The sequence below is a fragment of the Furipterus horrens genome, unplaced genomic scaffold (assembly GCF_987537825.1).
Source record: "Furipterus horrens unplaced genomic scaffold, mFurHor1.1.pri manual_scaffold_10, whole genome shotgun sequence".
Classification (NCBI taxonomy): Eukaryota; Metazoa; Chordata; class Mammalia; order Chiroptera; family Furipteridae; genus Furipterus; species Furipterus horrens.
In genome coordinates this window covers 91,802,915-91,947,093 of record NW_028327180.1, presented here as the reverse complement: position 1 = coordinate 91,947,093, position 144,179 = coordinate 91,802,915, and the positions used below count along the sequence as shown (strand labels likewise).

Below are 144,179 nucleotides of genomic sequence, written 5' to 3'. Positions count from 1 at the left end.
CCAGTCCCTGCTAGGTAACCACGCCACGGGGAGTCCCTCTCCGCGAACGCACACCACACATCCCCACGTCTGTCCTGCCTGCAGCATGAACAGATTGCTCCGATTCAGCTTGGTTGGGCCTGCAAACGTCTAATCAATCACTCACACTTCCCATGTTTAAATTCTGGCATAGAACGTTCTGGAAAAGGACCCACACCAAATTCTTTAATGGAGGTGGTCCTGTTTAATTTTTCCAATTACCGTGTTTAACATATATCATTATTAAAATAATACAGTAGAATATATTTCTAAGCAAGGCAGGGTCCCAAGCTTTTGTCCTCATGATCACTACAATGTTAGGGCTCACCCCTTAGGTTAGGCTGTGAACTGGAATACCTATAGTGAAGGGATTACACAGTATCAATTGGTAGTTACAGAATCACAGAGATGTATATAGACTACAGAACTAGGAAGAGTCAATACTATGGTGATGACTATGCATAGGACCAGGTGGGGACTTGAAGCACCAGGCGGACCACTCTATAAAGTATATGATTTTCTAATCATTTTGCTGTACAACCTAACCTAAAACAATAAAGGGAATGGAAACTGTAATTCAAATTTTTTCAATTTTTTAAAAGAAATGGGAAACATACCTACGATAATCAAGACAGATGAATAAATATGTGAATGCACTGGGCAGATGCAGCCATGTTTTAGGGCGGATAATCACCCCCACCCCCTGGGCCTAGCGTCTTTGTGCAGTACACCAACCACGTGACTGGGCCCAGCAGCCCTGGGGCGAAGCCCAAGGGAACTGAATAAATGGCTCAACATCAGGAAACTTGGAAGAGAGAGAGGTAGGCCACAATCAAGATCTTCAAATGTCCAGGACAGCAGAAGGGACAATTCAACCTTCTCCTGCGTCCTTCTCACCCCATCGCTGCTCCCATTCTCCGTACTGTAATTATCTGCATCATGTTTTGACCCCAGACAACTGCAAAGAATAAAGGCATCGAGTACTGATGGACAGACATAGAGCTTTGCTGCCTAGTTTTAATCCCACCTGTTTCTCTTGCTGTTTGTGAGGTTTTGAGCAAGTTGGTTAAATTTCTAAGCATCCATCTGCTCATCTGGAAAGGGGGATTAACGTCTAATCCACTAGGTTGTTGACACATGGCAAGTATCACACAGCAGGCCTTCCTTTCCCACTTCTGCCCACACCCCAGGGTCTCTGCAGAGCTAGGTTTTTGGGGCAAGGCACACACTTTGGGAGCAGTCAGCAATGAGGGTTCCCTGAGTCCTTGTTCTGATTAATGAAAAGTATGCAAAGCTCAGTGGAGCTATGGCTAGGGAGCCAAGATATATATACCAAAGGCATTCCTCCCTGTCCTCATTTATATTTTATAAGACCCAGATCAGTCACTCCACATCTACTTTTCTCCCACAGGACAGTCAACCTAAAAGTGTAAAGTGAGAAAGTCAGTGATAATTTTGCCAGACAAAATAGCACTGATTAGTCAGAGAAGGGAAAAAGCACTTCTCAGCTGTCAGGAGAGGGCAATTGAAAAAGAAAACGGAATAACCAAAAATACTCTTACAACATCCAGATAAAGCAATAGAGAAGTCCAAGGACCTGGTTAAATGCTATTAGCTTGTATTCAAGTAGAAAAAAAGGCAAGTACCTTCCCAAAGTCCAGTGTGGCGGGTCGCACTTACAGCTTGTTCTCCAACAAAAAAGACAAAAGCAAAGATGAAAGCATATGTGATTCCCTTTTGAAGAAGGAAACAATAAGTATTCATTCTTTTTATTTTTTTAGCATCCACTATGTGCTTTCTGCAGTGCTACATACAGGATGGGGCAAAAGTAGGTGTACAGTGGTTCATATAGAAAATGATAACTCGTAGGGCTAGTGTTCTGCAGAATATCTTAGGAAATGTAACTTGGTTTGTGGTTATTCACATGTCAGTCTCCCCAAAGAATCTATAGGCTAGTGGAGAGTAGAATTAATTTCTTACTGGTCTTTGCAACCTCAGTAATCATTATATAATATCGTCGTCGTCGGCAGCCGTCCGTCTCGAGAGATGATGGTGTAGCTTCTTAAGAGTCTATCTGCACCGCCGAGAATGGCTGTGCAGTCCGACTCGGGAGTGACATGGTATCTGTCTCCTCCCGTGTTGAATCGACATCTTGTGATGACGCTGAAGCTACAGAGCCTGGGCAGGGTAATATGGAGGGTCTGCTGTTGCCCATGCAGCAGACCCCCCCTCTCTTCGCAGCTGAAGGGTCCAAGGGAAAGACGGAGTCGATACAGCTTGGCTTCAGGTGCGCCGCAGGAGTTGCCGGTGTTGACTACAACGTCAAACCGCCTTAGGGACTCCGGCTCCGGATTTTCTGTCGGGGTTTACTCCCTTAGCCTTTCCCCTGAAGAGGTATGCCGCAAGGCAGCGGAGGTTTTTTGGAGTCAGAGTTTTCCTTCTCTGATGTACCCTGACTGGAAGATCGAACCAGCGACACTTAGCTCGCAGGCCGATGCTCAATCCACTGAGCTAAACCAGCCAGGGCATTATATAATAGTAGTTTATATATATATATACACACACACACACACACACACACACACATATATATCTTAAATTAATGTATAGAAAGAAGGGTGTTTAAAAAAAAAAAGGTAAGAAGAATGGCCAGGCTCATATATCTCTCATGACAGATGTAAATATATATTTACATATACTCCACCCCCATCCATATAAGCCAATGTAATATGACCTAGTTGCAAGGGACAGAAACCAAATTCAAACTAACCTTTACAAAAGAGAAATGTGCTGGCGATGTAGCTGAAGAGTGGAGCAGGTTAAAGAATTGACGGAAGGCCACAGAAATCTCGAACCTGGGGAGGAGAATGAGTAACTCCATGCTGTGGGGACACACCTGTTCTCTCCGCACTGTTTCTCTTTGCATTTCTGTGTCCTGTCACTAAAATAGGGTAGTCAAAATAGTAAGAAAGACAGGACCCCTAGCCAAACAAGGACCCTTATCAGGAGACGTGAGCCTCTTTCTCCCAGTGTCCAGACACAAGTATCACTTAAGGGCTCTGCTGATCTTTGCATGGTTCATGAGCCCACGTCTAGGACCAATTTCTATTGCCAGGGACGTGGAAAATAGAACCAAGGTCTGACCCCAATTCCAGCCATTTCTGTGTTCAGGAGCCTAGGTGAGTTACCCAATAAAAGGGGAGCTAGAGGAGCTTGATGCGCTAACTAGGGAAGAGCTCCCCCATCCTCTCCAGTTGATTAACATGACTCAAGGCTAAGGCTGTCCAGACACTCTACCCTTGGTAACACAGGAAAAGGACGTTTTGTTGTTGCTGAGAAAGCTGTGTCTTACTTTCTATTTTGGCTCTGAGCATCTTTCTCCCACTGTGAAAGAAGAGCTTTTCAAACAGCAAAGGAATATAGAGAATATACACTTAGCCCATTGAAGCAGAAAGATGCTGAGTTTGTCCTCGAAATGCAAATATCTGAGCCCTTTGAAAAACCCCTGGAAGCCAGGTAACAAGAGAAACACCTGTCTGATAGGTTAACCATGTCAAAGTAGGTCTTTATTTCATGAGTCTTTTCTGGTAGAGAAACATGATGTGTCCCCCAGACCACCCATAAAATCTGGGTAAAAATAGGCTGAGTTATACACAACTGTTATAATCAACATAAATCTAACGTTATTTAATGCTTATCTTCTTTGCTATACAAGGGGAAAAAAATTGGAAGATTTCGATTCTACTTTCCTGTACTGCTTACTTAGAGTTTTGTAATCACCAATGGAGCAGGGTTTAATGTTTTTTGAGAGACAGAGAGAAAAAAGAAGAATTAAAATTATAATTAGAAAAATTGCCTCCATCAGAATTGCACTCCAAGATGCTTGAATGGATTGGCTAAGTTCAGGCATCCATTAGTTTCCAAATTGAAATAAAATCTATTGAGTGCTAATTTGAAAATCTGAAGGCAGCCAGCTGGAATAGAATGGAATCATCTGGGTCTAAGAGGGTAGGGCAGGCGACACAAAGCAAGGAAAGTGGATGGTACGTTTGCTGACCTGAAAGAACAAAACCGAAGTCTTAAAAACCACCAGTAATTCATTACAGCCCATTATACTGTTTAGTCCCAGCCAGCCTGATGGGGGGTCGCCTTTGATTCTCCACAGCACACCAGCCCAGTGCTAACCCCCCTCCCTACTCCTTCCCACAGGAAGTCCTTTTTTCTGCCGTTTGCTGTGCACAGCACAGATGACCTGTGGTAATTGCTGAAGACATTTGCACCCATATTTCTCAGCAAATGTAATTTCCTTCGGATGCCGCCATGTCCCGTCCCCGCCCTGCTGTGACAATGAACTCCAATAATCATGCGACTAACATTAAGATAGAGATCAAGTAATTCAGCCACTGTATCACAACTTTTGACTTTCAACTTTGTACTTATTTGGGTGCACATATTATCATTTGAGAAAATGAAAAACATATTTTTTTTTCTTTAATGAACAAAGCTTTTGGCCTGGGGGGAAGCTGGTGAAATTGTCCTGTGTTTCAAAAAAAAAAAAAAAAATTCTTCATACAATTTGGCTTTAACAAAAGTCCTTTAAAAAACTGCGAATGCTTTTCTTCACATTTTAAAAGCACCCTATGATTAAAATGCTCAAGACTATACTTTCAGGGACTATTTCTATAGTTCGTAAAATACTCATTAATTATGGTCTTGAGAAAATTGTCCTTGTTTTTAAGACTGTCCTCCAACTATTCTGAATCTTTAAAGTAATTTATTTTTGGAAGGAAGAGAAGGAGGTGGAGGAAAGAGGGAGGGGAAAAGTGTGATATAACCAGGATGGCATAAAAAATTACTCCAAAACTTCGTGGCATGAAACAATCACTTGTTAGTTCATGGATTCTCTGGGTCAAAAATTTGGATGAGAGACAATGGAGATGGGGCTTCTCTCTCCTCCCTGTTGGCTGAAACCTCTGCCGAAAGACTTGAAAGGCGAGGTAAGGAAGCATCTGAAGGCGTCCTCACACAGCTGCCTGGCAGTCAATGGTGACTCTCAGTGGGAGGACTCAGCTGCCACCAGTGTCAGTTGGATTACAGACACATGACCTTTCTTCTCAGCCCAGGCTTCCTCACGCAATGGCAGTTTGGGACTAATACAACGCGCACGCCCCTCTTACCCCCACCAAAGACCAAACCATGGCATGCCTTTATGTCAACTTGTCCAGACAGACACCCAGTGAACTGATGGACTAATTCTTATTGGAGACCAGCCAACAAACACAATATGTCATCTGAACCAAGGTTACTTCACACATGATATCTATCTTGGGAAGGAGGCTGCCTGAGAAGAAAAAACAGATTTCAATAAGTTCCTGGGCTTTGAACTGGCTGAATATTTACCCAGAGAACATTGTTTCACACCCAATGACTTTGAGTTCATTTTTAACATGAAATTTAAATATATTCTGTTGTCAGCAGAAATGGGAGTCCAAGAACAAGATGAGATCAGACAAAAATCATAAAGAGAGCCACTTTGATTTGATGTCTAACTTGTAATACATACATATTTGGCCCTATTGAATGGGAAATCTGTTTAAATTTTGAATATGTTAAAAAGCAAGCTCTTAGATGATAAGCCCTTGGCTGGTTTGGCTCAGTGGATTGAGCGTCGGCCTGCGAGCTAAGTGTCGCTGGTTCGATCTTCCAGTCAGGGCACATCAGAGAAGGAAAACTCTGACTCCAAAAAACCTCCGCTGCCTTGCGGCATACCTCTTCAGGGGAAAGGTTAAGGGAGTAAACCCCGACAGAAAATCCGGAGCCGGAGTCCCTAAGGCAGTTTGACGTTGTAGGCAACACCGGCAACTCCTGCGGCGCACCTGAAGCCAAGCTGTATTGACTCCGTCTTTCCCTTGGACCCTTCAGCTGCGAAGAGAGGGGGGGTCTGCTGCATGGGCAACAGCAGACCCTCCATATCACCCTGCTCAGGCTCTGTAGCTTCAGCTCCACTGGAGGGGACACTCCAGCGTCATCGCAAGATGTCCATTCAACACGGGAGGAGACAGATACCGTGTCACTCCCGAGTCGGACTGCGCAGCCATTCTCGGCGGTGCAGATAGACTCTTAAGAAGCTACACCATCGTCTCTCGAGACGGACGGCTGCCGACGACGACGAGATGATAAGCTACTTGAGGTGATAAACTGTGACTATCTTTCATCCATTTAATTGGTTTCTATTGAATATCTACCATGACCAAGGTATTCTAGTGGGGACTAAAAATACAGAAATGAATGGCATAGTCCCTTCCTTCAAGGAGGTCAGTCTCCAGTTCAGAAGGAGAGCAATTATTTTAATGGGGGGAGGGGCTCCATAGGTCCATTCACAAAAAAAAGGGATCCCATAGATGGTTTCAAAACCTCAGAGAGAATGTTGTATACACACTAGGAACACATGGTAAATCAACAAATGGTTTATTATTATCTGCTTTGCTCAGCCAGTCAGTGCAGACTAGCAATCAAATCAGGGTAGTAGATGCATACACTTTGTGGCCCCGTTAGCTCTGCACATGACAAACTGTCGCAAACTTATAAGTCATTGTTCCTGTTTCCAGTCATCATCCTGAAAATGCACAATTAGAGGGAAGACTGACCCCTAACTGTACATGTTGGAAAGGCATTCATTTCACTATAAGAAAAGACCTCAATACTTAAGAGCTTCTGACTGTTCCTCTCTTCCGTCAAGTCGCCATGAAGCTAGGCAGATCGGAGAGATGTCAGTTAGGAACCATATGGAAACCTGGACGTACCGTATCTCACCAAAGCTAAGACATCATCCGTGATAAGTGCTCCATTTCTTAACTGAACACTAGGAAAGACAAATGGTGTCAAACATGCTATGACACTATTCTATGACATTCTCACATCCCAAATTCAGCTATGTAAATATATATTTTTTAAAAATCAGTTTATAATCAATGTAACATGGTATCACTTGTGAAGCCCTGATAGTTCTCTGGGGAGGAATGATGATCAGGCGAGTTCTTCTCAGAACAGAAATTGTTAAGTAGGTAGAAATGGCCCTAAGAGGTTTAGGACGCCAACTCTTTGCCGAGGCCTCACAGGCCTGCACAGTCCAGTCCGCAGCAACTTCTCTGGGCTCTGTGGGCCACCCTGCCCCCCACCCGCTCTGCTCCAGCCTCCCTGCTCTTCCAGGCTCAAGCCTGGCTCGGTCTTGTACTTTGTTTTCTCCACCTGGAACACTGTTTAGCCAGGGCTTCTCCCAGAATGACTTCCTTTCATTCAGGTTTTTGATCAAATATCCCATCGTCTGATCTTTCTACCTAAAATACCCCTTTCTCCTCTAACAGTTCTGGTTTTATAGTCAGATTTATTTTTCTGCATGACACTCTACCTCTAGCACTTACCCTTCCTAAAATAGTCACACATTTGTTTTCTTGTGTATCTTCTATTTCCTTATATATATATATATACACACACACACATATATACATGGAGAGAGAGAGTCACCATTAAACATCAGTAATATGTATATAGTGTTATATATAAAATAAAATAAAAACACATAAAACATAAAAATTAGGTTGGAGGGAAGAAATGGATTATTGTAATGAATATCTGTTATGTTATACATTATATAGCTCTATAATATTTTAATTTTTGACATTGAGCATATATTACTTTTATAGTTGAGGGAACACAGGTGGTTTTAATGTTTTAATCATTGCAAGAAACACAAGATCAGCAAAAAGTATTTACTGTGTAAGAGTCATTTTTTTTAAAGTAGAAGGTTTTCAAAGTTTGGAAAAACAGAAGTGGAGATATTTGAGACGAGGAAAAAGAACTGGTATTTTAATTACCAGCACTCTGGTCTTTCATTTTCGGAAAAATTGATAAGGTGCAGCATGAAGGACATAAGAGGGAAGGAGGCCCTTTCTCGTTAATTGGAGAAAGAGGATTCAAAAAGAACAACGGAGCTCATTGACAGGTCTAACTGCAGACAGGTAATTAGAAGGGGAAAAAGGAGAATTCGGAACTAGAGGCATTTGTTTTATCTGTCATCCTTCTTCTTGATGGAGGCACAGTACATTTGCAAGCCGGCTACGAAAGAAAGAGTGGCCAAGTAACAAGGAGGGAACAGGAACCATCATTCCCCCAGGAACTCAGTCAATTAAATGCAGCCTGGAAGGGATCTAATCCAATATCAAAGAGGCTGTCAGGGGATCAGCTCCCCAGAGTGGAGGGTTAATGATGTAGAGCGTGGCAGCCTGGCCAGGGGCGGAGAAAAAGAAACCACACCGAGATCAGGTGTGACTAGCAAAGACCAGAATAACACAAAATAAGCATTTCCCAGAGGAATGGAGGACCTTGGGCAAAACCTTCTGCAGACATGTCAAAACGTCCTCTGCTTGTAGCAGTCTGCTAGGGGTTGGATTCTCCCTGATTTAGCACCTTGTGCTTGAAATCGCAATTTTTGTACCTAAAATCGTAATTGGCATTGAAGAATGGCCTCCCTGAATATCATTCAGAATTCCTGGAATTTTAATCTAGTAGACCCCAAAGTTAGTCCCTCTTCCACCCAGGGTGCAACTGGAAGCATCATATTAATCCTGAAGTGTTTGTACGAAAGAGCTCTGAAATGAAGGCCATGGTCAATGAAAGATATCTGAGTGTGAGTTAGTTACCTACCAGACAATGGGTGAAAGTCAGTGGTCAACACAGACGAAGACAAGGTGAACCACTAAATGCCAGGCCTTCACCAGCTGTGGCCAACAGACCCCTCCTCCAAAAGGGCTGTGGATTTGTGAGACGATTCTCCCATTATTTCACAGGTCAAGGGAGAGATGAAGCGAGAAAGAAATATTACTCATTCAAATGAACAGGCAGACAGACTACAGACAATGTGTAGTATTTAATCTTCAAAAGGTAACTAGAATTATAAGCAACTTGCTTTCCTGGTTTCATAAACACCATGTCCAGCAATGTGGCAGACTTGATATCCTAAACACTTTAAAAAAAAAGAATTTCCTTATTTATTTTTAGAGAGAGGGGAAGAGAGGCAGAAAGAGAGGGAGAGAAACATCGATGTGAGAGAGAAACATCAGCCGGCTGCCCCTTGCTCATCCCAAATGGGGACCTGGCCCACAACCCAGGCATGGGCCCTTATTAGGAATCAAACTGGTGACCCTTCAGTTTGTGGCATGATGCCAACCCCCTGAGCCACACCAGTCAAGACCAGACTTGATATCTTAGATATATTCAAAGTTCATTTCACCTGTTTATCCCTTCCCTTTCTCTCCTTCTCCTTCCAGGAGTTACCAGATAATTAGTATTTCTTTTAGCTGTGTACACTGATTAAAATTTTTAAAAGACCCACCATGCCCTTTAAGCCTTTGGGATATGCTATGCTTTTCGTTTTGCTTAATTATTTTATTTAACTATTTTATTAAACTCTGTGGTGATTTAACTTTTTCATAATCAGTAAATGTTAGGTCAGATAATAGAAAGGCAATATGAGAAACAGAGAGGCCTTTCTTAACCTTTGCTGGAATTACTCTCTTTGATGGAAATCAAAGAGCAAACAACTAATGATAGAGCTGTAATGGGCCTTTTAGAAGGAGAATTTCTTTAAAAAGTGTATTCCTCAAAGCAGTCATAGAAGCCTTACCATTACTTTGAGCTTAATGGGTCTAAAGATAGTAGTGAGAAAAGGATAAACTACTTTTCCTTTTTTTTTTCTTTTAACATTTTTAAGTAATTTATTTGTTCAAATAAGGATCAAACTCAAATTTATTCATTTTAATTAGCCAATAAATTTCTTAGGTCTCTTAATATCTATAAGGTTCGTCTCTCTCCCTCTCTCTCTCTCTCTCTCTCTCCCCTTCTCGCTCACTCACCCACTTTTATTCTCTTGCATTTGTCTTGTCCAGTTTCCCAAAGTCTGGATTTTACTAACTGCAATATATACCCCTGTTCCCTGGATTTCCTGTCATTTGGAAATTAGAAGTTTGGTCAGGTTCAGGTTCAATTGTTTTGGCCAAAATAATCATAATGCACACTATTATGCACATATTGTCTGGTTGCCAGTCTTCTTATGATGCTAATGTGATTGATAATCAACACCTAGACCTAGTGGTTAGTGGGTAGAAAATGTTGACACCCCATTCCTGTCAGAACCTATTCATTTATTAGCTAGAATAGTTTCTACAAGATGAATCTTCCCTTCCTAATACCGGGGATCAAAAATAGATTTACATAATACAAACAAATAACACTATAATTAATAATAATAATACAAGAATAAACTCTGGGTTTTGTCTGTTCGTGACTGTGACCCTACTTTTGTCCACCCCTGTATATTTAGTTCTCTTGGGGTATGATTTTTACTTATGTAGGAAAAAAAGGATAAATATTCGTGTGTATCCTTACATCTGAAGTGGTCTCTTTTTTTTCTTTGATTTTCTTTTATTGTTGTTCAATTACAGTTGTCCCAATTTTCCCCCGTTGCTCTCCCCTGTCCCACCCCACCCTCCACTCCCACAGTCAATCTCTACCCTGTTGTCCACATCCATGGGTCCTGTATACTTGTTCCTTGACTAGTGGTCTCTTATAGGTAGGGTATAGATGGGTTATGGTTTTTTAACCACTCCACCACTATATGTGTTCTGATTGAAGAATTTGGTTCATTGACATTTGAAGTAATTAATTATTGATAGGTATGCAGTTATTGACATTTTGTTTTCTGGCTGTTCTGTACTTTCTCTCTGTTCCTACCTTCTCTTGCTTTCTTACCTTGTGGTTTGATGATTTCTACAGTGTTGTGGTTAGGCTCCCTTTTCATTATCGCTTGTGTATGCTATAGGATTTTGCTGTGTGAGAGTCCCTCTCTATTATGGGTCACCACCCTGGGAGTGAAGTTTTGGGTAAAACCACATCTCTGCCTCTGCTACCAGTCTTGATGTGGCCCTTTGATCCTTGTTGTAGAGAAGCTGTTTAGCTAGTTTTCAAGTCTTTTTCACCGGAAATTGTTCTTCGGTAGCTGTAGAAGTGTGCCCGTGGGAGAAGCTAAATTCTCGATCTTCCTACACCTGCATCTTGAACCACCTCCCCTACTTTTTCCTTTTGGAAAGAAAAGGTTAACTCTTCTAGGACATCTTTTAGAAGGCCTAGTGAGTCACTCTCAAACTTAAAGACCTTTCAGAGGTTGCTACTTATTATTACCGGACACTGTGGTCTAGGGCTAGACATTGTTTGGGGGGGGGGGGTAAGAAAACACAAATGCTCACATTTGCAAATTACAATGAGTGTGAGTTTTGCTATAGCCTATTAGAATATCTGAGAGTGCCAATGAGATTTGCGGATGACATTTTTTCAGCACTTACTAAATGCCACACATCGGGCTCAATCCTCTACATTCGTTAGCGTATTCAATCTTCACAACAACCCTATAAAGAAGTTACCACTAGTATCTCCACTTTACAGAAAGAAGCTGAGCCTTAGAGAAATTTCAAAAGTGGGTCAACAAATATTCACAGAGGAAAAAAGTACATAATAAGCATACAAAGCGTTTTTGTTTCTGGACAACTGACCAGAGGCCAAAAAGTTAGTGTGCCTCTTAAGATTATACACAGTATTCCCTCACTTATCCCAGGTATTACATTCCAGACCCCCGCCACCCCCCCCCACGAAGTAGGAACCTTACATTTATTCTACACTCTTAAACCTAAGTAACTTTAACAACATACGTATACAGTACCGCGAAATCCCGCGATATAGCAAAAAATCCACGATAAATAATTAAATATATTATTTTTAAAAATCCCGTGATACAGCGAGGCCGCGATAAGTGAGCCACGACATAGCGAGGGACTGACTACTGTACAGCAACTCAAAAATGCATGACCTCAGAAACACTGTGAAGTCCAACCACAGGACTCAGAATAAACCACAATAGCAATGAGGAACTTAACACTAAAGAAAAACCACAAGCAATTAATATTAATAACTTCACACGGACATTTTATAAAACCATATTTATGAGACTCAGACTCACAGACACTCTGGATCATGACCCCAGAAGTTTTTGTGATGGCAATAAAGCAGGATCAGATTAATGTGAAACTAAACTGTCATAATCATGCCCTTTTATTTGACAAGCCATCATGTAAATGCAACAGAACTAAAACAGAGAAATTTGTCAGTGCTCATGGTGCTTGGCTTGGAACTTCACTACAGATTCAACATCCAGAAATCTGTTGAAAGTTTCTAACACTTAAAGTTCCCAAGTCCTTGGTCCAAGCAAATGCAGTAAGGTCATCACTAAACCTGACCTATTGGATTTTCACATGCAGCTGCTAAGGTCCCAAACCCTAAAGGTTATCCACTTCAGTTGCCATCAGAAGCAAACAATATTGTCCTCATTTCACTTGTCCATATTGCTACCGACTAGACGGATGGAGAGATTGTTATGTGAACACAGCATGCAAAACTTTGGAAGTCTGTAAAAGAGCATTACCAAAAGTTTTCAAATCAATGGCATGTAATAGAGTCATTTAAATTTCAAAATGCTAAAGCAAAAACACCATTGAAGTGTAAATGGTTAAGCGTATGACAAATAAAAGCATGATTTCATATAGTATATAATAGTCATAGGAAAATCACTACCTCCTTCCCAATAAAAAAAGACACAAATCTATTTAAGACAAATGCATTAATAAATGTATGAGGAAAATGGGAATATGCCTATTGGTTAAGGATATGCCTATTGTTTAATCAGTCAAGTATGCTAAGCAGTTTCCAGCTAATCCGTGAGCTGTATTGGCAACAGCATTCTTGTCTGGGAAGATTATTGTCTGCTACATGCAGCAATACTTATCAATATCTTTGCACCCCCCATCCATTAGTAGGTGTTTTCCTGATAACTCACTTAAAAAAAATCTAATCTGTCAGTTATAATAGTAAATACACAAAATAGATAAAAATTTATTCCGCAAGAAAAGAGAAAAAGGAAGAAACAAAAACACTAACTGAAAAAAGATCTATGCACCCTCATGTTCATTGCAGCATTATTTACCATAGCCAAGATATGGAAACAATCCAAGTGCTTATCAGCTGATGACCAGATAAGTTGGCCAATGGAATATTACTCAGCCATGAAGAAGAATGAAACTTTGACATTTGCAACAACATGGATGGAACTTGAGGGCATTATGATAAATAAAATAAGTCAGAGTAACACAAATCACACCTCACTCATATGTGTAAACTTAAAAGAACAAACTCATAGATACAGAGAACAGATTGGTGGTTGCCAAGGCAGGGGTTGGGGCTTGGTAATAAAATGGATGATGTGAGTCAAAAGGTTCCAAAACTCCAGTTATAAAATAAATAACTCATGGGGATGTAAGGTCTTAATAAAGTGCTTAAAATAAATCAATTCTCCTTCAGGGGCTCAGCGATCTTTTCACTGAAATAAAAAAAATGATTTTAATTATAATTTCTCAGTCTATGTTACACCCAGTGACAAAAGGTTGGAGGCAGAAATTTATTTATAATTAATTTGACTTTTTTAAAAAGGCATAGAAAATGTTTGTCAGTCACCTTTGAAAGACCTGGCTAAGTGGCTCTTTAAACCTTCCCATTCATCCAGCCACAGGGTGTATTAAATATGTAGGAGTGAGGTGGCATCCAGTTTGTCAGCTCCACTTAAATTATGCTCCCCTGTTACCAGTTGTAGCTGGTGATTTAATTAGGTAGATGGAGTGAGTTACAATGATCGTTAATAAGTTGCATTAATGTCATCAGAATTCCTATTCTCCAGAGTTAGGGGAACAGGAAAAAAAAAACACCTGCCTAATAAGGAAGATGGCCTATTTCTCTGAAAATTCATCCTGGTTTTTTAGTAATTAGCCTTGTTTTGTTTGTTCATAGTAATTACAGCAACAGTTTTATTTTGCTTGGTAGGAAAGATCGCTTCACTTGATTACATTTGCACAGAGTGTCAGCACTGTATAGCTCTCACAAGGTGTACACGGGGCGGGTTTGTGTTCTTTCCCCAAGGCATTCATGAGAGCTGTTATTATTATTAAAACTGTGTCACACAGACTATAAGAATACTAATCTGTAAATAAAACTAAGGCTTTAGAGACTATATATGGCAATGACCTTATAAAAACACTTTATTTCGGAGCCCTGATGTGAACTCAAAAAAAAAAAAAGAAAAGAAAAACCCCAACAATAACAAACGTTTCCCACCTTCTCCGTGAAACAGAGATGGAAGACCACCCAGAGACTGCCAGCTGCAGAGTTTCCCTGGATCTTGCTCAGAGGGCAGACAGACAGTGATACTGAGTGGGACGATGGAATCCCAGATCCAGCTGGGGCAAGACCCAGGGCGACCTGCTGATCAGGGAGGTTCCAGATGGCACCCACAAATAAAACAGGTTTCTGCTTCTCATCTGTTACATTAAAAGTGATCTCAGCAATGAGGAATTTTATTCCCAACTCCCCAATTATTCAAATGACAAACCCCATACTATCTGCGCATTGTGGGGAGAAGAAAAGTGGAAGTAGGGTGCGTGCTATGAAGAACAGCAGCCTTAGGGGATCCCTAAAACAAGAGCCCATATACCTAATGTAACTCCCTTTAAATCTGACAAAAGACTTCCACAAATGATTCATTATTTACAGGAGTCTCTGCTTTGAAATGTATTAAGACTTGTCCTCAAAGAAGGAAAGATTAGACAACTAATTCAATAAAAAGGATTCGTTTATCTCTTGAACCAATTAAAGCCACTATCACCTAGAAAAAGGAAGGTGTCCTGAAAAATACACCACAGACCAGCAGCTTGTATTTGTCGGGGGAGCCGGGGGAGCAACATCAGGAAAATCACAAGCCAAGGAAGCAATCGCGGGACACACGGATGGAAGCTGCAGATGACAGACACGGTGGGAATTCATTCATTGTTTCAACCACTTGTTACCCCCCCTCTGCCAGCAGCTCTACCTGCGTGACCTTGTTTCTCTCTCACTGCAGCCCCGTGAGATGCGTTGTCAACCTCATTTTACAGGTGAGAAAACAACGCACAGCCTTGAGCGGTTTGCTCGAGATCCCTCTCCTACAAAATAGCAGAAGCATCACCTGAACATATTCCTGCTGACTCACATCTCAAAGCAAGTACCTACAGGAGAAATACGGAGGTTACTGACCCTTCAGAAACTGACCCCTGACCCAGGGAGAAAGGGCACACATAAAGGTCACTGTCATAAATATGTTTGTGACAGGATTATAAGGAAGGGCACCGGGTAGTCCATTAGGAGTTGAGAAATAAGGGGAGATTTGCAAGAAATAAAATTTAATTGGGCCTGTGGTGGATTTTCACATGTGATCCACAAGGCATTGCAGAAGGAAAAGTACAAACAAAGAAACCGGAAAAACAAAAACACAAAAGCATAATGTGGGTTTAGGACATCATGATCGATCTGGCTTCAGAATAGGGTCTGGGGTGCCCTGGGGGATTTACAGCATCAGCTCTGGAGTGAGGTTGTCTGGATCCAAATGCCAGCTTCACCCCTTGTTAGCTGTGTCAACTTGTACAAGTTATTTAAGCCCCCTTAACCACAGTGTCCTCATCTGTCAGTTAAGAATAATGGTACATATCCCTAGCTTGTTTCAAAGGTTAAATAACATGATACATATCAAGCCCTTAAATTGATGCCAGGCACATAGCAAGTGCGTAAGAGTTAGCTGTTGCTATTACGTAAGGAGGTAGAGGGCAATGAGCTTCCAAAAGGAGGTTAGGACTGTACTGAAGACTATGAATGCCACTATAAAGAGCTAGACAACATACTAAAATGTATTTTTAAATACTAATAATCACATACTATGAAAAGAAAATAATTTTATTTCAAATTTCATGAACTATTTATCCTCAACAAAGAATTTCGTTAAAATGAGTGACAGACTAAGGGAAGATATTTACAGTAATTAACACAGTCAAAGGATTAATTACAACAGGGTACAGGAAGTCCCTATAAATCATCAAGAAAAAAAAACTAAAAGGATATAAGTAAAATGGACAAGGATGTGAATAGGCAACTTACCAAAAAGCAAACCTTTAATGTCTAACAAGCATTTGATGTTTGACCTCATTAGTAATCAGAGAAATGCAAATCCAAAAGAATAAATGCCATTTTACATACATTAGAACGGTAAAATTTTAAAGATCACATAACATCAATTAGTACAAGCCTCTTGAATTATTGCAGGAGAACATTAAGTATGACTACATGCTGACACCCCAAAATAATCCTTCGGGAGACACCCACAAAGATAATTACTGAAACATTGTTCCTCATACCAAGATGCTGGAGGCCTCCAAGGTTTTCATCACTAACAAAAAGGTAAGTAAATGTAATAAACGTATATGAGGGAAACAAGAAATAATGAATAATATACTTTAATAATAAAATTAACATTTTTAAGTGTTGATGGGAAAAATCAGGAGTTGTTGCACAGCATAATACCATCTATATTAATCAAAATTGTACACACACACACACACACATACACACACACACACGAATAGCAGCTTGTTTGTTAAAGACATACCTAAATAACATAAGAACATAGATTAGAAAGATATATTATATTCAGTAAAGTGGGTGCTTATAGACACAGTGGAATGATTAATAGGATGGAAGATAAAGGGGAAACAACATCATAAAAGAAGATAAAAGATATTAAGCAGTGGTGAAATTGCCACGGATCGACTAAGATTAACTAAACTCTTATACCCGAAGTTTACACTAAGAAAAGCACAGTGGTCTATGGGCTTCACCCTCAGGCACACATCCGCTCGTTAGAAGAGAAACGACCATCTCTCCATGTAACTAAGGGTCAACGGATAGATTCTGTTCCACCCAGCTGACTGCCAGGACATCTCTTCTGTCCAAGTGATGAACCTGCACACCCAGATGGAAGGGGGGGGATTTTATTTCTCCCTTCTCCCCCTGCCCCATGAAAAGAAAAGAGACTACTGATACTGGCATAGAAAGAAGATGCTATCTCTTAAAAGTATGTAGCTTTTCAAACCATGATTTTATAATCTCTGTACTTCTGCAAACTCCCAAATCACCCAAGAGGAATAACTCACAGATCTCGGATTCAGTCAGGGGATGAGCTTAAAATAGAAGGAAAATGAGGCATAGTTTGCCTAGAGATTTTTCCTTAGAAAACATAAACTACTCCATGCAATTACATGGAGAATTGAAAATTGCTACAGATGGCTCACTAAGATTATAAATACCATAAGACCCGTAAGACCGTTATATGCAATTTCATCATTAATTGCTAAAATCCCATTGATTTTAATCTGCAAAAGTAATAAATCCAACATACTATAATTGTGTGTATTTTTAAACCCTACAAGATTAGACATTTTAAATCTTCTTTTCTCTGCCCTTAACTAGGGAATTTAAATGTTAGAAAATAAATTTGAATCTTCTGCTTTGAGGATGCAAACATAAATTTTTTCAGGAAAAGCATAAAAATAGATGAATTCACTTTGCACTATTTACCTCACTATAGGGTTTCTATGAAAATTGTGATATAGAACTAACATTAGCATAATTCAATATCCTTGAATCAAAACAAACCCAAACATGGTTCTCAGAGCAAAGAATATTATAACCTTGACATACTTTAGAACACATTTTCTTAATTGTGATTATGGTTACATATTTTTATTGTTGTGCTGATGTATTAAAGTAATGTTATTTATATAAAAATATTTTTAAAGATATAGTCACAATAATGTAGTTTTACTAGGTTTTAGCTTTACAATTTAACAGTAGTCAAACACAGAAGTTTTAATAATGGCCATAAAGCATTGTATATTTAATGTTAAAAGATATACAAAAGAATGGAATTGAGGAAAAAGCTAAAGACTAACTTTCAATATTAAAATATTCTTAATTATTTTGTTTCCTTAACATGTGACAGAACCATCATTACACATTACATATTAAGAAAAATTTGCCTTATTCAATAAATGGTGCTGAGACAATTGGCTGGTCATATGGAAAAATAATTAAATGGAATTTCTCTCATGCATCACAAAAATCAATTTTATGCAAACTAAAACCACAAGGAGAGATTACTACATACACATTCAAGTGTCTCAAATTAATAAGACTGACAATAACAGGTATTGGCAAGAACATGAAAAAATGGAATTTTTTTGCATGGCTGATGGGAATACAAAAGTAAAACTAATTGGAAACTACTTTCCCATTTTTAATAGTTAAACTTGAACTTACCACTCCTAGTTTTCCAAGTCATTCCAAAATGACTTGAATATAAACATTTACAGCAGCTTTATTCACAATAGTCAAAAAAAACTGGAGACAGTCCATCAGCTGGTAAATAGATACAAAAGTTGTAGCATAGCCACACAATGGAATGGACTAGGACTCAGCAAAAAAGAAATAAAGAGGAAGCAACCACAGCTACAAACAACACGGATAAACCTCAAACACAGTTTGCTGAGTGAAAGAAGCCACGTGCAAAATAATACGTGCCTCGTGGTTCCATTTATAGGAAATTTAAAAAGATAGACTTATCCTCGTGGTTCCATTTATAGGAAATTTAAAAAGATAGACTTATCTCTGGTTACAAAACAGATCAGTGTTTGGTCGGGGCCAGGCGAGTTGGTGGAACAGATCATAAAAAGACATAAGGGAGCCTTTTGAAGTGATGAAAACGTACTACATCTTAATGTGGTGGTGGCTACATGAATGTACACATTTGTCAAAACCCAAATTGTACACAAATTGTACACTTTAAATGGGTTTATTTTATGTGAACCATACCTCAATAAAATGTAGATATGTATATATGAATATATAATTTTAATATCAATCAAAAACTGAGACATTAAAGGCAAAACATTAAACACCTGGGGGGGAAAAAGAAACAATAGCTCTATGTTTTCTGGGAATAAAAAGAGTTTTTAAATAATCACAGAAGGAAAAATCATAAATAAAAAGACAGATTCAACTACATTAAAATGATCAACTCCTTTCCTTCTATGATTCATGACAGAGTGATACAAAATTATAAGGAGCAAAAAGATAACTGAAATATAAGATGGCAAAGGATTAGAACCCAGAATATGTTAAAACCTCTATAACTTAAAAAAGACAACCCAATCAAGAAATGGGCATAAAATAAAAATAAGCAATTCGCTTAAGTGAAAACATGACTGGCCAATAAGTATATGAAAAGATGCTAAACTTCATTAGGGATATTCAAATGAAAACCACAACTAGATACCATTTCCGAGCCACCAGATTTGTAAAACATTAGCTGATAAAGTTAGGTACAAAGACAGTAAGACTTCCCCTTAGACTGGTGGCAGTTAACATTGGAACAAGTGTTTATAAACTATTCACCAGTACCTAGTAAAATCGAATATATTCATACCCTGTGACTTAGCAGTTCTGATCCCAGTAGTAAAATATTGTAAATAATTAATAGCAATCTAGGTAGTTTGGGTATACTAAATTTCCATTAGGCCAGTCGTTGTCAAATCCTAGCATAAATGAGAATCCCCTTTGGGATCTTCAAATACAGATAGATTGCTGGGCCCATCCCAGAGTTACTGATCTAGTAGGCAGGGTGGGGGTAGGGGTATAGAACTCACACGTCTAACAAGATCTCAGGCAATGCTGATGCTCTTGGTGTGAGAACCACGCTTTGGGGATCACTGCTGTAGAATAATGTGCTATCCCAGATTTATACCTTGACATAAACATAAATTATTTTTCTTTTGCATAAGAACTCTCCTGTGATATTTCAAGGAGATGCATGATCTCTGAGAAACAGAAACAAAACAGAAGAAATAGTGAAACAAACTTACTCCAGCAAGGAGTGTGTTTCAAAGCAGCCAGCCGCCTCTCAGTTTAACACTCAGTAGGTTACTGGCTTCATAGCCTTAGAATCTGAAGATCTGACACTAATACTTTATCAGCTCCAAGAGACTAATCAATCGTTTTCTAACTGGGAGTCTTTTCTGTCACCATTTCTACTTACTAACTAATCTGTATGTTGCTTTTAATAGAATATTTAGTAAGTTATGCAAGAGATTTAATTATACCTATTTTTCAGGAGACAGGATGAGTAAACCATGGACTTAAATAGCAAGAAATGAACATCTGATTTTAATTTACTTTCTCTCAACATCAGAAAATTCCAATTACAAGTTACATTTGCAAAACCTAGTATCCAAAAGATACTTCCCCTGGGATTTTTCATGATAGCTTTAAAATTGTAAAATTACATTTTAAAAAATATACAAGGCATATAATGTTGGACCAAACTTGTCATTCTATGTTATGGCATCATCAAGCAATTTAATAGAACTTAATAACCTTCTATGACAAATAAAATATGTGGTTATTCAAAGAAGCTTGAGGGTTTTTAATAAAGAATGATGTTATCAAAACTAGAAAGATCATACATATGAGCTTGTCACGTGCCTGAATGTTAACAAACTCAATTAAAAATTAATGTAATAACTGTCAGCTAAAACTAATTTCCACTAAAACAATATATGTAATTATGCAAGGTTCCATGAACAAATAGTACAGTAGTCCCTCTCTATAACGCGGTTCATTTATTGCGGCCTCACCGTATCATGGGATTTTTTTTTAATATTATATTCAATTATTTATCATGGATTTTTCGCTATATCGCGGATTTTGTGGTACTGCATATGTATGCTGTTAAAGTTATGTAGGTTTAAGAATGTAGAATATGTTTAAGAACATAAGTACTGTTTATAAAAGTGTGGAAAAGGTTAATAAGGGAGCAGGAAAGGTAATAAGGGACTGGGAATGGTTTATAAGTGTGTGGGGAGGGTTTATAAAGCCTTAAAACATATATAAATACTAAAATAAATGTAAGGTTCCTACTTCATGGATTTTCACCTATTGTGAGGGGTCTAGAATGTAATACCCACAATAAGTGAGGGAATACTGTAATTGCAATAATTGTTAATAGTATAATAACTAAACAATTATTTCATGTGAATAAATCAGTGAGGAGATACACCTCGATAAGTATGAGACTGGGTAAATAGGTAATAGGAAGGAGGCGAAACATGAAGAGAAAATTCAAGGAATTGTTTAGTCAAGAACATTTCTTGGTAGACCTACCAAAGATGCAAGTGAATTAAATTCTATCGTCAAAAGCCAAGAAATGCCCCTATGTTGTATACATAAGCATGAGTAGGTTGATTCCTTCCTCTGAACGTGAAGTTTTCATCCTATAAAATGGGGCCAACTGACATGGCTGCCTCACCCAGATGCAACGTGGATGAACTCCACAAAGAGGCTGGGTTTAGGAGGAAAGAAACCCAAATCCATCCATGCCCTACTTAGCCAGACTTGGCCCCTCCCTCCAACTGGAGGGGTTTCCTTTTTCTCCTTCACACAAAGGCACCATATATAGACTAGTAGCATCCTGTCGTTTTAAGAATTAAACGAGGTAATGTACGGCAAGTACATACGGAGGTTAAAAGGGGTACTAATATGTGTCAAAGAGTGTAGTGACTGGAACAGAGTAAGCACTTAATAAATGTGCAGTTTTCATTAGGATCTGATGATCAGCACTCAGAAAACACCATCATGGGCGGCAGGACTTGAAGACTGCCAGTTAAAGAAATAGTGTTCTACCCAGATCCATTAACAAGGAACATCTCAACTTTCTGAAGTGTAGGAAGGATTCTATATTATGTTATGATTGTGGTGTTGGTTACATGACTATAAGCGCTGTGACAACTTAATTTGCACCCTTACTTGTGGTGGATTTTACTCTAAATAAATTATACCTCAATAAAGTTGATTTTCCAAAAGAAAAAGAAAAGAAAAGAAACAACTCTGCTGCAGTTCCCCTGAGATACTTTGTGCCTGACAATACAAAACAAAAACAAATAGACATGAATAGGTCCGTCTCTCTTGTCACCCTGGCAAATCCTCCGCCTCCAACCTGAACACGGCCATGCATGCTCATATCAGGACTTGATTTCTGGGCATCTGGCAGCTGTTTTGTGGCCAGGACGTAACACTCCTCAGAAGGGAACAGGGGAACTAGAGAAAAAATAGAATACATAAAGCCCCTAGGTTCTCCCAATATCAATGAGCTGTCAAAGACACCTCTCTCTGTATTTGCGTTCATTCATAGGCAATGCTGTTAGATCTGAGTATTCTGCGACTCGCAGCCCAGAGCGTTCCTGCAAGCACCCAATTCCCTGCGCTCTTCCCTTCTTCTGGGAGTAACCTGCTTCGGGAGGTGTTCCTCTCCCACTGGAGGAGCAACAGCCCAGCCCTCACCGCTGTATGCACATCAACCACTCAGAAAAGAGCATTTTAATTATCCAGGTCAACAGGTTGATTGTTTTTTTCTATAAGTAAGTAGTTTATCTTAGTCCCTCAAAGATACATGAGATGTTTTAAATTACTATTGGAAGAAATTAAAGGGCCTTCCCTGGCTCATTTCCTCAAAACCACAGCAGAAGTTGGCCCTTCATCATACCAGTCTAAATGAAGTTGTCTTCCCTCGAACTTTCTAGCACTTCAACAGCTATGAACTGTGTGTGCACGGTTGTTTGTATATGAAAGTATGTCTGAAGGCTGATATTAGTATGACATCTAATGGTTAAAGTCTGAGATGGATGACGTTTTTATACTCATGTCTAACCATACAGACAGGAGTTGTGTTTAAAAATGTATAGTTTCAAATTAAAACACTATCGGTCATTCCTGGTTGAAACTTCATATTTACCTTATATCAGATTTTCCTCATCCTTTAGGATCTATCTTGAGCTTCCTTTTAATGGGTCACCTCAACCTATGACGACCCATGTTGATTTTCTCTCTAAACCATACGGTATATAACTGAACTGTAGATGTCAGCATTTTGATCGCGTCATATTCAATTTTGTTTTCCAAGCTTATTTCTAAATACAACATGAAATGCATGATATAAAATGCTTGACGTGGAATAGGTAAATACTTGGCAAACACTTGTCTTTGAAACTATCACTCTTTATCATCTATTCAGATGATGCGTAACACAGTAAACACAGACTGTTAAACTTTTGTTTGGTACCTAAATAAAAAATTGGATACTAAATTAATAGCTTGCCATTAAAGTCCTTTAAAATTAAAATCATAAATCTTAGAAATAACAGTTTAAAACTTGTAAAATATTGATCTTCTAAATTAATGGGCTTCTCCAGGGCCTATCACTCACGTAATAAATATACACCATTATGCAGTTTAAGTATTCAAAAATTTTCTCAAATCATGATTTCTCCTATTTGCTTTAAGAGATGCTCGAGACATATTATTATGCCCTATGATATAAGAAGATACTAAAGCCACATGAATAAGAACTGGGCTCTCCCAAATCTCAGCTCTGCTCTGTCTGTCTCTCTGGAGACAGTGTTTTAGAAATAGCATTATTTCATTATTCTAAGGAAAGCCATGCCCTCAGTAAAACACAAGAACACAAAATTATTGGCAGCCAATAAGTTGAAATCGACCTAATGGGTTATATAGTATAATTCCTTTGATTCCTTCAGTTTTTAAAAATCTACAGTTTTTTTATCATAAAATATGATTTAAATGAATGTGTGAATAGAAACAGAAAAAAGAAAATCATATATACTCAAGGTGATAACAATGACACAGTCAAAGGAAAGTTTCTATATCAAAGGTCTTATTGGCAATTAAACTGGCAAAACCTTAATGTTAGAGCACATATATGATCATAATTATTACTGGAGAAAATCGAAATGGAGCTGATGTGTTCCGATATAAAGATCCACTATCCTCCTCATCTGAAATGATAACTGCTCAAAAGTAAAACTGACAGCTGCCAGCATGCCTATATCAAGCCTTTACTTCCTCCTTAAATCCTAAATATTTCATCCTCCAGCATTTATCAGGATGTAATCTATTTTCTTCCCACTAGTTTAGCAACTAAGAACAATCACTCTTCTTGTTAAGAAGAGACTTGAGGTTGTTGGTTTTTCTCTCCCATTCCTCTTGAGCCACCCCCTCTACAGAAAGCTGTTTTCTACCCTGGGTCTCCTTCACTCAAGTCTTCTTTGCTTTTGGTTCATCGGCATCCCTACCTCCATCTCTCTCATCATCCAAGATATTGAAGAAGTAGCTCACCCTTGCCCCTACCTCTTTTTTCTTCCTCTTTTTTTCTCTTTTTATCCTCACCCACAGACATTCTTTACATTGCTTTTAGAGAGAGAAACAGTGATGTGAGAGAGAACATCCACCAGCTGCCTTCCATACTTGCCCTGACCGGGGATTGAACCCACAACCTTCCAGTGTATGGGATGATGCTCCAACCAACCAAGCCACACCAGCAATCTGTGCCAACTACCATGCCCAAACTGATCCTTGGAAGGTTTATAATGGCCACTCCCCTTCAAAATCCAAAATCTATTTCTCAATCTTCCTTCTTCCTGATCCATTATTTTCCTATGTGTCTGATCCAGTGCCAGTCCTCTTGCCGCTCCTCCACTAACTGTGAGTTCCCCTGGAGAAGTACCCTCATCCTCCTCTCTGCTCTCCTTCTCCACCTACCCCTTTGCTATTTGTGGTATTTCCATTCAGTCGCATGGCTTTAAATATCATCATTATTCAAAGGACTCTCTGGTCCATATTTCATATCTCTCTTCCCAGCCCAGACTCCTCTTCCAAATGCTTGTCTCTTTCCTGATCTGTTCACCTTTCAAATATTCCATTCCTGTATACTCTGGAAACTATCAGAAGTTGAAAAATACATACAATAACTTTTCTGCTCTTAAAGATCTCTACAAACATAACTGCAGAATATCTTTGACAAATTTTGAACAGGTCAACTTGATATGTCTGAAGATGAAACCACCCTCCCATTGACCTTTCCACTCCAGCTTCATCCCTCCTACCCGTCCAGACGAGCACCACTTCTTTATAACTTCATATGTTGTACTTCCATTCATTTTCTGGAATTTCTGGTTATTTCTAGTTTTGCAGTAGTTGTATTCCTTTTTAGTTGTGGAGGGAGATGGAGTGTGTCAGTCTAGGCCTCCATCATGACCGGAAGTCTCTGTGTGTCTGATTTTTTTTTTAATGTAGACTAGAAGAGGGTTCAATAGTGATAAGCACTTGATAAATGTTAATTATATTATCCCCACTCCTAGAAAGTTCCATGAGGGCAGGGATGTAGTCTATTTCATACATTGTTATCTCCCCTTGAGGCTATAAAGTGCATATCATATAGGATGTGTCAATAAATATGTCAATGAATGAATTTTTTTTTTAAATATTTTTGCCTGAGTCCTCCAACAATATTAGCAAATAATGAAGTTAGGAATTCGCCAGTCAGTCGAATGCTTCTACTCTGATTCTACCAGATCCCTAAGTGTGCTTACAGTCCCCTAAGGGTAAGTGTTCTCCTTTTTCATAATTAGAAATGTTAAAGTCAAAGCTGGCCCACCTCCTCCTTTAGCCTCTTGGTGCTTCCTATCACCCATCTGTTCATCAAGATGGTCATTATCAGTTGTGATCTCTAGGGAAAAGAAAACACCTCTTTTATTTGGGATTCTAACTTTTATGAGGAGAATGTCGGGAGTACTAAAATAATAATAATGGAGATATGTGCATCCTTGTTACCTACATGAGGAGCCCTTGTATCCCTGACTGGCCAGATGTCTGATAGGCAGTTGTTTCACTGCTCCAACCACCATTGCGGGGAGAAACTCCTACAATGAATGCAAACGTGGCTTCACCTGCCTCCTGGAGCGATAAGGCAAGCAACTAACAAATGCTCACCAAGTGCTGGGAAAGCAATAACGGTGCTATGTACATGTCACAGATTATTGCATCATAAAGCTTAAAACCATAAGCAACTCTAAGATGGGTTCATTGGAAAGGTAACAAAAATGCTTCCAGAAAGAGACTCCTGCAGAGGAATATCAAAAGGGCTTTGCTTTCCTGTGGCTGTGAACTCAATACACCCTTCCACCCTCACCCATACCCTTTGGGAGCAAAGATAATAAGAAGCTAGGTGGTTATAACTGAGTAGGGAGAATAAAGACTATTGATGTAAAATAATAATAATAAGTATAAAATCACCCCCAATCCAGAATTAGGCCAGAGATAAAATTTGAGAGGCCCATTTAAACTGGGTTACAACTCTAGGGTGCTACAAACAAAATTTCTATGCAAGTCACAAACGGCAGAACATGGGGGGCAGCGTACACAATTGTGGAGAGCCTGCATTTATTTGCATGCTGACTGCTCCCAAACGGACACCTCTCACCTGAACCGCTCATTCCCAGTATCCTGACTACCATCCCCACTGGCTATGGAAGGGGCATCTTAAACGCAATATACCCAGAACCTGCACCCTTGCCAGCCACAGCCCTCCCGTTCTCTGCAAATAGCAACTCTATCCTTCCATTTGTTCTACCAAAAAAAACTTAGATTCATTCAACGCAACAGTGATACCTGTTGGCTCTAATTAGAAACATAGCCCAAATCAGCCACCTTCAGCCACCTTGATTGCTACTGCTTCAGTCCAAACTACCATCTCCTCTTGCCTGGATTCTTGAAACAGCCTCCTAATTGGTCTTTCTTCTCCCTCCTTTGCTCTTCTATAGTATATTCTTAGAAAGTCAAATCATGGAATTCCTGGGCTCACATCCTGAAATGACTCCTCTTTTACCTCCAATTAAAAGCCCAAAAGTCTTTATAATGGATTATAACAACCTTCTATGATCTGGCTCCCTCGCCTTGTCTGAGTCCCAAACTCTTCTTTCCTCTTCCCTAATTCTGGCCACACCGGCTTCTCTACTGCTCCCAGACCGTGCTAGGCATGCACTTACCACAGGGCCTTTGTACCTACTGCTCTCACCTACCCAGATATTCACATGACCACCTCCCCAACTATACTCAAAAGTTACCAGCTCAGTTATAACTTTCCAAGCCAATATTTTTCCTTTCTAAAATTGCAAGACTCACCCCCAGCCCCGCTGTCCCTTTCTCCCTCCTCTGAAATTCTTCTTCTTAGTATCTCTCACCGCCGGGCATTTATAGTCTCACCCTCCCTGCATTTGAATGGACTCTACATGGGGAAAGTCATTTTTGCCCATCCTTTTTTTTTTTTTGGTTCACTGCTACCTCTCATCTCCTAGAAAAGTATCTGATGCATAACAAACGATGAATAAATACTTGTTAATTTACTTGTTTGCTATTCTGTCGGTTCTTGCTATGGAAATGCCGGAACGTATGTACTAGTAACCTGTGTGAAGGAACCACATAGCACAGTCAAGTCAAGATAGAATATACAGCTTCTGAGCATGAAGATATTAAAGGGTAAAGCTGGCATTTTATTTTTTTCCATCGTTATTAATATTGAACACTAGCCCTCTAATCATAAAGCACAAGGCTGGGTTTTACTTGTGATTCAAGCTGGAGGGAAAGAAATCAAACCAAGATGTGCATTGCATATCCCCGCACCGTCCCTTGGATAGAACAGGCAGTTTTGTTCAACAGCTAAAACAATGTTTTTAATGTGTAAACCCTAGAAGAAAATTAAAACTGGCAGCTACTTGATGTTTAACAAAAAGAGTTGGGGGGGGAGATCTCCTGCTCAGCAATCATTAAGATCTAGAGCTGCTGTAATTCCCTCTAATAAAAAATAATTTATGATTTTCTTGGAGCTGAGAAAACAATGGTGTACCTGAGCCTCCGATTTATAAAAACTGCATTTCCAACTCTTTTTTTCAACTGCATCTTTATTTGTTTTTTAGTTCTTCGGTCTAGGCAAATCATAATAGTAAGCCCACTACAAGAACGTGAAGGCCACGGAAGGAGGAAAGATAGATGCATGTTCCAAAATGCAGGACAAAAGCAGGCTTGCGAAATTATTTCACAAGGCCCTCTGAAATGTGATGCAGTGTCCTTCCCTGGCCACCCAGCCTGAAGTGTCCCCAAACCAGCTTCTCCCAATTATCCAATTTTAATTGTCGGCAGAGCACTCACCCCTCTCTTGCCATGTATCACCCACCTGCCAACTCCAGAAGACCCTAAGAACAAGGACCTGTCTGTCTCGTCCACCGAAGTATGCACACCGGCCAGAATGGCACCCGGCAAACAGTTGGTGCTTAGTACAAGTTTGCTACGTGAATACTTGTATTAACCATTTGGTCCAGGGAGGGAGTGTGATTCCAGCCCTTGCCAATCAATGAATTCATCTCCACAGCGCTGACGATTTGAGAGGTCTAAGTTCTCCCAATAAAAATTAGTGCCACCTAAGGGACCTGTCAGAGTAAGTCCATTCCAGCTCCCCTCCTCAATTCCCAGTACAATAAATAACATGTACATGTCTGTTGTTTTCTATTTGCCAGTGACATTCCGTTTTAATTCACACCAGTCTTTCTAAATTCTGGGACTGTGCACAACATCTTAAATGGCTCTATCCTTTATTCAAAATCATCCCTCTCAATCGCAGAATTGTAGTAAATAGATCTCCTAAAGGGGAAATAAGACTATTTCAACAGCAGGCCTATTTCAGCAGTTTTTCAAAAGATACTTCTTTCATTCCCTTGGTTAGAGTTTTCGTTTTACGCTTGGAAAGGTGTGTTATATATACATGTATTTTCGTCCAAATGGATGTGGCATTTTTCTTTTGTTATTGTTGTTGATTTTGGCTTTTCTATTTTCCACTTCAGTATGTTCGCAACAGCAAACCTTCATATTTTTCTTACTCCTCCATTGTGAGTGTCTGTTATTGAACCCATGTTCTCTTTTAAAGGAAGGATACTCAGGACACTCTGTGATTTATATGTTCCCTGAGGGGGAGGGAAACCCTGAATGTATAGATCAGAATATTTACAACATATAATAATTTCAAATAACCTTTAATGTTCTACAAGCTGATAGGAGGAACTTACATGCATAAGAACCATCTTAACTTTTTTTCCCCATGTACCCTAAATATCAGCTAGGGAGCCCTCAGAAGTATAACCTAGCCAGAGACAATTCCATACTACCCCCACAAAGGATTACTAGGGGGACTGAAAATACTTCAAAAACTGTGGTTCCTTCCTCTTTCTAATCACCATTGCCATTCTCCAGCCCCAAGCCCCATGGTGACCTCAGAGAAATTCAATGTAATTTTAATTCATGCTAAGGAAACTAGAACTATACATGAAATGTGTGTATGGAAGAGTTTTATCACATTGATCGCTGTTTGTAGTAAAAATATACATGCACTTGTATTTTTTGAAAGAATAAGAGACTGCAAATAAAACCATTTAACCATTGTAACTCTGAATTTAAAATGTATCAATTATTCTTGTGTTCTTTTACATTATTTGTGTTCCTAACTTATAAAAGTCAACAGGTAATACATTAAAAATTCAGAATTTAAAAATCTGTACACATGAAAATTATATAATGTTATTAACCAATGTTACCCCAATAAATTCAACTTTAAGCTGTTTTTTTAATTTTTTTAACAACACAAAATAGAGATCTCAGACCATAACTGTTTTCTTTTTAAATTTTGTATCTGCCTTAATTATCAGATTAGAAGAAACAAGGTATTAGCCTAAGATATATTGAGAGATCTGGTATCATATGGTGAAAAAATATCCCCTAAAAGCCAACTATCAATGAGCTTGGGGATACCAAAGGGAAGAGGAAAAGGAGGAGGAGGAGGGCTCCCCAAAGCTAGAAACTTATCATTTCCTAACCTTACCCGTTGTTTCCCTCCTCTCTTAGTAATTTCTGATTGATTACATTTATCAGTCAACATGATCAATAACTATTTTTCTACCCAAATGTTTTGACAGATGAGCACCAACTCACAGCTTTCTGGAAGCATTAAAAAGGCAAAAATAAAATAATAAGAAAAACAACAACTTATTTGAAGTTCCCTTTTCCCAATTTTTATTTATTCCTTAATAAAAATATACATCAGTTTTATCATCTAACATATTAACTGCTCTTATTGTGTTTTTATTTTCAATCTTCATCTACAGACATCTCTATCTCATGGAGCTATAAATATGTTAAAAAGTTTTGCATTCTTCTCTCTTAAACTTATAGAGGAGATTCTTATTTTAAACCACTGTACATTTTTCACTTGGAGAGAGAAAATAGTTCTATGAGATTCTGACTAGAGATAGCTCTCCCCCAAAGTATAAACCCTAAAAGTAAATACAGCTTCTAAAATTAATTACACCAAATTGCCTGAGCCAGGTAAATGGCAAACCCGGAGCCAACTGCAAAAATGTGAGTCAGTCATCAAGCTATCTATTTAAAGCCTCCAAAAATCAATAGTCCTCCAGCCTTGCTTTTATGGTGACATTAGAAATAGCATTTAATTTTTTATATATAAGGGACAATCTCATGGAAAGGTGGTCTGTACTAATCTCTTAAACCTATTACCAACATTTTATGCATCATAATCCAAGCTAAATGTGTGTGTGTGTGTGTGTGTGTGTTCAGGTTCTCCCAACAACAGCACTTTTTAAAAGGGTCCCCGCCAGGCAGTTACACCGTTCATTTACTAAATATTGCCTGGGGACCTAGCCATGCATGACTCACATTAATGCAGATGAGAGTTTCCCAGCCGTACCCATGGTCTGTGGAAGGAATGGAGTAGCCCATTATTGGCTTTTCTACTCGTGTATCTATTTAACATGGATTATAAAATAAATAATATCAGTTGCCAGAAAGCATAAGGTTCATAATTTTGGAGTTTGTTTTCCTGTGAACCCAGGTATAATGTATCTTCATAAGCTCACAGGTAGGAAGAAATCTACCCCTTAAGCCATTAGTACCTAAGAATATTTCTTGATCAGCCTCTTGTTTTTTTCTTAATGATTTTTTTGGCATAATTACAAGTAAAGGAAAAGTTGTTATATAGGATAGAAATGTGTAGCCTAATTATACCAAATACTGCATATTATGATGTCCTACAACAGATCAGTGTGCCAGTTTGATTTCCTAATATTAATATTACTCACCCAAATAGTGATGCTCACTTAGCACCATACAAACAAGAGGCACTTTCTAAGTTTCTAAGCTTTCAACAATATGACAAATATGAAATGCTATGACAGCTTATCTACCCAAAAGGATATGCAAAAGCCACTGAACATGACATATAGGTCCATTTTATTGTCCGGGACATAACATCAATTAAAATAAATAAATAAATAGGTCAATACGGTATATGAGCCAATGTTTTCCATGTATACTTGTTTTTAAATGGAGCATGAAAGACTATATGCCAAAATATTATCAGTGGTCATCTCTGGGTGGTTAAGAATACATTTGAAAACAACAGTATGGGGGTCATCAGAGGGAAAGGGGGACGTAGTTGAGGGTAAAGGGGGTCAAATATACAGTGATTTGACTTTGGGTGGTGGGTACACAATGCAATACACAAATCATGTGTCATAGGAATGTACACTTGAAACCTATTGATCTTATTAACAATGTCACCTCAGTACACTTAATAAATAAAATAAAATAATCTAAGTCTGGGAGAGAAAAAATAAAATCAAATAGTAATTTAAAAAGAGTGCATAGGAGGTGATTCCTTTTCACATGTGCATGTTTTCTATAATGACATATATAACTCTATATGCTAAAAAGCTTGGGGAAAGAGAGAGAGAGAGAGAGAAGGAAGAGGTTGGGATCAAGGGAGATGACATCCTTCAGTTAACAGACACATAAATGCTACTTCGCATAAATGACAACTTCATCGACCTGGGTTAGGAGTCCCAAATTTAACACTCAGTTTGCAACTTCCAGGATACAGACAGTTAAGCCTTAGAATGCCAGAGTGTGTCTTTGCCATTCTTTGTCCTGAGCTGCAGACTCATTCAATTTCCTTACCCACATGTCCTCCATTAATTGCCTTTTCAATGGATTACTAATAAGTTTTTGATGTTAAGCAAACATCAATGCTCCTATTAAAGTGAGACCAAACACTGTGACTATTTGTTTAATAACACAGTCTGAATGAAGGACGAAGTTCAATTAGCACAGGAGCCGATGCAGGCTTCATTAGGAAGGAGAGGCAATTAAAAAGCGGAAGGCTGCAGGAGGCTCTGATGTGCACACCATGTAGCAGGCAGGAAAGGACACACAGCACATGGTGCCTTTGAAAAAACTGCAACCTGAAAACTTCAGATGGAACGAAGGATCATTAGCACAAAATTAAGCACTCGACGAGGGTGATCCTTGTCTCACTAGCTCCAGAAGAAAGATGAGGCCAAATCACGTAATCTTAATAAACTGCAGGGTGTCCGGACATTGGAAAGAACGGGAATTATCTAGCGGGTAGAACCTCATTCAGCACAGAGCTTGGTTCATAGACATCGTTCAAAAGACCCAGCTGTACCAGTAACTAACTAGTTGTGTAACTAACTAGCTGTGTCACCAACCTCTGTAGACTTTCGTTTCCCTTCTTGTAAGATTAGGGAACTAAAGAAATGAACTCTTCTAATTCAAAAATTCCGTAATGTTATCATTCTGATTAGTCATTGTCATCATTGTTATCCAAGTGATCAAGGAGACAATGCAAATTATCCAAGAATAAATACTTCTTTTTTAAGAGTGGTGGCAACAATAAGCAAAAGTGCTCTAAATTTTTTAAATGTGTACATGGGCAAGGATTTTATTGCAGGATCAAAATCCCAGGATTTCTATGATCTATTCCAATTTCAATATATGTTCTTGAAATTTTAAATAAATCAAGTCTTTTTTTGGTACCTTTTCTTTGTGGTATTGAATGTATGCAACTAAGTGCCAGACATTGGGGGAGCAATAAATGTGAATAAAATATGAAGAGGAGATTCTTTCATCTACTAAATATTGTTTAGTGACAATGCAGTCACACCCCAAGGTCACTCTTGAAATCACAGCCCTTGTGAAGAGGCCCATGGGGATGAGACCAGCAGCCTGGTGCCTGCTTTTCCTCCTGAGCTCCCAGAAGGGGGAGAAAAGCAAGCCAGCCTTCCACAGTTGAGACAACAGACGGACTCAGAACCCTTTTGAAGAGGGGCATGAGAGTGGTAAAATAGAGCAGGCATGGGTGTGGGAGGTGGGAGCATCAGAACAAAATAATAATAATTGCACTCAGTGCAAAGGTAAGCAATTTCACTTCTGGAAATTTATTCTACAGGAGCATAAAGCCTAGCTTTTTTCATAAAGCTATGTTTATTCAACACTCATTCGACAAACATAAGGCAGCATTTGAACAGAGACCTAAAGGAGAAATAAGGGAGAGAAGTCAGGCAAATACTGGGGGGGTAGGGAGGGGGCAGGAGCAGGGGGTCTGGCGTTTCTCTGCAGTGAGAACAACAAAAGCAAAGCACCTAAGGACAATTTGTGCTTACTGTGCTTATTACATTTAAGTAACAGCAACTATCTGCACGTGGCTGGTGTCCAGGGGGAAAGTGACAGAGGTCAGGATTAGAAAAGCAGTAGAATGCTCGCTCATGGTGGGGTCCTAAAGACCACGGCAAAACTTTAGATTTTAGTGAGTTAGATGGGTCATCACTGAAGAGCTTTGGGCAGAGAGATTTTTTTATCTGAATTTTAGAAGATCACTCTTGGCAGCTGTTGGGAGGTAGAGAGGCTGCTAGAAAATGGTGACAATAATCCAGAGAAGAGGCAATGATGGTCTGGACCAGATGGTGGTGGTTAAAGGAACAGCCAATATCTGCATAGTTTTTAAAAATAGAACCTACGTATACCTAAAAAATAAAATCAACAGGATTTGTGGATGAGTTATAGATGAGGTGTCAGAGAAAAGAGAGGTATCAGGACAATGCTCAAGTTTCAGACCTAAACCAAAAAATAAAATTAGCAATTACAGAGATGACGGAGACTAAAATACTCATTTGCATAGAGTGTCCTATTTTCTCATGATCACAAATAACCTAAATATTGATGAACAGTAGAATGACTAAATAAATTGTAGTATATCCATACCACAGAACCAATAAAATAAATTATGACAGAACCACATATCCTCTCTGGAAAGACATCCATGACATATAATTTAGTCAGTCACAAGTTACAGAACATGTTTTTTACTCTGATGCCATTAGGTATACACAAACGAGTTCTTATTTAGCTATTCTACTTATTTAACTCAGTTATCGCTACCAGAAAGCAATATGTAATTAAGTACCTCATGAACATCAAACAGAATCATGAACTCAGAGAAGAGATCACTTTTGCCTGGATTGGTCAGAAATATCTTGAGAGCAGCTCCAAGTTTCCATGAATTAGGAGGACACACAAGGGAGCCCAGACAGCCAATGTCAGGTGCCAGGGAGAAATTAAGCTCAAATTACAGAACTTGGAATAGAAGCAACCAGCTGGCAGTAAGGAAACAGGTAAGACACTGAGGGCATCCCTTCATCCAATTCCAAGATCACCAAAGCCCTTCCTGTTGAAGTTTTTCCCATTCTGCGAGGCACACAACCACTCCAAGCTGAAGACAAAAGCCATCCTTTCTTCGCCTGTGGTTCATGCTATGGCAATTCTCTCTCCGTCCCTCTTCTACCTACAAGCCTTCTAAGAATCAGTAAGCTCACCTACCCCTGCTAAGTGCAGGAGCAATAGGCGATCAATCACACCCAGCCAGAAAGAAACACAAAGCTGTTTCGCTGTATCAGGTGCTCTAGTAGCAAGAGCACAGGCTGAGAAACCAGCCCTGAGTTCCAAGCCTGAATTTGCTGTGATTACTTACATTTTAGGGCCCCGGTTCCTCCATCTGTAAAATAGATGGCATTGACATGTAGTGAAGACTATTCATTTTAGAAATTCAATAAGGTGCTTCACAGAGGTGGCATAGGGACAGAACTCAGATTAGAAATGGGGTGGTTATGAGAACGAGGACAGAAAAGAGGAGGTAAGTGAGAGTCGATTAGGCAGGGCCTCGGGGCAGTGTTGTTTTTCGGCGACCCTTGCTTTGAAGAGACTCAAAGGCAAATGGACCATTAGAAAACCAAAGGAGAGAAAACGCATTTCCAAGTGAATCTACCCCGGATCCTAGTCTGTCTAAACATTGTTAGCAATAGATCTCTACAGTCTATTTCATAATTTAGAATGTTTTTAATTTATTGATTGTTTAGAGAGAGAGAAAGGGAGAGAGAGAGAAGCATCGATTTGTTGTTCCACTTGTTGATGCATTCATTGGCTGATTCTTGTATGTGCCCTGACTGGGGATCAAACCTGCAACCTTGGCATATCAGGACAATGCTCTAAACAACTGAACTACGGAGCCAGGGCCATAACGTGAACTTTGTTAAATTCCCCCTAATCACTTACACAGAATCAGTTAACACCCATATGAATATAAGTGCCATTATATTGTGACGAGATGACGCTATTCTCCGTATACTTAATTGGGAGGTGCTCGTAAGGCCCTTGAATTCTCGTTCTGTACACAAATACCCACAGCCACTTTATCTGTAATGGCCCAAAGCTGGAAACTGCCTAAATGTCCATCAACAGGTGATATAGCCATACAATGCAATGCAATACTACTCAGCAATAAAAAGGAACAGAATAGTTCATTCACAACACGAACCAATCTCTAGACCATAACTCCGAGTGGAACAAGTCAAATACGAAAGACTACACACTGTAGGGGTTCGTTTATATGATATTCTTTGTAAGATAAAACTCCAGCAGTAAAGAGCAGATCAGCAGTTGTCTGAGGCCAGGGGTCAGGGTGGAAGGAAGGACCATGAGAACACTCAGGGCGATGAAAATATTCTTACGCCTTAATTGTGGCGGTTACATCACTGTACACAATTACAAAACTCGAATTCTACACTCAAATAGGTGAGCTGTATTACATATAAATTACGTACACCCCAATAGGCTGGAGAGGACAACTCTCTAAGGCATCTCCTGCTTCCTAACAAATAACAGAAACCTTCTCAGTTTCCATAAACAAGGACTCAATGCCAGTGAAGCAAAACAAGGTCCTAGTGTTTTTTTTTTTTTCAATGTCATCCGAAGGTTGACACTATCTTCCAAAAATATTTGCGTACCTCGACTGTGAGAGAGCACCACATTCGCCTTCTGTTTCCGACTCCAAGGGCTTTGATAGCTTCTGGCATTTGTGTAAACTCCTACTTTCCATACATCATTGGCTTCTCCTCCTTGTATCATTAATTTTGCTGTGTACATGAACTCAATTAAATGCTGAAAGCCAATTTCACTAACACCTTCTATCTCCGCCAAAGGTTTCTGGATAAACATTAAAATTTGTAGAGAAACTTACTGCGAGCAGTCCAAGGTCCTCCAAATGGGGTCTGTGGACAATCAGGGTGTCTGTGCAAGGGGCCTGCTCTCGCTGCTCATTCACTGGGTGCAGGGCCATATTTTGATGATCAGAGAACCCCTGAAGGTACTCTGTTGTCTCTTAGGCGTGCGTGGCTGGCTGGTTACATACTGTGTCCCCACGTGGGGCTGACTCAGCTGCCTACAGAATTGCGATCTGGGAGAGAACAAGCCACGCCCACACGCCCTCCCTTGGGTCAGGCAGAGCCAACCCTGGGCCCGAGACTTCTACGAGGAGCAAGGCCCCTGTTCCCCTCACCCACGCCGGACTCCAGGTGTGAACACTTCTGACAGCCCTCACAATCAGCCCTTACACTTTTTCTGCTAGGTCTCTCCTTTGCCTCAAAAGATAGTTCTGGGTGAGGAACTGTGCTAGTCGCTGGGGCTATGACAATGACCGTGCCCCCTGACCTTGCAGTCTAGTGGAATCACACACAGCTCACTGTCTTCAATGAAGGCAGCGAAGGGACTATCACTGAACACCTGCTGCACAAGGTACTTAACCTACAGGCTCACTTAACAGACAGTTGGAGTAGGATTCTCATTCCCTAAATTCACAAACAAGGACCATGAAGCCCTGAAGATCCAAGTCAGTTACCTAGAATTAGGTTCAGAAAACTTCATTTTCAACAAGTACCTGAAGTGTTTGATTCGTCTGATGCCAGACAGGTGGTGTTTCCTTTATTGCTCTAAATAGCCCTAGTTACAGATGGGCCCATGAAGTGCAAGGAAGTTAAATAATCTGCCTAAACTTACACAGCAAGGAGATGGCAGATCAGGGTCCTAACAAAGCGCCCAGACCCCCAAACCCAAAGACAACCCAAAGTTGACAAGTCAAACGCCAGAGGCAATTAAACTCAAAACTGAGGTTTAAGGGGGAGCAGAAGGAAGGTGTAGGTTCAGAGAACGGGAAGGTCAGCAATGAACCCAGGAGGGGCTCAGAAACAGGTTTTGCCAGCATCTCAACTTGGCCTTGAGCCAGTTCCACTCCTGTGCTAAGGCCAGCAGTTGTACCTGGCATAAACAATGCGGAGCAGTTCCTATAAATGGGTCAGACAAAAAAAAAAAAAAAATCCCACCAAAACCAAAAAATCTTGCGGTTTCACATGCAATTAATTGCAAAAACATCCCTTAATGGCACACTTTTCTTGACTTTCCAAATTACTCAGAAAACCACTGCTCTCTACAGCATCCTGAGAAGTGGGCAAACCCCCCTCCCGGGCTCCCATTAAAACAGACAGAACACAGGACCTTCAGCTGAATGATGCAATGTCCTCCCAACGGGAAAGTCATCTCAAAGCTATAAAAGTCCTCCAAGCACAGATTCCTTCCTCAAACCCCTTTCGCTCTCAGAAGAAAAAGAGAGGTGGGGAGAGAGGAGAGGAGTCATTTTGGGTAATGTATCATCTGGGTAACATTTTGGATAACCCTAGAGGTAGTTAGCTCATTTGAAAGATGGTTCTTTCTATGAAGGAAAATGTCCTTTTTGTTGATGAATTAAAAAGTTATACAAGTAAGGAAGGTGGGGATGAAAACAGAACCAAACCCTGAAACTACTGAATGCCTGGAAGCTTGTTCAATAACAGTATTTTTAAGTTCTTTCCGTTTTTACTGTAGACGTCAGTGTGTGTCTCTGAGACTCTATCTGTATGTGTGTGTGTGTGTGTGTGTGTGTGTGTGTGTAACATATTGTGGAGAAACTAATATTGAACTAATTTTCTTTCTATAACATCCAGTCTATAAATTGACTGGGGGCGGGGGGGCTGTAGCCCATCCCCAAATTGAACTTCGAGTTAAAGGCCTGGGTAGCTACCTGGCCGTTAGCATTCTTCAGAGCCTTGCTTTCGAAATAAATGCACCAACAAGGGCCCACCTGTGTTTGTTACACGTCCCTCGGATAATTAATGCTGGTAATAACACCTAAGTGTTCGCACACAAAGCACCTGGAATACGACTTGCTGTACACATTCTAATCACATCAGCCACCCAGCTCTCCAAATGACCTTCTTCAAAACAAGGACTGTCTTTGAAAGCACAGAAGCCAGCCCAGGAGGAAGCCGGTTCCCAGGATTAGGCTGGGGCTGAGCCGTTCGTAAAGCTAGAGCGGCACCAAGTGGTCAGGAAGGGGAGTGGGCTGCGAGTTCGTGCTCTCAAGCCCCCGCGGGCCAGGTGTGTCTACCCGACGCGGTTCCCAGGCGGCCGCAGGTGGCAGCCCATCGCCTCGAAGTGGGTGACCAAGTCCAGGGAGGAAAACAAAGCCCCACATAAGCCTGACACCTTAGAGGTGGTTCTGAAATGCACATGAATCCTAATTCTCCTGATTTTAAGGAGGCTTATATTTTAACCGCAGGAGAGGGGGCAGGTAGCAATTAGAATCGGGTATGCCATACCGTTGTTTATGTACCTAGTATTTGATATTTTTAGTAAAGTCTGTCTGTGTCATTGTACCCCAGGAAGACGGTGAGAAACATCGTTTCCAACTTACAGATTAGAAAGAAGGGTGAAATTATGAGAACAATAGGGAGATAATTAGTCAGAGGGAGGGTAAGTGTTCTATTATAGTGGCTTGTTTAACCGCTGAACCAACTCTCCTCCTATCCATTAGCTTGTCATGACCCCAGCCGGTTTCTTTTTTTTTTTCTTTCTCACATACATAGTCTCCCCCTAAACCACTATCACTCCTACATTTTCAGATTTTCTCTTTCTTTTTTAATTATTTGTCATACATTTTTCTTCCCGTCTCCCTCCCCCGCCCCCACAATGGCTCAGGTTTAAATAACGTAGGGGCTTCAAAGACCACTATCAGAAAGGGTTTCTCCCTCCTGTGGCTTCCTATAATTATAGACATATCTTTTTCCCATAATGCTATAGCATCGTTAATCACTTCAACTACAGAGGGAGTGAGGCAGGCTTTTCTGTGAACAGAGAGCTCAGGGTCCCATTTCAATTTGTGATTATATCAATAATCTCACAACTGCCTTCTGTGAACTAACTCTTTATTTCTAGAGGAACTGGCAGGAAACTGCTAAAATAAAGGAAAACCCTTGTCGGCACAAGGAGTGTATGTTTGTATGATATAAAATTCTAGATGGTACTGGTCAGCTGCTTTGGCCTGCATTTCTAAGTGGCAAAAAGGCAATTTGGCCTTTCCTGTCAGGACATTCATGTAAGACGTGTGAGAACCCATATCATTAAAAGCACAAATCATCTATGGATCTCTCCCACAGATGGCAGAGGCCAGTATGAATGTAAACTGCTTATAGATCAGAACAAAAGCAACAAGTTAATCCTGATGTACTTTACTAAAATACTCTAGAGTAATTTTCATGCTGCCACCCCTACACTCTGAGACCACAAACAAATCTTGTAGCAATTTCACAGATAATCTTACAGCAGATTGGAAAGATTAGGGGAAGCAAAATTTCTAAAGAAATTATTTTCATAGAAAAAAAGAGCTTAACATAACTATTGTTATTTGTATTGATCATTTTTCATGAATACCTCTTTAACCAGGGGATCTCAAACCATAGAGTAAACATATCACACATTATACCCAAGCAGGAAAATATTTACATTTGGGTTAATAAATGAGGAATAACACATACTGCTATGGTCAAATAACAGAACCACAAGATTGCAGGAAGGAATGTTGAGCTACAGTATGCCTTTAAAGAAAATGTATTTGTTTTGTTTAAAAAGTAAAAATGTTTGTTGAGCACCTGCTAGGTGCCAGATCCCATCCTCAGGACAGGAAACAAGGTCCCTGCCCTCATGAATGGTCCATTCAAGTAAGAGAACTGTGAAGACTGTGCTGTGTAAAAACAATATGCAAGTGGAAATCAATGCTCTGAAGCCAAGTATACAGACTAAGAATTACATTATTCAAGCTGAGCTAGTGAGGCGAGAGGGGGAATAGGCCTCTCTATATAAATTTGAGGACAATGACAGTCCAAGATCAGATACAAATTTTAGGATTTAACTATAGTGGTGACCATAGGAAGTACCAAAAGAAGAACAGAGTGGAGGCGCCCCAAAGCTGGGGGTGCCTTTAATTCCATAGGCACAAGGGAGAGAAATAACCAACAGTAAGTGCCTATTTCTCAGCTTCCTAGAATCCGTAAGTGCTTACCCAATGCCGTCTACTTTGGCAAGGGAAAGGAACAACGGTCACACCAGACACAGATCATCCTTGACATTTCACAGCGGTTGGAATTCATTGCCATGGGAGAACAGCATCAAGACGTACGTTTATAACAAATGTTGCTTTCAAATCAGCTATGCAAATACAACTGTAAGAAGCCTAATATATGTAGATTTATGACTAGTTCCTTAGAGGTAAAAATCTAAAAACCTTTTTTTTAACTCCTCTAAATTCTAAGAGGAAATTACCAAAAAAATATGAGAAAAGCAAACAATGGGCCTCTAAAGTTATTCATTAAAAAATGCAGCTTTTTCTACTAGAAATAATACTATAAACCCACTGATTTCTTTCTCATGGACCACATTTCACTGAGCGCTCGCATACATCAGAAGGCAAAGGCAGCCAGCAATCTGGAACTCTGGCACATAGTAGATGTCATCTCATTTTGCACACAGAGGACCTCATGCTGTGGAATTAACAACTTTTAGATTGTTTTAGTGCAACCATTGAGCCAGTGCATTTGAATATGATGCACATTTTTTAATTTAAATAAAATGCATTTGATATTGATTTTTTTCATCCATATTCAGTATACCATCCAAAGTACAAAATATACTGATGACTTTAAAAGCCCCTTCTGGAGCTTAAAAAATCCCCTATGGTTCTATATGATGTTTCATTTACGCTGAGTACAAATTTGCCGTTTCAGAATTCCTCGGCCTTCTCTGGTCCAATCAATAATTGCTGGGAGTTTATAATATATAATAAGGTCTTCCTCCAGGTACTAACCAAGTATATTACACAATGTGCTCTTTCAGATTCTATAAAGATATTAAATTTACTAGGCGTGTGGCTACTGAATTAGTAAAGGCGCACTACCTAAATGGCAGTTTTTATCCGTAGATGTAATAAACATCATGTTGCCTATCCACTGAACATAACCAAAGGTTAATATAGTCAAGATAGCCTTCCACTGGGTGTGAACCCCGTGGGGTGGCAATTCCGTGGAAATGCCTGAAGGACATACTACAGTGGAACCTTTCCAAACAATGCCTTAATGACATGGGAAAAGCAATTTCAGAACTTATTAGGAATTAACAAAACATGTCCATAGTTGATGTTTATGGAATGGTGCATATTCCCATCCAGATTACAGATGAGAAAACTAGCAGACAAATATATGATGGGCACTGTTGTGTCCTGTGGGTCTTTGGTGGGTTTGGGGGTTTCTTTTCCTGCTTGATGTGGTGATATTCTATATGACCAAGAGAGGAACAATAAATAAAAATTGAGTTAGGACCATCAATATTTTTCTCATCAGAGATTTAAAAAAATTTTTTTAAGTTTTCAATTTAATAAAAGTACAAGAAATAATGCACAGATTTTTATTTAGAACTATAGCCTCTTTCTGAGTTTTGTTTGAACTCAAGTGAAAACTTTTATTAAAATGCAGAAAAGTCAGATTGTAGAGTACAGAGAAGCAACAACCATTTAGTTTAAAATAAACCTCACAAAAAATTTCATAATTTCCTGATAGATCTTCACCTGTCATCTTCAAAGACCATCAGTGAAAGTTTTATTTTCATCATCTTAAGTAGAAAATCCTTAATCATTATCAAAAGAATTGAAACTTGAGGTACCCATCTGTTGCATTTTTCAGAGGCTCCAAATACCCTTCGAAGAGAGAAACCTTGGTTTTGAACTTCAGTTATTAAACAGTGGTCTCCTTTGTACAATCTGCTTACATTGCTGTTAGATAGCAAGTATTGTGATGCCAACCTTCAGTCAAGAGCCTCTTGTCCTATAAGACACTCATTAGTCAAGGAACAAAAATATCATCTACATTTAAAAAATGAAAGGAGGAAACCTGTGCTCACACAAGTGTTTTATGTTGTATGTTTTCTCTTTTAATCTCCAATTCAGAGGCTTTGCAATCACCAGAACAGCAAACTTTTCTCCTTTCTGAAATAATAGGGACTGCTTAATTATCATTTCATGATCATTTTGCCTGCTCCGTGCAAGCTGTAAAACCCAATAACAGCTCTAATGAAAGGCAATCCATCAGGGCCACCACCTCTTTACACCTGGACTATAGCTTTCAGAAGATGATTATATGGTTGCTGCGGGAAGGTCACCACACAAGGCAAAGTCACAAGGCAGACGCCTGAATTCCTCCCAAGCAACTTACTAGCACATCACGCAACGTGAATGGCTCCAAAGCATGAGTGGCTTTATAAAAAGAGACCATTTAAACATTCACGATGCTTTGAAAAGACGATCTTCAATAAACATAACAGCACGATGAAGTTAAGATGATGGACTGGCTTCACAAAAAGTTAACCAGCTTGTACTTGGAATGAAGAACAGTGGCAAAAGATGGAACTGATATTTTACAGTACTTTTCACCAAAGGAAGCGAAATGACGCTTCGAAAGGAGAACCGAAGAAGATTGCCGCGGTTCCACCCACCAATTTGTTATAAACGGCAGCATATGCTGTGTTTTATTTTGAGTTCTCTGATAAATGAATGTTTATCCTGGGATCAATGGCTCTGGGTGAATGGCAGATTGCAGCAACAATTGTTTTTCTTACCAAGAGAATTATCTTAAATCAGATCTCCTTTGTTTGATGAAACCTAAATTGCAGGGGGAATATTTAAACATCTAAGGAGAAAATCCATAGATAAGCTAACACATGGCTCCAAGATGCATTTAGCAGAACTAATTGTCTCTATTATTCTTTTATCCTAAAAGCTACAGATAGAATATACAAGTGATACAGCAAAATACTGTGTCTTTATAGGCGCCCAGATAAGGGACAGTAAGCCACTAAAATAGTATATTTTCCTCCATTGATATTGGAGGGCTGGGGCAAATGAGACAATTGTGGGTATGGCAAGCCCAGCTAAAAATAACTGAATTAAGAATAAAAGCTTTATCCCTTTCCTGTGTCATATTTTTCTGAGGCTAAACAAAATATGGACAGTATCTCTTCTGTACGGTGTCTGTGGCCACAAAGGTACTCAGCTCGCCCCAGGACCACGACGGCTCTTCGTTCTGTATGTAGGTGACCACATACCCATGGCCTTGATGAATGTGGTGGAAAAATTAACCACATTTAAGAGCTCAGTCCCGCAGCGCAGACGTTTACGTTTGCATCCTGAGTCTGTCTCTCACTAGATATATAATTCCAGGTAGAGTCCTGAACCTTTCTAATGACCTTTCTGCCTGATTGGCTGGCTACAGAACAATGAGAATATGGAAGGTATATGGCTCGCCACCATATTCTTGCCTCTCATGCACATCTCAACCCACTCCAGCGTGGCTTGTTGCCCCCACGTCCTCTGAAACAGCTGTCCCTCAGGCCACCCTCATCACTAAGCCCCGTGGCTACTGTCCAATCACAAGGCCTCCACAGCCCCTCACTCTGTTGGCCATGCCCTGCTTCTTGTAACACCTTTTTTCTGAAGAGAAAGGCAGGCACACAGAAGAGAGGCCACTGGAGTTGCAAGCCAGCAGTTGCCTGCAATTCTTTCAGCTTTTGGAACCTGGCTCCCGGCTTCCTGAGTTTGAGTTCTGTGATCCTGTCATTTATGTTCACTGTGAGTTTCCCTTGGGGGTGCACCTTGAAAGGCCCATGACGCTATGCAAATGAAAGACGGGACTAACTTTAAATCTCAGTTAAGCTTTTCTCTTTACTCTCCAGCATTGTGTACGTGCAATGGCTGGTTTGGCTCAGTGGATTGAGCGTCGGCCTGCGAGCTAAGTGTCGCTGGTTCGATCTTCCAGTCAGGGCACATCAGAGAAGGAAAACTCTGACTCCAAAAAACCTCCGCTGCCTTGCGGCATACCTCTTCAGGGGAAAGGCTAAGGGAGTAAACCCCGACAGAAAATCCGGAGCCGGAGTCCCTAAGGCGGTTTGACGTTGTAGTCAACACCGGCAACTCCTGCGGCGCACCTGAAGCCAAGCTGTATTGACTCCGTCTTTCCCTTGGACCCTTCAGCTGCGAAGAGAGGGGGGGTCTGCTGCATGGGCAACAGCAGACCCTCCATATCACCCTGCCCAGGCTCTGTAGCTTCAGCTCCACTGGAGGGGACACTCCAGCGTCATCGCAAGATGTCGATTCAACACGGGAAGAGACAGATACCGTGTCACTCCCGAGTCGGACTGCACAACCATTCTCGGAGGTGCAGATAGACTCTTAAGAAGCTACACCATCGTCTCTCGAGACGGACGGCTGCCGACGACGACAAGGAACACACAGCATAGATGCATTTGACAGCCACTGAGACACAGTGAGAAGCATGCAAGTCCGTGGCTTAATCTGACCCATTCTGAGGCCCCTTCACAGCAGTGTTCCTGGAGGGTCTTGCCAGTCAGGTGTCGGACAGATTTCCCTGAATTTAGAGGAAGCTACCTTAGAACAGCCCCAGGCCTGCGATATTTCTTCGCCCCTTCAGACACTTGTTTAAAATAAATAGCCGAGGCTCTGTCTCTTTGCCATCATCTTCCATATTATGAGCTGAAGTCAGGACAAATAAATAGCTCATGTCCCTGACTCACAGCTAAGGATGAAATGGCCCCTTTGAAGAATCACTAAATCATACAATTCTCCTGGCAAAGGACAAATGGAGTATGCCCCTCGCCGCCGGCTCAAACAGGTATCGACAGGACTTGGAAGCAAGCCTCTTCTGTTTCTGCTTGGCTCGCGGCTCTTCAAACTGCCCCCGGAAGAGGTCACTCCGTCTCCACAGCCTCTGGCAGCACCCAGGTGGAGAGATTCGGCCAGTATTAATGCGAGGGCTCGGTGACTGTCAGCGCTGCTTTGCTAAGACAAAGACTGACAAATTGCCCTCCTCACATTAATTTTCAAGTACATTTTAAAGCACATGCCTCTGATGAAGTATTTCGAATAGGGCTGCAGATGTCAAGGAGACAGTTAAAATATCTCACTCATAATTTTTGAAAATCTTCCTCATTCACAGTTGTCACAGCTTGACAGCTTAGCTCTGTTTTGAGTATATTCTTTTACAATGTACTACACACTGATTGAAGAGCTGACAAGTCTGACTTAACCCAAACAAGAACCTTTAAATGTAGCTGATAGATAAGAATGTTTAATGAAAGTGCACATACAGGCATTATATCTAGCCTCCTATTTTTTAAAAAAGTCAAATCACACAATTAAAGTCTTTACTGAAAATATGCCTCGGTCCCCCCACTAGAAAAAAAGAGACTCCCTCCACTATCTATTGATACATTAGAAATATCTCTGATCACATATTCATGTACTTTAGCATCTACAGAAAATCCAGGATTTTATTTCCTGCCTGCATCTTTTTTTTGAGGAACACCAATGTGTGGCTGCCTCCCATGCGCCCCCAACTCGGGGCCTGGCGTGCAACCTGGTCATGTGCCCTGATTGGGAATCGAACCAGCGACACTTGGTTCGCAGGCCGATGCTCAATCCACTGAGCCACAGCAACCAGGGTTCTGACTGCATCTTTAAACAGTATAACACAGTTACTGTCTACTTACCCACTCCTTTGAGTCCATTGACTGATTCCGGCTTGTACAAACAGATTATAAGAAAGAGGGTAAAGCACTGAAATCAGGTTGTTGTAATTCTTCTGAAAAGTAACCTTATGATTATTAAATACAAAAAAAATGGAAAAGAAAAGAGATCTATAGAGAGATAAAAGAAGAGAAATCAGTTGTGCAATGCAGGAGACACCTGTGAGTTTTGGTCTTAGTGCAATGAGGGTTCCACCCAAACCTCCACAGCGAGGCAAGCCCAGAGAATTCCACCGATACAGCAGAGCAAAGGGGAGAAGTTCTTCTGAGAAACAGCCCTCAGGTTATCTCCCCAAATTTTTGTTTGTTTTGCTAAAACACCCTCCGTTCCCTGCATCCTGTCTTGTGTTAAGATTATGCCACTCTGGAGGAATAGATAAATAATAAACAACATAAGGCAGAAGTTCCTGCCAGAGAGGGCGATGAAGTAGAGACCATTTCCAGTGCTGGGAAGAAATACAAGGGAAAAACAAAGGGAAGGATGGACATGTCCTAGCAACCTACAACCTTCAAGGGATAACCAGGCACAGAAATACCCAGAGAATTTTGCTGGCTTTGAGAACGCAGCATGCAGGCACCCTGTGTCCGTGGGACTCACTGAGCAGGCCAGAAGCTTCTCAGAAAAAGCCCAAGAGTTCCTCATGGCACCACCATCATGGCAGCATAAAAGAGACAAAGCAACCTCATGCTCATATTTAAGCTGGGCACTCTGTGGGGATTTCAGAGCCTCTTTCGACTCTGGGGCCGTCAGGGGAACTACTCTAATGACATAGACACCATTTCTCCTTGTGGGTGGTTCTCAGCCACAGCTCTGCAAACAGACTCCCACCACTGGAAGTTCTTCGCTTTCCTCTTGGGTAGAACCTGATACAGGTCAAGGACAGGTCTGACCTGCATGGACCACATTTGGTCCAGGGAAAAGGTGCATTATCTGTTCGGCCGTTAGGAGACATGACATGATTCCCTAAATGCAGTCAGTCTTCCAGCGGCTCTCTCTGCCTTTAATCGGATTTCTCCAGATCCTTCCTTCTGACAAGAGTGAGACCCATGGGAGTCCCAGCTGTGAGCTCTCCTAGCAGTCCCCACAGTTACATGACTCAGTTCCTGAAAATGAATCCATCTGTCTGTCTGTCTGTCTGCCTATCTCTCTACATCCTAATGGTTCTGGTTCCGGTTCCCTGGAAAACTGTGACTAATGTAGGCTTTGACATAACATTCTCTAAGGAAAATCTCACCAGATGCTCTCTTCTCAGTATTTTGACCCTTTCTACTTTGATTTGGCTGAAAGATTCCTCTTCTTTCAATCTGGTACCCTAGTTAAGGAGCATCTGTAACATCTTCTTACCTTTGAAAAATCCTACTGTGATGTTCTGTTACAGGCGCTTATAGGGACAGGTGACAAGAGAAGACCAGGGCTCAGGGCAAGGAGACCTCAGAGAGTAGGGACTCCACAACCAGACATAAAGATAGGGGTCCATGGTTCACAGCAGATGTCAGCATGCCTAGGGACCAAAGCAGCAATTTGCCGCTATGGGAATCAGCCCAAGACAAACAGCCCCGACAGGTTAGTGTCAACTCTGAAATGACCGTATTTGTATCTACAGGAGATGGTCTCAAAGTAGGGGCGTCCCTGTTAACACGAATGGAAAGTTTGTGTTTGTTTTCATTCCTTCCACTAGAGAGAATAAGTAAAAGAAACGTGAGAGGAACATGAGCCCTGTTTTACAAAGCAAAGAGAGCTACGCATTTAGTCACATCTAAGTCATAATGAGAATTTTGGCTTTTCTGATCTACGTCACAGAGAAAGTTGAGTCGCTGCAGGCTGATGGACTTTTTTGGCTGTAATCAATCAACCATGATATAGGGAAGCAGGAGTGCATCATGGATTCACATAGAATGTGGAAAAGCATGAAACACATAAATAACCAGCAACCACAGGTAAAGGGGGGCCAAAAGAAATAGGAACTACAAATTGATCAAGACTGGGACATTTCCACTAGCCCCTTCTGCATTGATCCAGAAATGCCTGAATCCTTGAAGAGGACAAATTGTAAGGAAATGCCAGCACTATAATGTATTATAGTTATAACTGTGTTTTTATTGTAGTGTGTGTGTGTGTGCACATAAAGTATTTGTTATATATTCCTCAGGTAAGAGAGAGAAGTCATAGAATTCATCTACCTCCAGAGATGAGTAGCCCCCAACCATAACAGGTACTGGAAGTTGACATTTTGAGCACTGGTGTCTTTAAGGTCACCAAGACTGACAGCCAGGTACAATAGTAACAAGCACATATTCTAGAGGTTTCAAACCATTGATCTTTCATATATTAGTAATGTGACCTTGGGAAAATTACATAACCTCTCTGTGTCTTGTTTCCTAGTATACAGAATGGGGGCGTTATAAGGATTAATGAAGATACTTAATGACTATTCTGCGCTTAGAACAGTGACTGGAATTTGGTGAGCTCCACATAAAGATTTGAACCAATCATTTTGATTCTCTTTGTCACATTCAAAGGGGGGACTATAATTGCAATTATTGGTTTAAAGTTGCTGAAATCAACAGAGTCAATGCAACAACTACAATTAAAATTGATGCCTTAGGAAATCATTAGAAGTTGGGAATATCACTGAAATAAAGGAATTATAAGATTGTGGAGAGATTAAATTGATATTTAAAAGGGAAAGGTCACAGAGAGAAATATCAGCCTTTCATAGGGAAAATACAAAAGCATAGTGGCACTTTGAAATTCAAACTACCTTAACTTTCCACTAGCTAGAATTTTCCTATTTGAAACTTAGAATATTTATAAAGGTGAATTTTCAAAATTCTAAGTATGACTTATAATCAACCAACATTTAGGCCAATCTTCCAACTACTGTAATCAATGAAAATTGATAAATTGGAATGATTTACCTGATGTACCATAAGATTTTTAATTAAAAGTGGCTCTCATCAGGTTTAATATACTGTTTTTAATCACAGAAGAGTAAACGCAAACATTATTTACAATTTTCAGAGTTGAAAAAAAGGGAAAGGATGCCTAACCCTCAGCTAACCAAAAATAAAAATAGTTCATTTCCCAGAATATCCCATTCTTCCAGCACTTGAATTTATCCAAGTTTTATTACCAAGTCCTAATTTTACTTTTGCATATTGCTTACCACACCTATAGTTCAAAGTTTTTTTGTGAACAAAACCATTTCAACTGAATATAATTCGATAATGTGCTTGCTAACAACGAAGAACTGTTTCTGCAACCAGTAATATGAAAAAATAGCCACTCACAATAAAAGTTCACAAAGAAGTTAAGTCTAAGCAACTTAGATCTTTTTATGCAGAATGTGTCTGGTTTTTCATAGACGCTAACTCAGAATGGAGAAATAGGGAAGGAAATGTAATATAATGGCCGAAAACATTGAACATGATGTAGCCCATAACACCTATAAGCAGATTACACTGTACACCTGGCTTTAGGGAGCTGGGATCCATGGTCACTGCTATTTGTAAGATTTGCAATTTCCCATAATTATTGACACAAATGAAGCCTCACACACTGAATCCTCCTGAGGGCTGACCACACAGAATGCCGAAGAAGGAAACCCTAGGTCAGAGTTTCATCTTCAGTAGACTAAGAGCCTACAATTTCCTTTCTTGAAGAACTCTTCCTAGAGGCTGAGGATCTCCTGGACATTTGCCTTGAGTTTCTCTCATTTGTTCAGAAAGGTCACTGTCGGCTATCCAGAAGAAGCAACCGTCCAAGTGTCCTCTCGGAGACATATACATTCTCTCTTATACCGCTCACAGTAGGGGCGACCTTGCGCATAAATGCTCAGAAAAGAGTCTTGTCTCAGTCAGGTTGGGTGGCTACGACAGAATACCATTGACTGGTAGCTTCAGCAACAAGCATGGATTTCTCATGGTTCTGGAGGCTGAGAAGTCCAAGATCAAGGTGCTGTCAGATTCTGTTTCTGGTGAGAGTCCTGCAGTGTTCTCACATCCTTACATGCAGAGAGACAGACAGACAGACAGACAGAGATGCAGCATAAATATGGTCTCTTCTTATAAAAGGAGAACTTAAATCTCACCTAAGGTCTCCACCCTCATGACCTCATCTATCTTTCAAAGGCCCTATTACTGCCCTTTTGGTGTCCGGATTTCAACACATGAATTTTGAGGGGACACAAACATTCAGATCATAAAATTTTTCATCTGTTCCTACTTCCTATCTCAGAGGGGTTTCCTTATACCTAGACAACAGCCACATCGTCACCCTCTCTTTGTATTACCCTCTCTGGCCTGGCAAACGGACAGCTTTGATAACGAGGTAAGTAGTGTTTTCTGATCCTTCCCTTCAGCTTATATGATACAGAGAAAAATCAGAGATTAAAATGGGACAGAATGGCTTAAGTAAATAGCTCCATCTCTGAAATCAATATGTGTTTGATTTTGTATAAAACACTTAATCTCATTTCCTCCTCCGTCAAATTGAGTAACAATAATACCTGCTTCTCAGTCTGTGTTGTGAATATTCAATGAGATCCACCTGGTCATTCATCACAGCACTTCCTAGGGGCCAATTCTGTGCAGACGTCATTCTAGACACCTAGGGTAACACAGTGAAGGAGACTCAAAATCTTTGCATCGTTGAGCTTGGATTCCATTTGGGGAGATAAACAAATATGTGCACTTTATCAGTGGGCAGCACAGAAAACTGTGTAGAGAAACAAAAGCTTGTGAAAGGCTAAAGACGAACAATCAGGAGGTCACTGTGCCTGATGTGCATGATGGTCACGGTAGCCAAGGGGACAGCTGAAGGAAATGAGACCTAAGAAGAAACAAGAACGGAGTGGAGGCTGGTACAAAGTACTCAAAGGGAGCTATTATTAACACATTCCATCCCTGTATTATTGGTGCAGGTTAGGATTAGATAGGTTCCCTTAATACTGTCAACACTTAACTTTTCAAAAACAACACTTGCTGAACAGATTACGGCCCCCTCTCTTTCTTACAATGCAATCAGCACAGTTTTGAGTTCCTCTGTTAGTAAGTGGGCGTTTCTTTTCCTCTCTCCAAGGTCCTGTTCTTCCTAATGAAGATGCATCATTGGCACGTGCTTCCTGCCCAGCTGGGGAAAGTGGAACCAAAAGGCCCCATCCAGATGGAGGAGCTCAGTGGAACATCTGCCTGGCGTGTCTGTCACCTCCCTGCCTCCTGCTGCTGTGTTAGCTGCCAGCCATTGCAGCAGCTCCCGAGTCAAGGGCCCTCCTCTTCTGATGTTTTCTTGGAGCTTTAACAGATTATCTGCACCGTCATTCCCAACAGCATCATGCCATCTTTCCTAAAACTGCAGAAAGAGCCTGATGGATATCTTGGTCCTTTAAACAAAAACTGCACTATGATTTGATCTCCAAAGAGGGATCCATTAAATGATAGCCATGCCTGTAAAGTTCATATCAACCAGCATTAGGCAGCTAATTCGCTGCATCAGTTATATGGATGGACTATACTGGTCCATTTGACATTGAGGAAATGAAACGGATATGGTGAACACAGACATCCCTCTCCATCCTCGCTACCACTGCTCTGGTCTGGATCCCCCTCCCCTCCTGCCTAAATTATTGTGAGAGCCTCCTGAACCATCTAGTCCCGACCACCTCCACCTAAATCATCACTTCCCTGATTATTACCGATAGTAAATGGCCTCCTAACAAGCTTGTTTCCACTCCAACTCCCTGGGCCCAGGTGCTCTTCCACATCTGAGCACGTTGAAGGGACATTTTTGAAACCAAATTCTGAGTTGTGTTATTGAAACTTTCTATGGTTTCCCAAAGCTGTTAGGAATATTTTTTTTTTTTTTTCAAGATAGCTCAAGATTCCTCCTGGCACCTTAAAGGTGATGCATGATCTAGCCGCTGCCTAGGTCTTCACCCTGCTCTCGTTCTCCATGCTTCCGCCATGTTGGCCTTTCGTTATTGGTGTTCTGCCAACATACTATGGTCCTTTCTGCCTCAGAGAGTGTCCAATATTGTTGCCTAACCTGATCTCACGTCACCTACTAAACCATCACCTTTCATATCCCAACTCAAACACCACTTGCTCAGGGGTGCCTGCCCTGTGCACCCCAGATAAGACCTTGGCTCTCTAATCCTCTCTATACCGCCGTCTGCTCCACTTTTGAATCTCTTACAGCTTGCAGTTACATGCCACTGGGATTACTTCCTTAAATATCCATCTACCTGCACCAGCTGGATTTACCAGGAAGCCAGGGACTCTGTTTGCTTTTTTCGCCTCCTAAATCTCAGGACTTTCTGGCTGCAGTGCTCAAGCTCATTCCACTGCTTTCTGGGTAGATCCGTCCAAGAAGAAACAGCCATTCTTAACCTAAACAGCTCTCACTGTTTCATAGGTTTTCTAAACCTATGCAATTTGGTTCATTTTACATAAGAGAAATAACAGCAGCAGTATTCTCAAACATAAGTTTGAGCTAGAACTGAACTATGAGCTGAAACACCCATAAGGTGTGTTTTTGGTAACACTTTACAAAAAAACACTTTTGTCCACCCTTTTCTTCTCACTGAAGGTATATCCAAAAAGCTTGACAGGGGTCATTTGTAACAAGGTAAAAATGTAAGGGCCAGTCTTCTGCGTCTGTGAGTTTACCAACTTTGCTTAGTGAAAGTGAATATTTTTTTGCTTCCTTCTGATAGGTCCTACTTGGATTCCTTGGCACCAATTCCATATTTTAAGTGAACTAAAAAGGCAAAACCCTGCCCTGTTGCAACATCCCTTCCTTTGAAAAATACACTATTTATATAAATGTACTTAATAAGAGTACCTTAAACTTTTTAGTTTAAAAAATTTGTATATCTGAGGAAAATGTCATCTTTGAGAGAAAAATAGAACACTACCACCAATCTAGCTCAATTTTTAATGAAAAAATAACAAAAAGGAAGAGGGCGAAAGACAGAAAGAAAAAGATAAACTAGCATTAAGAAAGCAGAATAGCCCTTGCTGCTGTGGCTCAGTGGATTGAGCATCGACCTACGAACCCAGTGTCGCTGGTTCGATTCCCAGTCAGGGCACGTGACTAGGTTGCATGTCACGTCCCCAGTTGGGGGCCTGTGAGAGGCAACCACACAGTGATGTTTCTCTACCTCTCTTTCTCCTTTGCCCTCTCTCTAAAAATAAATAAATAAATAAATAAACAAACAAGTAAATTATAAAAAAAAAGAAAGAAAGCAGAATAATTAGTCACAAGTCCTAGAACTAGGGGAATCTGTGCAAAATCATGTTATTCTACTACCCCCTACAACTAACCACTAACTTTAAGGATTTAAGGCACACAAAAAAATATTTGATATTCAGACATCATAACATCAAAATCCTGTCCAAACATAGGCAACAACCTTATTTCTTTAGTAGCAAACATAATATTTATTGATCATCTACTATAGGCCAGACAGGGAGACTTATGAGTAAACAAAATGCAAGATCTCTGTCTCCATAAAATTTAGATATTAATAATCAATATACAATAAAGACAATCAGCACATTATACAGTTGTGTTTTTTTTTTTGAAAGATGACAAATGCTATCAGGAAAAACCCAGAGAGGATGGGGGATTGCAACTTAAAACTAGGCAAAGATAGTATTCGTTAGGGCAGTGCCATTTAAGGTAATTTTGAAGGAGGTGAGCGCTAGCTACGTGGGTATTTATCTCAGGCAGTGGATTTAGCTCAGGCAGGGAAGTGCATTTCAGGTAGAGGTCAAGACCATATGGGGTGTTCTAGGAAGAGCAAAGCTATGTGTGTGACTGATGCAGAGCAAGCGGGGCAGGGAGATGCAGGAGAAGAATTCAGAGAAGTACTCAGGGGCCAGATTATGTGTTTTCATTTCCCTGTTGGTTAATGATGCTGAACATCTTTTGAGTGCCATTTGTTTTCTTTGGGGACGCATCTGTCCAAGTCTTTGCCAAGGTTGAAATTGGTTTGCTTGTTTCTTTACTCTTAGGTTTTGAGAGTTTTTATATATTTGGAATACAAGACCTTTGTTGGACATGCAGTTAGTCAATATTTTCTCCCAGGCTGTAGTTTGCCTTTCTGTTCTCTAAATAATATACTTTGCAGGGCAGAGGTATTTAATGTTGATGAATCCCAGTTTGTCAACTTCTTTTATGGATCCTGCTTTTGGAGTTCCCCGTAAAAACACTTTACTTAACCCCAGGTCATGAAGATTTTCTTCTAAAAGTTTAATAATTTTAAAATTAGATTTGTAATTCATTTTGAGTTGATTTTTATACAGTAGTCCCTCTCTATATTGCGGGATTTTTTTAAATATTATATTTAATTATTTATCGTGGATTTTTTGCTATATCGCGGGATTTTGCGGTACTGTACACGTATGTTGTTAAAGTTACATAGGTTTAAGAGTGTAGAATATATTTAAGAACACAAATAGTGTTTATAAAAGTATGGAAAAGGTCAATAAGGGAGCGGGAAAGGTTAATAAGGAACTGGGAACGGTTTACAAGTGTGTGGGAAGGCTTTATAAAGCCTTAAAATATATATAAAATACTAAAGTAAATGTAAGGTTCCTACTTCACGGATTTTCAACTATGGCGGGGGGGGGGGGACAGTCTAGAACGTAATACCCGTGATAAGTGAGGGATCTTTGTATAAGGTATAAGGATGAGATTTAGGCTCATGTTTTGCAAACGGGTTCAAAGGCATCCGACACTGCTGAAATGACTGTACTTTCTCCATTGAATTGCGTATGCACCTTTGTAAAAATCGAATGGCAATCAAATAACGGAATATTATCCAGGAACAAAAAGAAATGAGCTATCAAGGCACAAAATACATGGATGAATCATATATGCCTATCTGTAAGTGAAAGAAGCCAGTCTCAAAAGGCTTCCTACTGTTTGATTACAATTAGAAGTCATTCTATAAAAGGCAAAACTGTAGAAACAGAAAAAAGACCAGTGGTTGCCAGGTGTTCAACAGGAAGAGGTTGGCTAACTCAAACACAGGATTTGTTTTTCAGGTGGTAAAACTTTCCTGTATGATACATAACTGCTGATGTATGATACTATGTATCTATCAAAACCCACTCAACTTTATAGTATCTTACAATGGACCTTAATGCATGTAAATTTTTAAAACTTACTTGGGATGACGTGGGATCCCAGGATGGAATGAAGAAAATGACAGTCATTTAACTGTATCACAAATAAATGAAACAAGTCCCTCAAAGTGGCGAGGGAAAGCTGCTGACCTAAAAAAACTTTGGAAATTAGTGGAGTTTGTAAAAGTAAAGGTTAAAAATTTTATTTAAACACTATGTTTAATCACTTTTCCTCCTTTTGGCTAAGATCAAGTGTGAACACTATGCCCTAGGTAATCAAGTTTTAAACTTGCTTATTTCTTTATTTAAATTGCAGGACATCATGGGGTTGATATGTGTGTTATGCACATAAAGGTAATGTACAATTTATATGTTGGCTATTATGAATATAAAATAAATAGGGGACCAAAGTTGTATAAATGACTTAGAAGAATATTTTAATTCACCATATTAGATGGCAATATTTGTATTAGGATTGTAAGCATTCAAGAGAAGACCCTTTTAAAACATGGTTTCCCACAACATTTAGAATAAAGTTGTCCACAATTAGACGTGTGACATTTATTTATTTAAAAACATAATCACTTCCAAAAATATTAGTTGCAAAAAAAAATTCAAAATCTTTGTAAATAATTACACAATTATCTCATTAGTCTGAAACATCTAATACGTTTCTTTGAAAACCAGTCACCTAAACTAAACCCTTGAATACAGTTAGTTGATTCACGCTATTTAGGTTCCCCAGGTGGATTATCTGTAGACCTGGAACATGCTAGCTTACTTATCCTATGTTTCAAAACTGATTTTTTAAAAAACTAATCTTAGCCTGTCCTAAAGACAAATATTCAGCCTATATCCTTTTAAATCTCACCTGTTGTATTAGCAGAGTTTAGTGTCAAATGGGGAAAGGGAATTTATATTTTCCTTTAAAGCACTTAAGGTAAGCTGGTTTCCAAACACTCTCTCCCACAAAGACGCGCTGAATTTCTTCCCTCTGAAGCCCAGAAACACTCTACCTGGCATTGGGAAGACGCCCTCTCTAAAGAAGGGCTCTCCTAAATCTTGAGCTCTCAGAGCCTCATGAACGAGCAGGAGGAACAAGGAGAGGGAAACGACAAGAGGAGGATCCAATTGGTGGGGGAAGATCATTTGGTGGAGCTGACGCATTCAGCCGCGATTTATGCAACAACCAAGTCCTAACTCTTCAGTTTGGCTCATACTTCAGATGCTATGCTGCCGCCAAATTACCATAAATTAAGCTCAGGCAAAAATAAGGCCATAAAACGGACATTTTGCAGTGGCTATTGACTGTGGTGTTCAGTTTGCATTAAATCTTCTGAAACATTGTTACTTTGTCAAGGGAGTTCGTAATTGGTGTCTTCCTGGGAGGGAAATATATAATGTTTTAAACTCCATATATATTACTCACCACAATTAAAGTCACTCGCAGTAAGAAGCGGCTGTCTATATGCATCAGACTAATTATTTTGTGCTTTTTTACTAAGAATATGGGACATTGCTGCCAGTGGGCAAATCCTGATCATACATTAGATCACACTTCCTAGCAATTTTTGATGAAAACTACAGGTGGAGACAGATTATAATGGGAAGATCTAATTGAAATTCATCTCCATTTTGCTTCAGAGAGAAGACATGCTGCTTGAGCCCTGAAACATATTCAATTTCATTCAAATTGGATGCAGATTTTTTCAGGCAAAACTAAATTTCAAAAAATATATTTTTTAAAGGCTCCTGAGAGAGATGAGTGCCAGAAATGTTGACCAGTCGAGTTGATTAGGCTACTGCTTTCGGAGGTAAGAATAGAGAACTGAACTCATACTAAAGGTCATTGTCTTTGTTAGACCACATTCCATTGACAGTAACTCCAAGGCTTCACAGAGGCCATGAGGGATACAGCTTAACCCTGGATAAACTTACTTAACATTCCATGGTCAGGTCTCTTCCTCGGTGTGCAGGTCCCCACTGTCTCCTTCCTCCTTCGTCCTTGCCCTGCCTCTGGCACTGTCTCCTAGGGCAGAACATGGAGATTTTGCAGTGAGACATTGAAGAGAGAGCTCTCTCCTTCCTGGGCCACAGACACATTCTAACAACATTCACATATATTCATACATGTAAGCACATGTGTGTTCATATGTTATGTGCATGTATTCTGTGTGTGGCTGTATGTGTGTATAATATATATATCCCCTTCTTTGACAATAAACAAAAACATCTCCCACTGACAATAAGGCTGACAAAATGCTTAGCCAAGTATCAGATATGAACTCAATAAAATATTACTTAAAAGAGAAAATCTTTGAGTTATTTTTGCTAAATGTTAGACAATGTAATTCTTAAGAATAATTGATTCACTCATTAATCTGCTCATTCATTTAACCAGCACTGGTTGAATACCAACTATGTGCCTTATGCTAAAACAGGTACCAGAAATACATCAGTGAACTCAACACTGGCAGCCTTCAAGAAGGTTTCCCTCTTGTGGGGAAGAGGCCCACTGGAGAGTATGTCAGATGGTGTTATTGCTATGAGGAACCATAACACGAAGCAGAAGGAAGGAGTGCTGGTGGGTGCTATACGTAGGGTGGTCATGGATGGCCTCCTTTCTAGGGTGGCACTTTAAGAGACCTGAATAAAAGAGAACATCAGCCAGGCAGAGAAGAGCATTCTAGGCAGAAGGAATGGCAAAGGCCTGGAAGCAGGAGCGCACTGCAGCTCAGATATAATGAGAAGTGGGAGTGAAAGGAGGTGAGGTCCGAGAGTAAGCAGAGGAAAAGCTCACGATCAACCTCATGAGCCATGGAAGGGTTTGGAACAGAGGGGCTCTGTGGTCTGACCTTTTGCAAAGCTTTCTCTGCTTGCTCTGTAGACAAAAGATGGCGGGGAGAAGGGAGAGAAGCAGGCAAAGCGGTTAGGAAGTGACTACCCTGATCCAGGGAAAGATGCTGGTGACTCGAACCAGAGCACAGCCAGATTCTAGACATATTTTGAAAATAGGCACTACAGGAGTTGCTGATAGATTCATGTGGAGCACAGGAAAAAAAGGAATCCAAGTTTACTCCATGGCATCTGCCCAAGCAAGTAGAAGAATTGAGTGGCATGTGGAATGTCTGGGATGCAGAAGGTGCTAAAAGAGGCCAGCAATCAATACACATATAATTCCCTTGTTGTGAGACCAGGGACCATCCTCTACCAAGTACACGTGGCCCAATGAACAGCTATAATGGAAGACTTCACCTCTGAGTTGTTGGTTTCTATCCTGAAGGGGGATTCTAAATGCCAAGAACTTCCTCACTGGGAGAGGGAGGTGGAGTCTTTACACAGAAGCTACAGATAAATCTCCAGGGATATCATGGACAATTTCTACAGTTTCTTTTAGTGCTGTGTTTTAAGATGGGCTCAGACCTTCACAGGCCACACACTTAAATCAGAAGCAATCCAATCCTTCTCGTATGGAGCTATGATTACAAATGACTGTCAAAGGTATGCTTTGAATACAATGAAAGAAATGTGACCAGAACAAAGCAATACAGCCGGATGCAATCTTTTAGGAGGTATGGCAATGTGGTTTCTTTAAGAAGGTGCATTTAGAATAGTCAACATGAAGAGACCTTATTGGTTACAATAAGGAAAGTGTAAATAAATTTATAAAATATAGAATGATAGACACATAATTATTTAACTGGAGAGAGTAGAATAACCTACAGGTATACTGCTAAATTTAAAGTTAACCACCAGGCAGACAATTATGATCTTCCAGAATATTCTCCTTGTAGCCTTTTTCAGAGATAAAATATGAACTGGCTGAATCAGAGGCAGGACCCAGGAAGATAACTGTAAAGATGCCACTCCTGCTCTTCAAGAGTTTACAGTCACTATGATAAAATTGTATTTCCTCAAAAATCTAAAAATGGAACTGTCTTTTGAACCAGCAATTCCATTGCTAGGATTATACCTGAAGAATACTGAAAGACCAATTCAAAAGAACCTATGCATCCCTATGTTCTTAGCAGCACTATTTACAATAGCCAAGTTCTGGAAACAGCCTAAGTGCCCATCTGTAGATGAGTGGATCAAAAAACTGTGGTACATTTACACAATGGAATACTATGTAGCAGAAAGATAGAAGGAACTCCTGCCATTTGCGACAACATGGATGGAACTAGGGAATTATGCTTAGTGAAATAAGCCAGGCAACAAAAGACAAATACCATATGATATGACCTATATACAGGAGACTAATGAACAACACAAACAAATGAGCAAAATTGAACCAGAGGCATGGAAACAAGGAACAGAGTAACAGTTACCAGTGGGGAGGGGGGAGGGAGAGGAGGTGGGTAAGAAAGGGAAGTGTCTAGTCAAGGAGTATGTATAAATGACCCGTGGGCATGGACAATGGGGTGCAGATTGACTATGGAAGAAGGGGTGGGCTGGTGAGGGGAAAGCAATAGGGGAAAAAGTGGGACAACTGTAATAGAAAAACAATAAAAAGAAAAAAAGTAAAGTGAACAAAAAAACTCATAAAAAAAAAAAAAAGAAACTGTAGAGGTGATTTTATGCTGAGAAAAGAAGCATGTCTGTAGAACAAAACATATCCATACATGTGCCACCCACAAACTGGCACACAAATGTGCAACTAGAAAATGTTCTCTGTATTAGTGTGCGCTGGATGGTCTCTATCTGCTGGGTCCACCCTCCACCTTCTCCAGCCTGTTTTGTGCCTCCGGAGTCTCGACTTCCATAGACTGCATCACCTGGACTCCCTGGCCCTTCGGCTTTGGCCAATGGAAAGCACCAGAAAGAACTCAGAGGGCAAAAGGAGAGCCAGGTTTTCCTCCTTGCTGGACTATGGGTTGACAACAACTGACTACATTTCTTTCCCAGGGGTCTTTGACACTTACAAGTCTTAGCAGGTTCCGGTCGTTGCTCCGTCCCCTTGCCCGTGTTCGCCGCTGTCGCTAGGTGCAGGTGCCTCGCCGTCCCTTAACAGTTTCCTTTACACTTGCCCCCACCTTGGTAAACAAGCCATTATTAAAATACCTTTAGATAACCCTTTTGAGTTTACTGTCTATTTCCTGCTCCCCAGCTGACACAAAATGATCTCACAACTCACTTTCTAATCATTTGTAGAAACAGAGATTCCAAGATCCTACCCGAGACTGAATGAATCAGAAGCTCTATGTTTGGAGCTAAAGAACGTGTAATGTTAATAAATAAGCCAGATGATTCTGAGTGCGCCAACGTGGCCACCATCCCCAGACCAGCACGTGCGAACCACTCCGGTCGAGACCCTGCAATGCCAGAATGAAGCACCGAAAACAGGCTGCTTCCAGAACACACTTCCCTCTAACACCAGAGCAGCCAGTACTCAGGCAAAGAGATGGGTTCTCCATGGGGACACCCAAAGCCGTGAAAAACAAGCACACGGTCTTTAGTGATAGAAGCTCCCAAGCACATTCAGTAAACGCTCAACTCCCCCCTTCACGTTTGATTAGATCCTCAATTGAAAATCACTCTTCAACCGTTTTTCCAGGAAATGAAATCCGTATCCCCTTCCATCTGGTGCCAAAATTAACAAAGTGGAAAACGCCAACCACTTAGGCCTGTCCAACTCCAGCTTCGAGTGCGCATTAGACCACCCTGTGCCTTTCAGCCTGGGGGACAGGAGCCCCGTTTGTTCCCGAAGACCAGGGGCCTCTGTGAGGACCAGCAGATAAACAGAAGCAAGAGCCCGACCTGCTGCTGTCTCTGAGGACCTGCTCTCCCTTCGGAAGCTCAAGGCATCAAGAGATGGGCTACGCTGACCATCTGTTCTCCTCTCTGATAGTATGTAATTAAGTAATTTATTTATTCAGTTCTTGAGCCCCCTCCTCTCGCTTCCCATTAGTCAGGGATGATTATTCCAGGCCCAGCTGTAGGGAGCATATTGTGTGCTCAGGAAAGCACTGGGCTACAAAGCCCTCTGCTCACCTCCTGGCTATGGCCGCCTCTTGGACCCAATGGCGGAGGGACTACGAGGCTTGCTGCGCCGCTGGCTTTGCTTTCTTCCCCAGTGATCAGACGGCACCATCCTGCTGTGCAGGAAACCGTTTACGGTGCATATTTAGTTCTTTTGTTCAAAGATGAATTTCCCCACATCCTCTGATCACTTCCACCAGGCCAGCTCACTGGCTAGGAAGCACCACTGGACTTTTCCCATTGGGCAAATTTCCTCTAAGATATAAACAAACACATGTACACAGAGCCTGGCACGTGACTGTGGAGTGATGGGTTGTGTCCATAAGCCTCTGGCAAAACTGAGAGTAGAAACTATGATTACATATAGCACGTGTAATGCTTTCTATCTTACACCTACTGGCCAGACCAACAAATAGCTCTTTTCCTGATAGGAGCTTTTTAACATTTTAAAGAAGAACCATCACTCCTTCATCTAAGTCCTTGTCGTTTCAATGGAGCCGGCCCCGTCCAGGGTTGGGCTAATGACCTTGGCCAGATCAATGAATGCAAATTTCTAGAAGTTATTGAAAATCTTGATAAAATGAAGCCCTTTCCACTGAGATCCAAGAAGATATCGTGGTTGCCTGTCTGGATGGTTGCTGATCATCTTGCCATTTTACCTTTAGCTTCTGGAATAAAATTAATTGAAAAGAACCAAAATGAAGACAGTAGAGGGACCAAGTCCTGACCAACTGAGTTACTATTTGACCCTCTGGACCTTGCTGAAGTGAAGGGAAGGAAGGTGCTAACAATGGAAAAGTACCATGAAGGTTTACTCAGAACAGCCAAGTGACATGTCCCTAGACTTCCCTGTTATATGAACCAATTAATTCCTGTCATTGCGAAGTCACTCGGTTATTTTTTGACTCTTGAAAGAATAAGAATTTTGATTAATACACTTTCTGTATTTTAAATGTGAGAGGTCACTATAAAACCTCAATAACCATTCAAGCATGAATAAGCTAAATTCACCTGACCTTAGTACATTCTCTTTTTTTTTTTTTTTAAACAGAGTGTACAATTGGGATGTAAGCAGATATAAATCACACTACAAAAGGAACTTCAAAATAATAATTCCAAAACCATAGATTCTTGAGAACAGAAAAAGAGTTAAAGGTTATTATAATAAAACTTAATGGCCAATGATAGTAGTAGTTCTTACAAAACTAAACATACTCTTACATTTGACCTAGCAGTCTTGCTCATCGATATTTACCCAAAGGCAATGAAAAGCTAAGGCTGTACAAAGCCCTGCACACAGATGCTTATAGCAGTTTTATTCATAATGGCCAAAAGTATTCAGCGTCAAAAAGAAGTGAGCTATCAAGATATGAAAAGACATGGCGGGACCTTAAGTGCATATTACTAAGTGAAAGAAGCAAACTAAAGGGAGGGGCTCCATATTGTATGATTCCAACTCTAAGACATTTTGGGAAAGGCAAAGCTATGCAGAGAGTAAAAAGATCAGTGGTTTCCAGGGGTTGAGGTGGGCAAGGAAGGATGACTAGGCAGAGCACAGAAGTTTTTATGGTAGTAAAATACTCCATGTGATACAATGATTGATACGTGTCACTATACATTTGTTCAAACCCATAAAATGTCAAGGTAACTACAAACTTTGGGTGACTAGTATACGTCCCTGTAGATTCATGCATTGTAACAAATGTACAGCTCTGGCATGGGGGTTTTACAGTGGGGAGGTTGTGCGTGTGTGGGGTACAGAGGTATTTAGGAAATCTCTGTACCCCCCTCCAATTTTGCCGTGAACCTTAAACTGCTCTTGAAAGTCATGTCTTGGCCCTGGCCCCGGTAGCTCAATTGGTTGGAGCATTGTCCTGATGCACCAGGGTTGTGGGTTTGATCCCCAGTCAGGGCACATGCAAGAAGTAACCAATGAATGGATGAATAAGTGGAACAAAAAATAGATCTCTCTCCCCCCTCTCTCTCTCTCTTTCTGTCTCTCTCTCTCTCCCTTCCTCTCAATAAAATCAATTTAAAAATTAAAAAATGAAGTCTTAATAGAAAATTATAATAAAGGTTACCAGCAATCAGGGAAAATGATAAAATATGACAAATGTCATATTTTACGCAGTGAATACACTGAGATCACACGTGCTCAGACAAATGTCACTTAGCTGTTCTGTATAAACCTTCATGGTACTTTTCCATGTGTTAGCACCTCCCTTCCCTCACTTTCATTTGCACCAATACAGTGGGGTGGGGATGGGGACTAAAGTTAGGGCATGACTTAAGGAACTGAAAAATCACCTGCCTTCACAGGTCTATTTGCTCTGTCCCCAGCCATGTTCTCTACAAAGAGGAACAGCAGCTAAGATGTCATACCTAGCTGTGGCATAACACTGAGAAGACTCTACCTTAGATCTGAATATGCGTGGGGGGAGGGAGCAGGAGAACAATTTTTAAGAACAATCTCATTTTTCTGGTGGGACTAAGTCTTCATCTCAAACACAAATGCGCTATTAGGTGAATCTAAAATAACTGATACAAATCTCTCTGCTGAGCCATTGGGAAATGCCAGCCTTTGTAAGCCGGGAAGTGCTGAACCAGCAACCTTTTAGAACAGAGTATCTATCTTTTTTTGAACCATTTCTGGGGAATTGCATATAAAGCATTCTGAAAAAACTTTCCTTATTTTTCCAGGATCTGTGCAGCCAGCTTGATACGAAGCTGCCCAGGACAGATACTGTCAGGGCTCAAAGTGTTTTCAGAATTGTATTCACAGTAAAAATGTTTTCCAATATGGTGTTTGAACATCAAAACCAAAACAATCCTTGAGGAGATTGGAAGAAAAAAAAAAGCATTCTCTAATTTTTTAGTCCCTCTGAAATGTCTAAAGGAATTTATTTTCTCTACCAACATTCCTATCACTTAATGACTTGACAGTTCTTTCTGAAAAAATGTCTTTAGGAGATTTACATTTAGAAGAACTAGACCAAACATTTTGATTGACTACACTAAGCCACAAAGTGACATATTCTGATTGATTTCAGATGGCAAAGAAATAACCATATGCTAAATGTTTCTGTCTTCTTATGGGTGGAAAGAATAATTATTGGTCAGGTCCCAGGGGTTTCAGAAATGGTTAAGCATCCAAGCTTCAATTTCTAGTTCAATCTTTGAGTCTTTCTTCTGATGATTAATTCAGCTTTGCAAAAGATACACTGGTGGCAATTTCCTTGGAACGAGAAGTCAATGACAAAACCTCAACTTACTTTACTGAGCTTATGTTTTGACACAACTGTCAAAAGATAGCTTAATTTTTCTAAAGTAAAGATTAATTTATATGTGATAAATCCTAGAGACTACTAAAGCGGAGTTTAGAATGTTTGGAGTGTATCTCTAATCTTTGGAGGCTGTTATAAACTGAATGTTTTTGAGCCTTCAAAATTCACATTTTGAAGTCCTACCCGACCCCCGCAGCAATGTGATGGTTTTTGAAGATGGGGTCTTTGGGTGGTTCTCAGGTTTAAATGAGATCATAAGGGTGGGGCCCTCATGATAGGATTAGTGTCCATATAAAGAAAGACACCAGAGGGCCAACCCTCTCCCCACCCCAAAGGCAAGCCCGGAAGAGAGGCCATGTGAGGACACAGTGAGAAGGTAATTGTCGGTAAGTTAGGAAGAGAACTTCGCCACCATCTGACCATGCCCCATGTTGGCACCCTGGTCTCAGACTTCCAGCTTCTGGAACTGTAAGAAAATTAATTTCTGTTGTTTTAAGCCACCCGGTCTATGAGGTTTTGTTGTGGTAGCACGAGCTAACTAATACAGGAACCATCTCCAAAAAAAAAAAAAAAAATTGTCATGCTCTAACATCCTTTAGCAGATATCGACTGGAGTGTGCTTGCCTGGCCTACTTCCCCATGGCTGAAAACTGACCCACAGGGCCTCGATGGGCTCACTCTCCTGCCCATCACTAACTGGGCCACAGGTAGGCATGTGGTCACCCATACTGCTCTTGGCCACGCTGGATCCTGGGGCAGGAGGGAAAATCAATAGCGATCCTGCCTTGGTTTAAAATTTTGCATTTTGTTCATTGTGGAATTTTTGCATTCATTTTAATTTTTTAAATATTGCATTGAGGTATTATTTTCCTGGATTATTGATAGTTTTAGGTAACACGTTACATTTTCCAGCGGAGGTTTCACTCACCTTACCCCATCCCATCTGTGCTGACGAAGCTAGGTGTTTCCTGAATTTGGGACGTGGTCTGAGAAAGACTGGTCAAGGGCTCTTAAACCAGTAGCCTCAAGACTCCATTTGGCCTATAGACTGTGGCTATGTTTCATTTTGCCATCAGGATTAGTTCATTTGAATGCTTTTAGGCAAGAACTGTATTCTATATTGCCACTGCCCCATCACTCCCGATTAATTAAAATGTGGCCCAGTCCTGGGAAGTCTCGGGGCCCGGCTCTCGTCTTCTGGGTGGGACTGGTCACTGAGGTTGAGAAGGTATAACCTGGGACCCTGCGAGGCCTCCATACTCGGAAAGACGCGGGGAGAACCCAACTGCAGCAAGAAAAAGCGAAGCAGATGTGCAGAGAGGGGCCAGATAGAGACCACTAGGGAGATAACAGCGACGCCTTCCAGGACTGGGCTCCTGATACGTGCAAACAAATAATTCTAACCAACTCTCCTCTACAGGGAAAAATCATTTCCCTTCCTTTCCTTCTATTTACTGTAAGATGAGGAGACAGGCAAGGGAGTTCTGTCTTGCACAGAGTCCTTGCACTGTACGAACAGCAGCCATTTGAAAGGAGCAACGGTCTCTGCACGCTACAGTCTTCGTGGTGCCGTTCTTAACCCCGGCCGCATCTCAGACACACTCAGCACTTGAAAACTGGTGAGTGCAGAGAGGCTGGAGGAAGACAGCTTCCAGGAGCTGTAAGGGACGCTGCCCGGGGCCCATGCTGTGACTCACTGTTGTTATAATTATGCAGAATCCATTCTAATCAGGAAACAACACACCCATTCAAGTAAAATAAAAATAAAACACCAGGAAGGAGACCCAAGTTTGGTTCCAAGCAAAACTGAAGACTTCGGCCTTTGCACAGAAAATCTAATTCTGCCAACATTTAGTACACTTTACGTTTAATTTTGCTCTGATGTATGGCTGAGCCTCCTGGGTACCGATGGTATGCAGAAAACCATTAACTCTGTGGAAGCAATTGTTGGTTTTTATAATAAAAAATGCATACTGCTTATACCATTATTGCTTAGGAAATTAGGGAGCATAGCTTCTAATGTCCTGTGTGTCTAATACTGTAGCAAACCACTTAACTTGCAATAATAGAGTATTGACTGGGTACAGTGATCTGTGAGATACAACCACCATCAGATTAAGCTGCCGTCACACTGTGCTCAATAGAGCCTCTCTTATAATACCTTTCTTCCACCTTCGCCAAAAAATTCCAAGCAGATTAGCTGTAAAAGGGGCCTCAGAGGCTCTTCCTGTAAAATATATATTATTTTCCTCTTTTCACTGTTTTCAACTACTTAATTAAAATACGGTCTTCTTTTCTCCTCCTCCTGACAAAATCTTGAGGACTTTGCCACACTGAGCCCAAGGCTTAAGTGATATCTGAATTGAGAGGAGGTGTTTCTGAAGCTAATTTCATGTTTATCAACATAATCACCATCCCAAAAGCCTGGGTTATCATTTGCAGGTCTTGAGAGTATGTCAGAATAAATTTAAGAGCTTTAAAATGCCTTTGAAGTGAGCTGCATCAGCCCTAGGTGTCAAAGCCTAGAGGTGTGCACACTTGCTGAGTGCAGGCTCCGACTGGCCCCCCTTCCCGCTCCTTCTCCCTCTCTTTCTCTTGCTCCCCCTTCCCTCTTTCCCTTTCCTCGTCCTCCTGCCCCTCCCCACTCCTCTCCTCTTCCTCTTGTTCCTCCTCCTCCTCCTCCCCCTCTTCTACTTCTTCTCCTACTTCTACTTCACGTCCCCCTCCTCCTTCTTTCTTCTTCTTCTTCCCCTTCTCTGTCTCTCTCTTTCACACACACACACACACACACACACACACACACACACACACACGTATACTCACTCATTCACTCATGGACATGTCATTATTTCCTAGTTAATCTGCTGACGCAATCTAGCATAATACACAGTGACATGAAATGATATCTTCTGGTCCCCGTCACTACTCTTTAACGGCCGCTGGAACATTTAGGCAGAAGCTTCCCCTTCGTGTCCCAATGCTAAAACCTATTAGCACTGTGGACAGAGCATTTGTGCCACATGAACCTAAATAATAAGAGAGGAGAGACAGAACCCAGGCAAACGCCACCCCCGTCACAGGCCACGGGAGGAAGGAGTGGGTTTGACCCAGGAAACAAAGAGGCAAAAACAGCATGCCCCCGACACACTCTCCCCTGTTATCACTAACGGTATTACTGCTTTGGCTTGAGGCATTATCTTCCTGCAACAATGACAAACCTATGAGACTTTGGAACATATTGTTGGGGGGACAGCTCTTTAGGGGTCTCTCACATTCCTGGATGTCTTCTGAGAAGAAGCATTGATAGTTCTTTCCTAGGCTAGCTTCTCAAGGATGTTTGAATAGCAAACGGCCTTGAAAGATATTGTGTCCCTCTCTGGGGCGGAGGACAGATTTATTTCTTGACCACTATAAGAAAGACATCATCACCCTCCGAGGCAAAGTTCAGTCGGGTTTGCTAGCAGCCTCTTAAAATTTGGGGTTTCCTAAAGTTGGGGTTCCTAAACTTGGGGTTTCCTAAAATCAGGGTTCCTGTGACACAAACCACTGCAGGCCCGGTATTCCCCAAGGGCCCCTCTGCACCACCCTACAGACTCGGAGGACAAGGGGAACCCCTGTGGTCGTGAAGCTCCTGCTGAGCTATGAATAGTGAAGTCCTCTGTCTCTCCCCAGGAGCCTCATGTTTCCACCAGCAGCCCTGAAACTGTTAAAGGATGGCTTGTTAGCCTGCAAGTAGGATTACGTTTCTGACCTTCAGTTCAGGGCATTCATCACACTTAATGAATTAACACATAACTTGGATATAACCAACTCTTCCTTGTAGGCATAACAAGTTGCTTGACTCCTGAATTTCAACGGTTTAAGGGTCTTAAAATATTTCCCAATCACTGTTACTCCCAAGAGAATGCCCACAAACCAATGTGTCAACCCCAGTCCCCACACAAAACTTGTTCTCCCTCTGCTGGGCCAACTACCTCCACAGGTGTTTCAAGGTCCCTCCAGCAACCACTAACTACATTCATCTTATTAGCACCAGAGTCCCTGCAAGATGACAATTCCAAAGGTGCCCAAACAGTGCTTAGAGGCTTCCCCCCCTTCCATTCTGTGCCATGCTCTGACACTGAGACCCCGAAGCACCTCTGCTTGGGTGCAGAGTCTCTGAAGACTCGCCTAAGAAGGAAAAATGACAGCAACTTCAGACCACTGTCCCCCTAACCAATGAACTCAAGCCCATCCCATTGTATAAGACAAGAAAGACAAAGCAACACCCTCGTGATTTGTGTCTTTCCTCCTCCTTGTAACCTTTCTTGTAACCAAACTCCCCCCTCCAATTCAAACTAACAATCCAAAGCTTTCATATCCAAGGATAGAGACAGATCGGGGCAAGTGTCTGACCCCTCCATTCATCCTGTTAATAGTCCTATTGCAAACCCTTTTAGTTTATTAAGGATATCTGCCAACCAAGAAGCAGAGAACTACACCAAAGAAAATGGAACATAAGTTAGAAAAATACCATAGAAGAAAACAGAAACAAACAAAAAAAATGATGAAAATAAATGGACTAGACTTTAAAGATAATATGGGAGGTGTGCACCTAAGCACTGAACAATTTCCTGGCAGAAAGAACAAGGCTGTCAAGGTTGTTTCCAACCGCTATTTAGGGCAATAGTTCTTTGCACATGTACCCCAGGCTTTGAAATTGGTCATGCTTTTGCGTTTGTATATTCAAATATGCTAACTGGTAATTATGAAGGGCAATACATGCAAGACATGGGTGGGCTGGAGTAAGTGCTGCTCCGTATGAAACTAACCAAAACCCGAGTCCCTCATTTTTCTGTCTCCAACCTCCAAAAAAAGAAGAAAATGTAGACTTGCAAGGGAACACGAAAACCATCTGGATCAGAACACCTCCCAAATTTCACATTCCATCCTGCCATCCAAACAAGGATTTAGAAGCGCTTTCCCTAAACCAACAACCGAGTGGTGTCCGCCAATTTCTCCCAGAACTTGGCTTTTCTTAACAAGCCATTCCACTGCCTTTATCCCTTTTGTTCTTTGTACAGAGAAGAAAGGAAACTGGATGAATTGTACACATTTGCCGGCGATATCATGGAGGTAAAAAAGGTGTGACCTAAATTGTATAAAAATTGAGGGTGGGGGGTGTTTTTCTGAGAAAAATCCGCAAGTAAAAAAATACCATCTAGAAAGCTGACAGTTTTATAAATTTGGCCATAAAACAGTAATGCTCAAATTTTTTACTAGCTTCGAAATTGTTTATTTTTGACAGAAATGACCCAAGTAGCAAGGCCCATATTTCTATAAGGAAAGTGATAAATAGTAAAACATAGCCAGGAGCAATTTTTGCCCACAGATTGAAGGAACTAAGTTGCTTCTAGGGAAGAGCGAACTGGTACCTAACACAACTGAGCGGTGATTTCCTTGACGGAGGTTCTCAGGGAGGCCTCTGGGTTTTTCCACTGCCCTGACCCCTTTCTCTAGCTCTGAATTTGATCCCACTTGGGTCACTGAGACAATATTCAGACTACCCACAATTTGAATGGATCTAAAATAAGAAGATTTCCATTGCATCTGGAAGAAAAGTGTTGAGAAAATATTTCAGGCTCTCCCAAGCCTGACTCCACTCCCCGGGAGTAAGTTAAACTGCTACGGAAGTGCTCTGTGTTGGCTGGATCATGTATCTTGGGGTCAACAGCACACACTTGGTAGAGACCAGTCGCAGGTTCAAATACCAGCTCTGCCATTACTGCCCCAGGTAACCTCAGGAAAGTTATAAGGTATGTCTTAGGCCCAATGTCTGGACCTCTGAAATAAGGATAATAATACTTCCATGCATGTCCTTTATAAAATAAAAAATTGGTGAGCAACCATAATAATAGATGCAATAGAACCTAGCTATATAACAGAATTGTCACAGATCTCAAAATTTTAACACCACCAGAAAGAAAGTACCACATAGAATAAAAGCCACTTTGAGAGCCACGAGATACAAAAATCCCTGCAGAAGACAAGTCAGGGACTAAAGAAAACAAGTATTCACCGCTTCTCCTTCAGGAGGTATTGGTTTCACTTCTTCGATCTCTAAAAAATGCCGTGGCTTCAACTCCTTCAGTGAACGGGAGCTGACAGGTGATGAGAAAGAATGCTCAGAACAGCCGCTGTGGGCGATGCAATCGGCACTGGTTGAGAAGCCCTGAGACCCCGCCCTGACTAGCGGTGCCTGGAGGACTCTCTTCACCTCCCTGAGACCTTCAAATCCTTAATTGTAAAGTGAGAGATTTGAACAGCATAGGTTCTAGAAGATCCACTGGAGCTAATCAAAAACATTCTAATTTTCCACTATCCTATTGCACTAAACCAACCACGCACATGGTTGGAAAAAGATTGCAAGTCAGGGTACCTCTTCCCCGGAGAAATGAAGCTTGCATTCCAGGAAGCTCATGCCTACTTTGGCAACGAACGACCAGATCCATTGGGCTGGACATCCAGGTGACCCGCATTTCTGTATAAATGCTTCTGCTGGTGCCAAGGGCTGCATTTGGCCTGGAACTAGAAAAAAATAAAGATTAAACTGAAGGCACAAACACCTGCCTCAAAGCCTGCAGGGAGTTCAAACCATTCCAGCGGGCCAGTTGCGGTCATTGTCCTGTCTTATCCAATAAACCAGCTACTCAGCCGCTGAGAGGTTGCTGCCTCCTGTCAGTTGACTATAATCCCAACACCTCCCTTACACGTATATATTTTATTTATATCGCACCTGTACCACCCCAGACCAGGAGAGACCAATTAAACTATGATTAATTAGCACATTTGCCACCTAAGTCTGACAAACGGCTGTTCTCAATGAAATCAAAGGTCTGTGTAAGGGAAGGCCAGACGACCGCGTAGGGGTGGGAGGGTAGCGCACAATGACCTTGAGACTGTCAGACATAAAGAAAGAGATCTAAAAGCAACAGGTTTTGTTAGCTGCGTTGTCTGTTGCTACTGGTGGATGAAGAACTTGGATAGCGCATATTCAGACAAAGGACATTCCATTTTAGACCCTTGCTAGGAAATAGCGACAAAGGAATAGGATCGTGTGGCTTGACTTCAATCACTACATCAATGGCTGGCGCATCTGAACATTAGCATGTGTGGGTACCACATCATGGGGGCTATTGAAACACAAACCATAAATGCAGACCAGGTCACTGCCGGGACTGATGCATCATTCCAATTAGCCTCCCTGGCTATGTTAGTGAGGACAATGCTAACTGCTCTTTAAAATAAAGTGAACAGTTAGTGTTCAGTGAACGTGTTCCTGGTGAGCAGGTCACTCTCCTCCACACGGAGATTTAGAGAACCAGGATCCTTCCATCTTCTCACTCTGTCTCCTGGAGTCTCCTCTATCCATCCAGGTGAGAGGAGAAAGGAATGGAGAAGAGATGTAGCCTGCTTATAACTCTGGCCCAGGAAATAATACTTCTGCTCCTTGCTAAGAATGGTCACAGGGCCACACCTGGAGGCAAGGAAGACCAGGATATGTAATGTCTAAGTGGGAAAGGTACCCCCAAGGTTGAATATGTGCCATGGAAGGCACAGCACTAAATGTTGACGAGATCCGGTCTCTTCTATGAGAACATGTTTTCTTATATAAATGTGTCTACTTAGAAGCTGTTTTTTTTAAACTTACTGGGGTGATATGGGTTGATAAAGTTATGTGGGTTTCAGGTGTACAACTCTATAAGACATCGTCTGTATATTATATTGTGTGTTTACCACCCCACGTCAAGTCTCCTTCCATCACCATTTATTCCCCCTTTACTCTCTCTTACCTCCCTTCACCCCCCTTTCCTCTGACAATCACCACACTCTTGTCTTTGTCCGTGAGTCTTTTTTTTTTTCTTTGCTTAATCCCTTCACCCATCTCACCCAGCCCCAAACCCCTCCCATCTGAGAGCTGTCAGTTTGGGCGTTATTTATGGTACAATAGCCAAGAGTTGGAAGCAGCCCAAGTGCCCATGAGTAGATGAGTGGATAAAAAAAGCTATGGTACACCCCTGGCTGCTATGGCTCAGTGGATTGAGTGTCGGCCTGTGAGCCAAGTGTCGCTGGTTCGATTCCCAGTCAGGGCACATGACTAGGTTGCACGTCGGGTCCCCAGTTGGAGGCTCGAGTCAGAGGCAACCACACAGTGATGTTTCTCTCCCTCTCTTTCTCCTTTCCCCTCTCTCTAAAAATAACTAAACAAACAAATTAATTAACTAATTTTAAAAATAAAAATAAATAAAAAAATAAAAGCTATGGTACATTTACACAATGGAATGCTACTCGGCCATAAAAAAAAAAAAATGGAAATCTTACCCTTTGCGACAGCATGGATGGACTGGGAGAGTATTATGCTAAGTGAAATAAGCCAGTCAGAGAAATACAAATACCAAATACCATATGATTTCACTTACATCTGGAATCTAACGAACAAAATAAACTAACAAAATTAGGAGCTGGTTTTAGATCCCGATTATTCCAACTTGTACTTAATCACTAACTCTAAGGGAGTGTTTCATCACATCTTTCTTACTTCTCATAGTCGGGAATTTCATATGCTTTCCATGCTAAATTTTTTTTCAAGGCATTGGAGGAGACCCGACCAGACACCAGAGATGCCTCGCAGGTGTAGAATTAGGAGCAGGAGCAGGGTGCAATAGCCTTTCTCGTGAGGAAAGAGAAAGTCCTGATTTTTCTCTACTTTTGGGTCACTCTGCTTCCAAGCTTCACACCCAGTATGGTGACAGGCTGCGGATAGTGTCTGACTCTGCCTCATGAGCCTGGATGACAATGTGACTACAAAACCAGCTTTGCCGGCAGCATCGGCAGCTGCTTCTTGCTCAGGCCAAGCTCAGGGTCCTGACGCACAGCGGCGGGAGAAGAGCATGGACGACAGTCAGATGCTGTCATCAAAGACGATAGTCAGATGGCGTAAGAGGGAAGGAAACAGATGTATTTTAAATGCCTTATTCAGCATATCCGTTAAAATCTCAAATTCTTGCTTTGCTCCCATTTCTTTGTCAAACAGGGATGGCTGGACTTTACTGTGGAAGAAAAGACCAGAGACTCATAAATCTAAAAACAAAACCAAAAAAACCCCAAACCTTTTCATTTATAAGAATGGGACTGAAGGGAGCAGGAGAGTATCCACAGCCCAGGGGTGGGAACCATCACCCCCAATCCCTTAACACATTGACAAGACAGTTTCCCTTTTATCCCTAAGTACAGTTAAATCCCACCAAAATGTGCTTTATGGACAGCAGGTAGAAGTCACTCATGTCACCCAAGTAGGGAAGAGGAAACCATGTGACACTCAGCAGAGGAGCAACAGGGAGATCATATAATCATAAGTTAGTAAACTTCAAGAAACCTATTTAAAAGTCTTAACATTCGCTTTGATGAGATAACAATATTTGTGCCATAAAGCACAGTCTCTATGAGCTGCAGCTTTTGTCCAGGGGTATAAATCATTAAGGATCTGAGCTTAGATTTTTAACTTCCAAAATGCATGATGTAAAATTTCCGTCGATTGTGGAGAGTATGATTTTCGAGTCAGCATCCACCAAAAGCAGCAACAGAAAATGCCTCTTAGCACAATTCTGCTGACTTACGATCTCAGCTTTGCCGACGCTCATCTGCTTCTAGGCACAGCTGTTTGCAAATGGAACAGAGCTTTCTGCAAACAGTGCCAGACTGGCCGCGGAGCAAGAGAGCCCAGAGCGGAGCAGTTAGGGAAATCAGTCCTTTATAGCTGGAGCCCAGAATCTGGACCATCACCTGCAATTTCAGATACCTGTGATCTTACATGCCTCTCTTGGCTGAAATGCATTGCCCGAAGCGGTTCTTAGAGGGGCGCTGTGGCAACCCAGTTCTCTGGGTCCTTGCAAGCTTCTATAAGCCTGCCAAGAAGATGAGCAAATGGAAGGATAACGAAGAAGGTTGTGACATTCACAGCGCCTTGCCTACCACTGCCCAGCCTCAAGGAGAAAACTGCACTCAAGTTGATAATTACAGGATTAGAATCCATGTGATTTTTTTTCTTGTTTTGTTTTGCTTAGCTGTAGAGTTCAACCAGTGCAAAGTATCTGTTAAAAACAAACAAACTAAAAATAATGAATCCATTCTATAGGATACTCAGAAGAGAGTAGAATTTCAGAACCAACAATTCATGAGTCATCACCAAGAGCAGGACCTTTTGGAAACTAAGAAAACAGATGCCCTAAAGAGCAACACTTTCCTTGGGGACCTGACAGAAGGTTTCATAGTATAATAATCAACCTCCTCCACTCAAGGCCCCAGGCAGATGCCTACCAACTGCTAGGGTGCTACATCTTCCAGACTTCCTAAGGCCAGGATGAGATTCACAAAGCCAAGTATAAACTGCAGTGTTTAAGAACAAAGGCTTTGGATTAAGTCTGCCTTGTTTCATATCATGTCTTCACCACCCCTTACTGTATAACTGTTAGTAAGTTATCTAATGATTAATAAGCCTAATTCACATATGGGCGCAAAAGAGCTACAGATATGTAGTTTTTAAGTTAATAGTGGTTACCTGTAGATAGAGAGATTAAACTATGTTATTTAATTTTCTATTTAATTTATCTGCATTTTCTAAAGCATTTTTAAAATTCAGCATATATTATTTTTGTAATAAAAATATTACATAATAATAAACTTAACTAAGAAAACTTACTTGAAATAATAGTTTTAATACAGTAATTCTCTTTGGGGGGAAGTCAAATATTTTTTAAAGTTTATATATACAACAAAATGTACATGTAACAAACTGAACATGTAGTGAATGCATAGGACCCCCATTCACACAATATCTGTAACTGTATTAAAAGCATCAATTTAAACATGTCAATATCCTTTAATAAGATGGAAGACACACAGGATCACTTCTTAGGGTACAAATGGAAAAGTGAACTTTGGCAAACACTGATACAATATAGAAAGCAGAGGCCATAAGGCAATACATAGGTTTACTTCATCTGCTTATATCTTGACCCTGTCCCCATTCATTCTTCCCTTTAAAACAGGGAATAATAACCCTGTCCAAGATGACCCTGAATTTTAAATAGGTGGTTTACTGATTTACATTAACCTTTCTTAGAGAGTAATTCTTAATGAATCGAGACAGGAATTAGATCCCAACTTTGTTCCTCTAAATATTGTAAAAAGTGCCAAAAGTCAGTTTAAAATAAGTGGATGGGCTTAATTTTAAATAAAGGGAAACAAAATCAGGGTATGATATAGCAAATTAAAATACAAAACCTCCCCCACCTCCCACGGGGTCACTAATTTCATCCCTCCAGGCCGTTGCTGGCATGGCAGCTGCTCCCCACACAGGCCCATGATGCACCAGCCAGACTCTGTGCTGTTATCCAGACGTATACCTCCCAGGCTTACACAAAACTGTCCTTCCAAAACAGTCCAGCAGAATAAAACATTCCACTGGAAATGTTTGAAACATGTTATTGCAACACAAAAAGGGTATTGCTTTCAACATTTTAGCCAGTTCCAAGACCCCCGGTGAGATTCTTGGCTTGCTCTCCTCCAGCCCTGACACAGACCTCAGCTGATCCAGGCAAGCCCGGCGTTCGGATGGCTGACTGACTGAGCACAGACGGAGCGTTGGCCAACCTGCTCATTAAGGGACCTCTGGAAGATTGAAAACACATGCCATAAGATTGACAGTAAACTCTCACCATGCTGAGAAATCTACAGTCCCATGCAGTCCACGGAAGACCAACAGAACCACAGAACCACCCCCCAAATAAGAGAATCGGGTCCACGGGGAGAGCCCTGGCAGAGACAGCAAATCTTGTGATTGTCTGTGAGAAAAGGAATTGAAGGGCTGGAGAAAAATTGCATGGGTACCTGATTTCAAATTGATTTCAATATATTTGGAATGACAAACCTCAAATATACCACTCTAAATAAAATAAAAAATGCTGCCCCGGGAAGACAACTTGAGTGAGCATGGATGTACTGGCTCTGCATGAAACTCTTAACATCCAGAAGTTAGGCTACTCATGCACCTGTAGGGAAGCTATAGAACTAGGTGTTGCTCTACCCTTCTGCCCTGCATGGCTGCGGAGCCATGGATCCTGTAATCATAACTGAATTATCTATCAGAATACTTATATCCGCTACTAAATATTAAATACCAGCTATATTTATTTGTGCTGAAGAAATCCAACTCAACTATTAGCACTGCCCATCAAGATGCCATCCATTAATGTAAGCAATAACCCTGAAATAACAAAACTTAGGAAAACTAACAAGAGAATGAGACACTGGGATGGAAAAAAAAAAAAAACCTGTAAACAGGGCTGATGAAAATATTTCATAGAAATGTATATATAAAAAATAAACATCTTCAAGAGATTTGATAGGATGTTACAGCTATAAAAGACCACAGTCAAAAAGCAATGATCACAGTCTGAAAATTAAAAATATGATTGCTAATATTTTTTAAAAACTAAATGAATCAACCTAATACCAAAATGGACATCAACTGAATTTTAACAAGCTAAAAATCTATCGGACAAAGAAATAGAAATCTTCATAACAGAAGTACAACTCTCATGGAAGATAGATCTTAGAAGCCAATACCTGTCCACCATGAGTTCCAGAAAAAGAATGAAAAACATAAAGAGAAAACATACAATGAAACAAATAAGAATCAATTTTTCTTGACTTAGAGAAATTTTCCACAGGACATGGTCCACTGTGGGGAAGGCAGCTAGTTGTCTTTCAATCCATTCTCCCTTTCTTCTTTTAATAGAACCCCTGAGACTTGGAGCTGATTACAGAAGACTAGGCTAAATAATTTCCCGTTTGTTCTTGAAATCTGATCCTGTGACAACATTCTGACCAATAAGATGAGGATTGGATCGATAGGTGTAATTGTGAGCCATGCTCTTGAAGAAAGAATGCCTTCCACTTTTCCTCTCCCCTACCCATTGGCTGGTATACAACTGTGATGGAAAAGATGTCTTAGACCAACAATCAACAAAAACAAACATGCCTGTGTGTTTACTTATTGTCAATGACTGCTTTTTCATGACAATGGCAGAGTTCAGTGGTTGGTCCATAAAATCTAATATATGTCTTATTTGACCAGTGACAGAAAAAGTTTTCCAACCTCTGGTTAAAATTGTAAAGATACTGACGACGCAGTGTTGAGAATGATATGAAGCAACTGAAATAGTCAGGCATAGTCATTTGGGGAGAAGTGTTGTTACGCAGCAAAAGGGGGTTCTTTCACGTGACGCCTTGGTGTAAAACCCAACAATCAGTGTTGAGGAAAACAGGTCTTTATTTACAATATTCCAGCCTGGGGAAGGCTGTGAGCACTTCAGTTCAGAAGTGCTTCCACGGGGCCCAGCACTTCCCTTGCTCCCCAAAAGGCTAGAAGCCAAAAACATGCCCAGAAGTTCCCCACCCCTCATCTGTCAGCTCTCTCCTTCAGGATCTGGGGTATGATGTCATCAGTCTCCATACAACAGTCCAGAAAAACATGCACCGTGTTGCACTGGATCATGGTGAGATCCAGGTTTTAACAGCGTCCTTTTTGCATGGAAAAGTCCAGGAAGTCCAGGTATGCAAAGCGAAGTCCTTGGTGGCCTTGGGGTCAGCTGAAGTCAGTACAATGGAAACAGCAGCATGCCTGCTTTTTATTAGCCTTGGCCGCATGGCTGAATTATCCCTACGGACTGCATAGCTGCTCCTTCCTTCTCTCAGACCGCATGGCTCTCTCCCCCCTCGCAAATGGCTGCCACCTTATTTTTAAATCCCTGACCATGACCTGTGACGCAGGGGGCAGAGTGACCAATGGCGGCCACCCGCGAAAACTCGCACAGGCCCTGTAAGCTCTTTCACCATTCTATGGTCAAAACCCTGCCCGTGTTCTTGGCGCCGTGGAAGGCCACGGCCATTTGCACCAATCCGTCGGCAGCCGTCCGTCTCGAGAGACGATGGTGTAGCTTCTTAAGAGTCTATCTGCACCGCCGAGAATGGCTGTGCAGTCCGACTCGGGAGTGACACGGTATCTGTCTCCTCCCGTGTTGAATCGACATCTTGCGATGACGCTGGAGTGTCCTCTCCAGTGGAGCTGAAGCTACAGAGCCTGGGCAGGGTGATATGGAGGGTCTGCTGTTGCCCATGCAGCAGACGCCCCCTCTCTTCGCAGCTGAAGGGTCCAAGGGAAAGACGGAGTCAATACAGCTTGGCTTCAGGTGCGCCGCAGGAGTTGCCGGTGTTGACTACAACGTCAAACCGCCTTAGGGACTCCAGCTCCGGATTTTCTGTCGGGGTTTACTCCCTTAGCCTTTCCCCTGAAGAGGTATGGCGCAAGGCAGCGGAGGTTTTTTGGAGTCAGAGTTTTCCTTCTCTGATGTGCCCTGACTGGAAGATCGAACCAGCGACACTTATTGCACCAATAAGACACTAGCTATGCACCATAGATATGCAAAGACATCTCTTACGTAAATTGGCTGTGCTCCACGGAATCCCATCCCCCATTCCCCAAACCACCAGCTGCAGGAAATTTGGAGATGGCCTTTTTCCACCCTGTAACAGTGTTGCAAGCAATTTCTAAAGCTATTTGGAAAACAGTTTTGCTAAAGTTAAACATACAGCTGCCTTGTAACCCAGCAATTCCATATCTGTGCACAGTTCCAAGATGAATGAGTATATATATATCCACAAAAAGACATGCTCAAGACCGCTCAGAGCAGTTCTATTTATTATAACCCAGAATGGATAAACAAATGGTAATATATTCATGTAATAAAAAGCTATACTACTATAACACCCAACCATGAATGAAACCCTAAAACTTATTGAAAAACACAAAAGATTATTTACTGTATGATTTCACTTCTATAAAATCTAACAAAAGCAAAAATTTATTTATGATGATAGAAATAAAAATGGTCGGTATCCGCAGAGGGCCGGTATTGACTGAAAGGGTATTGACTGGAAGCCTTTCTCAGGTGCTAGAAGAGTTCCGTAACTTGGTCCTAGTTGTGGTTACAAATGTGCATTTGTAAAAATTCATCGAGCTATGCACTTAAAGTTTGTGTACTTTATTGTATATATAAAAACTTTTTTAAAAAAAGCTGAAGAGGGCCCTGGCCGGTGTGACTCAGTTGGAACATCATCCCATAGACTGAGAGGTCATGGGTTCAATTCCCAGTCAGGGCACATTCCCAGGTTGCAGGTTCAATGGCTGGTCAGGGTGCTTACAAGAAGGCAACCGATCAATGTTTCTCTCTCACATAGCTGTTTCTCTCGCTCTCCCTCCATTCCCTTCTCTCTCAGAACAATGAAAAAAGTATCCTTGGGTATATATATCTTATACTTAATACAGAATAATTGTTGTTGATTAGTTTTTTGACCAAGCAGGAGATCATAGAATTAAATATATTTTCTGAAAAGGTAAGACTTCAAAATGTAATAGACTAGAATAACAGAAAGCATTTCTAAATCACAAATGAAAATACATCAGCCACAGCAATATTCAACAAATATTACAATGTTTAGTGAAAAGGCATCAGAAATGCACACAGTATGGGTCCATTTGTACAAAATCTTAAAAAAGACCGATTGGAAGTACATGTATCAGGAATGCATGCTTAGGTGGTCAAATTACACAGGAAAACAGGAAAGTGAGTCTTATTAAGTGAGGAGGGTAATCACCTTGGGCAGTAACAGAAAGGGCTGTGATGAGGAAGTAATGGGGTAGAAGGGCCTCCGGTGTGCTCGCGATGTTATTTCTTCATCCACAGCATGACTATACGGATGTTCATGTTATTACTATGCTAAACTGCACATGCGTTTTAAGCATTTTTCTCAATATATGCTTTATTTCATGTAGCAAAAGGTTTTAAGTGAAGTTAAAATGCAGAGGATTTGAATAACAGTGAGGTGAATTCACTACTGCACATGTTCTCTTTTCATATATAAGTATGAAATTAAAATATCCATATAGATTCAATATAGCAAATACATATGAATGTATAATGTATACTTATATACATTATACATATTGTGTGTATGTATGTACCACACAGAAAAGATGCATTCTTTTCAAATATCCATAAAATCTCTTTGGAAAGATCCATCATATACTAGGTCAGGGATGACTTCATCATTGCTGCAGATCAGTGATAGCTTTGAGTTTCCCATAATTTTATTTTCCAGGATGGAGTTTGTATGTGTCCGATTATCCTGTCATTTCGCATTGGGTATATGGCAAGGGCAGGGAAGATAACCCATCTTTCCGTTCATATGCTGGAAGGCACAAGGAGTCACACCCATGTACGTGGGGTGTAGAAACAGTGCATTACCCAGAAAGCATGGACTTTGACCTGGAAGCAATAGCTGAATGTGACTCTGTATTGTCTTTCTTAGAGAATGGCATGAGAAGAAAGGTAGTCTTAGGTATTTGGTAGTGAAGATGGCTAACGATCACCAAAAATCTGTACTATACTTCCCCCTGAGTGAGGAGTTTTCTCTGAGAAGTGGCTGGTCCCCCAGGGACAAAATTTTCCAATCTGACTTACCATTAGATTCGGTCATGTGACTAAGTTCTGGCCAATAGACTGTGAACATAATTGAAGACCACACTTTCAGACCTGATGCAGCAAGACCTCGCACACAATTCTCCATTCCTCTTCTTGTCACATTTCAGCCGGCTGGAATGGAGGTAATTCTCCAGGGTGACTTTAAAAACTATTTGTGAAAAAGAGCAAAGCCTCCATCAGCCCAGATCCCTGAATAACTGTATGGATGCAAGCCACCCCTCTAAGCTTTTCACCTACGCAGTACTATTATGTAAGCAAGGAAGAAACCTATGGTATCTGAGCTATCATTCATTTCAGGTCTATTCTGTTAGCCTACACTAATTAATGCAGGAGATAATAATAGTACCTACCACCCAGTGTGGTTGTGGAAATTAAATAAAATTGTGGAAAAAAAAAAAAAAAACTTAGCACAGTTCTTGCACATCCTAAGTGCTTGGTGTGTGTTAGCTTAGCAAGTACCCGGGAAATTATGACAAGGACTTTAGAGTCCTCAAAATGATTAAGTGTCAAGAGATGGACTCTTGAACAAAGGGGAATTGATTGATGACAGGCTACTCCATCCATTTCTTTCACTTAATCACTCCTTTCTCCAAAGAGTCCTCTGGGCTCGGTTATATGAGTAGCATAGTAGGCAACTGAAGCACATTTGAGCAATAAAGCTGGGAAACAAGCTCAATATACTAACCATCGGGGCAATGAAGGACCAGCTGGAGACTCTGGGATGTGTCCCTAACATCAGTGTACAGAAAGGAGGAAGTCATATGTAAACTGGAGTGCAAAGGTCAAGTTACCCCTGCTTTTTCTCTTTCTGCTTGCACACGTACAAACACGCATACACTGGTGGATTGCTGCACTGCAGAGTATTAGTGACTTTATTGATGAGTCTCTCACATCATCACTAAAACAAAATAAGCTGTTCGCTTCACAGCTGGAATCAAATGGAGTGCTGACAGTTGCCTCGCCCCTCTCCGATGATAAATGAGCCTTCCCCTCCTTATTTGGGTCCTCGACACAAATTCAGAGTTATTCCACTGACCCAGGCAGACCTTTGAGAGGGAAAAAAGCCACACTCACAAATGCCTAATGAAGCCTGCCTCAACTATTACTATTGCACCCTGTCATTCTAACCATAATTGATTTGCTAAGTTTTTTTTTTTCATAATCAGCCTAGCAGACAAAAATACCTAATATAAATTAAACACATCTCTCTCGCTCTCCCCCTCACATTTCACCATGTTTACTTTAAACTTTCTCTGCAACTTTGTATTCTCCTTTTCTTTCATGGAATTAAGCAAGTAAGTGGCCTTTAAGATCTTTGATAAAAGGATCATAGAACTGGGTAAAGGGAACTTTCTGTCCCCTCAACAATGTTTTTTATTAAGGCACAAATTTCAGTTGATTGAAAGTAACTCTCCTGACCCTTCTTTTAAAATACTTTGGAAGCCACACCAGAGCTAAGCAGGAAGAATGTCATGATCGAATAGCAGTGTCTCTACAGACGGGATGGTGGTTTATTATAACAGCCCATGCAATTGTCTTCTCAAGGCATCAAGGTAGAATGATACACAGAAAATTCCAGAAAGCAAAGTATCCAGCCTAATATATAGATATAAATATAGATACAGATATAGATAGAGACATAGATATAGATATTGATATAGATATTATAAATCTTAATCCTGTAAAGAAGATAACACAACCCCATTTCCAAGCACATTCCCTGAAATTGCTTGTACTGGGTTGTTTCCTACAACCAGCTACTTCACAGTCCTTATGTTGCAAAACAAAGAGATCAGACTGAATGTACACAGGGAACAAGAGAAAAGAGCTCTTAGAAGTAAGGGCCTGAGGTTTCTATGTTCCCTTCACAGAGCCAGACTCCCTGAGAGATCCCGGAGCTGGAGAGTCTATGGGAAGCCACACGCTCTGTGGCCGCCTGGATGTCTTTCTTCAATGCCAAGGTGTATGTTAACAGCCTGTAGTAACAAGACTCCATTATTTCCAGGACATAACATCTCAGAAGGACTCCCAGCTACCCAGAGGTTGCAGAGAGTTCCATTTAGCACCATCTTTGTGAGACGTGAACACCTGACCCAGGATGAAAGCAGAGGAGCCCACCCTGGGGAGGAAGGGCTTTCTCCCTTTCAAGTTCCTGAACTTTTCTAGGTCTGTGGAGGTCCAAACCACGGAACCAAGGAAACTCAAAAGGAAAGCAACAAAAGGAGCTACAAATCAAAAGAGTCCTCTCCACTGAGCAGCTCCTGCTGTTAGGATTTCATTAAGCACTGGCATCAGCTGAATGGATAGCGGCCCCTGGGCTCCTCCAACAAAGTCAACACATTGGACTGAGGAGTGTGTACAACTTGCAAAGGAGTGGACTGGTTGCCAGCTAAATTCTCCAGCTCGCTTCAATTTCCTTTCTTGCTTTTTTCTTTGCAGGGTTAGCATCCAGGGGTTTTCTTTGTCCTATGACTACGAGGTACCTTTGGGATAGGGAGGAACACCCTAAGGACCCCTGTATACACCCATCCCCGTGTGAGCAGGCTCTCCCTGAGAGCTGACCCCCAATTGGGATCTTTCTTTACCTACCCACCCCACAAGTCCTCTTCTCCTTTCCCCTGGGTCCCACTCTCTCACTAATTAATTTACAGGTGTTTGTGTTAGTCAAAGCTCTCTGGGTTGTATGGAACAGAAACTCACTTCCAACTAAGGAAAAGAATTTCTGGAAATCATGTAACTGGGTTAGCTCGCAAAAATAAAGCAAGATGCAGGTTTTGTAGGGCCCAAGGCTTAAATAATGGTGGATGGGGATGATCTCTTTTATTTCAAATACAAAATTAGGTATGAAAAAGAATATTTATTGAGAATAAAAACAAAGCAAACTGCAAATTTTTAAGTGTTGATAAATGTCACAAATACCACAAAAGTCCAGGATATTTTTAAATTAACTGGCCAAAAACACTTCTGTAATAACTTTGCCCAATTCCTTTTATACACTTGCTCTTTGATCGCCTCGCCAAAGGACAATAATTTTGTACTGTAATTTTCTCTAAAAGAATAAAAAGATGGTTCAGTCCTTCCTCTAGCATAGTGTGGGGGATAGAAGTTCATAACTGGCACCGGGATGCAGAAAGCATACAACATCACACCCAGGTGTGCTCACTGTTTGTAGGACTGGTACCTGTCCTTGTGCTATTAAGAAAGGAACTATGACAAATTCTGTCTTGCACGATTCCCAACAGAAGGAAAACTGCATTGCATATTTAAATGTTCTAAACTACAGAATCATATCTAGTCTTCAGTACTTCCATTTTGACTAGACAGCAATGAAATTTGAATCCTCATCTCCTAATTTTGTATTTCTGATTATTTAAATGCACACATTTTTTTCTTAACCTCCGTTCTCCTCCACCTGCCAGAGACATCTGATACTGGGAGCTGCACAGTATGTTTCTGTATTAACCTGATCACACTTTTCTGTCCTATCTTCCCACTAGTAAAATGCCAATGGATCGAGAGGAAGGAAGAGGCGGTGCAGACTGAAAGCAGAACACAGTCCTCTTGAAGCCCCCAGAGCAGAAGATGGCAGTGACTTAGACTAAGGCAGGACTGGCAGGGACAGGAAGGGAGCGGACTCAGCCCCATGCTGATGGTAGAGCCGATAGGATTTGCTAATTAGATATGGAAGGCAAGAAAAAGAAGTCGGGGGAAGTGCCAAGTAGACAATATGACCATTTTCACATAGAATTATTCTGAGCGCTAATTGAATGAATGTTTGTAATTGAGCCTAGCAGGATGCCTGGAACATAACCAGAGCTCAATAAACATTAGTTGAATCTGAGCCTTGTTTATATTACTCAAAAAAGAGAGAGAGAAAAAAAATGAATGAGAAGAATGAATCATATGGCAGCCCCTATATTGTTACTGTCTTGACTGTTAATGATGACAACAAACACTTCTGAACATTTCTCTCACTGGCACCTACATATCTGCTAATGACAAGATAGGAGAACAAACCCAGCCAACAATTAAAATAAGACACCGTCAAAAAAGAATGTAGAGGCCTGGCTGGTTTGCTCAGTGGGTTGGGCATCATCCTGCAAACTGAAAGGTTACCAGTTCGATTCCTGGTCAGAGCACACGCCTGGGTTCCGGGCCAGGTCCCCAGCTGGGGGCACACCAGAGGCAACCAATAGATGTCTATCTAGCACATCGATGTTTCTCTCCCTCTCTTTCTTCCTCCCTTCCCCTCTAAAAATAAATAAATAAATTATTTTTTAAAAAGAATGTAGAACATGATCTTATATTTATCTAGATAAACAAACTCTTATCTTTAAAATGGTCAGATTGCTGTGAATGTGGAGCTACCAAAGACTAATTCTGACAAAACATGCTTGGGATTTTGAATTATCAACCATAGTGACCCAACCCACAACCCTGAACATCTTTTATAATTCTAGGGCTAGCCACCTTAGAAATTATTCCATGTAATGCATAATTTTAAATTTGAGAAATTATTATTTCAAATCTGTACATCAAATCAAACATTAATCTTTACATTGTATCATTTCACCATTTGCTTAAATTTGCTCAAAATAAGGTCTTATTATACCAGAAATATCAACATAAGTTATAACTATTTAGTGAATTTCTGAATGTTTCTTCTTTTTTATCTGTATCATGTAAAAATTTTTTGTAATAAACATTTATTACTTTGAGGTAAGAGAAAAGTTTTTTTTTTTTTTAAGATTTTATTTATTTACTTTCAGAGAGAGGAAGGGAGGGAGAAAGAGACGGAGAGAAACATCAATGTGTGGTTGCCTCTCAGGTGCCCCCAACTGGGGACCTGGCCCACAACCCAGGTACGTGCCCTGACTGGGGATTGAACCAGCAACCCTTTGGTTCACAGGCCAGTGCTCAATCCACTGAGCCAAAACAGCCAGGCAGTATTTTTAAAACATTAAGAAAAAAGAAGCTAAGAAAAACTCAGGCGGAAATATTACTTGACAATGCCTCAATAATAATAAACTCTTAGTAAATATAAACAAAGTTTAATGTAAAATTTTAATTAATCAGAATAATTGGGGATAAGTAAGGTTTGGAACATTCTAAGGTTCAGTATAATATATTTTAGTTATTCACATATATTAAAATCATCTTTGATTCCTACCTTCCTCTTCTCTCCCTAATTCTTCCCTTTTCTACTTCCTTCTCCCAAAAAGATAGCATAATTTATCAAGAACTTTCAATATGCCACATGCAAGCCTTTATAATTAGCATTTAGAACACAGAGCCTAAAAAAATGTTCAAGGGCTTATGCACTGATAGGAGAGATTTCAATCAGTATTTACTACAAAATTAGAAAATGTCCTTAAAGAATGTGGCATATATTATAGGTTAGCTCACATAATACTTATTCCAATTCCCTTTCCCTTTCTTTCCTCTCCTATGAAGACTAGAGAGATACAAATGCACTATTCCAGAGACACCTGCGACTCAGAGTAGCCATGTGACACATGCGTGACTAGTGAGAAATAAGCAGGTGTCTCCTGGGACTTTCTGGGAAGCACCCCCTCTTCCGGTGCCTGCCTAGAAAGCAAAGAGAATGGTTATCATGGCAGCAGCCATCTTGAGGAAAGAAAAAAAAGTCAAGAGAATCACAGGGACTTCACCCTCAAATCCTTGGACCACTGATCTAATACCAAATATCCCACACCTTCGGACATTTTTGCATAAGAAAAAAGGCTTTTTATATTTATGCCTATGACAAGTTCAGCAATCTGCTACAAAGGGAAGTCCTAAAAGATCCATCCACACGTCACTTCCTAAAGTGGCTAAATTGCCTCCAACTAAAGATTTACTACCTTATGTTCCTAAACTAGTTTGTTCCCCCAATCTCACGATTTGGGGAAGTACTAGTTATCTAAAGGCTCTGGGAAATTTTAAATATTTACCAGAAAAAAATCATGTTAGGCTTTGAGACGCAATGCAAAAATTAATATATTGTGCATTTGTAGAAAAGAGAAGCGTAAAAAAGGCAAATGAAATAAATGAAATGAAATCACGAACCTGAAGCATATCATAACGAGTAATTCCAGGGAGAGGTCCTTAGAGTCGATAGACTTCACATTTAAGAAGCCCTGGGTTGTCCACAGTCCTTTCTGCGTCAACCAACTAGCTTTGCCATATGAGAGGAAAAGGCTACAGTGACGTGAAAAGGCCACTAAGTCCTAACTTAGAGGTTTTATTCTTCTAGTCTTTGGCCAGGAAGGTATCTGCAACCTACACCCCTCCCCCAATAAGAAGAGATCAAGGCCATGAAAAGGTAATGGGCAGGAGACAATCTCACCAAGATTACACCCCATAAAACAGAATTGGCAACATCTGCTCAATCTAGTGTAGATAAACAGTGAACTATTTTCCATCTCATTAACTGAGAGGATGAGATATTAAATAACCCCCAGGGGCCTCGAGCTTTGTTATCACATTTAAGACTGGTCCCAGATTTGCTGCATTAGCTAATCCTTACAATGGTTCAGAATCTAAAATCACACATAGTCCCCCCGCCCCTTTTTCCCCCTCTCTCTTTCTTTCTGTTCTTTCTGTCTTTTTCTCCCTCTGTCTCTCGGTCTCTCTCTCTCTCTCTCCCTCTCTGTCTCTCTCTCTCTCTCTCTCTCTCTCTCTCTCTCTCTCTCTCTCTCTCTCACACACACACATACACACACACACAAACACACACACACAAATTCCCAAATGGCTTAAACCAAAAGTTCCTACTTAATCTGACTGTCGCTCTAATTACTAGTCATTTAGTTTAAATTATTAATCATGTCTTCAACTGTGATATATGATACCTGTAGTTCTCCAAACAGGATTCAAATGGAATTATCTAATTCTATTAACTGCAAACAACTGCCCATTAAATATTTATTAGCCAGCTTGCATTTATTGAAGATTGATTGGCGTGTCAACAAACCTCTGGGTTCCCTTTTCCCAGAGCTCTGTCACAGGGAAGGCTCAGCCTAAACAGCTCATCAGAATTGTGCCTATTGATCATCTGCCAATTACCTGTTTAATCAAAATCAATGGAAATGAAGAACTTACAAGGTATGGTATTGACTTTTTTAAGTACTTGGTTAAATAAGTAAATTGGTTAAAAGCTAGCTAACTTGATTGTAAACACCTAAAGCTTATTTTCCCATGGGGAAAACTGCTGGCAGTTAAATAATTAGATTTTCTCTTTCAGAATGGTGAATTGTATTTTTAATAAAGGCGTTGAAAAACTGTCAGCTTTAGTTGCCCAGGCGAGATGTTTTTGCATGCCATGTTTTCAGATTAAAATGCCTTCTTTCTTTAAGTCATATGAAAGATAACCTGACACCTTTGGCAAACAACCCTCCCTCAGATGGTAAGCATGTGGACAGTTTCAGACAATTAGATTATGCAAAATGGCAAGTGTTCATTCACTAAAAATGCAAGAACCATCTGGACTCTCCCAGCGGATCTGGGGAAAATGAACAGGAAAGTCACTCCCCCACACAAACCACTCGAACATGAATCATTCAAAGCCAAATTTTTAATCAATTTATAATAGCAAAATGCCATCATGAGGAATATAAAAGAAGGGGACGAATGTCATCTAACTCCTGTTCAACTAGCTTCTCAATAATCAAAGAGGATCAGGCCAAACGAAAATAGGAATTGCTGTAGCAAACAATAAGTAGAGGCATATATTTTTGCACTTAAGTATGCAACCTCAGACAACTGCCCACAGGTTGGTTTTGAGAAAATGCTCCTGACTAGAAGCAAAATAATTAAGATAAACATAAAAACCAGCACTAGGATTCTCTGGTCATTTAAAACAAAGCAACAGGAAAATAAATGTTGGTATATCCATATACTGGAAAGAAAGTACTTCACTGCAAATGGATAGGCAATTACAATATGGAAAATGGGTTGATTTTGTGAACATCATGCTGAGTGAAAGAGCCAGACCCCCAAAAGAAGAAGAAGATGACAACGAAGGAGGAGGAGGAGGAGGAGGGGGAGGGGAAGGGAGGGGAGGGGAGAAGGGGGAGGGGAGGGGGAGGGGGAGGGGAGAGGGAGGGGGAGGGGAGAGAGAGGAGGAGGGGGGAGGGGGAGGGGAGGAGGAGGAGGAGGGGAGGAGAGGGAGGAGGGGGAGGAGGGGGAGGAGGGGGAGGAGGGGGAGGAGGGGGAGGAGGGGGAAGGGGAGGAGGAGGGGGAGGAGGAGGGGGAGGAGGAGGGGGAGGAGGAGAGGGAGGAGGAGAAGGAGGAGGAGAAGGAGGAGGAGAAGAAGAGATTCTGTATAATTAAATTTACATAGAATTAAAAAACAGGCAACGTTAAGCTATGTGTTAAGTAGAATAGCATGTAGTTATCTTTGGAAGTGGGGAAAAGTGTAGTGACTGGGAAGGGAAATCTGTGCTCAGTTTACAAGCTGGTTACACAAATCTAGTCACCTGGGGAAACTTTTTGGACTTTTCTGAATGCATGTTATTCCTCAATAAAAAGTTTGCTTTCCAAAAAGCAAAGCAACAGGGCGAGTTTTGTGGTTGTATGGGGGGACTCTTAAGCAAGTCGCTTATTGCTGGACCTTAATGTGTCCATCATGTATAAAATAAGCATTTGAAAATATGGTTTTCAGATTGCTAATGCAAAACATGCTCTGATTCTGCAAAAGATCAATTGTCTTACAAGGACAAAATGGATCAATAAATCTATAATGACATCAGCCCAGTTTTTAGCAGTCAAATATCTTCCCCTCGCCCTCAACCCATTCTTCACCCTTCAGTTAAATAGTAAAAAGCAGGTTCTTGGCAGCATACATACATAGAGAATCCTCCCTCCAGATACAGAAATGATTTTAGGTAGGTAATACATATACCCATTCATCCATTCATAAACACATACATGCATGCATGTATACCTACATACATACATATAGAAAGATATTTTTATAAAACCAAGTAAAAAGGAGGAATGGAAAACTTTCTCACTCTCAAGAACCTGCCCTTCAAATTCCTTTCATTTCCTCATTTACATGGAAAATTTTAATCTTTGAGTCATTTTAGCCCAAGTGAGCCCATGATTCTGAATTTAGACAGGAATGGGCTTCTAAAGAATATTTTTTTTAAGTCCTGCCCTAAAATAACTCCTCAGTGTAACAACCTAAGTGCCTGATGTTCCCATCACTAGAGGATCTTCTTAGGGTGACCTGCCTTTCTCCTAGCAGAGAACTGGCCTCTGAAGACGTCGCACACAAGTTTCGTCCACATGGAAGAGGATGGTAGAGAGCAGGAGCCTGGTGCATCTCTGGAAGAGAGGATGCTGACGTTCTGTCTCAAGATTGCATATCCTGACCAGCCCAGACCCAAAAAGTAAGAGAAGGCTGTAAGGGAATGGGGGGCAGGTAGTCTCCCACTGCTCACCGGCCACCTAACACCAACTGATTCCTGATATTCCTCGTGTTTCTATAGGAAAAAGCCTTATTAATTTCACCACACAATAGGAAAAGAAAACTCCACCTATGGCCTTTTCCCTAAACAACCATAAGTCACCAGAATAAGCTGTTAACGCTTAAAATTGTTAGTTATATATAGAACAGTATAGTAATACTGCTCAAAAGTTCCCTTCATTCCTTACAGAAACAAGAGCATAGATCTCTCTGCTTGTAGGGTTTTATAAGAATATATTGGAGACTTGTTGGGGAATGAGAAAATGTCACCAATTCACAGGCAAAATAATGGACAGAAAAAAACTTAGATCCCTCTAGTATGAAATATTACAACTTCTAAATTCCCTAATAGTGTATCTCTTAAAAAGACAAAGTACAAATTAAGAATTGTTCTTCAGAGGAATATTCCTAGATTATGTTGTCAGGATGTCATTTCTCCTTAGCGCTCATGGAGAGTAGATGTATCTGGAGAATATGCAATCAGCAAGTTGCCTGCTGCTGTCTTACAAATCTTAAACAGAGACCAAAAGCAGTTTGGTTGCTTCTCCTTAACAAGGCACAGCATCTCTACCCTTGTCGGGCAAAGAGAGCTACCTTTAATGTCTGTTTTCTGCACTCCCAGCTGATACTGGGGTCACGCTGCCTCCTTTAGAGGCAAAGGGCGGTGTTACCATCCAAGGAAGGGATGGCCCAGAATTATATTTTGAAGGCAAATGTTTAGGCGTCAATCCACTTCTTCAGTCTGTCCTTGAGGACTATTGTGACTGAGTTGTCTATAGTCTCCCATCTGTGGACACGGCTGCCAGGTTAAAGACTCCCTTTCCTGGCCTTCCTCAAAGCCAGGTGTGACATGTGACCGGGTACTAGCCAATGGGAAATAGGACAACAGGTTACTGGTGCAACTTTCTGGTCACACCCTTGAAAAATACGGCACGTGCAACTCTATTCTTCTTTCTTCTCTCTTGCTGGAATGTAGATGTAGCAGTGGGAGCTAATGGAGCCACCACAGACCATGAGTCAGAGGGCACACGCTAAAAATGCAAGAGCAGCAACACAGCAGATGCTGGCCACCCCACACACACACAACATATCTTCTATACAAGCCCTAGTCTGCTTAGTCATCAGCTGAACCAACATCCTAAAACTTACAGCCATCACCTTCTGTCTCATTCAGAGTGATGATTATCTCTGCCCCAGATGATGCCCAGTTCCCCCATCAAGCATGGATGATCCCATATCGAACAACCTGGCACAACAATAACACCACTCCCACGACCGACAATGGGGGTTACCACATACAGACGATTCACAGGGTCATCATAGGTTGAATCAAGCTCCTTGGCCTCATCAAGGTGGGATCATGATGAATCAGTCTGAAACCATCCACTGAACCTGGTCAGCGGGGGCTCTAACACCCCTCCTGGCAGTTCATTAGCCTTTCTCTTCAGCCAGAAAATTTGAGAGGCAAGCCAGAGCAGAGTCACCTAAACAGATTACACCTGCCAAGACGTTGTGACTGAATAAATAAGTGCATGTGGAATAGAAGTTAGGGCCTGGAACTAAAATAAATTGAACAGACTGCCTCCTCTTTATGTGCGCCTATTATCAGCTGGTTTCATGAGACCCTGCTTTGCAGAGGAGAGGTGCCTCATGAGCATGCTTGCCAGAGACAGATGCTTGTGGGTTTTGTTTGTTTTGTTTTTTCCTAATTCTATCAGACAGGGATCTGCAAGGATAAGGAGAAAGGCCAATGGAAAACCTGCTTGGAATCAAGGCAGATTTTAAGGGGCAGCTGTACAGTTTTTATACTCACGGTTCCTAAAACTCTTTGCAGGATCAGACCTTTACAAATGAAAGATCTTAGTTCAACTCTGTTTTTCTAAATAAATACTTAGAATAGTGTATGATACTTAGTTGGCAAATAAATATAGTTTGGCAATCAAATAAACACTTATCATAGCATATAAATGACAAGACTAGAGAATCAGAGAGGGGAGTGATTTGTCCAAGATTAACCGAGAAAGATTCAGGAAAAGTAAGATGTTTTCATTCCAAGCCCAAAATATTTTCTGTGCTTCCTTCTCTCTCATGTTTTTGAAACGAACTACAAAATCCACATACACACCTTCCTATCCCTGCTACCTACATCAGTTAGGCCAACTTTAGTCGTATGTGACAGGAAACCGAGCAAAAACAGGCGTAAGTCAGAAGACTGTTTCATTGTCCACCTGGTAAAATATGGAGGTAAGTTGTCCCAGAGTTGGTTCTGATGGCTCCGCCACAGCGTCAAGGACCTGAGAACTTCGCCTCTTTCCACTCGCTACGCTCACATGGTGCTTTCGTTTGGGCCCTAATTCCTCCCGGTTGCCCCAGCTGTTGCGTTTCTTTTTATCATCTAGGAAAGCATCCAAGTAGAAATAAAGGGACAAGGATAAAACTGGCTTCCTTCTCACACAACTCTCTTAATTTAAAGAAAAAAAAATCATTCCCAAAATAGTCAACATACTTCCACTTATGTCTCATTGGCTAGAATGGGGTCACGTGCCCACTCTCGGACCAGTCAGCGGCATAAAGGAATGAGATGGTCATGACTAGCTTAAGCCGGTCATGATGCACCTACCAGAGCCAGGCACATTCTATCCCAAACAAATGTGCTAACAAGAAAGGCAAATGGCTCCCTGAAGGCATCGGTGAGATTCTGCCGCAGGTGTTATGTCCCAACAATGCTTCATGCAGGACTATGACTTCAACTCAGCTCACGTGTCAATCACTTTCTGTTCACCAGTCTCCACACAGACCCTGCAACTAAAACAACAAATAAAACCAGCAGTTTTCTTACTTTCAGGGGGGGTCACTGTACAATGGCAGGTGAAGAGCACTAACTAGGTTATTGCAATCATATATGATGTGTGTTCTCATGGGGAAAGTGCCTACAGCCTGTGGGATAATAAAGAAACTATAACTGGCCTATGTATGGATAGTCCAGAAAGCAGGTGTCATCAAGAGGATAAGTAGAAGCTGGCATGGAGAGGCTATGGGACAAGCAGGGTGTGTGCCAGGCAGAAGGCTCAGCTTAGGCCAAGTGCAACAGACAAGTAAGAACAGGAAGCGTGTGAAGGGCTGGGGGGAAAAATTCAGTATGAACAAATTACCAAACGCAGAGATCAAGGCAGCGAGATCAACTGAAACTGAAGAGATAAGAGCTGGTATGCAAATTAGTTCTGTTTCAAGCTTTTGCCAGTTTGATAAAGGATTAGCTATGACAGCTGCAGGTGGAGTCACAGGTGTGAAAACAATGAAAAGGCATGGGGAACAGAGGCCACCTCCCTGGAGGAAATGGATCGCGACATTGCTACTTGGTGACCCGCAATTCCCTTTGCCGGTTCTCCATCTATTGAGGCTATTACAGACCAAGCTGAAAATAATGTACCAGTTCAGAGTGTCAACAGCTCCCCAGCAGAGGGCTCGTGTGGGTAATGAGTGTGCTTTGACAGCCCAAGGTCAGATATTTAACAATATCCAGAGTCGAAGTGTGGTCCACGGAGCGCTGTTTTAGCTCCTAACTTGAAGGCTCACAGCTGCTAATATTTACAGAAATAGGAAGCAATTACAGTTCGCTGCCACAGGAGGAACTTAAATAATTTAAGACTCATAATGCCTCTGATTCTTTTCAAGCCATCTTTTCTCCAAAACCAGCTGCTTCTAGCTCTCCGAGAGCCTTCTGTTCAAAAGGCAAAGTCAACCTGAAGCGCAGCACCGCTTTTGCGAGCCCAAAAACTCGAGCACACAGCTTTTTGGCACTCAGACTTCTCCCAGAGTGTACTTCGTCTCTGGAAAGGGCCCCTTTTCTCACCAGCGATGAAACTCTGCAGCCATCTGCCTGGGCTAATCTGGGCAAACTGGCATGAGCAGAGAGAACCATCATGTGATTTCACAAACGAAACTGATTTATTTCAGTAGCCATTTTCATAACACGGATGTGGAAGGATAAGAATAGAGATGAAGAAAAGGGGATGGGGGAGAAATTGAATATGTTGAATACCAAACAGAAGAAAGTCAGATTTTAAGTGCCCAGACTTTCCATGTGAACCACCACAAGAGTGACTCCTTAGGACACCTCTGTGGGCTCAGTTCTAGATTGATCAATGAGCCAATGGGTTGGGCAAGAACGTGTAGACAGTTGTACATCTTTGGAATTAAAGTTTAGACTGATGAGTTTCTAATGTCAGCCTTATAAAGTGATCTTGGCAAGAATGAGAGGACATTGGGGGAACTGCTCCCATTATAAAGTTTTCAAATACAGCCAAGAACACCACTGAGAAGGTTACTCCACCTGGGATAGGAAAGGCGCGCTAGGGTCTTTGGCTTCCACAGTCTTACATTTATCAACACAGCTCTTCTTGAAAGGACATCAGATGTTTTCTGGAACTCAACACATTAGTTTTCCCATCCCAGGTCTACACCTTTGTGGCTCCAGACTCTGGGAGTTATTGCATGTTTCTGAGCCTTGGTTTCTGCGTCTGCAAAATAGATGTGACCTTAGAAACACATCTTAATGAGCGTTAAAGTATTTTAAATTTAAGAACTTGGACAAAGGACCTAGACTATAGAAGGCCTCCAGGGAAGCGCTGTTGCTTGCTTCCCTTCTCCCCCAACACCTGCTCTTCTGTTTCCCTCATCAGGATAACGCATATAACTTTCCGATGCCTGTAGCATTTGGGAGAAATGCTAGTCAGTTGCTCCTGCTTGTTTGTACCTTGGAAAATACCAAAACGCTTTTTGTATCAGAAAGGTCTCTTCCATGGGTTGAATTGTGTCCCCCCCCCAAAAAAAAAATTTATTTGTTAAAGTCTTCTCCCGGGTCATCACAATGGGACCTTATCTAGAAACAGAGTTGTTACAGATGTGATTAGCTAATATAAGGAGTAGGATCAGCCCCTAATATAATATGTCTGGTGGGCTTATAAGAAGAACCCCATGTGAAAAGACAGGCCCCCAAGGAGACCACCCTGTGAAAAGGCAGGCAGAGATCTCAGTGACACCACAGAAGCCAGGGAATGTCAAGATCACCAACAAAGCACCGGAAGCTAGGAGAGAGGCAAGGAACAGAGTCTGCCTCGCAGCCCTCAGAAGGAACCTACCCTGCTAACACCTTGACCTTGGACTGCTAGCCTCCAAAACTGAGAGACAATAGTTTGCTATTATTTAAGCCACCTAGTTTGTCATACTTTGTTATGATAGCCCTAGCAAACTAATACAGATGTACTACTAAAGTCATTTTCTATTTGGTGCACACATTAATAGCATTCACCATTATACCATTCTTTATAGGTTGCCAATGACTGCAGGGTTTGGAGTAAACACTCAATTATACTATGTGTCATGAGCACACCCAAGTTGGCTGAGAGAACACAGGTCCTTAGTCATCACTTCCTCTGTCCCAAAGCACCTTGTATAAGAGGTCTCATTGGCTCTATTTGTTTTTTCTTTCCCTTTAGACGTGAAGCTCCTTGAAACAGAAACTATGCCTTGCTTATCTTCTTGTCCCCAGCATATACAGGTGGGGAAGGAGCATAATATTTGTTGAACATCTAACTTTTTGCTGAGTGCTTGAAACTTAGTTCTACAACCTGATCTGAATGCCTGCCATGTGCCAGACCACGCCCCCAAACTGGGAGACAAAAGCATTAATGCCCTCTATCTTATAAAAAAGAAATTGGGCTCAGAAAATTAGCATGAAAATAGTGGAACTCTTTTTATTTCTTGTTGTATTTCACAACATGATTTCAGGAAATATAAAATATGAATCCAGTGCAGAAGTCTTCCTGAAGTTTTGGACTCAGAGAGAAAAAATGAGAAAGAAAAGAGTCAGTGAAAGATGTTCTCTCCCCAATAAATTCCCACAAATAAAAAATCAACCCTTAATAAACCTCAGTGACTGATGGCACAGTTCTGACCCCATGCAAATGTAGGTAAAATCTAGAATACAGTTATATCTCAGAAGAAAATCTGGCCCAGAAAGACACATTCCCCTTCTAAATCATTCAACACATTACTTGTATCTTGTGAACTAAAATACTAAGTTAAAATCATGTACTATGTTTTACTCTTCAGCACATGACAGTGTGGCACATAAATATTTCAAAGCCAAAAGCCTGGATAAAATTCACATGTGTGTATATTAATAGATTAAGTTCATATAGAGAGATAAAATCCATACATGAATGCAGATATTATGGGAAAATATTAAGTCTCTTCAAAACTCTAAATACTTTCTCTCAAAGGGAGAAAAGTATTACCAAAGGGAAAGCATTTTTTTTTACCTTTGAATGGTTTATGGCACCGGTTTTTCTCAATCCATTAGTTTTCTTGTTTGTTTTTTTAATTATATCCTGATGTTTTGCAGATCAAGACCCTCCTACACACAAGATGACATATTTGCCAACAAATGAGGAACAACCCTGAGCCTCACGACTACATGCACCCCCACCCCCAGCTGGATTCCCTGTCCGCAAAGCTCCAACCCTTTGAGATGATTTGGGATCAATATGGACACATGTGTGCCTGATGCCGGTGCTCAGAATGTTCCTCCAAAATTCCTATGTTGAAATTCTGACCCCCAAAATGATGGTCTTAGGAGGTGGGGCCTCTGGGAGGTACTTAATTCGTGAGTGTAGACCCCTCATGAATGAGATTGTTGTATTTATAAAAGAGGTTCCTCAGAGATCCCTGCCCCTTCTACCATGTGTGCCCATAGTGTGAAGGTGATGGATGTGAACCAGGAAGAAGAAGAAAAGAACCAGGAGGAGAGCTCTCATCAGAAAGCAATCACGCTGGCACCTTGATCTTGGACTTCTCAGCCCCCAGAACTTTGAGAACTAAATTTCTGTTGTTTCTAAGCCACCCACTCTGTAGTATTTCGTTATAAGCAGCCCAGATGGAGTGAAACATGAATCCACCTTGACAGATGCCCGCTGAGTTCGATATGTCTCTTGCCTGTTTCATTCCCTATTAGTTGGTCCTATTCTCTCCAAGCTTCCCTCTTTATTATTCCATAAAGAGGAAACACAGAGGCAACTTTACATAATCCTGCAGAAACTCTTAAAAAGTTCCTCTATATCATGCCCTTGAACCAAATCAAACACTTCATATCTCGCCTGCGGGTTTTCATATCCATTCTAAGGAACTCAAGGAAAATCTCAGCTACAAACTTCCATGGAGAATTGCTGCTAAATCAGCACTGAACTAGATGTTTAATGATGAACTGCATGCCCTTGATAAAATATTCAATCACAACATCTCCTGGCAGTTATGCCTTGTTTCAGAACACCTCTCAGAAGGGATGGCAAAGCATCACCAATTTTAGAAACTATCTCCTTCTCTGAAGAGAAACACATCTAAGCAACAAAATTCAACCTTACACCAAATTCTTTTGCAAAGCAACCATGAGCTCCCTAAGGACAGAAATGGTAGATATATATATATTTTTTTACCCCAAAGACCCATCACAGCGTTTAGCACACCGTATGGTTCCAATACATGTTGGGCATGCTGACCAGTTGACATATATATATACATAGCTATGCCTAACAACACAGGTAAGCAAGTCATCACAGTTACATCTGTTTGTATATCAATTATTAAAACTCGTATGTTTGTATAATGCTTGCCTTGATCAAGGCTATGATATGAAATTGGTGATTCACCAAGCCTGATTCCTTAGTGCCACCATGTGAACAACTCAGTCATTCCTGCAAAACCCAAGCACATTTTAATTTAAAAGAACAAGTAAGAAACTTAAGACAATACTTCGTGCCCTTTCTTTCCAACTTGGGCCCGGCAAAATGGCTCCCGCAAAGAAGGGTGGCAAGAAGAAGGGCCACTGTGCCCTCAACAAGGCAGTGACCTGAGAGTCGTCGTCGGCAGCCGTCCGTCTCGAGAGACGATGGCGTAGCTTCTTGAGAGTCTATCTGCACCGCCGAGAATGGCTGTGCAGTCCGATTCGGGAGTGACAATCCCTGCCGCACTTGGTACAGGTGAAGGCAGATGGCTGTTGTTGCTGCTGTTGACGCTGCTTCCGCCTCGATCTTTTCTGGGCCGCCTCCTCGTTGCGCGCAGCCTCCGCGCGTGACGTACCTTGCCTGACCGCGAGCCTCCAGGCTAGGCGGTCGTCTGCTTGAACTTCCCATGTGTTGAGATTGATGGAGCATTGTGTCATGTCCTTTTTGCAGATGTCTTTGAACCGCAGTTTTGGGCGCCCTGTCATCCTCTGGCCTTCTGCTAGCTCGCCGTAGAGGAGGTCTTTGGGGATACGGCCTGCATCCATTCTTTTGACATGGCCGAGCCACCTGAGGCATCTCTCGCTAAGAACTGCATGCAAACTGCTCATATTGGCTCGCTTCAGCACCTCGGTGTTGGGGACCTTATCCTGCCAGGCGACATGCAGGACGCGTCGCAGGCACCTCATGTGGAAGCTGTTGAGTTTCCTTTCGTGCCTTGCGTAGGTGGTCCACGTCTCGCTGCCATAGAGGAGAGTGCTGAGTACGCAGGCTTGGTAGATGCGCAGTCTGGTTTTCTCAGTGAGGCTGGAATTGTTCCACGCTCGCCGGTTCAGTCTGGCCATAACTGTGGCTGCCCTGGCGATTCTCCGGTTGACCTCCAAGTCGACTGACAGAGAGCTCGAGATGGTGGACCCGAGGTAAGTGAAGTCGTTGACAACCTCCAGGGTGTATCCGTCGATGGTGATGCATGGGGGAGTCCCCGTGCCTTGAGCCATAACATTCGTCTTCGTCAGGCTGATGGCTAGTCCGAACTCCTTGCATGCGTGGGAAAGGCAAGTGACTAGCTGCTGGAGTCCCTCTTCGGAGTGTGATGTCAAAGCTGCGTCGTCGGCGAAGAGCATCTCACGGATGAGCACCTCTTGGACTTTGGTCTTGGCTCGTAGACGGGCCAGGTTGTAGAGCTTGCCATCGGATCTGGTGTGAATGAAGACACCCTCGCTGCAGTCCTTAAAGGCGTATTGGAGGAGCATGGAGAAGAAGATTCCGAACAGCGTAGGCGCGAGGACGCAGCCCTGCTTTACTCCGCTGCTGACTGGGAAGGCCTCAGAGGTTGCGCCGTTGTAGGACACCGTGCTGTGCATGTTGTCGTGAAAGGACATGACCACAGCAAGCAGATGTGGTGGACAGCCAATCTTCCGTAGCAAGCTGAAGAGTCCGCTTCGACTGACCAGATCAAACGCCTTCGCGAGGTCAATAAAGGCGAGGTAGAGTGGTTTATGCTGCTCGTGACACTTCTCCTGCAGCTGGCGTAGGGAGAAGATCATGTCCACTGTTGATCGGCCAGCTCTGAAGCCACACTGGGACTCTGGGTAGACGCGGGAAGCAAGGGTCTGCAGGCGGGCAAGAGCGACCCGGGCGAATACTTTGCCGACAACGCTGAGGAGAGAGATGCCCCGGTAGTTGTTGCAGTCGCTGCGATCTCCTTTGTTCTTGTACATGGTGATAATGTTGGCGTCTCTCATATCCTGGGGGATGTAACCCTCCTTCCAGCAGAGACAGAGTAGATGGTGGAGCGGCTGTAGCAGGACTGGTTTCCCGCTCTTTAGGATTTCTGGAGGGATTCCGTCGCTTCCTGGTGCTTTCCCGCAAGCAAGGCGGTCGATGGCTTTGCCGAGCTCTGCCGCAGAAGGTGGGGTGTCTAGCTCCTCCATGACTGGTAGGTCTGGGATGGCGTTAAGAGCAGTGTCTGTTACGGTGTTCTTCGTTGCGTACAGCTCGAGGTAGTGCTCGGTCCACCGCCGCATTTGCTGTTCCTGGTCAGTGATGACCTCACCTGTCTTGGACTTAAGGGGGGCGATCTTGGAGGGGATTGGGCCTGTTGCCTTCTTGATACCCTCATACATTCCTCGTGCGTTGCCTATATCGGCGGCTTCCTGAATGCTTCTGCACAGGTTTAGCCAATAGGTGTTGGCACAGTGGCGGGCGGTCTTCTGGACTTTGTTCCTGGCAGCCCGTAGAGCTTGAAGTGTACTGGGAGTGGGCGTGACCTTGTAAGCCAGTAGGGCCTTCCTCTTAGCCTCGATCACGGGTTCCATTTCTTCCCAGTGAGCCTCGTACCAGTCAGCGTTCTTCCGCTCTTTCTTCCCGTAAGCAATAATGGCGGAGTTGTATATGGCGTCGCGGAGACATGGCCAATTGGATTCGATAATGTCATCTGCCGCCACTCCCTCGCCGAGTGCATCTTCCATCTTGTTGATGAATTGCTGGGTCTTAACTGGGTTGCTGGCACAACTGGTGTTGATGCGTGGGCGACCCTTCATCTTGGAGTGGTGCAACCTCTTCGGCATTATGCGCACCTTGCTTACCACGAGGGCATGGTCCGTGTCGCAGTCTGCACTGTGGTAGCTGCGGGTGAGGAGGGTGCTGCCAATTTCCGTTCTTCTGGTGATGACGAGGTCAAGCTAGTGCCAATGACGGGAGCGGGGGTGCCTCCATGACACCTGGTGGATCTCTTTGCACTTGAAGAATGTGTTTGTCACGCACAGGCCGTGGTGACACAAAAGCTCAAGCAGTCGCTGACCATTCTCATTGATCTTTCCTCTCCCAAAGTTTCCAAGGCAGGTGGGCCAGGCCATGTGGTCGGCTCCTACTCTTGCGTTGAAGTCTCCAAGGAGATAGAGAGCGTTACTTCTGGGAATCTTGGATAACGCTTCGTCCAGTGCATGGTAGAACTGTTCTTTCTCTTCGGTGGTGGCGCAGAGGGTTGGGGCATACGCGCTAAGAATGCTGACTGGGCCGAAAGTTGTTGACAATCGGAGGGTAAGTAATCTCTCTGTGCCTCCTGTGGGTGGCTCTATGGAGTTAACAAGCGTGTTCTTCACAGCGAACCCAACACCATGCTGTCTTGGTTGGTCCGGAGACTTCCCTTGCCAGTAGAAGGTGTAGTTGGTTTCTCTGATAGTTCCGTTGTCGGCCAACCGGGTCTCCTGTAGAGCCGCAATGTCGATGTTTAGTCGTGCCAGTTCCCTATCGATGACAGCGGTTTTCCTGGCACCCTTGATCCACGGAAGGTCTGCAGTAAGTCCGGGGCACATGGTCCTGATGTTCCAGCTAGCGAGGCGAAGAGCCGGAGGCTTCTTTCTTGTTGTTTGCTTGGAATTAACTGGTGCGGGTGTTTTGTGGCCCACTTTTCGAGAGGCGCCTCTCTGATCCCCACGCACCCAGTGGGGCAGGCGAGCCATGGCGAGACGGTGACCTGAGAGTACATCATTAATATCCACAAGCGCATCCATGGAGTGGATTTCAAGAAGCGTGCCCCTCGGGCCACTCAAACTGCTATGGAAATTTGCCATGAAGGAGCTGGGAACTCCAGACATGCACATGGGCACCAGGCTCAGCCAAGCCGTCTGCGCCAAAGGAACAAGGAATGTCCCCTACTGTGTCCGGGTGCAGTTGTCCAGAAAACATAAGGAGGAGGATGAGTCACCAAACAAGCTTTATACATTGGTCACCTACGTACCTGTCACCACTTTCAAAAACCTACGAACAGTTAATGTGGGTGAGAACTAACTGAACTGTTGATTGTCGAATAAAGTTATTAAACAAACAAATAAAAAAAAAAAAAACACTTAAGGGACTTCCGGCCAAGATGGAGGCTTAGACGGACACGCTCGGTCTCCCTCTACAACTAAAGAGGATTACAACTACTTCAAAACAAAGGATAACTAGAAATTCCAGAAAATAAAACTATATGGAAGCCCAACGTATGAAGTTATAAACCAGCGGCGCCCTTTGGGCAGGTAAGAGCGAAAGTGGGTGGTGCTGTTTGCTGTCGCACCTCGGACAGCGGCAGGGAGGACAATCCCAGCGGCAGGGAGGACAATCCCAGCGGCAGGGAGGACAATCCCAGCGGCAGGGAGGACAATCCCAGCGGCAGGGAGAACAACCCCAGCGGCAGGGAGAACAATCCCAGTGGCAGGGAGAACAACCCCAGCGGCAGGGAGAACAATCCCAGTGGCAGGGAGGACAATCCCAGTGGCAGGGAGGACAATCCCAGCTGCGGTCAAACTCCGGCGGCTCGCGACCCCAACGCTGGGAGAAGCAGCCACCACATTGCCCCGAACAGTGAGGCTCAGAGGGCGGGAGGAGGGATCCCGGTCTCCTAGCGGAATAACTGCGGGAATCCATCTTGGACCCCCGCCCCCACACAAAGTGCCACAGGGTTGCGAAATAGCTTGCGGATCACCACTGGTCGCTGGGCAGTGACAACAAAGTGCCAGCGAAATAGGTTGCGGACAGGCGCCTGTCACTGGGTTGTGACGACAAAGCACCACGGCGCAGCGAGAAAGGTTGCGGATCGCCGCCGGTCACTGGGTCATTACGAGTACACAGGCACTGCCCCCTATAGCCGGCCCAAGAAAACAAAACGCATCTGTCAAAATGAGGCAGACAACTATAGAAATCCCGGTGGCGCAGCTCACCAGGCAACAGATGAAGAACCTGACAGATGAACAAATAAGAAACCTGTCAGAGGCTCAGTTCAGGGCCATTGTTATCAGGTGGCTTACAGAATTCACAAAAGATCTGGAAAAAGATGAGAAAGAAGCGAAAAACACTCATACTGAAAGGAACAAAACCACATACGAGACAGATGGTGAGGAAATAAAATCCAGAGTTCAAATCAACAAACCAGAACACAAAGAAGGAACAAACAGTCAACCAGTGCAGAGAGAAAAAACAGGAAGCAAGGAAAATGATGAAAGGATCAGAAACCTCTGGGACAGCTATAAAAGGCCCAACATAAGAATCATTGGTTTGCCAGAGGGCGAAGAAGATGAACTAGAAATTGAAAAATTAAGTGAAAATATAATAAAGCAGAACCTCCCAAACTTGGGGAAGGAAATAGACTTACAGGTCCAGGAAGCACAGAGAATTCCAAAAAAACTGGACCCAGGGAGAACCACTCCAAGACACATTATAATCAAAATGTCAAAAATTAAGGATAAAGAGAGAATCTTAAAAGCAGCAAGAGAGAAGAAAAGAATTATGTACAAAGGGGTCCCAATTAGACTATCAGCTGACTTCTCAAGGGAGACCCTGCAGGCAAGAAGGGACTGGCAAGAAATATTCAAAGTAATGAAAATCCAAAACCTACAACCACGAATACTCTATCCAGCGAAATTGTCATTCAGAATAGAAGGACAGAGAAAGTGTTTCCAGGACAAAATAAAACTGAAAGAGTTCATTAGATCCAAACCACTGTTATATGAGATGTTAAAGGGACTGGTTTAGAAAAAGGAGGATCAAAACTATGAAATCTAAAATGAAAACTGCATCACAAGAAACAACAGAAGCTAGGGAATTGAAACAAAGGCAAACTAAACAGGCAACGAGAGTGGAAAAAGAACTATAGGTATGGGGAGCGTATTAGGGGGAGGTCAGCAGGGAGGGGGAAGGGGGAGAGGGAGGGAGATGGTAGAGGAATTAAGGATCATGGTAGGAGGGAATGGAATAGACAGAGAGAGGTTGAGAAGAACTATATGCACAACTAATGGACATGATCTAAAAGGGGGGGCAACTGGAGGGAGGGGGGCCACCGGGTGGAGGGGAGCAGAGGGAAGGGAAATTGGGACAAATGTAACATTATAATCAATAAAACACATTAAAAAAAAAACATTTAAGAGGGTCAGGGTGGTCAGGGCAGGGGAGAGCAACAGGGGGAAAATAGGACAACTGTAAGAAACAACAATAAAAATAAATAAATGTTTTAAAAAAGAAACTTAAGGTTTAACAATGTCCACTGAATAACTACCTTCTTTATTTGAAACATACAACATATTTACAACATTTACTAATCATTCTACCATGTTGCACATTAGAATCTTTTGAGTTATACCAGCAGCATAAGAAAACACTAATGCTTTTAAACTCCTCTAAAATAAGAAATCATTTTAATAACACAGGGAAGAATGGCGCAGAAAGCCCTTGAGACTCAAAGCTTATCACTACTAACTCTCTGATGTTTTCCCTTCCACAATTTTTCATTTCAGATCATACATAATTTAGTTCAAAACTGGGATCCTATACACTATTTTATAACAGGCTTTTTTCCTCATTTTCTTTGCCTTTCTCTCATACCTAGAGTTTCTTAAATTAGATAAACCTATTAAATGATTAGCTATTACACCTGTATTGACAACCAAGTACTGCTTATTTTTCATAAGTAACAAATAAATTCATAACTGGTACATTTCAACACCCCTGTCAAGCTGAGGCAAGGTAAGCAGAGGCAGGCCTCCATTCAGAAATCTATCAAAACCTGAAACTCAGGTATTATACCAGAGCTCTAGAGACTGTCAACAAAAAGTTGACATTTTTAATGTGAGTTGACCCTAGGTGACTCTGATTGACCCAACCCCTTCACTTACAAGATAAAAAAAAGAGTCTGTCTTACCATATCAGCTCACCCGTTGGGATGCTGCCTATCTGACATCAGGGGTGAGAGTGGGAAGGAAGGAAAAAAAAACACTACACACTCAGACATAGTAGTAAATCACCAGCAGATTCCCAGACATAGTGGCACACAAACCCATCAATTACATAAACTCCCAGCAAGTTAAAAAAGAAAAAGAAAAAAAAACAATAAACAAAGAAAAGGTCATCACAGAACAGCAAAGCAAGTCAGGAAACAGAGCCGCCTGCGTGAGGCAATGCCAATCCAATCTAAGGTGGAAGCTGTCAGAAGAGATTACGACTGCTTTCACTTTAAATCTTCGGGTGGTAGGTTCCCTTCGGGTGGTAGGTTCCCTCTGGGAGCAGCAGAGTCAAGAAAGGCAGCCAACCCAACCAGTGACCAGCGGCCCTTTCTGCCACGTCTCTCTCCCTGCCCCGGCTGGCTTGTCAACACCTATCTGTGGGATCGGAAGCCTGCAGTTTGGGTTCCAGCCTGCGAAACCTCAGAAGGAGCTCCTGGAAGAATTAAGAAGCTGAATCTGTGATTTTCAAGGTCTTCCTGAGGCCCTCCTCTGGCAAAGCCAGAGGACCTGCAGCCCAGGCCCACAGTGAGTCTGTGTCTCGGGGATGTAGGAGGTGATTAAGGTTATGCTGGTCTTGTCTGAAACGTGAGTAAATGGCCGTGGTTTTCGCAGACTTCAGTTTCAGAGACTGGTGTGACCTCTTTGTTAGAAGCACTTTGATTAGAAAAAATGCATGGTAATTAAAAGTTGAGGTTGTTAAATATTGAGATGAATGTTACATACTATTAAAATGTTTTTAAGTTGAGGTTATGAAATTCCTGCTCCTAAGCTATTTTGAGGAATTTAACTCATATTCCTGAAAGTTAGACTTTCTCCTAATTACCTGATAAATATTGATGGGATCATTCTATTCTCTTATTCTAAGTCCTATCATGTCCAGATAGGTCCTTCCAGATGATCTGGGTACAGCCTTGGGGCCGACAGTCCTCAACAACCCTCAACATACAAGGCACATTCAGCCACATACCATGCCTTACAAATCCCCAATTTATGCCACAGTGTTTCTCAGCCCTCATCTCTGCACATGCTCCTTGGCCAGGCAAACCCTCCCAAAGTCCACCATCTTCCAGGCAGACCCTTGCTCATCGGGACATCCGGAAAACAGAGCCACAGAACGGGGCTGGCTTAGGAGCTAGCCAACGTGGATTGGCATCCTGGTTCCACCCTCTCGTAGTTACTTGACTTCCCTGGGCCTTATGTCCTCAGCTCTGAGATGTGAAAAGGAATAACATGTAGAGATGTTGAGATGTTTAACTAAGGTAAGACTTGAATCACATAGTTCTAAAAAGCATTCTAAATGTACAAAAGCTATTAGCTATTATCATTATCATTACATTATTATCATCACTATCTCTTAAGACCCCCATTAAAGCTCTTTTTTATTTTGGGGGGGGGGGGGAAAAAAACTCTCGGCCCAACACAACCTCTTTTTCCAAACAAATCGATTACTTACTCTTTTGTTCCATCCCTGAAACGTGGACGTGCCTCTAGTGAGACTCTCATACTGAATCACAAGTTTCGTTTTGTTTTGTTTTCAACATATCAGTTCCCTCCCTGAAAGCTTCTCCAGAACAGAAGCCACATCTCATTAATCTTGTATTTTCCATGCCTTGCACTGCCTGACACCCGAGATACAAAAATATAAATATTAGCCGAATGAATCAATAATTAAATGAGTTCCTAAAAAGCCAAGTGAAAACCAAATACTCATCAATCAAATTATGTTTAATTGCACTAAGGAAGTTTCATATTCAGAGAATTCACAAGAAGAATTCAAGGCCTGGGTGAAATAATGGAATGCACATGAATTTTGGAGTCAGCCTGAACGCCTGAATTGGAATCCCAGCTGTTCCTCTTACAAGCTTTCTGACAATGGGCCAAGTTATTTAACCTCCAGGGGTCTTTGCTTCCTCATTTGTAGGTAAGAAGATAACATTCACCTCATGAGGTAAACCATGAATAAGTAGATACAAGCCAAGTACCTGAGCCTGTAAGTGTTAATTAATTTATCATTTCCCTTGGACTTTTATGAAGAATTACTTTTGTAAATGTAACTATTACTCCATTAATCTTTGTGTTAAATTTGGATCTGCTAAAATGCTCATACAACTGTACAATCATAGGGGTCACATTTTAATTGTCTTGTCCTGTATTCCTGTTCTTAAGCATCTGAACATATATACACCCAAACTGTCATCTACTGGGGGACCAAGTTTATGGATTCAAGTGCTATGGACAAGTGTTCTTGGCTTCAATTCAACTGCTTTATTTTGCTTCTGCTTAAAGCTACTAATTTCAACCTCGGACTTCGGAGGGTAAACTAGTCGTCATTATCTGAGGTGCCAGGAACCCAGGTTTAGACATAACCCTGAGGATTCTAAGTTAGGCCTGGACGTGGCTTTACAGATCAAGGACTAGCTCCATATTTGTCAGGAAGAGAGAGCTTAGAAAAGAGAAGGCAGAGCTAAAGGAAACACACAAACAAATCTCATCTTTTTTGTTCATTTGACTAGACCTGACTATAATGATATAAAACCTAGAGAATTTACACATCAATGTCAAGATCACCAGATAATCTTATTTGTTCCTATAGAAAGAGAATGAATTACTCTTGCGTTCCAACCAAGTGTACACATTTGACAGAAAAGAGGATGTGGTGGGACATGACAGACTTACTGATTTCCCAAGTCCAGAGCATCTCTGGTTTATCCCTAACTATTACACCTTTCATCCTTGGCACAAAAAATAAAGGGAGCAAGTAGAACTGGTGTCTCAGCTGGCCAGAGCCTCATCCCAATACACCCAGGTTGCAAGTTCGATCCCCAGTCAGGGCACATACAAGAATCATCAAATGAATGCATAAATAAGTGATAAAAAGAAGATGACATCAATGTTACTATTTATAAACATAGAAACTGAATTAAAACCATCCAAAATCTCAATAGTCACGGGACAAACTTGGATGATATGTAAATGTCAAACTGTTCATTTAGTCCCTAAAACCTGATTGTAATAGAAATGCAGGGTGGAGGAATGGGAACTGAGAAGAGCTGAGTATGGACCCAGTGTCCTCTGACAGAGCGTCTATTTTATGATATTATGTAGCATCATCCATTGTATCCATTGCAGATACAGGTGTCCTTAGAATTGGAAAACACACAGTCCTCTTTCAGCTTCCCCCAAACCCTAAAAACTCCTTATTGCTAAAAGTGAATGGCTTACCTGTACTACATGCCAAGTCATGAGGGCACCAAGAGACACACAGGCTAAAATCTATATTCGGCTTATCAGAGGAACAGAAAAGAGGACAAGCAACTTTGCAAAAGTAACTAAAAACTACGCTAGTGTTGGCTGTTCACAAGGACCCCCAAAACAGAACATAGGTCCAAAGAAATGCAACTTTATTTGAAGCATAAGCTGGAAAATAAAAGACTTGGCATAACAACACTACATCCTAAAACTTGATCAAACTAAAAAGAACAGTTGATCTGTCTTCAAGAGAAAAGTAGGCAGTGGTGTGTAACAGCTTTAATATATGGATGGCTGGGTGGAGTAAATGACTGTCACACAGAAAGTTTATCTGTAAACACTGCAGTAAGTCTAGGGTTTTTAACCACAATAAATGGCTGCTTTCAGTCCATTGCTGCTAGCAGGAAATCCACGGCCCATAGGAGCAATTACCCATCTCTTGACTGAAGCACAGGACAATTACAAGCTTCCGAAGTACACTCATGATACCGGAGCACTTGGCTGTGTGGTGCTAATGGAACTGAGACAAGACACAGTGGTCTGTGGCTACATTGCTCAGGTTCCGCCCCTCCCCAATCCCTTTCATAGTTCTCTTTCTTACAGGGTGGCAGTGTAGACAGAGAAATTGTGGTCGGCAAAAGCAGTAGCATCTTCCCCCAAGTCCTAGACCTCAGGGTTTGCTCTGCCTTGCACCCCATACAGCCCTTCAAAATTATTACACTCAGCCTGATTTTTCTAAAGGTATGGCACCTTGCTCTGTGGTTTTGAAGATGACTTCCTTCCCAGAGACTCCCATTCAGCATTTGGTGCTCATTATTGACTAAATCAATTAGCCAAATTAGGACTTCTGATCTTAAGGAAGTGAAGAGAAACCTGTCAGGGTAATAAATGGGAAAATAATTATTCTTTGATGTCACTGTGAAAACTACGTCAACTAGGTATCCTTAGAGATATCACCTCTCTAAGATTAAAGAAAGAAAAATAAAAGATGGTGAGTGGTCTATTAAATGAATCTTCCATGCTCATTACATTGATTTCTAATGGGTAGTATTTAATGAAGATCCAACGTGCCAAGCATTATATTATGTATTTTTAATGCATCATCTTGTTTAAGCCTCACAATCACCCCAAAGTAGATACTGTGACCATCTTCATTAAAGAACAAAATAAGGGAGACTCAGTTTTGGATCATTTCCTCCAGACACCACAGTTATGTACATTGTGGGTTCAGGACTTGAACGCGTCTGTAGTGGTCCAAAACCTAGCTCGTCAATCCCTGATCCTACTGCCCCTGCTATTGAATAACTCTGTGGGAAATGGTGAAGATTGGCAAAGCCGTTCAACGCGTGGCCATGAGAAACATAGCAATGAATCCCAGCATCCTTTCCCATAGAGCGTAGACAGGACCACAAAATCTCTTCATCACAGTATTTCAGGAAGCCTACAGAGCAAGGCAGGGCTTCGGGCCTGGCCCTCAATAACGAAGTAGCCTCAAGGCAGGTGGAAGTAACAGTGTGCCTGATACGGTTGCTAAGGAGTACTGCAACAGAGGAGTGGGGCTCCCTTTTTCTCCCTTTTTATTAATGTAGTTCCTGTTTTCTTAAGCAGTTAGAAAAGCAGAGGAGTTGCTCTACTAGACAGATCTCCATTCATCCAGCGGGTCATATCTGGACAGAAGGGGGCAGCAGAGAGTTAGTTGCTTAAACTACGCCCTCCTTCCTCCCCGCACCCCCACAACGTGCAAGGCAGAGACCTCTTCCAGGCTCCCTTGTCGTTAGAGAGGAGCAGATGCGAAGAAGCCAAAAAACATTCATAAAATGAAGTCATGAAAGAACTAATGGACTACACCTCCCTTCGCAGAACTGGTTTGGAAAAAAGAAATGCCAGAAATCTATGGGGAAAAAATGTATATTACATTACAAGAAGCCCAAAACTACTAGATTTACTGCAGCGATCAACAACTCTCTCTTTTACATCCTCTTTTTCCCTTCATTATCGGTACTTTTCTGGAGTTCATGAATCAAGGCGTTAGGAGGACACTCCACGCTACTGCGCAGTTAGGGACTCTCTCTGATGCCTGAACTCCCCCACCCCCCACCCGCGAAGCTCCCGTGTGCCGAGATCACCTATTTCTGATTTCCCATTAGGTTTACTTTATAGATCAGAAATGTTTCGTGCTGAAAAGCCCATAGGTGCAGATTTTATGGCAATCCAATGACACTTTTATTCCAATATTTATCAAGTGATTCTTTGCAGAAAACAAGTAATATTTGGGATCTTTAAGCCACGAACTGCTAGAACGGTTTTCAACCATGCTAGGAGTTCACTTGAGTTATTGAAAAAATAAAACAAATAGAAACATGCTCTGATGCATTTTAAAAGGTCAAATACCTTTTATGGCACTAAGTATTCAACACAGTGACAGTTAACCTCGTTTTGAGGACAAAATGTTAGGCTTTTTTGTTCCTTGGTTCACACATGCCCTCTTTATCCCACATAATACTTTCACGGGGTTTTGTATTATGACGTCACTCTGGTCTCCTTAGTCTCCTGGCTTCCTATGCCTTCCCATTACCTTCCCAAAAAGTAGCCCCAAAATTCAGGGAAAATACTCAGTTTCATGGGCAAGGATTTTCAGTATAGGAGAAAGAGTAGGAAGTGAACTATTTCAGACCAAAAGCAATTATATTTTGAAGGCAGAAGCAGACATCTTCTGGCAAAACTGTCAAGATGTTACAAAAGGATTAAAGGAATTCTTTATCATTCAAGATCTGTTTCTGGTTCTTAAAAAAAAAAAGGTCTGCCGTTCAATTTGTGATTTTTAATAAGACTTCTCTATAGACTCCCTGCTTTTAAAAAAAAAAAAAAGTTTAAGGAAGAAAAAAGCAAAAAGTGAAGGCTCTGCAGCACATACAGCCAAGACTTTGATACAGTATCACCCACTTTCAACATCCTAGCGGATGTGGACAAGATTTTTGTGGGAGGTTATACCTTATACAATAACCTGTCAACAAAATATACTTATTGCGGGAGATTTTTCAGGATTCAGGCTTCTATTAGGGTTAAAGTAGAGACACCAGATGAATTCCTTTCAAAACTCTGAGAGTTTTCTTGCAAGGAGGCAAAGGATGGCATTTTCCACTGCTCATAGTGTGCACTGGCTCCCTCAGTTCTCCAGTAAGCATTGCTAATCAAGCTCCTGCTGGAGAGACATCTAGTTAGAGTGTCATAATTTCTCATATATCCTCCACGCTGTTCCCCACCTTTATGACATGGAGCTTGTTCACTGTCCCAGTTTCCTTTCTGGAAGCTGAGACTACCAGCTGTCTCCCATCTTTCCCATTTTCTCCATCTTCACCCCATTCTTCATCCCTTTCATTGCAAGAGTTCAACATATTCATTTCAAAGGCATTTCTTCTGGCCTTCATCTTTCCGCCCCTCCTGTCCATCCACTTCTATTGGTGAGCGTGGTGGGTCATGGCCTTGGCCTTGACACATTCCTGCAGTGAGGGAGACTGCAGGTGAAAGAGAGGTTCCTGGCTTCATTGTTGATCACTCTCTCTCCAATTTGCAAGGGTTCTTTTCTTGAAGAATGTATTTGCAGAATGGGCCAAGAGCTGTGGGAAGCCACATCAACTAAGTATGGGAGATGACCCATCTCCTCAAGTATCTTACAATATTGTGGAGAAAAAAAAAAAATACACAAGACTTTTTGTTGGAAAACAATTACAGGACAGTGTGTGATGGTTATCAGTGGGGCTAACTCACCTGCCAAATGGTGTGAGCCACATAATTTCTACTGACTTTCAAGAAGGGGCAGGGAAAGACGGGCTTCTACTTAAGCTAGTCCTTTAATTTATTATTGTTCATTCTATGAACTCATTCAGATGCCAACCTGTAAAAAAAAAAAAAAAAAACAAGTTCCCGACTCTCCTCCTCTGATTTAGAACACCAGTCACTTTCTCCTTCTTTTATTTCCTCTTAAAATTCTCTACCAAAATTATCATCATATTTGATACAGGAACCTATTTAGAGTGTATCTCAGCCTCCTCTAAAATATTTACACGACTGAATATGCCTTTACTTTCCACTTTTTTTTTTTAAAGATATGAAAATTAAACCTTCACCATCCAAGTTAGGTCAGGAAAATGAAAAAAATGTAACATGACATTTTAACAATATACTTTTCTTATTTAATACTCCCCAAATGGAAAAAGCTAAAATATGAAAGAGGCTATTTTAAAGTGAGGAAATAATGTGATGCTTTCAGAAATTTAGAATTAGAAAAATATCTAATTTCTCATTAACTCAACTTAGGCCTTTGGCCAGTCACCTTTACCAGATATTAATGGGAGAGGGGAAAGAAGATGAAACTTAAGTAAGCATTTACTAATTGCTAGAATTTTCCTTTGAAGAAAGTTCGTAGGGAAAGAGATTGAAGGCACTGAGCAATTTCCTTGAAATTTTAGCATATTTCACATTTCCTGATATCAGATAAAATACCATAAAACAGAAATTTAAAAAAGGAAAACTAAGAGGAGGAACTTTAAAAAGAACACAATTTTTGAGCACCCGTGATGTGCCAGACACTCAGCTAAAGGTCGTTTGTACGTGACCTCATGTAATCCTCATAATACTATCCACACGTGTGGTTAGTGTGAACTTTGTTTTACGGATGAAGCCCTTGAAGACTGAGAGTAAAGTGACTTGATCAAGACCACACACTTATGGCCTCTTTGGAGAAGTGTCTCTTCAAGTCCTCTGCCCATTTTTTAGCTGAATTGTTTGGTTTTGGGGGGGTGTTGAGTTTTATGAGTTCTTTATAAATTTTGAATATTAACCCCTTATCAGATGTATCCTTGGGAAATAGCTCCTCCCATTCAGTAGATTGTCTTTTCACTTTATTGATGGTTTTCTTTGCTGCGCAAATACTTTTTACTTTGATTTAATTCCATTTGTTTACTTTTTCTTTTGTTTCCCTTGCCTGAGGAGATAGTATTAGAAAGAAAACATATCACAAAGAGAAATGTCAGAGATTTTACTGCCTATGTTTTCTTCTAGGAGTTTTATGGTTTTGAGTCTTACCACTATGGAAAACAGTATGAAGGAGCCTCAAAAACAAGTGAAATCTTACCATCTGCGACAACATGGATGGACCTAGAGGGTATTACCCTAAGTGAAATAAGACAGACAGAGAAAGACAAGTAGCATATGATTTGACTTACAGGAGGAATCTAAAATACAAAATAAACAAATAAGGAAAACCAATCAAAATCACAGACACAGAGAACAGACTGATGGTTGCCAGAGGGGGGCAAAGGTTAGGGGACTGTGTGGAAAAGGTGAATGAATTAGGAAGTACAGACTGGTAGTTATAAAATAGTCACAGGAAATACAGTCAATAATATTGTCGTAAGTATTTTTGGTGCCAAGTGGGTACTAGAAATATCAAGGGGAACACTTTGTCAAGTATATAACTGTCCAACCACTATGCTGTACACCTGAGACTAACACAAAATAATATTGAATGTCAACTGTAATTGAAAGGTAAAATTTTCCGAAACAACCACATGGCTAATAATTATAAAACTAGGATTTGACTTTAGATCTGACTCAGCCTCTTGCTTACACGGCACATCTGCCCCTTCCAACAACCAGTCGTTCTCCCAGGGGTCCTTGCAGAGTCATCATCACACGCAACACATTTTGGGTGCCAAGTAGACAGCATTCTCACGGGGAACTCCCAGGCTCAGCTACACGGAGGGATGAAATGAGCAGATGAAATGCATCTGATTCTCCCGCTCCCCTGCCATTGCCTCTGAGGTCTCCCAGCAAAAGTTCAACCCCCCGGAACACGGAAGAAGGGAAAAGCAGGGGCTCACCTGTCAATCTCCATTCAGCACACATCTACTCAGGTCTCCGTAGCCAAGTGACAGAAAGACTCCCCGACAAAAGCTGGACCACAACCACCCAAGGTCATCATTCCCCAGGGCCGATACACCTGCTCAACTGAGAGAAAAAGCTGATTAGTTACAAGCAAGAGAAAAGTGTGCTCAGAGTATTTTGTACTTGTCAATGTGCAGTTGGCACTGAGGTGACCTGTTGTATTAAAATGGGACTAGCTGGCCATGGGGGTGGGGGTCGGGGAGCGAGGTGGACACCGCTAAAAAGAGAGGAGATTGTGGAGGATGGAAGTGAGACAGACAACTCGGAATTTTTTCCTTTTGAATTTCAACCTGTTGGGTAAAAACAATGGGAAATGAGGCACTGCATATGCATGAGCCAGGGACGGTATTTTAAGTTGTTCAGGAGACAGCTCGCTGAACGGAATTGCTAATTACATCTCACGGGGCTCTGTCCAATTCCGTTAGCTTGATTATGGCTGAGCTGTCAACTCTCCTGCACTCCAGGTTCCACCGTTGTAGCCCATTCTGAGGCTTAATATGAAATTAGAATGATCTTTCTCAAAAAAAAAAAAAAAGAGAGAAATGTTTTCCCTCACGGAAGAGTTAGCTTTACCCATTGTGACAACATAACCTTTCTCAACAAAAATAAAATTAAAACCGCCGAGGGTTCAGATTCGAGGGTTTTGAGAGTTGATGGAACATCGGGAATGTAATCGCAGCTGTGACAATTACAAATTAAGATTGAACAATGAGCCAAATTAAAAGGGTGAGAAAGAGCAGAACACCATATGGAGCATCTTGTTGCTACCCCCACCGGATATCTTTGATTTCTTAGGATAAGGAGGACTTGCCAGCTGAGGGATGGACTAAATAGAGCCCCAGAATCTCACTTTTCTTTGTTTTGTTTTGGTTTGCCCTCCCCTTCGGTGACTGCCTAAATCAAAGCAGTTAAATTTCTCACTTCCTTTGCTTAGTTTCTTCACCTCTACAATGGGACAAACCTCACTTTATAATAGTGCTCGTTCAGGAGCGGGGTGATGAGTGATGCAGACGCCCTGGCTGGACAGTTAGATGAAGGTCAGAGACTGTCTAGAATATCAGGGCCTTGGGAGAATTCACCCTTAAGATACGGAGAATGGGACAAGATAGGATTCATCCCACAAAATGTCATGAGATTAATTCAGTATGATGTCCTTTGTCAATTCATTCATTCCCGGCCAAGCTGATGCTGGACTTATACCTGAAATGGATGGAGAAAAACAGAGGGTGAAGAAAAGTGAACAAAATGAGGATACACTGGTAGTGCCTGAGGACGCCTCTAAGTGGTAGCCCAAGAGTGAAAGGAACAGTGTGCCCACCTTGTTCCAGAGAGCCACACGGCCTTGGGGACACGAGGGTCCCGTGAGTGAATGAAGGTGCAGCATCTGGCAGAGCAGGACTTTTTTTTAAAGATTTTATTTATTTATTTTTAGAGAGGGGAAGGGAGGGAGAAAGAGAGGGAGAGAAACATCAATCGGTTGCCTCTCAAAAGCCCCCCACTGGGGACCTGGCCCATCACCCAGGCCTGTGCCCTGACTGGGGATCAGACCCAACTTTGCAGCTCACAGGCTGGTGCTCAAGCCACTGAGCCACAGCAGCCAGGGCCGGAGCAGGACATTTTCATGGAAGGGTCTTTTCTGAGAACCCCTGTGACACATTCCCAGGAAATACAGGAAATGATCCAGGAAAGGAGGAGACATATTTCTTAAGGGGGTAAGAGTTTTGTGGTATGTAGTTGGGAAGCTGCAAATATGATGGAAGAAGCCCTGTTACCCTGCTGAGGAGCCACACAGAGGAGAACCAAGCCACCCCACCAACTGCGAGGTATGTCAGAGAAGGCGCAGGGACCAGCCAACAGAACACACGTGAGTGAATCCCACCAACACCACATGCGGCAGAGATGACCCAGCCCGGCTGAGCCCTGCCCAAATTGCACAAGAGTAAATAAATAGATGTTGTTTGAAGCCACTATGTTTTGGGATAACATATCACATAGTATTAGATAACAGATACAACCTGTAGATAAGACATTTTCTTCTGGTAGCCCCCATTTTTGAGACAAAAGAATATATATCCCTTGTGTCATTTGCCCATAAAAACATTCTCAGTTACTCCCAAGTAATGTGTGCTGCTGACCTTCATCAGAGGCATTAGAAAAGTAACAATCATCTTGTTAAAATTAAAGCTATAGCCCTGGCCAGGTGGCTCAGTTGGTTGAACCATTGTTCTGTACACTGAAAGGTTATGGGTTAGATCCCTGGTCAGGGCACATACCTAGGTTGCAGATTTGATCCTCAGTTGGGGTACGTACAGGAGGCAACTGATCAGCATTTCTCTTTCACATTGATGTCTCCTCTCTCTCTTTCTGAAATCAATAAACACATCCTCGAGTGAGGATTAAAAAGAATAACAATAAATCAATAAAGTTTTAGCTACAGTACATCGTTCTGCCTGAGCAGAAAAACCCTCCAATAGCAGCAGCTTCGATGCCCACGTCTGTCAGCCCCCACCAGTAGCAGGACAGGGTGAAATACGTACACGCCGAGCCCCCCGTGGGTTGTGAGTTCAGGACGTCAGCGCACTCCTAGAGGCTCGGTTATTTGCCCTCCAAAGTTGCTTTCATAACTAGTCCCTTGGTTCTCCAAACCTCACCATTAGGAAAAGATAAAAATCACTTCTATAAATAAAGCAGCCAAGGCGCAGCGAGGGGAAGGCATGTCAGCCACAAATAGGCATGATAAGCAAAACACACAACATTATTAGATTGGGCTATTTTCTAATAGGGCAGATATCTCAATTATTCCGCCTGCTTCAAGAATGGAACCAGGAGATTTCCTGAGGAACAGGCAGAATTACTTCGTATTAAACACAACTGAGTGGAGAAGTTATTGGGGGGAGGAGGTACTACTTTTTTTTTTAATGTTTGAAATGTTCCTTTTTTCTCTTTCTCTTCTGTCCTCCTTCCTCCTAAACTCAAGCACCTTTTGGTGGAGCAAAGACGGCTTCTGAAACAGAATTTTCTTTCTGATTAAACCCCCGCCTGTCCTCCCACAGATCCACTGCTTGGGCTCTGATAAGCCTCAGGTCAGCTCTATCGGAGCTGTGAACTTTCAGTGATCATGGAAGTACAGATATTTCTTATTTTTAATGATATAAGATTAAGCTGTCAGCCCTAAGCAGCCAGGATCGAAGAATTAAAATCACACCATGAAATGCAGAAACTATTTATTCACCTGAACTCATTCTTATAGATGTTTTAGAAACAAATACATCAAAATAGTATATATAATCAGAAAAGTTATCACCCAAAAGACATTCTGGTGCAGATGTTTTTTTATGTGCTCCTAAGGTCTGTAAGACCTTTAAGAAAAAAATGGGTTTGTTTCAGTAGATTTTCCAGTTTGCTCTGATGATCTGGGCTAGTTACAAGCCTCAGCCTTTTTGTTTGTTTTATTAATTTTTCTTTTTTATTTATTTTTATTGAATTTATTGGGGTGACATTGGTTAATAAAATTATATAGTTCTATATATACAATTGTGGAAAGCAGTATGGAGTTACCTGAAAAAATTAAAAATGGAACCGCCTGATGACCCAGCAATTCCACTTCTGAAAAATATATCTGAAGAATCCTGAAACACTAATTTGAAAGAATATATGCACCCCTATGTTCGTAGCAGCACAATTTACAGTAGCCAAGATTTAGAAGTAGCCAAGTGTTCATCAGTAGATGAGTGGATAAAAAAGCTGTGGTACATCTACACAATGGAATACTACTCACCTGTAAAAAAGAAAAAGAAGAAGCAAGCCTCAACTTCAAGTTTATGGTACTTAAAAAAGAAATATGTTTGCATGGGTCCAAGTGAAAAAGTTCAATCTCTTTTATTTTTTTGTCTTAACTATGCAACACACACAAAGAAACTCCATGTTTCTCCTTGTGTGTTAATATTGACTAAAAGGAAAAGTCCAAACTAAGATAAATCCAAGCCTGAGGAGACAAAAGCACAAAAATCTAGGTGTGGCAGGCTAACCAATAGGAAGTAAAGAAATCAGAGTCTCATGTCCCTCTAATCGTGCTGGAGGCTGATCATTTGACTCTGAAGAGAGGCTGGGAATGTCAACAGACTCAAGGCTAGTGTACCCGTACAGCTGCCACCGGAAGTGAGCATTTATTATGAGGAACCCCTGGTCAGAAAAGATAAGCTTCTTAGCCCTGCCCTAAGCCCCAGTGCCCTTCTCAAGGCTAATTCCAGAGAAAAGAAGTGATGGGTCCCTTTTCTTCCACTTCATATCACAGACCTCCTCGAACTCTTTCCTAAAGGTTTACAGTAAACTTACCCGAAAGCTGTCTAACTGCAACAATTCAGCAAGCAGGTAACTGATAGCTATCTGCAAGATATTCTACAAACATCCATGCTCCCGAGGAATAATCATACTAGTAAGAGCTAACTTTTTTCTTTTCTTTTTCTTCTCTTGAGCACTTGCTATACATCAATGGTACAAAAAAAGATCTATCTTAGTTTGAATTCTCACAACAGTCCCATGGAGAAAATAGTAGACATTGGTTACTTTTTGTCTGTCAACACACCCTACACAACCATGATGCTTGGGGAACTGCTCCTCGGCTTCTCCAATCATAGCGCAGTGGTGGGACTGCCAGCGCTAGTACCCATCTACCTCCCCGTAGGAGAGCACACAGGCTGGGTCTAAATGATCAAAGCTCCCCCTTTCACTACACCACGTGGTTGGCCCAGGGTCAGGACAAGACCAAAGGAGAAACAATGAAAAACTACTTCACCATGATTTTTTAAACCAGTAAATTGTTTCTGTTTCAAGTTAGACAATCAGATACATGTGTATTAGAAGCTATAACACTTTTTTTCTCTGCTAGGTGGACAAATCCTATTTGGAAAAAAAAAGTTTGAAGCTAAAAGGAGCAATTCATAAAAAAAATGACAAGTTATAACTTAACTAACCACTCCTGCAGAGTATGGTCATATAGATAGATATGTAGCTATATCACTAAACACATATATAGAAATAGATTAGCTACTCCAATCCCTTTTTTGCTCCAGTAACCATAATTCAGATTCCTGACGTAACCAAAGAACCTTGACTTATCAAGAGAGATACTATTATCCTCTTTTCAAAGATGGGAAAACTGAAACTTAGAGATATTAAGTAACTTGCCCAAGGTCACAACAAATACACATGACAGAACCTGGATTCAAACCAAACTCAGTAGGGCTCGAGAGCCAGTGCTCTTAGTCATTGCAAAATGTAATCTATTAAGCAAAGCCATCACGCTAGGCATTATCAGAGGGGCGGACGAATTTTCTATTAAAATAATAGGTCTGTAGGAGAGATAGGTAGGAACATAAGGAGCAACAATATAAAGCACATTGTGGTATTATTATGTCACACGAAACTCCTCAGTAAGAAAGTCTTCTTTTACAGTATCTGATTTGAACTTCCCAACAACTCTGCAAAGTAGAACAAGCAGTGATTTCTGTTATTTCATTTTAGAGGTAAGGAGAACGTCTCAAAATAGCTCTTCCAAAATGACCTAACTATGCGATGAGTAATGAGGTAAAGTCAAAACTAGACACTGTGTCATGTAACTCCACGTCCCCGGTCCTTTCTCCACCGCCCTCTTTACTTAACCTGGCTTGATTTAGCTGGAAGTGTGGTAGGGTTCAGATTTGAAGGCCAAGAGTTAGAGTCTCCCTTTCCACATTAAACTTCTTGGGAAATTTCTTATCAAAATTTCTAACCAAAACTTTTAACAGTAAGGAATGTTTTTTTATCCCAAATAATTCTTAAACTCACAAATGTGAGTGCTCAGCCAAATAAAACATGTACATCGAACCATACACTCACCAATATTTTTTTCCAGTTCTTCTGTACATCTTAAAGTTGGATTTGAATCCATATGGATGTAAGATGTTAGGTGAGAATAACTTTTCCTCCTCCACATAACTGATCAATTCGCCAGCATCATTTACAAATGGATCTAGCCTTTTCCCTCTAGATACTCAAATATACACCCTTAGATTATTTTTTCTGAGCTATTATTTCTATAATCCTAGTGTGGGAAAAGTTTTATAAGTATAAAAGAAAAAAGCAATCAAGGAAAAAGATGGAGAGTTTTGCATCTTTGCCAATGAACACACATACATAAATTGATAGATTAAAAGATTTAAATCAATAGACTACGTGATACGTGGCCAAAAATCTTAACTTGTAGGACTGTTTTATTTACAAAAAGATAGATATCCAAGTAGAAAAATAAATAAAGATTGGAAATAGTCAATTTGCAGACAGAAATTAAAATTAGCAGGAATAATTTAAAACATGCCAAGGATGTGGGGAAGCAGGCACTCTCTTCTTAACAGTATGTATCTCAGGCACCGAAGTGTCCCGTACGCTCTAGTTCAGTAATTTTTTTCCTGGGAATTTTTCTAAAGATATAACTAACGGTGAGGGCAAGGCTGTTTTATACAAAAATGCCCATTATCCCATTTATAATAGCCAATAAGCAACCTCCAAGTTAAACTATAGCTGGACAATCGTGGTTTATCCATGCATAGAGTGTCTTGTAGGCCAGAAAACTCACATTCATTCATCCAAATCAAAGTTCTCGAAGCACCTACTATGTGTCAGGCACTGTGCTGGGCCTTGAGAATTCACAGCCCTGACTCTCATGAGGCTCACAGTCCAATGGGAGAGACAGAACAATCAATTTACAAGTGTGACTAGTGCCCAGAAGAAGACCACTAAGCAGTGAACATATCCAATAGCAACAGCTAGATCAGAGACATTAAAAATGGCTCCCAAGAACGCGGTGATTCAGAGTAGAGATCTGAAGGAAGAGTGGGAGTTGCTCGGGCAAAGAAGGGCAGTCCAGGCAAAGGAAACAGCCGTCATAAAAGCTGTAACCCTTTCCAGGAAGAAAGTATATGGATGTTGGGGGACACTGGCTACAAAAGCATATGCACCTTACACTATATTTTTGCCCACTCACACACACACACACACACACACACACTTAAAACCAGAAGAACTATCAAAAGATTGATTGTTTCCAGTTAGGGTGATATTTGCCCTACCACCTCCACCTTTCCTTCTGTTATGTCTCTTATTTGTTTTTGCATCAATCTCATAAATAGAAAAATAAAGGATGAAATAGGACAGAAAACTGCACCATGGCTTGTTCATACCAACCCATTTCCCTGTGTAGGATGTTGTGTTATCCAACCCATGGCAAAGGCTGAGACCAAAGAAAAAGTTGAGAGAAGCTACAGACTCCGGAGGAAGCTTTCCCACTTGCGTATCTTTAGTTACAAATGACTATTTACCTGTCAGCTGGGTTGCGAACACCCATAGGTTTTCCTTTGAAGTGAACCTGTTGGATTTAAGAAGCTTTTTGTTTAAGCTGTTGAAGGTTTGCTTGATCTAAAGTCTCGGAGATGTTTGAAGTTGTGACTTAATGGAAGATTATTTTTATTCACAGTGATCAAGCAGTTAATGAGATAAAGTAGTGAGGAGACAAGCTTAATAGAATATGTGGTCGGGCTGCATGTTAATCTTTGTCAAAGGCGGACTGAAAATAACAGGAAACCGGGAAGAAATTGGGACAGATGGCTGCACAGCTCAAAGACAGGAAAAACACCTCTTCCCCGCACAGGGCTTTCAAAAGCAAACCCCTCTCATGTTGAGTTCAATAGATAAAAAGGCGACAAAGAATGAGCAGACAGAGAGCCAGGACTAAAATTTTCCCGGTGGCCGTTCTCTGAAGACCTTCCCCTAACCCCATCTCAGTTCCTTCCCCAGCCCTCCTCTGAAGGGCAAACTGCCCCTGGAGCAAGGACGAGTTTTCAATATGGAAAGGACATAAAGGGGAAGGAAAGTCGCCATCTGCCTCAATGGCCCGTTGTGCAGCATTTTAACCTTCGTAAGTCATAACACAGCGAGGGCGCGTCGCCAGCCTGGAGGACTTGGCAGCGGGGCGCGAGGGACGCCAGTGAAGCAGCGAGGGAGTGGGAGCCTGTCATGTCCACTGACTCTCTGTGTTGGTGCAGTCTCACTGTTTGTTGTTGTCAGCTGGTTCGTAGGCCAGTGGAGGACTTAAAAAGCCTAAATAGTCACAGAGGAGAAAAGCAAATTTGTCATTAAAGGATATGCTTCTAACCCACTAACATGGACTGGAACCAAGAGTGGACCCCTCTAGTGTTTCAAGTGGCCAATGGAATAAGTTTGGAAAATGGGCAAAGCTACGTTTCCCAATGGGTCCTCTGAGGGCCCTCTGCATCTCACTCCTTTGGGATGCTTCCTTAAATGCAGATTCCTGGGCCCATTCCAGCTATAAATTCATTGGGACCCAGGAATCTGCACTTCTCAAACATTTGAAACATATATTCTGTATCTTATATCCAATATCTGAAGTCCTTGGACATTAATATTTCTGCTGGGTCTTGTTACAAATGGGCTTAGGAACTGAAGTTAATGTTAGACTGGGTTTTATTTTTAGAATCCAGAGATACCTGGGCAGAGGGGGCATCCCTGAAAGGGAACATTCTTTGTCTCCTGCTCTCCATGCCTCGGTTCCACCAACCCAGGAACTCGGAGTTGCTTTCTGGGCTGGGGTCTTCTCAGACCACCCAGGCGGTATGAGGTCATGAACAGGCAAGTCTCTGGTATAATCCGCAGGAGAAAGCCCCTCCTCACCCCTCCTAGAACTTGGACTAAGAGGGTTAGAGCCCTTGGCACTTCCCTTTGCCAGTGATAGATTTTATTTTTACTTTTTGGTCTGCCTTGTTAATGAGGAAAAAGCCCTTTAGGAGAGATGGATGTACGGGAAATTTTCAATTCTCACTCTGCACCTTGAGTGAGCATCAGACTTGGTCTCCTGTTCCTCTCTAGCTGAAATACATGACACTAGATTATTGTCCCTCAAGGCAGCTGTGGCTTTAGTACTTAATTACGTCTCCAAGTTACTGCTGCCCCTTCCAGCTTCTGGCCCCAGGAATTGTCCTTTCCTGATCACAAGGTCAGCTATGCATTTATAATAATGTCGGCTCTCCTTTACCCAGAATTCCTAGGAGTTGTGGAATGGCAGGGTTTTTCAGACTCTGCCTTAAGTATTGCTGGGAATAGAAGTTTTTGAAACAGCATTTTCACCACAAATATTTCTTCTCCACACACTAAAGTCTGAGGGCATTGTAAACTCAGCAAGCTTCATGGTTGTAGAACAGTAGGTTTTGAAAATGTTTTCATATTCATTTATTTCATTTCATCCTTGAAACGACCTTACAAAGTAAGCAGGAGTAGTATTTTTATTCCCAGCTGTCTGATGATAAAGCCTAGTCAGGCTAAGTCTCTCGCCTAAAGATAGCAAAGTAGTTAAAGGGCAAAAATGAGCACTAGAGCCCACATCTTCTGCTATTTGATCTGTTGCATCATGCTACGTTATTCGCAGGGGGATGATTTAGGATTCCAAGAGATCTATCTATCACATGACTCCCAAATCACAGCTTTCCATACCAATTTGTAGTAGGAAGGGGCCAATGTTCTTTGGAGTCTATGGGCCAGTTTTCCTTCTCCATGTATGTCAAACATTGAAGCTCTACTCTGTGACCACAGGCGTCTTTAAAAGCCACTAAAAAACACCTGGCAATCACTATTTAAATGATCTCTAGTACATTGACATGATTTGTAAGAGCATCGTTTATGTTTAATAATCATCCTTCAACTTCGTAAGAATCTCACATTGTTGCGTCCCCAGCAGGGTCCCTACAAGGGCTTTTCTGCGGTTGGGAACGTCGCCTAACTTGTGCCCAGCTGCTAAGGGGATAGACCCTGTCTGAAGCACTTTTTATATTCCCCACACTGCAGTTCATGGGGTTTAGCTGAAATTTGGAACCACTTTTCAGCCCTTAAGGAAGACTCACTAAGCTGCCCACCACTCTTCAGGGCTCACGGTCCACACAGTGGTGGGCTCACCGCAAGGTCTCAGCCACATCTCTGCTCCTGGGTCTCCATTTGGTCACTTATCCCATGTTCATGCCACAAACATTTGAGAACCGATGATGTGCCTAGAAACAAACTAGAGACCATCTCGTATCCTATGATTTATTATTCTACAGGGAAATTATACAATGGAGTCAACAATTTAGTTTCAGGTTGCTTCCAAGGGCCTTTGGCAAACAATCATGCGACTTAAATATTTTTCTGCTCTGCCCACCGTTAACAGAGTCTTTCCTTTGTTCTTAAAGTTATCCCTTTTCCCTCCTGGCTCAGGGGTTTACAAGAGGCTAAGTGTCTTCCATGTAGAAGATAGGCTAAGAATTTTTTCCCAAGCAAAATTGCCATGAAAACTTAAAAGAATTTGTTTAAAGGGAAGTTAATTAATTTTATTTTACTATTGTTGTTTAAATGCCTTTGAAATTGCTGCCTTTTTCACTTTGGGGCAAGTCAATTTTCTTTAGTCCCTTTAGCACATGATCATTTACATGAATGTGAAAACATTTTATCAGCATTCATATTCTAGAACTTGACTAGTCTGGATCATCACAGTCAGTGGGAGGGTGGGAGAACCCATAACTATGCAACCCTTCAAGAAAAAACTCAGCTGCCATCCCAAAACTGAGATGGATTTAAGTTAAACATACCAACATGCAAAAGTCAACTTATACCATTAAGAAAAAGAAGAAGTTAGAAAATAAAGTATAAGATATGACCCCATTCTTATAAATGCTTAGAAAGTGGTCAATTTTGAGAAAGAAAATGGAAAATCAAGAAGGTAAAAGGGTCTCATATTTTAAAAAGTCAAAAATGAATCAGTGCATAAGAAAAATGTGAAAGCATTCAGGTATAATATTTTTAACCATTATATCTGAGCTACCAAATAGTCCCTACGTGATAATCATCTATAATTACCGTCTAAAATTACCATACAAGGAGACAATTCCAGAGTTCTCCTTGCTTATAAAAATGCTTCAGTTACCTTTCTTCACATAGAGAAATCACAGAATAATTTTAGTAATTGTTAACATTGTATTGAGCTGTTATGAGGATCCAGTCACAGTTCTAACTGTGAAGGTGTCGTCCAGAAAAAGAAGAGCTAAAACCCCAACTCTGTAGGCTACGGCTGCTCCAGAATGTCTACTCAGGCAGGTAGTAATCTGAAAGGGGACTGGGTAGAAATGTGAAAGAATTAAGTAAAAAAGGGAAAAAAATTCATAGGCACAGACAACAGCATGGTGATTACCAGAGGGAATGAGGGGGATAAATGATGATGGAAGACTTGACTTGCTGTGGTGAGCACACAATAGTGTACAGATAATGTATTATAGAATCATATACCTGAAACCCAAATAATTGTATTAACTAGTGTCACCCCAATCAATCCAATAAAAACTTTAGAAAAAGAAAAAGACAAATACATGAACAAGAGCATTATGATGCAGCTCTGAATTAATAAATTAGAGGACTTAGGATAGTTTCCAGCATCATGGCCCTGTAAGGTCCTGGGTAAATGGCGCCAATGGGTTTGAAAGCAAACATTTCTATCAAGGAGCAGAGAAACCTTTGCCCAAATTCTGAAGATTTCAGATGATCACTAGGTTGGTTGGACTGACGTTGGGTGTGAAGTTGGAGTACAAAAGTAGAATATAAAGATATTTGCTAACCATGGGGAAGCCTCCAGAGTTATGGTTGGGTAATTTAAACAGGAAGCTTTGGGGTTTGGAAGATACTCTCTGTCAAGTCTACATTCCTGCTCCCCTGGGAATTTATCCAAGTGTGATGAGACACCATTGGAGAGTTTTGACCAGAATATCACATGATCTGATAAAAAAATTTAAGAGTATTTCTGCGGAAATAGACCAAAGTATGTGGGCAGGAGTGAAACAGAGAACTCTTAAGAGTCTGTGGCAGAAGTCCAGACAAGAGGTAATGATGTTTGCAGTAGGATAGTAGAATAGCAAAGAGATGGTGAGGAAGGGCTGGGGTATATCTTGTAGAGAGAACCAGCCAGACTTGCTATTGGACTAAACTTCAGTTATCCCAATTTATTCAACCCTCAGGTTTTGGTGCTTGTGCCAGAGTCTATAGTGATAAATAAGAGTTGGTGAAATCTCTCAATGAGCTCGCAATTGGCAGCAATGAGTCAGACTGATAAAAAAAAAAATTTCTTTTAATCTATCCAAAGTGTTGAGTTCAGTTCAGGGCAGCTTCCCTGTTCTGTTCATTGAACTTTGGGACACTGGAACACAGGCTCAGGGGAAATAGAAATGATTGGATAGAAAGCAGTGCTCTATTCATTTACCTCCCAGTCTACAAAAAAATGGGTAGAATGAAAGAAAAAAAAATCTAAGACATAATGTCTTTGGGTTAATAACTTTTTAAACATAATAATAAACAATTTCCCATGAAAATATAACATCAACGTGACTAAAGAAGATGTAGTAGATATAATTAGACTAAGTCTCCATCAGTAAATGAGTGGGTAAAACAATATGGGACATTTATACAATGGCATGCTACTCAGACATAAAAAAAGAAAGAAACCTTACTTTTTGCAACAGCATGGATAGACCTGAGGACATCATGCTCAATGAAGTAAGCCAGTCAGAGAAAGACAAGTACCATCTGATTTTACTTATATGTGAAATCTAATGAACAAGCTGAACTAGCAAGTAAAATAGGGAGAGACTCATAGATGGAGAGCAGATGACAGCTATGAGGAGGTGGTTAGGGGTAGAAGGATGGAGCAGAAAGGAAAAAGGACTCATGGACGTGGACGACAGTGTGGTGATTGCTGGGGAAGGGACTGTAAGGGGGACAAATGGTGATGGAAAATATACAATAAAAATAATTTTTAAAAAGAAGAAGACATAGTAAATATAAATAGAATAATAGCCCTTTAAAAGATAAATCAATATTTATACACACATAAAACCAGACAAGCACTAACTGCTTTAAAGGTCAATTTTCCCCAGTCTTAGGGAATAAGTAATCTTAATGTCATACAAACTATTACAGAGAACAGAAAAAGGCAGCAAGCCCTCCAGCTCATTTTATGAGACAGGAACATTACCTCAAAAGCAGATAAAAAAATTACAATGACAAAAAAAAAAAAAAAAATACAGCCAACTCACTGAGCATAGATATAAAAACATTATCTAACTAACAAAATTCAATAATATCAACCCCTTACCTCATACCATATAAAAATATTAATTCACAATGTGTCATAAATATGCATATAAACCTTAAAATTATAAAGCTTCTAGAAGAAAATTAGAGAATCTTTACAGCCTTGAGGTAGGTAAGTTTTTAGGGAGAACACATAAGGCACAAGTCATAAAAAAAAAAAAAAAGTGATAGCCCTGGCTGCTGTGGCTCAGTGGATTGAGCGCTGGCCTGCGAGCCAAGTGTCACTGGTTCAACTCCCAGTCAGGGCACATGACTAGGTTGCATGTCAGGTCCCCAGTTGGGGGCACAAGTGAGAGGCAACCACACAGTGATGTTTCTTTCTCTCTCTTTCTCCTTTCCCATCTCTCTAAAAATAAAAAAATAAAAACAAACAAGCAAACAAATAAATAAATATATTTTTTTAAAGTGACAAATTAATTTCAAAATTAAACAATTTTGCTTTTCAAAAGACAGCAATTTAAAAAATGAAAAAGCAAGTCATAGACTCAGGGAAAATATACCAAAAACATATTAGATAAAGGACATATAGCCAGAATATACATTTAAAAAAAACAACAACTACAACTCAATACTCAGAAAACAACCTAATCTTAAAAATAGGTCAAAACTTGGAAATGCACTTCATCAAGATGATGCCCAAATAGCAGAGAAGCACATGAAAAAATGAAAAGCATTAGTCAATAGCGAAATGTAAATTAAAACCATAAGCTATCACAACTCATAAATCAGAATGGCTAAAATTTCAAAGATACTCATACCAAGTGAAGGTATGTGAAACAGCTAAAATTCCCATAGATTGTTGACAGGAATATGAATTAGTACATCCACTTTAGAAAATAGCTTTGCAGTTATTTCTTAATTAAACATTTACCTATCAAATGATAGCCATTCTATTCCTAGGTGTTCACTCATGAAAAATGAAAATGTATGTTCAGACAGAGATTTGTAAGTATTCATAACAGCTTATTTTTAATAGACACTGTAAAAAACCCCGATGTCTATCAACAAATGAGTAGAAAAACAAATTGCGATATATCTGTAACTGAAATACTATTCAGCAATAAAAAGAAATGAAGCATGGGTTTGACTATAGAAACCTATCACTGTTATTTCATCATATTAATAATTAAAGGAAAGAAGAGGATTATAATCATCAGTTAATGCAGAAAAAGGACCTTATAAAATTCAATATTCAGTCAAGCATTAAAAATAAAGCAAACCAGAAAAAAGAAAGACATTGCCTTAATCTGATAACTAGTATCTTCAAACAAAAACCTGCAGCAAACAGAATATTTAATGATGAAAAGTCAGAAGTGTTTCCTTTCAAGTCAGAAAAAAGCCAAGGCTATCCAACCACCACTTCTATTCACCACGGAACTAGAGGGCAAACAACTCAATAAGAAATAAAGTGTATAACATTGGAGAGGAAAAATAATCACTTATTCAAAGACAATGACATTGTGAACATAGGAAAGCCGATTACTGGAAAAACGATTAGAACAAATTTTTAAAATTTATAAACTTGCTGGATAGAAAGTCAATTTCTTTCACAGTTGTGTTCCAATATATCAATAGACAAGCAATTAGAAAATCTGTAAAGGAAAATGTTGGTTTGCAAACTCAGGAGCTCCCCAGGTGACATCTAAAACTGAACCTCGTTAGCCCTGGCTGGTGTGGCTCAGTTGGTTGGAGCACCATCCCATAAGCAAGAGGTTGCAGGTGTTTCCTGGTCAGGGCACATACCTGGGTTGCAGGTTTGGTCCATTCCAGGCACGTAAGTGAGGCAATCAATCAATACTTCTCTCTCCCTTCTTCTCTCCCTCCCTCTCTCTCTAAAAGCAAAGGAAAAAGAAAAAGAAGTGCCCAGGTGAGGATAAAAAATATGTACATAAAATAAAATAAAACTGACCCTTGCGCACAGAGGACAAGGCAAGACTGAAGAAAGAGGCAGACCACTCCAGGTGGGAGGGCAGCTGTTTTGAATAAGGGAACTTACATACAAGGCTTGTCTTGAGCAGTAGTAAGATAAGCAGAGCTCCTTACCCACCTGCCATAATCTTAAAAGCTTAAATAGAGGCCTTAATGGAGTTCAATCACATGCACAGTCCAGATGATCTCAATCACACTCTGCTCTCTCAAGGCTACATCCTTGAAACAGTTCCTAGTGTGGGAAGGGTGGGCAAAATTGCGCTTTCCAAGGACAGAGGAGTGGGTAAAGAGCCTCTGATTGTCCCAGTCCAGCTCACAGGTCAACCAAAGGTCATGTCCTCTCAATGCTGGGGAGGGAGGGAGGGAGGGAGAGAGGGAGAGAGAGAGAGAGAGAGAGAGAGAGAGAGAGAGAGAGAGAGAGAGAGAGAGAGAAAGAGAGAGAAAGGGAGAGAGAGAGAGAGAGAGAGAGAGAGAGTAGTTAGGAAATACATTGAAAAATCTTGTAGATCGTGCATAAAAGTCAGACTTTATCTTAAGGGCAGTATTTTGGGACTTGGAAGAGTCTGATGCAGGGAAGCAACAAACATTTTTCTTATGGAAGCTCACTTTCACTGCACTGAATTAGTAAAAGTGAGAAAGGCCATAGACTCTTTCTTAAAGGTGACTACACTTCTCAAACATCTTAAGGTAGCTACTACCAAAGACATAAGCAGTTGAAATCAACAGGATAAAACCTGCCTAACAAAAAAATTAAATTCTGCCTTTTGATGCAAAAAGAAATTTATACAAATATGAGACCTGATTACAGTTTGTAAAATAAATATTTGAAAAATCTAGTGACTGTTGAGTTTATTAGGAGCCCACAGTAGGTGATAGTTATTGGGAAAGTTATTAGAAAATAATAAATTGAAGAAAAAAGATAAAAGAAAATATTATGAAAAACTATATGCCAACAAATTGGACAATCCAGATGAAATGAAAGCTAATAAACAAAATAAACTAACAAACAAAATACAAAGAAACTCAAAGAGAACAGACTGACAGCTGTCTAAGGGGATGGTTGCAGGGCTGGGTAAAAAAGGTGAAGGGATTAAACAAAACAAACAAAAAACTCATAGACAACAGTATGGTGATTATCAGAGGGAATGAGGGGGATGGGGGAGGTAGAAGGTAAAGTGGGGGTAAATGGTGATGGAAGGAGACTTGACTTGGGGTAGTGAACACACAATACAGTGTACAGATATTGTATTACAGAATTGTACACCTGAAACCTAATTTATTAACCTATGTCACTCCAATAAATTCAATTAAAAAATAATAATAAAAACAAATTTTTAAAATAACACACTCTTGCTATATTCAAGAGTCAGTCTATCAAATAAGGTAACCCCTGCATATCTATTCAGAAAGATATAAAATTTCACTCACTGGGAGGCCCAACTTAGGCTTATCACCAAAGTGTTAATATTAAAAAGTACTAAGTGAATAATCAATTGGAATAATTAATATATATACACACATGTACATATATGTGTGTATGTGTGTGTATATATATATCCAGAAAGTATATATCCATGTACTATAAAAAGTAGAGACATTTATTGAAGAAGACACAAAAATACAAGAAAGATTGTACATAGGACAATGATGCCTCAGTCCCCTTCAAAGTAGGGACCTCACACAGTTCTCCTAATCACCATCAGCTGCCCCCAATCCATTTTCCTGAATTTCATCAGTGGTCTGAAATCTCTTCCCTTTCAAAGGTGATTTTAGTTTTCAGAAAAGCCAGAAGTCACAGGGTACCAAGTCTGGGCTGTAGGGGGCCGGAGTCACCTGGGTGATTTGATGTTTCACCAAAAAACTCCACAAAAGACATGATGCATAAGCGGACACATTGTCATGATGAAGCTGTCAGTCACCAGTTGCCCATAGCTGTGGCCTTCTGAATAGTTTCTGTGGCGGAATGTTCAAGCTTAATGCGAAAGGTGATGCAGATTCTTTGCTCTACTTGCTCATTTTGAATGTGATGGCCACACAGTACACATGCTCACTCGATGGCATCTACTGCCCCCAGTGACTAGTACAGTGAAGTCATCATTGTTCACGCATGCGCATCCCAGTCCACTCTCCTTGGCTGCCAGGTTACATTGATGTTGCACAAACCATTCTCATTGTATTAACAATGGCTGCACTTTTTCCAGACAGGCCTCGTATATCGTCTCTGGATGCTTCCCACACATCCTTGTGGTACTCCTGCCTTCTGGCAAATTCCAGGACCAGATTGGAAAACCTGTGCTCAGTTTGGAGGCCAAGTTTGGTGTGACTCGGGGATGATGTTTATGGCTTTGTTTGGAGTCCACATGATCTGTGCTACTTTGGCCAAGTTTAACTTTGTGGCTTCTGACTCATTTGAAATAAAACGCATCAGGTGGGGACAGATGATCTCCCCAACTGCAATTTGAGGGGTCTCATCCAAATCTTGTGGGACACCAAGCAACCGAATTTCCTCATCTCTCAAAAGTCCAAAGCACAGGTGCGGTGTGTCAGAGAGAAGGAGCTAGACATGCCAAAAATAAAAATAAGTTGCTTTGAATTTCTGAAGGGAGACGGGTTGGATTGATGTTACTGGTTCTCCTCCAAACAGCAATTTACATGTTGAAACTGTAATGCTGAGCGTGAACTAGCCCTTCCTGGTGATTTGAAATCCATTGATTAATTTCAAGCTGATGACCTTGTTCCTTTACAACAATAGAACTTTAATTCCTCTCACTCCGGCTGCCTCTAACCAGTTTTCAACAATCACTAAACAACCAGCAAGTGGCTATTTGGTGGATAAAATCCCCATTTATAAGTACAAATTAAATCAAGCATATTAAAAGAACCTGATCCCAATAACAAAATAAATAGACTTTTCTCTGAATTTAAGAGCAAAATGCATCTCCATCGGAAGACCCTCAGGTGCCCTAAGGCAACTCCGCCTGGTAAAAATAAAAGGCAAGCTACTAATACAAGGCACTAAGTAAATTTAAAATTTTCTAGTAGCCACATGAAAACATAGGAACAGGTGAAATCCATTTTTAAAATATTTTTATTTAACACAATATATCTGAAATCTTAACCATTTCATCACGCAATTAATAGGAGCAAATGGATGAGGTTGTTTTACATTCTCAGACCTAAGCTACAAGAAGCTTGGGAATGGCTTTGGATCTCACAAAAATGGCAACATTTTGGAGGCAAGCGAGTAGGCCCATGGGAAAAGCCGGCCCCGGGGTTCACCACCACATGCCTCAGTTTCCCCACCTGTAAAAGGAAGGTAAGAGCTCTGGCTATCTCATATGGCTTAACGGGTTGCATTAGTGAATATCAGTAGAGTACTTGGAACTGTGCCTGGCATATCAGAACCATCAACAAATCTCCGCAAGATGCTGCTGATCGGGAACACCTTGAAGCCAAGGACTGTTACTCACGGTCCTGGGCCATAGGAAGCGGCCAATGAACATCTTCCCCTCAGAGGTTCAGAGTGGTAGGCACTGTGGAGTGCTGCGTCGGTCCTACTTTCAGAAATAAAAGGAAAACAGCCCTCAGCTGCCACCAGCCCGAGAGGGCTGCCCCGCTAAGACCACTGGCTTGCATAAATCAAGGGCTTTTCCAGGGCTGTCTGCTGGCCACACCATGACTCCGAGGCGGCTGCCTCCTCCTCAGGGCAGACAGCGAGCCCTGCAAGTCTGTCCAACGCCAGAGCCCCTGAGCCCTCTGCAGGCAGCCGAGGGCATGCATTGCAACCTCCATCCGCCCCCTCCCTTCCCCAGGTGCCACCCCCAAAACACTCCCTAACAGATACCCTACCTGGGGTTACAAAGCCCACCTGGTGATGAGAAGCAACGAGAACTGTTGGTTGAAATTAGAGCGAAGACAATGAATAAATAATATTTGCTGAAGTGTTCCTAACAATTGTCATTAACCAGATCAAAATAAGTGTTGCCTATATACCACGCATTGTGGATTATCTCTTCGAGTCTTCCCACCGGCAGCTCTTTTTTTTTTTTTTTCTGAGACACACGAAACAATGGCAGAAGAAAAGATGAGAGCTTCAAGCACCGAGACTCTTTCAAAAACGCCTCTTTCTTCTTCGGGTTTGTCCAAGCCTCCCAGGCTATGACCAGACGCGTGGCGGAGTGAGCCCAAACCTCCAGCTCTCTCGCATCTCGGACTTTCAAATTCTCAAATTTGCCCTTTACTTAAAAAAGTCAATGATTTCGCCAAGAAAGTTTGATTAGTTTCTTCTACTTTCTGTAATGAAGTGCCATCCTTTTTACACTTGAAAGGATCTTTGTAATAATGCAACATTGATCTTTTGAATACAGATGAGCTAACCTAGATAATAGGATGCAGAATGGGGAAGACCGGCCTGGGGATGATCTTTAAGGCTCCAGCGCCATCAGGAGGCGATGTGGCGTAAAACACCTGTTTCCTGAGACAGCATGGATGCTACACTCATACATGTAAGGACCGTGTTTCCTCCTGCACTCCGTCCTTATTGTGTTCAACATCTTGAGACAGAAGTCAGTAGGCTGTGTCTCCGGGTGCCAATCACCCAGCACAAAAAATAAAATAAGTAAATAAATGAGAGACAACTAGCCAGACAGCCAGAGAGAGAGAGGGAGAGAGAGAGAGAGAGAGAGAGAGAGAAATTTAGCTCTGAGATCTGCCTGCTCTAGTCTGCAGCTTTAAACCCCAAAGGTTGAGACCTGGAACTCAAAGCTGAGACTAAAAGCCATTCTCAGAGGACTTTAGGAACAAATGGGAAGTCGCTGATTCCAACAGTGTTCTGCACCAGGCTCGGTTAGAGGCTGGGGAAATAACGAACGCAACACAGTTCAAGCCCTTGAAGACCTGACGAGAGAAGGCAGGAGAGCTTAGCTTAGGAAAATGAAGCATGTTCTCCAGAAATCAGTCCAGGAGGCTGCTACTTTCCCATCCCCCACCTCCCTCAGAAAAAGACAGAAAAGAGAGTCTTTTGGGTGACCGACCCTACCGTCCAAGAGAGGCTAAGCAGAGACATGCTAACCCACAGCCTCCCACACAATGGGCGGCTGGTGCTCCATCACGGCCTCTGTCACGTCTCCTGAGTAGGGAGCAAAGTGAGATTTAATGTTAAACAGAATGAAGAAGAACAATCACAGAAGACCCAATCAAGTACCAGAAGATCTATGCTATTCTTCTCTGTACTTACAGTATGTTTGGAATTAACCATAATTTTATTTATATTTTGTAAGATTTTATTTATTTTTAGAGAGAGGAGAAGAGAGGGAGAAAGAGAGGGAGAGAAACATCAATGTGTAGTCACCTCTTGCACGACCCCAAGTGGAGACCTGGCCTGCAACCCAAACATGTGCCCTGACCATGAATCAAACCGGCGACCCTTGGGTTCGCAGGTCAGCGCTCAATCCACTGAGCCACAGCAGCCAGGGCTGGAATTAACCATAATTATTTTTTAATTTAAGTCCAAATGTAGCGTGAGGAACTATAACTATGCCACAAGCAAAACTAAGTGCTAAGTCTGTGACCCTAAACTAAATCAATGAAAGCAAACCCTGGGACTTGGCTATGTTAACAGCGCCCATTGTACTCAGGTGTGACAAGAAGCACTTTGCATACACTATCTCATTGAATCCTCATCTGGTCTCTATGAGGGAGTTACCCAGGCTTTACGGATGAGAAAAATGGAGGCCCACTCTTAAATAACTTAACCAAGAGTTTACAAGTATTAGATGGTGGAACTGAAATTTGAACTCAATTTTTTTTTAGTGTGTCTGACCCCAGAGCCTGAATTCTTCAACAACTAAATCATACCAAACACTTGCCAAAGAGCTAGGACGGATCAGAGAGGCACAGGGCCAAGAACGGAGACCAGGATACCAAGACAGGCCCCCCGGGAAAGGCTCGCTGGAAGAAAACAGGTAGGGATAGAAAGGGGCATTATGAGGGGAAACTGGCACTCTAGAGTCAAGTTTGGGGACAAAGTAGGACACCAACTCTTGGAATGACACATAAGGCCATGGGAACTGGGATAACAGACAGGAGACAAAAACAGGGATGTACCTACCGACTGGTTTATAAGACAGGGACTTGGAAATGAACGAACTAAAATAGAAATAGACTCGTAGCTAGAACAGAGTGCTGGGTGCCAGAGGGAAGGGGAGTTGGGGAGCTGTGTAGAAACGGTGAAGGCACTGAGAAGTGCAGATGAGCAGTTACAAAACAGTCCTGGGGCTATAAGCACAGCATAGGGAATAGGGTCAATAATATTGGATAACTATGTATGGTGTCAGGGGGGTACTGGAAATACTGGGGGGAACACTACTTTGTAAAGTATAGGATTGTCTAACCACTATGCTACAGACCTGAAACTAATACAAAATAATATTCCATGTAAACTGTAATTGAAAAATAGAATTAAAAGAAAAAAGGGACTTAGTTACCAGGTGAGATGTTAAAAACAAAGCTCCAGATGCAAAATATGAGTTCCCAGCAGGGCATCACAGGCTCGTTAAACCACGCCCAGAAACAGAACTGGTTCCAGGGTGTGGCCTTGGGCAATAACCCCAACTGCAAAGGTCAGAGCTATAGCCTCCAATACATGTATTATGATGTTCTGGCCACATAAAATGGGAAGGGAAAGGAAGGGGAAGGGGAAAGGGAAAGGGAAGGGGAAGGGAAGGGGAAGGGGAAGGGAAGAGGAAGGGGAAAGGAAGAGAAGGGAAGGGGAGGGGGAAGGAAAGGGAAGGAAAGGAAAGAAGGAAGGGAGGGAGGGCATTTTAAATTCCTAGGACCAAATAGTGTGACAAACCGTGCATGTGACAGCATCCTTCGACAGACTTATCAAAGCACATTAGCATAAAACTCCAGTTAAATGAATATCATTTTCCAGACTTATTTGTCCACTGAGCGCCATGAGGCACAGTCTATGAATGAATAGCTTTGAGACATACAGGAGGCAGAAGACCACCCAACAGGTATTACAGGAAGTGTGAATGGCCTTTTTTTAAAAAAAGGCATGAAGAAGAACAAAGATGGACCAGAAATTATGGTTGGAAAAAATCAAAGATTCCATTTGAAAGAATCAGGACCAGTTTACAAAGAAACAAAATACTGGAGTAGGGGGCAGGCTGAGGTGGGTTTTTGCTCAGTGGCACTGTATACAAGTGGACAGTGCCAGGGCTTTGACATCAGGCATTTCTATTCGAATGTCCCCATGGTCACTTACGTCCTAGGGAACCTTGAATTAGGTGCTTAATCTCGCCCCATCTGCTTCCCAGCAACGGGGGAGCAAAGGCTGAACGGAGGAATATGACCTGCCCCGCGTTGCACTGCTAAACACCACAGCCAGGATTCAAGACCAGGTGTCGCGGTCTCCAGAACCTTGGCCTTGCCCGTGGTACTGCGCCACCTCGAAGCCATTTTCACCTTCAGCTCCTCAAGGCTGAGAAAGCCAGGCCCTCACCCGGAACTCTACGGCCCCCAGGCACCTCGGGGTCCCCTCTTCCTTATTGGCCAGCGCGCCCCAGCGGAAACGTTTTGTTGGAATGCAAAGTTACAGAAGATCTTTGCTATTGCTTTTTAAAACTCGTCCAACTCCACGGTTAGTCTACATATTTTTATTCTAGACACTATTGTGATCGTTATTCTATTTCCAGCTGACAGATACACCCAATCCAGTTACCGCGTTGGACACGGTTCAGGCGACGACACACAGCACCCCTGAGAGGCATCTGGGGCGTTTCTGTTCGCTGAGCAGCGCCCTTTAGCGCCTCCGTCCAGGCCAGCACCTGTCCGTTTCCACTCCACAGCCTACAGGGGAGGCTCTACTCGAGCAGGTGCCAAGGGCTGTTTTTCTCACCTTTGTTTCCCAGACTGGGCCCTGGGAAGCCTGGGGTGAGCAGTCCTGGCCCCACGGGAGGGAGAGAGCTCGGGCCCCTCCCCGCGGCCCCGTAGGAGCCATAGACCCGCAGGTGGCACCTGCGCAGGTGCGCGCCCGGAGAAAGCCCGCCTGAGCCTCAGCTTTGACTTGTAAACAAAGGCTTTGAATGAGCAAAGTTGTGAGTCTGTCTCCACGAAAGCATACTTCCCCTGCTGTTTGCTTTGGGCGTTTTGCCGATGTACCTGCAGAGCAAGAATGGATTTCCTGTGCGTTCCTTCAGCCTCGGGGGCGCGCGGAGCTCAGCTGCCTTCGCCAGGCTCCCGAACCGGCGTGCGGCGGCCTCCGGGGCCAGAGCCCCCATGCAAGGGGCCTTCTTCCCCTCCGCTCCGCCTTAGGCCTTTCTCCTCCCCGAGCCGGTGGGGCAGCGAACCTGCAACTTGCCGGGGGTGCTGGTTAGCAGGCTCTGTGGGGCCGCAGCCCGCAAGCCGGCTTTACTCTGGGCCAGCCCGCCCCCACGGCGGAGCCCTCCCAGGGGCGAGATTCAAGGTGCTTGCGAGACCACGTAGCCCCTCTGAGCGCTGCAGCTGCGAGCACTGCCCTCGGGCTCGCTTTTCTTCACACGTGTGGCTCCCTCACTGTGATTTTTCGTTTTCTACCCTGAGACAGACGTGGGCGCTAAGTTCTCATTTTCCTGTTTAACAAAAACGGTGCGAATGGGATTTCAGTGGGCACCTTCCTTAGTGTTGGAGAAGCAGAAGGGGAACCCCAGGTGTGTCGAGACTACGCGGAGGCACGAAGAACGTGGCTGCCGTTGATTGTCACCAAGGGAAGGGGGGAGGAGGAGGGGCACCGTTCAGACCTGTCATACCTAATTGTCCAGGATTTCAAAAAAAAAGCAAGAAACCTGGATCTTTAATAAGAACTCTTTGCATTTACGTGTTGACAACGAATTAAAAATATATTAAACACTGCCTGGGCCATTACGGCATGACAAACCAAATATGCTCATAGGACAGAGGACAGAAGTGCCCCGGCTGGTGCCCAAACCTCTACATTATGCTGCCTTTACAAGAGTCCGCTGATTCGCTCTGAGTTAAGAACTCCTGCCTCTGTAGGGGCCAGGGGACGTTGGGGGACAACAGGGCTACCTCTGAAGGAGACCCTTCAGAGTTCCTGTGCCCGCAGGGTTTAAGGAAAGGTCACAGGCTTCCATCTCCAGAGGAAGCTTCCTGGATTCTGCCTGCTTAATAGCAGAGGGCAAGATGAAACGCAAAATTTTCCTCATGGCAACAGCAGGATTTAAGTCATTTCTAAGGGTATTGAGGATTTGGAGGAAGGATGGGCTTATGCATTATCTTTGTGACATTTCCAATTAAATGCAAAATCAACAGAACATCCTCTGCCAGGGTCTCACCGCGGTAATGAGCACTCACCCCAGCTTGTTAGCAGGCCCATCCCTCAAAATAGCAAAAACAAGGATAAATCCACTGCCTTTGCTACCTTTATCAGCATAAACAAAGAGATAAAAATACGGTATAAAATTTTAACTATCTCCCCCCATTCTACCTGCAAACGTGAAACTCCCCTGTGTTTCAATAAGGGAAAAATACATCCAATGAAGTCTAACAAATGTGCCATCTGTTCAGAAAGCAGAAGGCGGGCATTTTTTACGTGTGACAGCACTGCCCTCCTGTGGTCAAAAGAGATAATGCAGCTGTTTTCCAACGAGGCTGGAAGGTTACAAGGGGAAACGTCCTTCTCATAAATATAAATCGTTTATAACACAGGGTAATATATGAAGGAAAAAAAAAACTTTTCACTTTCAAAAGCACAAATATCACTTGTAATAAAGCTTGCATTCAAATCAGTGCCTGGACTTTGAATTTCATTCCATGCTGAGTTTTCTTATGAGAAGGAGAAGAAATGAAGAGGAAAATGTCATTAGGAAGCAGCTGGGTGGCAAGGACGGGGACTCTCAGACCTAATGACGACATCAGTCACTTCCCTGTCTCAGTGCCCATACCTGGCTTCCCACCTCACTGCCTTCCTGAATGCGGTGGGGAGAGACACCTTTTACTGCCCACGCTCATTTATTGTCTTCGCATCATTAATCTATGCCGCCTCTGGCTGCACCATTCCGATGCTGCCTGGCAAGGAAGCCCCGAGGCTACTCGGGGGTAGGCAGCCTCTGCGGGGTGGCAGGAATCCGGTGCCTAGACAGAGAGTAAAAAGGAAAACTTCCCCATCCCGGTGAACTAGACAGAATGGAGCCATTATACCTCAACCTTAATACCTCTGTGTTCTTCTCTCCTCCTGGATAATATTGTCCCTAACTTGGACGCAAATGCACACATACTTGGAAAGACCTTAGCAAAGTTCCTGATATATCACACGTGCTAAAGAATTTTAAGAAGGCTGGCAATATAAACAAATGAAGCAGGCTTTGAAGGCCAGGTGCATTTTAGCTTGGGGTGAGCGGAAGGACGGAAGCCAGGAAGCCTCTGGATGTGATTTAGACTTAGTGACTATGAGGGCTGCAGACTCACCAGCCTCAAGATTAAGGGCAGGATTGGGAAGTCAGACAGCCTGGTCCACATGACCTGCGGCCATTTGTCAAACCGTTACTCCTTCCCTTGTTACCTGTGGGGACCACTGGAGATCCTGTTCCTTCCCTTCTGAGCCTCCCCAGGGGCTGGGCTGACAAGGGTGAACGGCCAAGTGATGGCTCCGAGCTGGGAGGTTTTTGCCACGTTTATGGTTCTCTGGCTGCTGCTGTAGTCTTTCCACAGCAGGGTGACCGGCCCTGTCCTGCCCCGGAGTGTTTCAAACGTGGAAACAAGCCCACCACCTTCTTTGTCTCTTCCCTGCCGAAAACTGGGCAGGTGGGTTAAGGCTCCCGTCCCCAGACGCCCTTCAACTTAGTAGCCATCCTCTACTTTGTATTCCAGGCTCTTTTATAGACCATTCCCGACAGGAAGCTTGGCCCTTGACCCTTCATTATTTCTTCTGTGAGCTTCTGTCCCAGCTGATTTTTTGTAGATCCACTATTTCTTCCAATCACTTCACCGTTACTCTGTGGTGCATGCATGTGTGTGTGTTTGCCAAAAAAAGATATCCCTCTTTGACCTGCCTCGTCTGCTTGACTTCATCCTAAGCCCATTATGCACATATATATTCTTCTATGTTTCTTTTAATTCATATGGAAATGTTACCTACCATTTTTCTTTGTGTAATGAAATACTATGTTATACCATCACCTGGTTTATATTGTGGGCAGCTTTATCAATGTACTTCCACATCGTTTTGTAGACAGTTACAATGTCATTATCAAGGTAATTGGATTCGTACGGTCTTCTCGCATGATGTTCATTGTTCTAAATCTGTCTCAAGTCTATTGACCTTTTGAGGAACTTTAATTGCACTAAATTCTGATTTTGTGTTCATTTATTTCTGAAGCAGCCACTTTGTGAAAACATATTGCTGAGGGTTTGGGGCTTTAATGATAAGTTAGACAAGGAAGGTCTTACACTGGATGCGCTTGAAGTTAGTGGGGAGATAAGACTGAAAAACAGGGTTTTCCAAGGCATTTCCAATTTAAAGTCATCTATCTTTTTCCCTCAAATGCACTAATTCTCACACCCCAATTTATATTTTCAAAGACAAGGTCAGTATAAACACAAATCTCCATTCAGTCGCCACTAGGCAACTGTCTTGCTCATCTGCCCCATAAAAGCAGAGGTTCAATTTGGAACTCGTAACGGTTCGGAGAAAGGAAGAAATTCGGAGAATGCGTCTATGTTTAATGTTTTTCCAGACAATAAGTGGTGACCATTATAAGGAGATACAAGATTTATCCAACTGCAATATAAGCAGTAATATAATTATTCCCAAACAGAGAAGGAAAACTCTGACTCCAAAAAACCTCCGCTGCCTTGCGGCATACCTCTTCAGGGGAAAGGCTAAGGGAGTAAACCCCGACAGAAAATCCGGAGCCGGAGTCCCTAAGGCGGTTTGACGTTGTAGTCAACACCGGCAACTCCTGCGGCGCACCTGAAGCCAAGCTGTACTGACTCCGTCTTTCCCTTGGACCCTTCAGCTGCGAAGAGAGGGGGGGTCTGCTGCATGGGCAACAGCAGACCCTCCATATTACCCTGCCCAGGCTCTGTAGCTTCAGCGTCATCGCACTTGATTCAACACGGGAGGAGACAGATACCGTGTCACTCCCGAGTCGGACTGCACAACCATTCTCGGCGGTGCAGATAGACTCTTAAGAAGCTACACCATCGTCTCTCGAGACGGACGGCTGCCGACGAATTATTCCCAATATGTACTGAACCAAACTCAACTTCGATCCTTCTGGAACTCAGACAGACTCTCACTGGGCCAACAAAAGATATGTTTTTATCTTAGATATCCTAACAAGGTGATTTCTCTTGGTGTACATTTTACTCAAAGGCAAGCTATCAACCTTGTGTTTCGTTTACAACAGGGAGAAGCTCAGAGGCCCAGAATAATTTGCTAATGACATTTTCTTTAAATAAGCTCTCTTCATAAGTCCATAATACATTCAAAAGGAAAAATGGGGGATGAAGTAAACTCATCTGGCAACACTGAAGGTTGCTGGAGAACCTACTCATTACTCTGAAATTTTATCATTTCAAAAAATATATACTACACCTTTCTTGGATGAATATATTTCAAGGTAATAAAAATACCTTTAGTGAAGGAAAGAAAGTCCTTCTATCTAAAAGAATCCCAGCTAATAAATTCATAAGAAATGAAAGAATTTTACAATCATCATTTCGCAACCTTTTTAATGAAATAACCAAATCCAGGTCGTGGTCCTTGTGTTAGCTTCCTGGGCTGCTGTGACAAAGTACCCCAGACGGGGTGACTTAAAACATCAGAAATGTGTCCTCACAGCTCTGGGGGCCGCAAGTCTGACCTAAAGTGGCGGCAGGGCTGCGCTTCTGCTGAGATTATGGGGAGAATCCTGCCTTGCGTCTTCCTCACTCCTGCAGGTGGCCCCATGGCTCCTTGACCACTCTTGGAGGGCAGCTGTGTCATGCCAGCTCCACCTTTGTTGTCACATGACCTTCTCCCTGTGTCTCTGAACCACATGGCATCTCCCTCTTCCCACAGGACTCCTATTGGACTGGGGCCTCCTTAATGACCTCATCTTAACTGATTGTACCAGCAAAGACCCTATTTCCAGGTAAGATTACATTCACAGGTACCAGGGTCAGGATCTCAGCATAGCTTTTAAGGACACGCCAGTCAGTGCGTGATCGTCATCAACCTATGATTTAAAATATTAAATGAAATGTTAATGGGAGACTTGGGAAAGATGCCAACATCACCACCTGACCCCACTGATCAATATTATTATCACTAAATGGTAAACAGCAAATATTACATGTCACGCGAATGATAAAATATAACATATCATACTACTAAGCATGTTCTTCCCAAAAAAACTAAATTGATCTGGAAACTAATTCCTTTTAGATCTGCCTTCTCCCTTACACAGAATACCAGAGGTGGAGGAGCAAGTTAACCAGCACTGTAAGGCGGCATTGCCCAAATTCAGAATGTGGAATTTCTATGAGGGCAACTGCCTTGTTTCTTCAACAAGCGAAGAAATGGGGGTCGGGGTGGGGGAAGGAAAGGGAAATGTTGGGAAAGGGGGTGGGAAATAGAGCTAAGAAAACATTGAGATTTAAGAATCAAAAAACAATCAACAGACCACATTTAGAAACCAAATCAATAAACAGAGCAATTGCTGAGAAAAAGATTTTATGACAAAGCAATTTTAACATATACTGGATATTAGATATTGTTAAGTATATCTCCTTAATTCCATTAAGTCTTATTATGAAGCAATGTCCCTTTCTGTGAGACATTGTGAAGGACTTAATGATTCACCGGCAGGATATATGCTATTGTGAGAAACTCTCACAATAAAAACAGGACACAGGACTGAGGCAGTTGTTTATTCACAGATCTGCAGCTCTGGGGGCAGCCTAAAAGCCAAATCAAGGTGCGCGCCAAAAAGACGGAGCTGGCTGCTTTTATCCTAACGGGAGAAAAGCCCGGCCCCCCTCCTCCTCCCCCTCCTGCTCCTTCTCCGTCTTTCCATGCTGGATACTCCAGAGTTACAATCTAACGCAATTAACTAAATTAACTGAGGATGATAATTAACTAAGGGTGATCTGGTTATAGGTCTGTCTCCAGCTCTTCTTTGAAATTTCCCTATCTTGTTTGCTGGGCTGTCTGGCTACATTTTCCCATTTCCCAGAGTTTGGTGATGACTATCTCCCCCCTTTGATCTCAGATATCCTTTGGCCTCAGAAGCATTTGTGCTGAGCTGTGGAATTCCCCCTTTGATTTGTAAATATGCTAATACTGTTAACTCTGGCTCAGTGACCCCCTAATTACATTTGCCCTTTGCTGCTAATTATTTTCTACTGGTTTGGGAGTCACCAGTTTTCTTGTTTCTTACACTATTTACTTTAAAACCTTCCACACACTGGGCACTTTTTGTTGAATGAGTGAGTGACTGAACGAGTTAATGCGGGTTCACCTGTGCATCAGGTCACTGTGCTTCGAACGTCAAGAGTTGCCTGCGTAGGGGAGACCTAACGATTACCTCTTATAGAATTCACCA

At 41.7% G+C, this 144,179-nt stretch overlaps 1 pseudogene; it reads left to right on the top strand.

Annotated features, from left to right (window-relative positions):
* The first annotated feature begins 126,644 nt into the window (after positions 1-126,644).
* LOC150000971 (small nucleolar RNA SNORA36 family) lies at positions 126,645-126,785 on the top strand (annotated as a pseudogene).
* Positions 126,786-144,179: the final 17,394 nt, after the last annotated feature.